The sequence below is a fragment of the Aptenodytes patagonicus genome, chromosome 14 (genome assembly GCF_965638725.1).
Source record: "Aptenodytes patagonicus chromosome 14, bAptPat1.pri.cur, whole genome shotgun sequence".
Lineage (NCBI taxonomy): Eukaryota > Metazoa > Chordata > Aves > Sphenisciformes > Spheniscidae > Aptenodytes > Aptenodytes patagonicus.
Genome location: NC_134962.1, coordinates 15,468,584 through 15,592,772, shown reverse-complemented (window position 1 = coordinate 15,592,772; position 124,189 = coordinate 15,468,584). Strand labels below are relative to the sequence as shown.

The 124,189-nt window shown below is 53.0% G+C and overlaps 4 protein-coding genes across 7 annotated transcripts; 2 read left to right on the top strand and 2 right to left on the bottom strand.

Annotated features, from left to right (window-relative positions):
- The first annotated feature begins 7,139 nt into the window (after positions 1–7,139).
- E2F1 (E2F transcription factor 1) lies at positions 7,140–10,918 on the top strand. Its single transcript, XM_076351595.1, has 7 exons — positions 7,140–7,334; positions 7,923–8,013; positions 8,624–8,843; positions 9,320–9,472; positions 9,629–9,743; positions 9,858–10,062; positions 10,309–10,918. Exons 1-7 carry the CDS (start codon positions 7,140–7,142, stop codon positions 10,557–10,559), a joined length of 1,230 nt encoding a protein of 409 aa, XP_076207710.1. The 3' UTR covers positions 10,560–10,918.
- Positions 10,919–16,979: 6,061 nt separating this feature from the next.
- NECAB3 (N-terminal EF-hand calcium binding protein 3) lies at positions 16,980–45,512 on the top strand. The gene is made up of 13 exons (XM_076352448.1): positions 16,980–17,099; positions 22,051–22,075; positions 23,149–23,257; positions 30,206–30,231; positions 30,570–30,667; positions 40,084–40,220; positions 40,412–40,533; positions 40,856–40,935; positions 41,364–41,417; positions 42,078–42,190; positions 43,888–43,965; positions 44,317–44,408; positions 45,327–45,512. The coding sequence occupies exons 1-13, from the start codon at positions 17,007–17,009 to the stop codon at positions 45,353–45,355; spliced, it is 1,056 nt and encodes a 351-aa protein (XP_076208563.1). The 5' UTR covers positions 16,980–17,006; the 3' UTR covers positions 45,356–45,512.
- On the bottom strand, positions 37,394–38,512 carry ACTL10 (actin like 10). The gene has a single exon (XM_076352185.1). It carries the CDS (start codon positions 38,510–38,512, stop codon positions 37,394–37,396), a length of 1,119 nt encoding a protein of 372 aa, XP_076208300.1.
- Positions 45,513–48,299: 2,787 nt separating the features above from the next.
- Positions 48,300–114,672, bottom strand: CBFA2T2 (CBFA2/RUNX1 partner transcriptional co-repressor 2). Of its 4 annotated transcripts, XR_012996525.1 has the most exons (12): positions 114,613–114,672; positions 66,296–66,439; positions 62,165–62,406; positions 59,904–59,993; positions 59,150–59,331; positions 58,253–58,506; positions 57,457–57,542; positions 56,150–56,345; positions 54,153–54,221; positions 53,596–53,786; positions 49,197–50,955; positions 48,300–49,111 (listed from the first exon to the last, which is right to left on the bottom strand). XR_012996525.1 is itself a non-coding variant. In XM_076352445.1 (11 exons), the coding sequence occupies exons 1-11, from the start codon at positions 114,638–114,640 to the stop codon at positions 50,668–50,670; spliced, it is 1,770 nt and encodes a 589-aa protein (XP_076208560.1). In that variant the 5' UTR covers positions 114,641–114,672; the 3' UTR covers positions 48,300–50,667. The 4 variants fall into 4 exon arrangements, 3 of the variants coding, with proteins under 3 accessions (XP_076208560.1, XP_076208561.1, XP_076208562.1); XM_076352445.1 differs by having other exon boundaries at positions 48,300–50,955; XM_076352446.1 differs by having other exon boundaries at positions 48,300–50,955; positions 53,596–53,783.
- Between the last annotated feature and the right edge of the window lie 9,517 nt (positions 114,673–124,189).

Below are 124,189 nucleotides of genomic sequence, written 5' to 3'. Positions count from 1 at the left end.
GAAGTCCCATTTTCTCCGCCCAGCCCTGATCGGTTTTGAATTTTAAGATGAACATGGTTTTGTTTGTCTACATCAGCTTTATTTTACCGTGTCATTTCTTCCTCGGCACCTGACTGTGAGATGCTGAGTGCCTCTAAAGAGAAGCAGAATGTCTCAATGCTTAACTCAGTTTGTCAAATATTAGGATTTCTGAATAAAATTGAAGCGTTCATTTTAAAATGATGCTTCTCCTTCAGACTTTAAGCCTCTTTTAGAGGCAGTTTTAAAGGTTAACGAATCAAACTGATCAAAAGTTTTCAGCAAGCCTTGAATAGCAGACTGACTGTACTGAGCTATTAATCATTTATTTTATGAAGGAACAAAGCAAGCTCAGGGTTATTTACTGCCGCTGCATGCTGCCCTAGCGTACCCACCGTGCTTCGCTCCTCTTCGGAGGACAGCTTGTATGCTAGTGCTGGCCGTCGGGATTGCTGAAGAACCGTTTCCGGGACAATTACATTATTTAACAAAGGTGAAAATTAAATGGGTGCATGACATTTGGTTTAGGTGAGGTTTTCTGTACTGTGTTTGATCCTTTCAGTTAAGGGGAGGGTATTTCTGAAAGAAAAACTTGTGCTTTTCCAGTTGGTGCCACAGAGAAGTGCTTACGGAGGCTGTGGCTGCTGTAAGGTGTGAACCTGTGTTCGCAGCGTGACGGCGTGCTTTGTCCCGGTCACTGTCCGTGTGTCTGGGTGATAACCACCCCTGCTCCGGACAGCTGGGTCAGGAGGGAGAGGCTGCAGACGAGCTTTGATATTGGTACTGCGAGACTTTCTTGCTCTAGTAGAGTAGTTCAAGCTCTGCTTTAAACCGAGCTGGGTGGGGGGTAGAACTGCAGGAACGATCTCTGGCTGCTGAAGTAGACCAAAACCGGGTGTCCATGGGGACCCCCTGTGACGGCAGAGGGTCTCCTGTGCACGCTAAGCTCTGCAGCCAGTTGGGAGCAGTCATGGATGGCTGGTGCTGGTGGAGTAACCAGAACCCTGTGCAGATACCCTCACACAGGAGAGACTGCTGTGACTCGAACTCATTTCCGCTGCATCAGCACAAACACGACCTTTGGATAATACCCCGAGCCGCATGCTGTTTCCTCTTTGTCAGGTTGTGTCTGTCTCCCTGGATCATGCCAACCTGAGCAGAACGCGTTCCGTTTTCTGACGCTGGTTCTGAAACCCAGCAGATAAGGGAGGAGAGAAAATAAGGCATAACACTATCCAGCGTAAAGTCTGTCTGCCACTGTTAATATTTTAGGGGTGCTAATCTTGAATTTTCAACCTGTGTGTTCATACCAGATTGTTGGAGGAGGTAACTTTTTTCTCTTTACTTAGAAGAATTTTCATCTGTCTCATTTCCTTATGAGACTGGTGATGAGGAGGGGGAAAAACAAATTAAATGCTCTATAATACAAGTATTATTACCTCTGCTTTTGGTATATATTCTGTGTTCATAATTGCTGTGTAATCCAGGCCCTGATTTTCTGACAGTGTAGAATAAAGTTAAGAACATAAACTCAGGTAACTTGTAATCACGCTGATCAGAATGCTTGTAGGAATATCTCAGGTTTTGGTTTTAAAACATGCAAGAGAGGGGGTGGTGGGTTGTTGAAGTAGCTTTGTCCACTATGAATTGACTTCTTGTGCAGTCGGTGTAGTACATCAGTCCAAGACTTTCTGCCAAAAGTATTTGCAGATTATTTCTGTATAATCTCTCTTTGAATATTATAATACTGTGCTTTCTATAATAATAATAAAAACCTAAATTTTTGCCTTTTTTACTGTCATCATTATTAAGCTAAAATATATGAAGTAATGCTTAATTATTGCATGTTACTAGTCCTGTATGTAGAGAAGTCATGCACGGAGGGCATTTTTGGCATCGGTTGTGCCCTCGTGTTACCAGCTTGGAGGCAATAGCCAGTGCTACTTTGACCACACACACCATCAGATTTAACTACTGCAACACTGGCTAGCTCGGGTAAGGATCCTAGCTGCAAAGACAAATTGGGGTGGCTTTCATCCTTGCTTGGTTTTTGGGGTTTTTTTGAAGCATGACCTTTCCTATGCCGTCGCTGTTTGGATCGCTTAGCGTGGCCGTATCTTCAGACCAAGTGAGTCAAACTGGGGCTAGGCTGGGAGGTTCGTAGCACGTACAAACTGGACACACTCAAACACAGTGTAAATGGGAAAGAGCGTGATCGGTTCTTGCGTTGCAGCTGGCGAAGAGTCCATCTGTCCCGTTGGGTATTCCTGGGGTGACGTGGTTACAGGGCAGACTGCTCCTTGGTGCCTTGCAGTCTGCCAGGAACGCGTGCGAGTGGTTGCAGAGAGCATGCAACTGTTCAGAGAGAAGTCAGCTGGAGGAAGCTCTGTCGGTGACTGCCCCGCTTGCGTGTGGAGTCCTGGCTTCAGTCTGTGTGCCTGGTCCTTGCCCAAATACTCCTTTTTAGGGCAGACAGCTTGCGGCAAGACCATCTGCCGGAGCAGGGCGCAGGTACAAGGCGCTGGACACGAGTCTGAAGCTGCTTTGCCCATTAGCTAAGCAAAATAAGGACATATACAAATAGTTAGACAAAATAAGGATGTATATAGATGATTTTGCTGCCTCTTCCAAGCTAAGAGCTACGGGGAGAATATGCTGTAGAGGTAAAAGCTGTGGTAATGGAGATAAAGCAGTCCCCGTGTGAGGAGCTTCCTACGGCACGGGCAGGTAGGGGAGGTCCTGATCCCAAGCAGAAGAAGGTCCCTCTGCGAGGGGAGCGCTGAGTAGCTGTAAGACAAAACCTCCTGCTTTGTAGCTGCTGTAATACTGGAGTGTCCAGCCTGAGCCCAAATGAGAAGCCAAATTAACACCTCCAAACTGATGTCAGGCCTATCTTAAAGTGGATTTTTTCCCCTCTCAAAGCATCATACTGTACCTGAGCCCTTCTTCTGTTCCAAGTGAAGCTCTGAGTGAGCTACAGGTTTTGCTCTGACACTTTACCTGCCTTTTGGGTTCACAGTGCCAATGACCGTGCTCTGAACCTGCTGGGAAGTGAACTTGGACTGGCTAGAGTTACTAAGTTTAGGTAAAAGCTAAAGCACAGAAGGCAACATCAAGGGGCTTATTCCCAAATGTACTCCTTGAGGACTCCCAGGCGATTTGCACAACATACTGCTCTGCAAGGAGGGAAACACTTCAGCCTCTCCATTTCTCCGCAGGCCTTGAGTGAAGGAAGTCGAAGAGCCTCCTCAAACGGAGGGGCTTCTAGCAACTGGCGTGGCAAGCAGGCGTTTGTACTGCTCTGTCTTACGGAGGCTGGAACAAGATTGCCCTGTTTGGGTGTGAAGAGCAGAGCAGGGGGCGAGCGGGCTCCATGCCCCTGTCGCTTCTACTGAAAGACTCTACGGATTGATGTGAGCTTTAACGACAGATGCCGTCATACCAGAGAAGGAAATAACACCGCTGAATCTGTTGTGCCCAGCATCCAAGAGAGTAGTTGGTCTGATGTCTAGGGAGAAGAACTGCTGGTATGCAGTCTTCCCTAACAAGATGCAAGGGAACAGACGGTTCCTAGCTTTTGGGACCAGGATCTGAGAGAAGACACCTAAACCAGTGATGCTCTCCTTCTGCCACAAGCAAGCTTTAGTTAATCTATTTGTGCTATCAGAAAATCGCTTCGGTTCCCGTAGAAAAAAGGCGATGGCTAAGGTGATGGAGGTGGAGGGCAGTAAGGTCAGGATAGCAGGACTATGGGGGCTCTGGGCTTTCCCTAGCTGCCTGTCCCCTCTGCAGGTCCTCTTGCAGCTAGAGCGTGCCATGCTGTCGGCACGCCGTCATCTGAACTGAAGCGCTGGGAACAGGAGCATTGGCAGGGGACCCTGGGGGAAGTCGCACTTGCCTTCACACGACACAGTCACTCCAGTGCGACAGCTCAGCGCAGTCCGTATGGGAACTGCTGAAAGCAGGACCACGCTACGGTTGACAAGGACAGTAAATGTGCTTCTGGGACACCTACATGCTAAGGTCAACTGAGCACAGGGATGCAGGTTTGCATCCTGCCAGCCCTCCTCCTGCCTGCTCCCACTGCCAGGAGATGATTTTGCAGTGTAGATACCAGCTCTGGCTCCATCTGCAGCCCCGGTCTGCGCTTTTCCTTCAGCGCGGGGGCCAGCAGACACCCCTCGGCCTGAGTCTGTCCCGATGCGCAAGGCAGCCAAAACCCACCCGAACCCAGTGACTGCTGCAGGGTAAATCCGGCTGGAGTACAAAGCATATGAATAGCCTTCCTGATCCTCTCCGTGACCAAGTGGGGCTGTGGGGACAGGACTTTATCTTTGTGCAGCACCCGCCAGACAGCTAATCTTGGGAGCACGTCTCCACTCCTTAGCAGGGCTGGCGAGGCCGAGAGGAGGCTGCAGCTGTGCAGGAGACGGGATTCATCTGCTTTCCCTCATATGCATGCAAGAAAAGCCCCTGCCCTTCCTTCTCCCACCAGCATTTGCCTTTCATTTGTCTTCACAACTGCCCTTTTTCAGCACCGCCAGCACTAAAAGCCTTGGGGAAGTTGCAGCGCAGCCAGGCAGCGTGGCGGGAGGGGGGGGTAGGGCACAGCCTGCTCCCCCCAAATAAGCTCCTGCATGAATTGGGGGGGTGTGTGTGTGTGTGTGAAACCCCAGCCTTTGTGAGTGAGTGGGAGCAGCTGGTGCAGCAGCTGTGTCCCAAACCCTGCGTCACCCCAGGAAGCGCCTGGCCGAGGCTCCCCGGGGACGGGGAAAGCACCACCAGCCATTTGCTCCCACCCAGCTGTTGGGGTTGCCTTTTTCCCCTCCCTCCCCAGCTGGAAGAAACATTAACTGTGTGCAAACATCTGGCCTAAGTGTTGCTAATGCTTCACAGTAATGATGGTATTGCAGTGCAAGGGCTCCAGAGAGTGGGCCCTTGAATATTAGAAGGGCCAAGTGTTAATTAACTGTATTAATTTCCTTTAAGCAAGACAGCATTTCTATGTGCTCTTCGCTGATGAAGAAATGAGGCACGGAGAGGTGATATGATTGGTCACGGACATGCAATATGTTACTGGCATATTTAAGGAGGTAGGGATCCGGGGAAATTGCGGCACTGCTCTGTGCTGGCTGTCCTGCAGGGAGATTGCAGCCACTGCCAAAGTATCCAGCATAAAATCCTTTAAAGCCTGAAACCTGTTAGGCCAGCACAGGGGCACTGCATGTCAGGATCTGCTCCACAGCAGAGGAGTTAACTCATCGCCGCAAATGCCTCCTGCATCCCACGCACTGGTGGAAAAAACACCCTGTCTCCTGCATCCCGGCAGACCGGGGTTGGCAGCGGGGCCGGGGCGGGAGCCAGCGCTGGCCCACAGCCCTGCCCGGCAGCGGCAAGGGGCTGGGGGCCACCGTGCTGGACCACGGGGCCCCCCGGCGACACGTGGGGGGCATGGACAGGTTGAACGCTGGGCTTGGCTCAGAGGGGTTTTGGGTGCCTGGCCGAGACCCATGCTCCACACTCTGCCCATGAGCCTCAACATCTCCGGGCTCTGGGAAAGGCCTAGTCTTTAAACGCAGAGTTTTTTTATTAGAAGGATGTATACATTCTTTTTCCTTTTTAATTTTGCCTTCTCATGCAGCAGGAGGGTTATCAGCGTCCCACACGTTGGAGATGCCAATGGTGGGAGCCGCCTGTGCCGTGTCTTGTGGGTGGATTATCATCTCTCTCGGCGTGGCGGGGCCACTCCCGGCTCCGGCTGCCATCCCCTCTGCCTCGCCCCTGGCCGCACAGTCCCATCGCCGGAGATAGCTGCCGGCATGGTCAAGTGCGAATTTTGCTTCCAGCAGAGCTTTTTCTCCGTGATGCCCTGCAAGTGGTTATCAACCAGTGCTGAAGAAGCTGCCGAGATCCACAGCTGTTCGGCGTCTGGAAACACAAAATGCCGTCAATCATCCGGCAAACGGACGGAGCAGATTGCAGCATCCCGCTCTTTCTGCGCGAGCTGGACCCCTCGAGCAGTATCAGAGCCCAAAGCCTCAAGACTTGCCCGACAGCCTCGTCCACGGTCTCGGGGCAGTTTTGCCACGAGGGAGACGGGACAACCCTGCACTCATCCCTTCGTCCCTCCATCAGTTTTACAGACACGGTACAGGAGTCCCAACCTCCCCCAGGGAACGCTGCCCCACAGTACAGCGGACCTCCTGCTCGAGGGCTGCGCCCCAGCGTGGCTGAGCACCCCTCGATGCCCACCAGCTCCTGACAAGCAGGGCACTGCTGCCGGGCCGCCCCTGCGGCGAGGGGATGCTGCGAGCCCGGGCAAGGCTGGGGTTACCGTCCCCCCCCGGGGAAGGGGCGCCCCGTAGAGCCCAACCCCCCCCCTCTTCTCCACCAGTGTCTCATCCCACGGGTGGGCAGAGTCCGCGGGGGGGGGGGGGGGGGGGGGGAGGGAGGGGGCGATATGAACTTTGCTCGTGGGTGTGTGCCAGCGCCCTCCTCCTCCGCCTCCGCCATCCGGAGAGCAGCCGCGCCCGCAGCCGGAAGCCCGTCACCCCGACGCGGCAGGACCTGGAGCCCGGGCCCGGGGGCACGGAGAAGCCCTCCGTGCACGGAGCGGGAGTCCCGGGAGCGGCGGCGGGGGGGGGGCGGGGGGGACGGCGGCGGCCGCCGCCGTCCCCCCCGCCCCCCCCTCCGCCGCCGCTCCCGCGGCCCGGCCCCGCCCCGCTCCCCACCCACGCGGCGCCCCCCCCGATTGGCCCCTGCCTCGGCGCGTCGCCGCCGATTGGCCGCTTGTCAGCGCGTCCGGCGCCGCCGTCCGCCACCAATAGGCGGGCGGCACCGCCCGTCGCTTCGGCGGCGGTGGCCAATGGGACGGCGCCCCCGCGCCCCCGCCGCGGCGCCCGGCGGCGGGCGCAGCCAATGGGCGGGCGGCGGGGAGGCTCGCGCCGCTTTCGCGGCAAAAAGGATTTGGCGCGCAAAGGCGCGCGGGGCCGGCGCGCCGAACAATACGGCGGCGGGCGCGGAGCCGAGCGGAGCGGAGCGGCCCCGCGCCCGGCATGGGCCGCGCCCCTGCCCGCGCCCTGCCCGCCGCGCCGCCCGCCGCCCCGGCGGCCATGTGAGCCATGGCGGCGGCGGCGGGCGGCGCGGCGGGGCTGGCGGCGCTGCTGGGCAGCGCCTCCCCGCACCTCCTCATCGTCTCCGCCGCCGAGGAGCCCGCGGGCGGCGGCCACCCCGACGCCGACCTCCTGCTCTTCGCCACGCCGCAGCCCGCCCGCCCCGGCGCCGCGCCGAGACGGCCCGCGCTGGGCCGCCCGCCGGTAACCCCCGGGAGCGGGACGGGGAGGGGGGCGGCGCGGGGGCGGGGGCTGCGGAGCCCGGGACCCTGCGGGCTCCGGCGGGGCCGGGCTATATAGCGGGCTGGGCCGGGCCGGGCTGGGCTATACTGTTCCCTGCTCTGCACCGTGCTGGGCTGTGCCATGCCGTGCTCTGTACCATGCCGTGCCCGGCTGTGCCACGCTGGACCGTGCCCTGCCACGCAGCGCACCTGCTGAGCGCGGCCCTTCCCCAGCTGCCGCTCCGCCAGCCGCACGCCCGGGCGCTGGGCCGTGCTTTGCCTCCCCTTCCTGCGGCCCACGCCTGCTTTGGGGCGCTCCCCGCGGCGTGGCGGGGCCCCCCCGCGGCTGGGCCGGCCCCCCGCCTCCCCGCTGGCGCGTTTGGCAGCCGGGGAGCCGCTACTGTCAACCCGTTCCTGCCGGGAGTGGGGGCTTCCGTACCCCGCAGCGCAGTGCCCTGGGGGGAGGGGGGTCCCCCGGGGGGTCCCTCGCAGCCGCCCTCTGTCACCAGCGCTGTGGGGGCAGTGGGGCCCCGGGGGTGGCCGTCCCTCTGAGGAGCTCCGTGCCTTGCAGGTGAAGAGGAAGCTGAACTTGGAGACAGATCACCAGTACATAGCAGAGAGCCTGCCGGTGGGCCGGGGCAAGGCCAGGAACCCCGCTAAAGGTACCAGCCCTGCTCCCCCCCGACCTAGCTCTGCCCAGAGCAGGGGGTTCAGCAGCCCCGCTCTGCTGCCCGCGGCCTGGGCTGCGCCTCCGGGCTCATCCCTGGCAGCTTCTCCCCATTCCAGGTTTGGAGAGGCTGTTCCTGGGGCTGGGCTGTTTCTGGCCACTCTCTCTCCAGCCCATGCTGCTGTCCCCTGGGCGGGTGGCAGAGCTGCCCTGCCCGTCTGCTGGGCACCACACCGGCTCCGTCCCTGCCTGTGTGATGGAGCTGTAGCTGCCAGCATGGTGTCAGTGCAGTGTCACAGGTGGACTCACCTGGACCCTCCATCATCTCCCCCCTGAGCCCTGCCTGGCACCTTGGTGTCACAACCGAGCTTGCGGTTACAACTGAGCACAGGTGTCGGATCCCACGCCAGGTCCTGCAGCATCCTTCCCGTGGAGGATGTGGGGAGTTCACCCCATTGCCCTGAGAAAGCAGATGGGTTTCGGGGTGCCAGTCTTGGTCTGTGGTCCACGAGCCACCTGTGAGCGTGGGGGGGGTTTGGGACCTGTCAGCTCCTGCACTGGGTTTCCCCTGTGGCTAAATCATGGTTGTCCTTGGTGGCTGGCAGGAGCAAAGTCTCCCGGGGAGAAGTCTCGTTATGAAACCTCGCTGAACCTCACCACCAAGCGCTTCCTGGAGCTGCTGAGCCAGTCGCCCGATGGCGTGGTGGACCTCAACTGGGCGGCTGAGGTGCTGAAGGTGCAGAAGAGGCGTATCTATGATATCACCAATGTCCTGGAGGGCATCCAGCTCATCACCAAGAAGTCCAAGAACAACATCCAGTGGCTGTACGTCCCTGGGCTGGGCTTGTGGGGCTGTGGCTGGCTGTCCCCTGGGATGGCAGAGCCACCTGGGTTCACCTGGGTTCAGGGTGGAGCAGCGTCTTGCTGGGATGGAGAAGCTCAGAGCGGTGTCACCAGAGCATCTGCTCAGGGGTCGCGTGGTGGCTCCCCCTTCACATGGGCCATGGCCTCGGGCAAGGTCTGTGCTTGAGCACGGGTGGCTCCCAAGCATCGGTATCCCTGTGTTGGCTGCAAGTCCCCCTTGGGCTCCCTGAGCCAGCTGGGGGAGCGGGGGGGCTGCATCCAGGCTCCAGGAGAGGACCTCAGGGCTGTGCCCGACTGGGAAATCCCCGTAAGGCTGATTCCCTGGGTATGGGGTGGGATTTAGCCTGGCCCAGGTGGGGACAATGCATGGGGACAGTTATGGTGTGGGGCAGAGGGAGCCGTGGGGTTTGGCTCCTGACGGCTGCGGTGCTCCCCAGGGGCAGCCAGGCCACCGTGGGGGCCCCCGGCCGGCACCGGCTGCTGGAGAAGGAGCTGCGGGAGCTGCAGGCAGCTGAGCGGCAGCTGGACGACCTCATCCAGACGTGCACAGTGCAGCTGCGCCTGCTCACCGAGGACCCCGCCAACCAGCAATATCCTTCGGTGCGGGGCAGGGATGGGGCTGGCTGGGGGGGGGGGAAGTGGTCGAGCCCCGTGGTGAGCCCAGCCACGTTGCAGGCAGGGTGTTTCGCTGCCTGCCCCGCTGCCTCATGAAAGCATCCCTGTGTCTGCTCCTTGACACATCGCACCGCAGCCTACGTGACCTGCCAGGATCTCCGCAGCATTGTGGACCCCTCGGAGCAAATGGTGATGGTTATCAAAGCCCCCCCAGAGACCCAGTTGCAGGTCTCGGACCCAGCGGAGGTGAGCTGGGGCCACCCTCTGCTCCCCATGTCTCCACAGCCCTCAGCAAAGCCCAGCCCGGGCTCCCTGGGCATCCTTGTGCCTCCTTGTCTCACTCCTCTTCCCTTTCCCCAGGCTTTCCAGGTCTCTGTGCGAAGCACTCAGGGCCCCATCGATGTCTTCCTCTGCCCCGAGGACAGCTCGGGGGTCTGTAGCCCTGTCAAGAGCCCCTTCAAAGCCCCCGCAGAGGAATCGTCCCCTGGCCATTCGCAGCCCAGAGCCTCCCCGCTCCTGCATCCCACCCAGGATGTGAACATGCCGCTGCTGCCCGGAGAGCAAGGTGGGCAGCCGGGGCTGGGGACAGGGGGGCTGGCGTGATGGCACAGTGGCTCTGGCGGGGGGCTCTTGCTGCATTTGCAGCTGTGAGCCCCTCTGCTGTCGGCACAAGCAAGGAGCTGGGGTGATGCTTGGGCACCTCAGCAAGGCAGGGAGGGGGGAAGGCAGGTTCTCCTGCATAGCCAAAACCTGCTTTTTGGGGGTTTTTGGCAAGTATTGTGGGATTTACAGCTGCTTCCCATCCCCGCAGAGACACTGCTGCCGGAGACGAGTGCGCTGCCCAGCAAGTGCCCGGCAGAGGAGGTGAGCCTCTCGCCGCTGGCCTCCATGGACGCGCTCCTGGAGCAGAGCAGGGAGGATTTTTCGGGTTTCTTGGCGGACGAGTTCATCAACCTGTCGCCACCGCAGGCGCAGGACTACCACTTTGGCCTGGAGGAGGGTGAGGGCATCAGCGAGCTCTTTGACTGTGACTTTGGGGACTTCACACCCTTGGACTTCTGAGGCTCTGCCCAGATGCTCGTGGGGGAGCTGCCAGGCGGGGGCGGGGGGCACCCTGGGCTCTTGCCCTCGCAGGCAGGGCAGGCAGCCCCTCCAGCTGCAGCGTCCACAGCTCCTCTCCCCGTCCATTTTTGCAATATTTTCTTCTTACCCCTCCAGCCCCCCCCAGCCTGGTGGGGGCCGGCGGTGTCCCTGGCTCCAGCCCTGCGAGGGGGATGCCAGGGTGGGGGTCCCATCTTGAGGGACACCCCCCCCCAGGGCCCTGATCACGGAGGGGAGGCTGCCCAGGGCAGAGCCGCTGCCCCCGCCAGGTGCCCGTTACAGAGCTTTAAGCAGTCCTGTGTATAGATTTGATTAATTTATTATTGTCCCCTGGGGACAGCGTTTAATTTCCGGGGGGGGGGGGGGGGGTGGGGGTGGCCATGCAGCAGAGTGGGGGTGCCGAGAGGTTTCGTCACGCTGGGAAGGGGGTGGCAGAGACGTGGGGGGTGCTGGGTCGGTGCTGTCCCCCCCTGCGTGGGGGGCTGTCCACAGCCCAGCTGAGTGTGGGGTATTTATTTATTATTTATGGTGTGTGGGAGCTCTCCTGGGACATGGGGGAGCGGGGGGACGGTGCTGGCGGAGGGGGACACGGAGGGTCCTGCCGGAGACTTGCCGGCACGTCCCGGCTTTGCTCGCAGCCAAAACGGGGCTGCTGGTGAGGCCACCGCGGTGGCAGGTGGCTGCAGGAGGGGGGATGGGGCTGGCAGCCCCGGGACCTTGTACATGTCCCCTTGGGGGGGGGGACACACAGGGGTGTTCCGGGGGGGCGGGGAGGGGGGGGACGCATCTCTGCGGGTGAGGACCCAACGCTGTCTCCAGGCTTTTCTTCCCCTCCCCACGCAGCCATTCAGCCTTTTGGCTCCGTCTCCCCCTCTCTGGCCCACTGGGGCTGGGACAGGCGGAGGGGAGGGGACTCCTGGGACCCCCCGGGGCTGAGCTGGAGACGCACTTTCACTTTTACTGCCTTTTAACAAGCTTGTGTTCCTCTGAGCTTCGTGTTTAATAAAGGTTTCTACTGACTGGCCTTCGGTGCAGGGCTGCGCTCAGGCGGCTGGGGGCATTAGGGGTGGTGGGGACCCAACCTGAGAAACCAAGGGGGTTTGGGTTATTTTGTGGGGTTTTTTTTCCATTTTGAACTTGAAATGCACGAGCAGGTATGTCACTGCCTGGGGTTGCAGAAAGTGCTTTGGTCCTTGGGGTTTTTTTTTCCCCCCTGCAACTCCATGCACTCTCATGTGTGGGATGGGAGCTGGGGCTGATCCTGCCACCCTCTGCTCCTCCAAAGAGGCTGTGCCCCAGGGTGGTGGGGCAATGGGTCTGGATGGGGATCGCTTCTTTTGGCAGCCCTGTCCTCCGGCAGCCTCTGTCCCCACTCGGCTCCTCTCCTGCCTGGCCTCCTCCTCTGCCTTCCCCCTGGTTTTGGGGCAGCGTTTGCAAGGGGATGCCTGTGGCTGCAGCTCCTGTGTGGGGAAGAGGAAGGCAGCGTGGGGCCGATGTGAAACCAGTCCATACATCCACCGCACCAGCAGGCTCTCAGTGACTCCCTAGCTTCCCCCTTCGCCCCAGCACCTCTTGGTCCTGCCTGAAGGCACCCGCCGGCACCAGTTCACGGCCCAAAGTTTGAGGTTCCCTGTGTCCCTGCTCACTGAGGATGAGCTGGCTGCAAGCAGCAGCCCTGACCCTGAGTGCCCCAACCCCCTCTGCGGCACACCGTCCCTTCCAGGGGAACGAGGGACATCGGGGACCCTCTGGGGAGGGATGCTTGGAGACTCCAGGGACGCCCTGGCAGCCCGGAGTGGGCCCAGGGGGGCCGTGGCCCCCGCCCCAGTGGCAGGCAGGGACGTGCCACTTCCTTCCTGTGTTTGTGCGCTCGCTCCCCTCCTCTTTCTGCCTGGCCTCCTGCCTGTTTCTCCTTTAAACAGCCTGACAAATATTTCCCCCCCGCACCGTGTTGCGTAAGCTCACCCCACTCCTGTGCTGGCTTTTGCAGGGAATGGGAGCCCGGGTTCGGGCCGGGCTGCCGGCGGGTGCTGGTGTGGCACGGCGAGCCCATCACCGCTGCCTAGCCTCCGACCTCCGTCCTCGTGCCTCCATCCCCGCACCCGAGCGTGGTCCCCAGCTCGTTGTGCTGCCACAGGATTGTTCTTACTGCAGGACGCGCGTGGATAGCGGTGTGCCGGTGTAGGCTGGCAAACCCCACGGCTCAGCCCCGTCTGTGGTGCCAGCTCCGCACACTGTCCCCGCTCCCAGCCCTCCTCCCCGCAGCCCCCTGGGACTGGCCAGGGCTTGGGGCAATGGCACCCAACCCAGCGGCCAGGAGGGCAATGGCACACACAGCCTGTCTGTCCCCTGTGCTTGAGCGGGATGAGCCGGTGGCTTGCTGTCACACTGTCGCCCCTTCAAATGGGGCTTTTTCAGGCAATTAAACTGAAAGAGCTCTCCTGCTGCTCTCGTCTACAGGGCTCCTGCCCCACAGAGCCAGGGGCAGGAGGACGGGGAGACCGGGGTGGGTGGGCATGGCCCCCAGTCCCCTGCCTGCTGCATCCTTCTTCACAAGGTTGATGTTTGTCACCTGAGGTGACAGAGGTGCTGAAGCTTATACGATTTACTGCGGGGCGCCCAGCCCAGCCACATTGCAATGCATCCTCATCCCTGCGCTTAGCAAGATCCGGCCCCCCTTCTCCTTTCCCCCTTTTAGTTTCATTTTTGTGGAGGGTGATGGTGATCTGTGGTGCTGCCCAAAGGGGTGAGACCCCGGCGAGGGGAAAGTAGCCGTCGGCTTTCACGGGAGCCAGCGGGCACAGGGAGAGGGGAGAGGACTCACGCCAACGTCCTGAGCTCCGCAGGTTGTTCCCGCGAGCGAGCTAACCCCGGTAGCAGCACAGCTTTTCCTTTTTCCACTGAGCAAAGGCAAACCTCTCTGATGGCATTCACCGTCACATTCCCCTGACAGGGAACCTCATGGGATGATGAGCCCTTGGGACTCCCGGTCCCCATGAAAGCAGGCCCCCCGGCAGGGACAGGACCGCATCTCCCGCTGCAGCAGTGCAGCCCATCTTGGGGGGAATGCGTTGGCAGCTCCACGCAAGCCAGAGCACCGTAAAAATAACCGCTCTGCCTCCCAGGGATGATTCATGATGCAGCTGAAGGGCTTCCCTCCTGCTATTTCGAATCGCTGGAGAAAGAGCTGATGATAGCTCATGTAGGGGCTCTTGTTTCCATAGAGCACATGGCGGCTTTGGGAAGCGGCCCTGGGCGCTGCCTGGTTTTATGAGCTATCTGCACTGTGATGCTTTTCTTCGTCGGGCGAAGCAGACACGGTGCAGGAGATGGGCACCCTGCACACATCCTGGGTGCCCCATGGGTCCTCGGCTCCTGTTCATTCCCATCTCCCATTCCCTGGCAGTAACCCTGCAGGGACCGTGCCTGTCCAGCTCTAGGGGTGCCCGGTGCCATCGGGCTGCGGTGGCGGCTCCATTGGCATTGGCAAACGCTGCAGCGGGCGGGCGGGCATCTGCAGGCCGAGCTGTGCCGGATGCGGATGTGGTGCTGAGCCCAGGCGGTCGTGGGGTCTCCTGTCCCCGTGCTGTGAGGTTTGGACTCGGAGGAGACAGGAGAGCCCAACAGTGGGACAAGCTCTGGCTGGCAGTGGCTGGGGGGGCAGCATTAGATGCTGACACAGCATAAAGTTTGCCAGAATTTATGCCTTTAATCTAATCCCCCTTGGAGGGTCCGGACAGGTTTTGGGGTCTCTCTAGGCCCCTGTGGTACATCTGGCCCAGAGTGCTGTGCCCCTGCCAGCGCTGCCTGCCGCCTGCCTTGCTTCTGCATCCCGCCCCACGCTTCAGTATTTCCGCTTCCGAAAACCACTCGCGTTTCTTCCGCAAGGAAGTAACTCAGGGAGGTGAAGCGCAGCATCGTTTATTCACAAGATGCTGTTAAAAGGGTGCTTCATTTAATTCCTGCCCGGTTGTGGTCCTGTCCCCCCCCCCACCTGGGGAGCAGAGACCTGGCGTCTACCCCCCAGCTGGGGCTGAGGCCATGTTCCCCTTCCCTGCCGGTGACTTTTGGGGTGCGCTTTGGAAGCACCCGTGGAAGGAGCTGGGGGCACCCGCTGCCTCCTGCCACCGGCAGAAGTTTTGCCCTGGACTTCGCCCTCACTTTCCAGCTGCTGCTTCCCATGCTGAAACTCATGCTGACCCTGAGGCATCCTGATAGGGACCCAGCACGGATTTTAGCAACACGGGAGTGTGGAAAGGCCCCCACAGGGCTTTGCTTTGATCCACGGCAGAGCCCCGCCATCACCCAAGCCCCTTCCCATGCTCCCTGGCAAGGTGATCCTCTGTCCCCGCTGCCGTAGGGGCCTCTCCTGCCTGTTTCTCTAGTACCTGCCTCCATTTTAGTTTGATTTGATGATGGCCGTGCTCGACAGCTCCAGCTCTTGGACCTCTTTCTGCCTCCCCAGGGGCAGGGGACAGCCCTGTGCCATGTGGGCTGGGTGCACGTGCTCTCCGGAGCCCTTGGATACCCCCACCAGGTCCCAGGTGCACTTTTTCTTCCTCTTTTCCCTTGCACACACCCGGAGCAGCCGGGAGATGGTAAAAATAACTGTGATGCATCCTTGCAACTGCTCCGGGCTCAGCTTGCAGATGGTTGTCCCCGGGGGAGGAGGAGAGCGAGCGAACTACACGTGCCACGACTCGGTCACGTTGGGCTAGGGAAGTGTCTCAGTTTTGAGAGCTGGGTTAAGAGAAGCCGAGCTCAGCAAACCAGGTTGGCCTCGAGAGGTCCATGTGAAGGGAGAGGCGGTGCAGATGGAGGCAAGCCTGGCTGGGATTTTGCATCCAGGCGAAGCGATTGCACGCCCCTTTTTCTAAGTAAAATCCCAGGATACTCCGAGAGGGATGGGAAGAAGCCCACCACCCCAAGAAGTCACCGCACCACGTGTACCCCAGGGAGCAGTGTGAAGCTCTGCCCAGGCATGGCTTTATCTAGTTTATTTATCTAATTATCTGTTTCTTGTTTGTGAAAACCTTTTGAGGACAGGCTGGGGTACGGACATGGATGTCCATCCTATTCCTCTCTGCCTGCACAGGCCTCCAGGTGCCTGTGCCAGTCAGGAATGGAGGCAGCTCCTGCCTCCTCCTCCTCCTCCTCCTCCCCAGCCAGCCTGTCCCCCACTCCTGCAGCCCCCACTTGGGGCAGGAAGGGGGTTTTACACCTGCTCGAGGTACTGGGGACCCAGCGCCATCGGTACGACCCCCTCACGCTTGGCATGCCGCACCGGAGGGAAGCAGCACTGAGCGACAACTGCCCAGCACCATGGGCACAGAGCGGCTGGCACGACCGGAGAGTCACTTGAAACCACTCTGGGTGGCAGGGGGACCAGCCCGGGGCCGGCCACAACCACGGTGGGACAACCCATGGCCAAACTGGGGCCAACAACGACCACACTGGGACCACCCGTGGCCAAACTGGGGTCAACTGGGGCAACCAGGGCTACCCCGGGGCCAACCGCGACCACAGTGGGACCACCCGTGGCCAAACTGGGGTCAACTGGGGCAACCAGGGCTACCCCGGGGCCAACCGCGACCACAGTGGGACCACCCGTGGCCACACTGGCGTCAACTGGGGCAACCAGGGCTACCCCGGGGCCAACAGCGACCACAGTGGGACCACCCGTGGCCACACTGGCGTCAACTGGGGCAACCAGGGCTACCCCGGGGCCAACAGCGACCACAGTGGGACCACCCGTGGCCAAACTGGGGTCAACTGGGGCAACCAGGGCTACCCCGGGGCCAACAGCGACCACAGTGGGACCACCCGTGGCCAAACTGGGGTCAACTGGGGCAACCAGGGCTACCCCGGGGCCAACAGCGACCACAGTGGGACCACCCGTGGCCACACTGGCGTCAACTGGGGCAACCAGGGCCGCACCGGGACCACCGTGGGCTGCACTGGAGCCAACTGGGAGCACAGCGGGGTGCACTGCTTCCAGTGCACAGCCCACCGGGTCCCGGGAGCAAGCGGCGGCCCCCACCCAGCCCCGCGGCACCCGGGGGGCCGCGGCCCCCGCCGCGCCCCCGCCACCCCCGCCGCGCCCCTCACAGCGCCGCCCCGCCCCTCTCCCCTCCGCCAACGACAGGCACGGCCCTCAGGTGCCAATCACCGGCCGCGGCCAACCGGATCGCCGCGGGGGCGGGCCCTCAGCGGAGGCAAAGTTGCCTGGCGGCTGCGGGGCCGCGCGGGTGAGTCGAGCTCCGCGCCGCGCTCCCTACGGCACCGCACCCTACGGCAGCGCAGCGCTCCCTACGGCACCGCACCCTACGGCAGCGCACCGCGGGGCACCGCGCCCTACGGCACCGCGGCGCCCCCTACGGCACCGCGGCGCCCGCGCCCGGCGGGGCCATGATGGCGTGCGCCGAGCTGCTGGCCGTGTGCCTGCTGTCAGCCGACCGCGGCCCCGCGCCCCGCCGCCAGCCGCTCCCCATCTTCCACGACGTGAGTACCGCGGGGCGGGCCCCCAGCGAGCCCCTGTCCCAGCCCCGGGGCTAGCGCAGGCCGGGCGGGCCGCGGTGCCTCCTCACAGGGAGCCGTGGCGGGGCTGCACATGCAGGCGTCAGGGTGAGACCCCTTCCCGCCAGCCCCGGCTGAGGAACCAAACCCCAGGGACGAGCAGGTGGGCCCTGCTGCTGCTCCGGGCCTGAAGCTGTGAATCGGGGTGTGGGCCGCGATGTCTTAAATAATGCTCAGTGTTGTGTCCTTTTTCTGAATTATGGGCCTCTGAGTGGCTAGAAATAGCCCACTCCTTATCAAGAGCTGGCTGTCACGACTCCTGGAGCGGGAGCTGTGTCTGTCTGGCAGGAAAGCTGCAGAAGGTGCCGTGTAGCTGTTAAAAGCCGTGGGATCCCACGGGCAGAGCGTGTCCGTTGCCCGCTGCAGCCCCCGTCCCTGCCCGCTCCTAAGGCGCCAGGAGTTGTGGAGGAAGATGGTCTTTGCGCAGGTTGGAGGTTGGCTGGGCATCCCGGCGGCTGTGGGTGGCTTGGGGGAGTTGAAGATGCAGATAGTGGCCGTCTTTGTTTTCACAAGACAGGTCCTGGCACAGTGCCTCCTGTCACACCGCGTCCCCTCAAGCCCTGTGGCAAGGGTGCTCCTGTCAAGAGGGAGCTGTGCGCCCTGGGGCCGGGGCTCTGGGGGAGGCAGCGCCTCCCCCCCTGTGGCACCCAGCAGGGCGGGCAGGCAGCTGCATGCCTGGCCATCTCCCAGGGCAAGTGGCACAGCCTGGGTCAGAGCCCACCTCTGCAGTTGGAGTACATCAGAGGTGCTCAACCCCCCTGCTCCTGGCGCCCGAATCTCCCCGGTGGGCCACCAGCCCTTGCATTCCCCAGTGTCCGGCACCACTGGGGTCTAAGTCACCCTGTGGCGCCAAGGAGACATGTGAGCGGAGGTGCTGTCCCTGCCTTGCCGCAGGGGCTGGGGAGGAGAAAGCAAGTGAGGGTTAAGGGCAAGGGTTGGTGTGGTGCCCCAGCACCTGGACAGCCCAGGACGGTGCCAGCTGTCATCTCCATCCTGTCCTGGTCCGGTTGGTGCCACCCCCTGTGTCTCAGTTCACCCCAGAGGAGGGGAGCAGGAGATCTTGGGCAGCACTTTGGGAAGGTGAATGCCGTGCCTGGTCCTGTCCTCCGTCTGGGAGACCTCCTGGCATCACCAGGGAGCAGCTGGAAAGCGTGGCTCCCTCGGCCGTGGTGGTGCTTGCAGCTTCCAGCGGAGGGTAAGGGTCTCTCTCCTGCCGTGGGGGGATTTCAGACTGCAGGGCTCTCCAGCCAGCATCATTAACCACACTAATTACTTGGCTGATGAAAGATGGGCTGGAGGGGGGTTGGTGGTGACAGCTGTGTTCCAGCTCAGCTCCTCCAGGCACTCGCTGAGTCCCATATCTATCCCTCAGGGCGTCATTAAGGCAATTAAAATGGGAAGTGTTAACAGCGCTAGCGGCTGCTTTCCGGGTTCTGGTGGCTTCCCTTCCTCTTCCCTGTGGCTCCTTTTGCTCCTACCTCAGCTCCGGAGCTTGGCAGGGTGAGTTTAATATCTCCGCTTTCGGGTCTGGCAGTTGGCTGATCTCCAGCTGCCCCCCGCTGCAGCGGGACAGGATGCCAACCTGCCCCTCAGGCAGCGGGAAGGCAGGGCTGCCCACGACAGATCCCAGGTGGCAGCTGGTGCTTCTCCTGGGACCAGAGCCGCCATCTCCCTGCCTACAGATCACCTGCCTTCAGGAGAGGTGAGGAAGAGGAGGGCTTTGCCTGCGATGCTTTGCTGCAGGCACGGTACGAACTGCAGTGCTGCCATTGCAGTTGTTTGTGCAGACATCTCAAATCTCTGGGAGATTTGTCCCCCAGGCTGGTGCTCGGGGCTTGCTTACTCCCCTCTCGGTGTACAGGAGGTTCAGAAAAGCTGCTTGGACAGCCCACCATTTATCGCCGGCGTGTGGCTGCAGCACACATTAGCCTGCGGTAGGTCGATGAGCACAGTGTGCCCAGGGCAGCTGTCCCCTCCCCAACAGCTGGCGTGTCCCTGGCTGCGTGTCCAGCAGCCATGGTTGCTTCCAGCCCTGCAGGCAGGGAGAAGCCCTATAATGTCCCTCCTTCCCAGGGTGTGTGAGGGTCATCCCCACATAAATGCCGGTTCAGTGCTTCCTCCATCGGTCTCAGCATGTCTGCCGCTGCAGACACCGAGCGAGGCTGCGGCAACTTGGACGCAAGCCCAAGAGGTAGGGGCTAAGGGAAATGCCTCTCTCAGGCTTGAGGCAGTGTCCCTGTGTTTCTGAGACTGCCAGCCCCACCGAGTGCAAGCAAGGGATTGCCTCTAGGGCCTCTCCAGCAGCCGACAGACCTGATCCCATTCCCAGCCTGGCTTTGCATCACTTTTCCTTGGCTTTGTCCCAGGGCTGCCATCCACGCCGGGCTCTTGCACCGGGAGCAGCGCTTACCTGCCATCGCTGTGCATGTGCCTGTGCCATGGGGGGGGCGTGGAAGCAGCTCTGTGCTATTTTTGCTTGGCTGGAGTTGGATCCTGCCTCGTGAACAGGAGCCATTGGTGTTTTCCAGTGCGTGCAGCGCTCACTGAGGCACCCTTCTGCAGCCGGGGTTGGCCAAGGACGGGCTCACTGGAGGTGGCGAGGAGCCCCACCATCCCTGGGGGACATGGAGCAGACATGGCCTCACCTCGCAGGGCTCTTGCAGCTCCGCTGCTTGTGCCACATTTATTTATTTTGAGCTTCAGGCAACTGTCGTGTTGTGCAGTGGCAGGGCTTTTCTAACACACCACTGGAGCAGAGGATCCCGTGTGCGAGGGAGAAGTGTCAGCTCTGTTTTCTGAGATTTATGCTGAATCCAGGGTGGGCTCACCCCGGATTAGAGACCTTCTCAGCCCCGTGGGGTCCCCCCCAAAATTGTGCTCTCCCTCTTAGCCTGCAGACAGACCCTGCTGAGCAAAGCCAGCCTCGGAGTGGGAAATGTTTGACCTCACTTGAATCTGCATTTCTTAAGAGCCTGGGTGACACTTGACTGCCTTTGGGATGAGCTAGCTGGCCTCAGTGACATTTGGAGTCATAGAGATGTTGTTGCATGAGCCACATGTCCCTCTGATGACAGAAAGCTCGCAGGATTGAGCTTTTGCCTTGATGGAAAGTGGCACGCCTGAGGCAGGGAGGTGGCAGGGTGGCACAGGCATGGGGGACCTGCTGGTGCTGCCCCTGCCTGCAGGCAGAGCTGCCCCTGCAGCTGGGGAGCCCTGGCATGTGTAACCCTGCAGTTGTGAGACCCCTGGTGCACAAGCGAACTCTTTAGCCTGGAGAAAGTTTTGCTTTAAAACCCAGAGAAACCCCCAGCGTGTGGGAGCTGCGGGTTCCTGTCTCAGCTGGTAGCGGTAAAGCTCCAGAGCTCATCCGGTGAGTCCTACAGGGCGTTCAGAGAGCGCCTGCCATGCTTTCCTGCAAGGGAAGCCGCCTGGCCGGCTGGAAGCCCACGTCCCAGAGGGACGGTTACCTAACGCTGGTCAGCTCAGGGCAGCCTCTGTGTACCCTGCAGCGGCTCGGGTCGGGAGGAGCTTGCCTTGCTCAGAAGAGCATCCGAGGAGGAGGTGTCCCTGCTCCTGGTTTCGGTCGCAGGGAAGGACAAGGGAGCTCCCTGCTGGGGCCAGCATCAGAAAAGCCTCTGCCCAGTTGCAAGCTAGTAGCTTCCTCAGGAGTGAGCAGCAGAGGTTTCTCTGGGCAGCTGTTTCTTTACCTCAAAGCGATTTTTCAGGGACATTTCGGTGGCTAGATGTGGGCTTGTGCCCTCAAAACGCGCAGCAAAGCTGTCAGTGAGCGGTGCAGAAGGGAGCTGGGGGCGGAGGGGGCAGCTGGCAGCGACACGTCTTCCTGCAGGGAGCAGAGCTGGTCCGGGGGTGGTTTTATCAGTGGTCTCTGCTTTGCAGGTGTGTGGAAAAGAACATAACAAAGTCTTCTTTCCCCTTTTCCTGCCCGTTTTCATTCCTGATCTTTCTTCAGACCTTCAGATTTCTTCATCAACCAGGATGATTAAAAAGGATGATTAAAAAGAAGAAAGTTGCCACACACAAAACTTTCTGTCGTCGGCTCCGTTAGGATGTGCCGGCCAAAACCTCATACTGTTTGGTCTGGCAAGATGTTCCCAGGCTTCGGAAATGATGCTGTTACTCACTGGAGTCAGCCTCAGACCTTCCGATAATTATTGGTGAAAGAGGAGCCAGGCAGGGATAAGAAGCCCCAGCTTTCTCCTGGGCCACAGGCGGAAGTCTCGTGGTTGGGAACCTGGGTTGAGAGCCTGAATTGGAGCAGCTGTCCAACTGTGCTCTGTGGCAGAATTAGTTACAGATTAATTAATTCATTAATTATTAATTACAGTGTGTGTGCGTGTCGAGGTGTCGCAGGAAGGATTGTTGTGAAGGGTGATTGCAAAGTGCAGGACAAGAGCTGCTCCTCGGTGCAGACGGTTGAAGTGTCAGCGGTGATGCACAAAGTGCTCCCATTACGCAGTGATTTTATGCTTAATGTTCTTTCGTTTAAAGGGTCTGAAAAATTAAACGCTTTCCATCACAAGGGTGTAGCAAAGCCCTTTCTACTTCGTCTCCCTCTGTGTTCTTTAAAAGGTGGTCGGTGTGAGTGCTGGGCTCGCTCGGGCGGCGGTGGCTGTGCCAAGAGCTTTGCACGTTGGAGGCAAGAAATGGTTTTAATCGTTTGAAAAGGCGGATTTCCCCGGAGCAGCCTGTGCAGCGCTGGCCTGCACAGCCCTGGCAGCAGGAGCTTCTCCACGGCTCCACAGGCTCCGGGAGGCAGTTTTCCATAGTGGCCGTGCCAGGTGTTGCCTGGCTCGCTGTTCAGCCACGCTGCTCTCCCTGCTGCCTCGCTAAACCCTGTCGTATTTTTCTCTTGCAGATTTTCCGACGAGCCGACAAGAACGGTGAGTGCTTTGTTCCTGCCGCTGCCTCCCCCTCCCTACCCGGGTCTGAGCGAAGCAGCACAGTCTGCCCCTGCTGGGAGGTTTGGCTGAAAGAGTGAAGGAGGATAAGGACAAGCAGCTCTCTGGCTGCAAGAAAAATGCTTTTCTGCTTCGCCTGGAGGAGAAGGCACTGGAGTAAAGGGCCTGGCCAGGGGCTGGGGAAGTGGGCTCCCCCAATTCACCATCCATGCGCCATGCAGGACAGAGCCCCTTCCAAGCCCTTCTCCTGCCTGCATGCACACGATCTCTCCTTTGCGCTGCTGGCAGCAAGAAGGGAAGGCAAAGCAAGCTGTGCAGCAGACAGCCTAGGGGCCGTCAGGCTTCTGCTCCGTCCCTTGCAGGATTGATTCAGTCTCTGCGCTCAGTCCAGGGTTTTACAGCTGCCCCCGGTTGGGTGGCCCTGTTCCTGGATGCCCACTGGATCCCCTGGCATTCGAGAGTTAGGCTCTGCTACCCGGTTTTTAATCTGGCACCCATAAACGAAGAAGTCCAAAATCACAAGTCGTTTCTCTGAGCCTTCCCACCTTCTCTTGGGCTCTTCTCCTTCACGGTAGCTTGCAGGCTCCAGGAGCTGCTTTTGTTGCAGATCAAAATGCAGCCCAGGAGCTGAAGTCCTTTACAGAGAGGAAGGAAAAAGCTCTTGAGTCAATGGAGAGATTTTCTTTCCATAAAAACCTGATGCTGTCCTCACTGTGCTGTTTGTAATGGACTCTGTACTTGGACAGTCAGCTTGGACAGTAATCTAAGTACAGAGTGTCGGCATGCATTTCTGAAAATGTTGCAGTGGGGCATTTTGGTAGGGGATGAAATTCCCACGTGAAATTCCAGAAGCAGTGGCCCTGCTTGCCAGCGCTCCTGGGTTTTTGATGGGGACTGGTGGGACATGCTTTCAATGAGATATCTGCTCTAGTTGTTATGCACAACACGCCCAACCATCCCACGCTCCCGGTAGAGAAGCTGCTGGGAGGATCGCTGGGGCCTGTGTGCTTCTTTCTGCAGATATATAATTATTCTTCCCTTTTATTTAAATGCAGATGATGGGAAGCTGTCATTTGAGGAGTTCAAGAACTATTTCGCTGATGGGATCCTGAGCTCGGAGGAGCTGTGGGAGTTGTTCAGTGGCATTGACAGGTGTCATTCAGAGTGAGTACCATGGTGGCACAGAGGAGACGAGACGAAGGAGAATATAAAACTGCTTGACTTGTAGATGGAGGACATCTGGAGGCGGGTGCAATAAATAGTGAGGGTGAGATAAACCTACCTCTTGTAACACGCAGATGTTAAAACCCATTGAACACCAGCTACGAGCATTGGTGGTGAGAGAAGCCAGACATTTTGAGAACAGTTGTTATCAGATTTACTGTAGTTCTGTAAAAGCAAGCATCCATTTAAAATTACATTATGTTAGTTTGAAAAATGTATTCCAGAAATACACAGCTCTATAATGGAGCAGGGTGTGTGTCTGCAGGAGGAGCATGTGTGGACGATGATCCCTGCTGACACAGGGAACTGCTTTTCACTTATGTAAGAGCTGCTTTCCACCAGAAGTGGGCCTTATGAGTGTAACTGTGAACTTTTAAAAAAAGAAACCCCCAAAGAACAGGAGAAGTAATTGCACTTAGCCCTGGTCTCCTCTTGACTGGTGCTATCTAGAGGAGTCTGTTGGGCTCGGCTGGGTTTCTCATCCCAGTCTTTCGGATATCAGTGTGGCCTTGCTGGGGTCCCTCTGCCCTGCCAGCCGCTGTGAACGAGCGTGTTTTGGCACTGGGAGAAACTGGCCATTGTTAAATTGCATGTCTGGGGGCTGCCTGTTCAAACGGAGGGGTGCTGCTGGGGGAGAAGGTGGCTGCAGCTTCCTCCTGGTCTCGGGCAGCAGGCTCGGCTCTGGCTCGTGCCACTTCCCTGGCACCCCAGGAAGCATCTCCTGCAGCGCTCTGACGCCCTGGCCAGGGCAGTGTCTGAGCAGGTCCCCGCCTTAGCTGCACACGCTGGTCCCAGGGCTTTGCAGGGAGCCAGGGCAGCGGCACGGAGGGCCTGTGCCATGCCAAGGTGCCAACAGCCACCGAATGCCACCGAGCCACTGACAGGAGATACCCAGCGGTCCCTGGCTGCAAGTTACCACATCATCCACCCAGGACGGGGTGAGTGGGGATCATTAACTTCTACCGAGTGTCAGGGTGGTGGGTCTAGCTGATGCTCCCGCTTTAGCGATGGGGCAGAGAAGTGGGCTGGTGGGTGCAGCCCCTTGTGCCACTTTCTTTTAAGCCTGGCTGCCTGTCCTGCCAGTTGGGCTTGTTGGATGTGGGCAGCAGGAGGTGTCCCCTGAAAATGCCTCTGCCTCTTCGGGCTGTGATCCCAGGGAGTTAGCAGTGAGCCTCTTTCCCCTGCAAATGCTACTTTCCTCTCGCTCCATTTTGACTTGTAGATATACATATATTATTGCTGGAAAACAATATTGCTGGAATACAATATTGCTGGAAAACATGGGTTGCAGCAAAGCAGAGAGTTTTAACTGTGCCCTTAACTGAACAGTGAAGATTTCCTGGTTTACCATCGCTTTCAGGTTGGGCTGCTTCTGTCTGTCCAGAGCAGAGAAACAGGACTGACTGAAGGGCCCCGTGTGAGCGGGCTGTCTCTGAGAGCCATGCACAGCCCTAGCTGCAGCGGTGCTCTCTAACTCGTTACCCATAATGACGGTGCGGTAGCTATGACAACGTGGTAGTTGCAGCATTGAGCTGGTGACATCTATTAGCAGGACATGACCATTGGGTCTTTGATCTCTTTCTGCCATGAAGAGCAGAAGAGACCCTGCGGACAGAGCTGGTTTCCAAATTCCTGCGTTCAGTGACTTCAGGCAAACGTAGGAGACGCCCTCCCTCCAGCCCTGCGAGGATGCTCTCATTTCTGGAAGAGCAGAAGGGAAAGTCCACCCCTGAGGCCATTGCAGGTGTAACTCTTGTTTCTGTCCCTGGCTGGGACATGGTCCATGCGCACGTGTGCAGGGTCAGTGCATGAGACAGCTTCAGTGTGAGCAGGCGGGAGCGGGATGGGACGTGGGAGGTGGCAGCAGGGAACTGTACATGATTTCTTCAGCTTCATCCCCAGCTCATGGAGGAGGAGGAGGAGGAGGTGGGACCTCCCGGAGAAGGAGCCTGGCACTCAGCTTATTTTCTGGTGAGAGGCATGCTGCCCCCTTGCAAACAACGTGGGGCAGCGCTGCGTCTGCCAGAGCGCTCTGATCCTGACCCAGAGCCGTGTGCCTGCTGGGAGGAGGGACTTGGAGAGACAGGCCTGTCCCCAGGGAGGCATGACCCTGTCTGGCCCCGGGGGCTGCCCAGGGACTGCTTGCCCACTGCACAGCGGCAGGTAATGGAAATTAAGCAGTGTTCAGCACGCTGGGCCTCGTAGAGTTCTCTGTGGGTAGAGCTGGACTTTCTGGCAATTGTTTTTGGGGTGCGCAGGGGGACTTGCTCCTTTGTACAACCTCTGGTGTCTTGCAAGGGCTGTGCTGGTGCCCTGCTGTCCCCTCGATGGGGTGGGCCCTCTCCTCCGGGCTTCCTGCTTGCCTTGCACTTGCAGGAACTTAATATTTTTGAGACCTGGCTGAAATTTGCTGCCAGATTCAAGAGTTATTACCCAAGATAATACTCAAAGTATTACAAAGGTGGAAAGCAACTACAAGCTTTGCAAACATATCTGGCGTGCTTCTTTCATGTCCCGTAGCTTTTCTGATGATGGGAAAGTTTCACCCTTAATCCAGTGGGTGGATTTGGCCACAAGGGTGCTGTGTTCATCAGGTCTAGGCTGAAACTTGTGTTTCTTTGTCAGTGCCAGCCTGACCCAAGGAGAGACAGTAACAGAGACCTTTATACCCAAGCACTCTCCATGTCTGGGTAATGGAGCGCTGCCCAGACACGTCCTGACCCTCACCCATCACTGTGAACCTGCAGCTGCTCCCCTGGGTCCCAAAGCTGACATCTGGGAAGGTGAATATTTCAGAGGTCTCATACATTACTTGTTCTCCTTCCAGAGAGCCCACGGCACCACACTCTCCTTTTCTCCCCATCCTTCCCATCCGATCTTCGTTCCACTTCCCATCCACCCAGCACTCAGGTGAGGTGCTGTGGCCTGAGCGTCAGGCACCTCTGTTGGGTTCGGTTCAGATTATACGTTTCCCCACGAGGCTTTTTTTGTTCTGCATTTCTGAAAATTGTTCCATTTTGGCTTTAAAATATCTCCTTGCCCTAGTTCTTTGACATTTAAAAAGTTATGTTGAAACCAAATTCAACTCTTTGGTACAACAGCTAGGTCCACTGTTTCATTTAGCTTGTCAGAAAGCTCCACGCCAGCTCTCGCACTGGCACAGAACAGAAAGATTCATCTTCCTGCAAAAATGCATTTTCATCCACTGAAATGTCTGGGTGAGAAGAGACAAATGTTTTTGAAGGGATGAAAAAGTTCCATTGCTGCAGAAGTGCCTGGGAGAGACACAGTGCGGTTTGCTCTCTGAGCAGCCGTGTGACCCTCTGCAGCACAGCCAGGCGGGATGGCAGCAGATCCCAGGGTCTCGCGGGGACAACTTAACGGAGAGTCGGCTACAGAGGGCTTTGGACTGAACGTTGTAGTGTTGCATAGGTTGCATGCCTACTGCTCTTTGCAAGGGACTATGAAACCTGCCCAGGGGAGTGTTGCGTGGACCTCATGTGTCTTTCTGTCCTGCATCTGTCAGGAAAATTTAGGAAAACAAGGTCTGGCAAATCCTCCTTTGTATGAGAGCGGTCAGATGGTGGTGGCAGGAATTAGGTACAGACTGCCCGGAGCCTCTGTCTCTGACCTTGAGCCACAAGTGAAAGAGGTGGGAGTGCTGACCTGGTGGTTTTTAAAAACTCTCAGTGGAAATAACCTCAAGCCTCTGGTTCTGTGGAAGAAGGGACTTGTGTGAACTTTCCTCCCCTCTCTTTAGTCAGAGACTCAGAGCTGCGGCATCTGCCAGTCTTTGAATGATGGAGAGTGACCGAAACACTCGGTCACACTGGAAAGGTTTGGAAACCAGATCTGTGATGGCAGCAGAGGTTCCCAACATGATAAATGATAAAAATAAAGAAATTCTCATCTGCTTTGCTGAAGCTGATTGCTGTTTTCTTGCATAAATTCCAGACGCATTCTGACAGAATCCCAACAGCATAATGATGACAAGATCCTTCATCATCAGTTCAAGCTTAATTACAGTTAATCAGTGGTTTGAGCACAGTCAAAATACAGCTATTTGGAAATGTGGAGACTCTCAGGATGAGTGCTTTGGAGGCGGAGGATGGCTCTTCTCTTGGAGTGGGAGAGGGGATGGCAGAGAGAGCAGTGGAGCAAAGCCTGCTGCCCCGTTGCAGCCGTGCAAAATGGGTCGGGATTTGATGTACAGGTTCTGTACATCATGATGTGCGTGAGCTCGTCCTGGTTTCTGGTATGAAGTAGCTTCTGGTAGCATGCGAATGGCACCATCGGTCCTGCAATTTGCTTGCTGCGCTCTGTCCTGCCCCTAACTGTGCCCTGGGGGCTGCCGCAGGATGCGGAACATGGGAAGAGGTGGCCGTGCAGGGTTGCTGACGGACCAGGCTGCGTTGGGAAGGGAGCAGATCCTCCACTGGACAACTCCCAGAGGGCTGATTTTTGCCACAAGATCTTGGCAATTGGTTCAGTGTTTAACTGTTCAGTGTTTTAGTGATTCATTAGTTAATGTTTGTTTTTAAGCAGGAAACAGACAAGATAGAGTTATTAATAATCTCTGGCCTCTCCTTAGAAGCCAGAGGGTTGGTGTTGATAGTAGCCCTTTGTCACACGGATGCCTGCTCACTAGACCTGAGGTGGGGAACTGGGCAGTGGGTTGAGCTGGTGGCCCCTTCTTCTTCCCAGTGAAACCAGTCCCAGCCCCAGGTTCTTACTGGGGACAGATGCAAACACCTGGGTAACGTATGCATTAGGTGTTTCACTGTGTATTTTGTTGTCTCATGTCTACATCCCCTCTTTTGTGAATTTTACCCATCTCTTGGATGGGAACGAGTGGCTGCAGTTATTGCTCTGGGGCACGGGTCTAACAAGCAGTGCCGCAGATGCTGTGGTGCCAAGTCTTTTGTGGCAGTGCAGCAGCAGCGGCTCTGCAGGCTCCAGGCAGCTTTCAGAAATACATGGAAAAATTAAGAAGGAGCAAGACATTTTTCCAGTTTAAATTTGTGCTTCAAACCCCAGTCACTCTATCTGGCAGAGCTGTGGTCGGACGCATGGAGCTGCTCAGAGATGGGATCAGCAAAGTTTGATGGAGTGGAGTCGGCAGAAGAAGGGGATGTGGTTTTGCTGATTATCTGTACTGCGTCTCAAGGGAAACACTTTTTATCCACTTTAAAAACTGTCTGCAGTGCCAGGACAGCGCGCCAGAGCCCTGCGGTAGGTGTTTAAAATAGATGAGCCAAATCACATCCTAAAACTGCCCGTCTCCATTGCCTAAGAAGGTGCCCGATGCAATTAGCTGAACAGAGGGGTCTGCAGTCCCACTGCTGCGGGTCTGCAATGACGTCTCACACCAAAATATTTTGATGATTTGAAGCACTGCCTATTATTAAAGTACACTAAGTGGAAGCCCAGCAGAAAGAGAGACACAGAAACCAGCCTTTAATGTTTGGGGGAAAAGCTGTAGGAAGATTTTGCTTAAATTATTACACCTGTACTTGGCATGGCATTTTGGACACTTCCCACACTCTCCTCTAATTTTACCTCGGTGCATTTTTGCCCCTTTGCCTTGTGAGCAGTGTCAGCGGGGGGGGCAGGACGATGCGGCCGTGGTTTGACTTCCCCTGGGTAGCGGCACTGCAGCCGTCCTTGTGCTTGGAGCCCAGCAAACTCCAGGCATCACTGGTTCCTCCACATATGACAGCACTTAAACACTTAAAAACCTCTCTTTCGTGCTCTCTTCCACTTTTCCAATCAGGATTAAAAATGGTGGTAATCATTAGGGGATTTTGAGACAGCAGAATTTCTTGAGCAGAGGCTGATTTGAATAAATGATATCCTGGGGCATTTCCCTGCAGGGTCTGCAGGTGATGCTGGGCATTGCAAGCAGCTCTGCCTCTGTGGATTTGGCCACCTGAGCAGATCCGACAGCTTCATGCGAACCCACAGTTCTGCTTGACATCCCGTCCCGAGAACACGTGGCTGTTCCTGGATGTTTCCTCCTCTCTCTTCACCCCAGCAGCGCCGTTATTAGCAACAGGAGGGACCTGTCCAAGCCCTGCAGGGATGCCAGCATTGATTCTCCAGTGTAGTGCTCTCCGTTACCGAAGAGGGGCGGGCGGCTGGCCCCTGCCTCCAGGTTTTTGGACCCAGATCCCTGCTTTAATGGCCTTCACGGCAGGAACAACCCCTCTTGTGGGCCCTGAAGCCATCCAGCCCCCTGCCCTGGGAGCCTGAGGGCAGCCCCACATCACCCAGGCTCTGAAGGCAGGGAAGAGGAGGAGCAGCCAGGGGCACCCGTGGGGCAGATGGGAGAGGAGGTTGCCTGGTGCCATGGGGCAGCCACGAGGGAAGACCTGGGCTGAGGTCAAGGGAGACACGAGGAAGGAGCCCTGGCTGAATGCTTCGCGCCTTTGGGGGAAGAGGCTGGGTTGAAGAAGCAGCTTCTGGGGCTCGTCAGCTCCGGGGCTCAGAAATGGGGCTGCCAACCCAGCTGGCCAGCCTAGGGCCATGGGGCGCTGCCTGCCTCCCCTCACCTCCCTCCCAGCCCCATTCTGCTCTCACAGACACTTTCCCAGCACACTCCAGCTCCGGGAGATTTTGGTGGAGCAGGTTTGCTTGCTCCTTCAGCCCCTGAAGCAGAGGTGATGCTCTGCAGCCCTGCCTGGGTGCTGCAGGTGCTGGGCATGGCTTCTGAGCTGCTGGCTCTAAACTTGTGCAGCTTTTTATTTTTCTAATACAGCTTTTGAAAATAATGGGATGAGCAGAAAATCCACTGGGGGCTCAAGACAAGCCCTCAACGCCTTGCTCACAACTGTTTCTCCTGAACCAGCCCCACCATCTAACAAGAGCTTGTTTGTCTGTTTCTTGTAGCAATGTGGACACGGAGAAATTGTGTGGTAAGTATTCCTGCCTCAGAGGGCTTTCTCTCTCGAGGGTCTGTGGTGGGGCTTTGTACATGTCTGACCTGGGCAGGGCTGGGCGGTCAAGTGGCACTGACAGTCCCTGTGCCTGAATCCCAGCAGAGAGGGCATCTGTGGTTTTCCTAAGGGGATGGGACATTTTGTCCCTGGGGATATGAAAGGACTTTTCATTTCAGTCCGGGTGGGAGCGTGACTCTGGAGAGGGACACGAATGCCCCCCTGCAGCACTGGGCTGTGTGTGGGAAGCAGCAGGCGCAGGGAGGCAGGGGTGGAAGCACGTGGGAAGCTCACCGTGGTCTTCTCTTCTGCTTCAGATTATTTCTCGGCATATCTTGGAGAATATAGGAATGTGCTTTCCGCCCTGGAAGCCCTCAACTCTGCGGTCCTGGCAGCCATGGACAAAACCAAGCTGGTAAGGATGGGACCACGGGTGGGTGGCGGGGCAGGCGGGTGCATAACAGAAGCCGTCGTGATCTTAGCTGCTTGCTTAGCATTAAATTTAGGTGTCAGAGGTAGCAAATGTGGTACCTCCCAGATCAGCGGGGTTGCCTGCGTGTGCTTCGGTTGTCTCCATGTGCAGTGAGTGCCACAGCAGCACAGCCTGCAGCATGCCTGGAGGAGGGGGAGCCGAGCAGGAGGGGGAGAAGGGTAGGGCTAGTGCCCTTGTGCTCTGGAGATGTCTTCGGGCTCTCCTTCCTCATAGGGCTCTGGCAGCAGTTGTTTCAACAGCTCCTTGCAGGGTCCTGCCTGGGGACACTGTTTCTGGGAGCATTGCTGATAACCTATGTGTTGCGTCTCTGAGCCAAAGCAAGGTCTTTTCCACAAAGCAGTGTGGTGCGAAATGGGGACTCTGGGGTCAAGCCTGCTCTGGACTGACCCCAGCAGCTTGTGCTCAGCACAGCCTGTGCTCACAGCGACAAAAATTGGCAGGAGTTGCTGTGGTGGGAAGGCTGCTTTGGGAAACGGCGAGGCACTTGGGAGAAGGTAGGAAAGGGTGAAGTTCATTGACTCCTAGCCTTGTGCCGAGTTCATCCCTGCGGTGAATTCTCTCCCTCTCCCTGCAGCTTGTACCGATGGGAGGCAGATCGGAGGCTGCTAATTAGGGCAAGCAGCCTCCTGCTTTGTGAGCTCCCCTGCCTCTGCGTTGGAGGGCAGCGGTCTGCAGTGTGCAGCATCACGGCCTAAATACAGCCATGAAAAAGCAGTGGCCAGTACTGGAAGGCACCCTCTTTGGGGACTAGCAGCCCCCTTTTGCATCCGAAATGTATTAAATGGTTTAGCCGTGTGCTTGGGGCTGATGCTGTTTTACAGCCACGGGAAGGGCCGGCCCTTTCTTTCCCTTTGATGTGGCGGTTCGAAGCTCGGTAAGAAGCAGATGAAGGGCACATCCACGTACACACTGTCCACTGACCTACCGGCCAGGCAGAGAAGCAAAGGGGGACCGGTCCTGCTGTCAGCTTTGCAGTCATCAAAGTGGTGTTTGTGCCTCTGTAGTGTCAGTCATGATCTTGCTCTCTCTTTGAGTTTCCCTCTGGCCAGATCCAGCCTCAGCAGTGTCTCCCTGTACATTGGGAAATTTCATGCCAGGAGAGGGAATCACTTGAAAACGCACCGGGAGAGGGAATCACTTGAAAATGCATTTTCTCTTTGGTTCAGCTGCTTGGCCCCCTTCACAGTTATTAAATGCAAGTCCAGAGGGAGGTAATGAATCCTCCTCAGAGAGCAATGCTTTATTTCAGTTCTTTTCTGTTTTGGTTTTTTTTGGTAATGAATTTGTATATTCATGTATTTCTCCAAAGGACAGCGCAATTACTGTCTGCTTCACGGTGTTGGTACGATGTGTTCATTCACTTAATAGTTTCTGGTGCCACAGGTGTTCCCTGGAAAAGAGAAGCAGGTTTTCCCTGTTGAAACAGATTTTTATGGACTCACTTTTCCACTTGTGTTTGGATCTGCCCGGAGCCAGGGGGCCAGGGCAGCCTGATGTTCACAGCACTGCCATCACCCGGGCAAGGTCTGCGCTGATCCAGGTGCTCTGATCCCAGCACTGAGCTCCTGGGTGCCCCGATGCAGATACTGACCCTCCCGGGAAGCATCTCCCTGTGCTTCCCTGGTCTGCTGGGCGCTGCGCTGGGGAGAAGGCAGGAGAGGGCAATGCTCCAACCCTGTGGTCAGGGCTCTTGCAGAGTTGTGGGAAATCTGCTGCTGCTAGAGGCTTGCAGGGATGGTAAATACTGGGTTCTCACCTGCTGTGACCTGAATATATTCCCGTGTTTGTATTGCCAGAATGGGAATCGATTTTGGGTTATTACAGGATTAGTAGGTTTATTAGGTTGGATTTTAGGCAAAGCTCACACCTCTCTGAGCCAGGGGAGGGGGCAGAGAACAGAGATTTTCCATATTACACATCTGCCCCTCATTTCTGTTGATTCAAACACCTCTAATGCCACCTTGGCTGAGGACGGAGAGCCCCAGTTTGGCAGAGACCACCCTCCTGGAAGAGCCAAATGAAACTTCATCCTGGGGAGCTGCTTTTGCTGGAGATGCAGCTGTGCTGTCTGCTGAGCAAACTGGAAGAGACCTGCCCGCTCCAACGGCCCTCACCGTAAAGCTGTGCTTCCAGAACAGGGCTGTGGGGTCAACAGATGTTGGGGGATCTTAAGTCCCTGCCCATTTTTCCCCAGGCTATATTTAAGAGAGCTTCACGTGACTGCCGAGGAGGCAGTGATACCCGGACCAGCTAGAAAAAGAAGAAGGGGATCTCTGACTTGAGCTGGGTCTCATCAGTTGTCTTAGTTAGGGCATGGTCCATCTCCAGTAGTTCCTTACTTCTGCTGCCACAGGATTGCTCACCCCTGCATCCTCCAGGTACTTACCCCACAGCTGTAAAAAGGCTCATGAAAATACGAGCCCACTTTACAAGTAGGAAAACAGACAGAGAGCACGGGCTGCTTTGTTAGCACAACAAAAGCAGAGCCAGGGAGATGTGCTAGGCTTGCTCAGACCATGCCAGGGCGATGAGCTGCAGGGAGGAGAGAGAGGGAAATGAGGAAACCAAAGCTCGGAGGGAATATGCCGCGGCTCTGTGTTTGGGAGCTGTGATTTGAAGCACTGCCGCCGAAAGCCTTTTTGGTATCGAGGATTCCCACCTCCGCGCGTGCTGTCACGGTCGTTGCGGACCAGGGTGCCCGGACTGGATCAATGGCGTGTCTCAGTGGCTGTCTCCTTGCTGGCAGGCTCCTCGATCTGCTGCCTGCCGCACGCGTTGTCGACTGCAGGATAAACACTGCGATAAAGCATGGGAAACACAAGCCGGGTTTGTCCTTCTCGCTGTGTAAGTGACTGTAATTACTGTAGGAAATAGCGTATGTGTGGGCAGCAAACCTGCTCGTGGTCTTTGTTATGGATCCACAGGTTGGCAGGAGGAAACCAAATCATTAGGGGTTCCTACGTTCCCATCCTTCCTCACTGGGTTGGTAGAAACATGGTAAAGAAAAGATGCCTTTTCAAGAAAAGAGGGTTTTTCTCCAAATTCCGTCATTCCCACTTATATTTGTAAAATATAACTGGTGATAGCTATGCTGCAGTATACTAAATACAGCTTATCCCGTGGCTAAACTTTGCATTTGCAATATAATAGCGTCAGAGTAAGAAGTGAACTGTGGAAACACCTTGGGAAACGGTCTGATATTTCTCACAGGGGACCTGTATGCTGAAATCTTTCCATTCTCCATTTTGCAAACACTGCAAACTAATCTATAAATACCTCTCCAAGTCAGGCGCTCTTATTTCTCCTTTGGCAGGAATTATGCAATCACCTGTTCCACTCTGTCCCGAGCTTAACTATCATCATAAGAAACTAATAAAACCTCTCAAAAGCAGAATTACAGCAGTTCTTGGCAACTTTGGGATTTTCATCTGGGTCAAGGGAGCTGAAATACTAGTCCACGACCCAAAAGCCTTGTCTCATGCTTGCTGAGTTACTTCCTCCGTGACTCCTTTCCATGAGTCTTTGCTATGAGCAGAAAATGATGTGCTCAGTGAAGACAGAGCACATTTTTATTGAGCCTCTATTTACAGAGGGGTTGAACTGCGTGGTGCAACACCTGACAAGAGGGTTTCGCTTGTTTGCCCCCAAGTGAGGAGTGTGAGGCGGGCCGGGCAGCTGAACCAAAGAGAAGGTGTATTTTCAATTGATTCCCTCCCCTGGCATTTTTCCAAGTCAATGCAGAAGGGTGAAACAGCATTCGGGGCTCTCTTGAGAGATGGTTATTTCCATCCTTCTCTCCGGCGCATTCCCCTGGGTGTGCTGTGTTTGACGAGGCGAGAGACGGGAGGCAGCTGGCTCGTCATGTGCAATGCTCACACGAAATACTGACGTGTCCGCATGGGATCCTGCTTTGCCCTTGCAAGGTGGGCTGGGGCGTGCTGGGACCAGGAGGGTGGGGACCCCTCTGCACAGTGAGCTTCAGAGCCGAGTCCCCTCCGAGCACGGCGTGCCCCGGGCTGGTAGTTGGGTTTTGAGGCGTGGCACCCCAGGTTGGTGCCTGTGCCTGCGTATTTGGGGTGCAAGGACTGCACTGGGGCGAGCTGTGGGGCTCAGGGCAGGCTGAACGTGCCCCCCCCCAGCCCTCACGTGGTGTCGGTGGGAGCAGCTGCCTGCTCCTGCGATAAAACTCCAACCACCGACATCATCCACAGAGGACATCAGGATTAGGCCATCCTCAGGATGAAAGTTGAGAGGATGGGGAGTGCTGGGAGGCTGGCTTGACGCCGGGGCTTCTCCCAGCACCTGGCCCTTTGAAGGGGAGTGATGCGGCTGGGGAGAAGCATCCGGCCCCCGTGCAAGGGGAAGCGTCCATATGCCAAGGCTGTGGGGGCCACAGCCAGCCCTGGCGGGGGGCTGGGGAGGATGCATCGGAGATGGGAGTGCACCTCATTAAGCGGGTCCACGCGGCTGCGGAGGCTGCTTGCTGTGGGAAGTGCCCTCTGTGCAGAAAGAGGGGTGACAGCGTTTGGATTTGGACCAACTCCCAAAATGAAACAGACTGTGCCCGGCCATGCGGTGGGTGAATAATGTATCCCTTCCGCTGCGCCCCGGTGGGGACTCGGTCAATTAGTATTCTTCACCTTTCTTTCTCAGGCTTGTCATGGGGAGGTTTGGATGTCGGTCGTTCCCCTGTAAGCAGGGGATGCGTGTCTGGGCTGGTGGGAGCTGAGCAAGCACAGAGGAGCGGCGCTGGTGGGGATTTCGGTGCCTGCACCCCTTGGGAGTGAGGGGGTGAAGGAGTGGGCAGGGGGGGCGGCAGGGTCCCTGCCTGGGGTCCCCAGCCCCATGCTCTCCATCCTCTGGGGCCGTGGGGAGGGAAGGCTTGTGGGAGCAGGTGGGATGCTTGGCTGGGGAAAGCCCGGAGATGCAGAGCTGGAGCTCAGCTTCCCGTGGCCACATCGGATTGGCTTTGCTGCCATCCTCTTCCTCTGGCAGAGAAATGAGGTTCATTTTCAAGCATGGATGAAAACCCACTGGCAGCACAGCCGCTGGGCAGAGGGCTCTGCTCGCCCAAGCTGGTGGGGGGTGTGGGGAGTGGCTGTGGCCGTCCTTTGCCCACTCCAGCACAAGCCCAGGGCAGTGCTCGGTAGATGAGCATCCTCTCCACTTACCTTCCCCTCCTAGCCAGCTGCAGCTGTGCCAGCAGCCCCAGGCGGACGCAGCTCTGGGACGGGGCTGGTGGCTCGGCTGTGGCGCAGATGAACCAGAAAACCATGTGGGGCTCAGGACCCTCCCCGCTGCCCCCCCTCCTCAACAGATTTTTTGACACCAGCATCAGAAGGGTTATGTTCCCATGCTTTTGTGCAGAGCTTCTGGAATTCAGGATCCTCAGTTCTCCTGTGTGTTGGAGAGAAACAGTAGGAATTGGAGATATTTGACCTGAGTAATGTGGTAGCATTGCTGGACTCTATTTTGGACATGAAAGAGGGAGTTCACGGTGCTCGGGGGGGTGAAGGCAGCCTGGCTCCTGGTCTGTGCTGCAGCCTTGGGGTGCATGAGGACACCACGGGGAAGGCAGAGGTGACTCTGGTCCAGTCTGTCTCCTCATCTTGTCAAGGAAAGGGCTTGACCTCTCCTGGTGGATGCTCCTGTGGAGCAACCAGCCCACCTGCATTATGTGGAGACTCCTTCCTTGACCTCCCACTGCCAGTCCAGTCTCTCTTAATGCTCACGGTGATGTCCCGTGGTTTCTGTGTCCCTTGAGGAGCTGGGCACAGGGGCTGGCCATGGGGAAAGGAGTCTGCTATGACAGCTGGGCAGTGCTTCCCAGTTGCTTCTCCCATGCAACCTCTGATCCTTTTCTAATCGTCTGCTAAGCCGAGTCAGTTCACTAAAGCAGCAGCAAAGCCAGGTGAGTGCTTTTCTGCCTGTTCAGTGAGCTGAATCGGCTCCCTGAAGCACCAAATGACCTTTATACCAAAATTACAAAGAGCGAATTCAGTTCCCTGGTTTTCACCAGCTCATCCTCCGTACCCAGTGCTGAGCCGCTTCAGTGCCAAGATCAGAAATCACCTCCCATAGTAAAGTTGCTGCAGTGCAGGCGCTGTGTGGACCTTCTCCTCCTCAGTTTGTTCCTCCCACCCCTGTGGCTCCCCATGGACCTCGGGGGTCCTGCTGCACTGACTGCTGGAAGGAGCTTTCCTGCCTGCTGGAGCAGCTCCCTTCCCCATTCTGGCAGCTGCAGGCAGTGCGTTCAAAAAGGACAGCTTTGCTGCAGTGCTCTAGATGTGCACAGCCTCCAGCCTGGAGCGCTGGGGCTCGGCTGTCAACTGGCTATACCCACACAGTCGGCATGTCCTGAATTCACAGCACAAGCCACGGTTGTGTTGTCAGCCTGATCGGACACATGCTTATTAGAGTGATGGCGGATAGGCACAGAAATAACCCGGAGCGTAAATGAAAAGCAGTTTACTTCTTTCAGAGTGTTTGAATTGACTTCACACTCCTACAGCAGCGCAGGAGCTGGCCCTTGGTCACCACCACTGCCGCAGCTCTGCCCTGAGCAAGGCGGTGTTTCGGAGACCCTCCTCCTGCAGCAGGAGCTATGCCCCACCAGTGGGATGCTTTGAATGCATGGTCGTCGTCTGCCTACTGGAATATCTTGTGGACGTACCCAGCACCATGCTCCTGGTACTTGCCCTTTGACATCCACGCGTGCTGGAAGGATGTGAGCGATGCTGCCATCGAGCCCCCTGCCCAGGCTGCTGTGCCCCTCTCCGGGCTTGCCAGGACCTGAATCTGGCAGCCCGTGCTGTGGAACAGGGCGTTCAACTCTAAGCAGATCCTCTCGGGAAAGCCAGGAAACATCGAGGAGCCGCCTGACAGCACAATGTTACCTACTGTGTCCCTCCTGGCATGGTCGGGTACTTTCTGGAGGCTCTGCAAGGCCAAGTGGTGGAGCCCTGGGGAGCTTTGGTGGAGTAGCTTTGGTTGGAAGAGCGGCTCCGGGCAGCAGAACCGTTCCTTGTCCAGGGTTATCCAGTGCCCGTCGGGGGCCTGAAATCTGGCTGGATGATGGTAACCTTGGTTGTGGAGGTCTCCTTCGTAGTCCATGGAGACATAACAGCATTGCTTCTTCAGCTGAATCACTGTCGTCTTCTTCAAGGCCTTCAGCACTGAGGGCTCGTTGGGGCTCTCCATCAGCAGGCTGTGCAGGTAGCTGGAGAGGAAGCCACCAGCCACCCCGAGGCGGTAGGTGGCCTCCCTCCAGGTCTGGCCCAGGCAGACAGAGGTGACATGGGACACTCCTGCCCCAACCTCCAGGGCAAGACCGGTCACTCTGCCGTAGGCGCAGAGGGAGAGAAACCCGGTGTTAGCGATGTGCAGGGCTGGCACCCCGAAGCTCTCGAAAAGCACCTCCGCCAGCTTTTCCCTGTTGGTGGAGGGGCAAGAAGGGCAGTCGGCCACGAGCACGGGCTGTTCTTCTGGGAGGACTTTCAGGCCACAGAAGAAGAGGTGGCTCCACAGGTTTTCCATGCCGTCCCAGTCCTCAATGATGCCGTGCTTGAGTGGGTAAGTCCTGGGTGCTACAGCGAAGCCCTCCGTGCTTTCAGCAGTAGTGGGATGCCGCTGGGTCTCCCACGTTGTGCCTGTGCTGCAGGGATGCAGCGACACAGTCCTTAGCACAAACTTGGGCTTCTTCTGGCCTGCAAAGCCTGCCCGGGTGAAGCTGCTGCCATTGTCTATGATGACTGCAGGCTTTGGCATGACTGGCACCCCTGAGGGACGCTGGGCAGGGAGGAAGAGACTCACCCTGCAGTGGAACAAGAGAAGTCTCGTGTGGGCAAACCAGGCCAGGTACCTGCTCTGCAAGGGAGACTGCAGCTCAGCCCCAGCGGAGGACAACTGTGCCTGCCCTAGAAGTGTTTGTCTCTGGGTTTGTGCCTCAGCCTTTCCTCCTGTATCCTTGCTCCCTGCCTCGCTGAGCATCCTTCCTTGGGTACCTCGTCTCCATCCCTGGGGGCTGGAGATTTGCCCCAGGCCCTTGGGTCATCTAACAGTGCAAGGACAAAACTCCAGGTGGTTTTAAGGAAGCAAGTGAAAACTGGATGGGAAAGTAGTGTGATTGGACCAGGCTGCAGGGAATGGTGCTGCCAGCAGAACCCATAGCACGTGGAAAGGAGCCATGCTCTGGGCTGCGGCTGTTCATTGCACCTAGATTTTTGCCCAAGAGGATCTGTGGTCACAGCTGGCAAAGGAAGGAGGGAGTTTGGGGTGCCTCTGTGTGTGTCCAGGCACTTCCCCAGCTCTCCAGGCTTCTCAGACCTGCTCCTGGGGCATGGCGTGCATCTTGACCTACTGTTTGGGTGCCCTCTGGGCCAGCTTGCCTTCTTGCCAGGATGCACGGTGACCCCTTCATTCTCCCCAGCGCTTCCTGCATGCCCCCCGGACCCGCCTCTACATGCCCCCAGCACTAACACCCGTGGTGTGCACATTGCATGTCAGACCAGGGAGGAGAGTGGTGGGGAAAGGGCACACAGCCCTGCGTTCCTGCTGGACACCCCTCCGGCACCGTAGGGCAGATTGGCCGGGACTTGCAGCCAGACGCAGCCATCCTCCCGGCAGCTGTCACTCGTGCTCTGTGGGTGACGTGGGGCTGGGATGTGGGGCGGCCCTCGCGCAAGAGCAAGTCAGCAGGAAGAGCCGTGAGCAGGCGTGCGTTAGAAATTCAGCAGGGATCTCTTCCCGTTGGAGCTGAGAGGCTCGGCGCTGTCCTCCCGGGGAGAGAGGGCGCGAAACCAGCCCACTGCCCCATCCTGCCAGTGGTGGGGTGCTCCCTGGAAGGGGCTGCCTGTGCCCGGGGGGTTGCTGCAGGCTCTCCTTCGCTTGCCCCAAAGTCTCTGCCCCGCCAGCCTTGTCCCAAGAGCACTGGTGCAAGCGGAGCAGTGTGTGAACCGTTGGGTGCAGCAAGGGATGCTCTGCCTGCCCCAGAGCCCTCCCCAGAGCTGGGGGCTATTTCTGCAAGTGGCCTTTACCTTAGGGCTTGGGGGTGTCCATCTGTGGTCCCCCACGGCTCCCAGGGACTGTGCCAGCCGGGGGCTGTGGGTGCTGGGGCCGGGGTGGGGGGGTCACGCCATGTATTCCCTGCTGTGACCTCACAGGTGTGCAGCCAGAGGATGCTTTTGTCCTACAGTGTTGTCGTTTCCTACGATGCCTAAAAATATGGTTGGAATCTACCCCGTTGGGTTTATTTAAGGGCCAACCCCTTCCAGATGCAGCTCTGCTCCCCCCCGTGCAGAGCCGGGGGCATCCGACAGATCCTCTCCCTTTTCCCATAGAGGTACGAGACCTCCTCGAAGATGGAGCAGTTCCTGACCCGCTTCCTGCTGCGGGAAACCATGCACCAGCTGCAGTCCCTGCAGGCCTCACTGGAGTGTGCCGTGGACACCGTGGAGGAGCAGGCAGGACAGGAGAGGTAATGGGGTGGGAAATGCCCGTCCTCCCCCTCTCCCCACCACCGCTCGTGGGGGTTGCGGCATGGGGCAGGACTCCTGGGTTCCCCTGGGGGGCACATCTGGGAACAGGATCTGCCCTTTCCAAGCCTCCTGTGGAGCTGACCCATATAGTGAACGACTCCAGCCCCACCTTTGCATTTTATTCTTTCAGAAAGGACATAAAGAAATCTGAGACCTTGGTTGGCCTGAGGTCAGGGAGACGATGCGGGCGCAGAGGACAGAAGAACGTCTGTCTGTCTCCGACGGATCCCTATTCCGGGATGCTAACGACAGGTATCCACAGCCCGGCCGTCCCTCGGGTTGCTGTCTCTGCCCCTGCCCCACTGGAGCCTGGAGTGGGTGTGGGAGCAGCAGCATGGGACAGCGGGGGCTTGTCCAGGACAGAGCCTGGACCATTGCACCCAGACGCCAGCTGGACCTTCTGTGGGATGTTGTATCTCTTGAGTAGCGGGAAAAGTTTCAGGAGAAAACCAAATCAGTTTGTGGTTTAAATCAGAGGTCTTGAAGCTTTTGTGGTTTTCTGAGTCTTAAGCAAGCTTTTGCTGTGATAAAAGCAAGCTTTTTCGGTGATGGCTCTCTGCCCTTCCCCACGCAGGCGTTTGTGTCGAAGACAACAGCCAGTGGATGGCACAGATCAACAGGCTCCAGCAGCTCATCGAGAAGCTGGAGTGCAAGGTGCGTGGCAGAGGGAAGGCAGGCTGGGGGTTGCACCGCACCTTGGGGCTGGCGCTGGGACCTCTCCCTGTGCCAACAGCCCTGGTATTTGGTCCTGGCATCGTCCCAGAGCTGCACCCATTCACCAGATCCGGACTCACAAGGCTGCTCATCCCTTGCTGTCTCCAAAGTCCCCCTTCTCCCCTCAGCTCAGCTGACCCTCCCCTGGCTTCTCCGTGGTCCGTGCTGATCTGACAAGTCAGTCTGGACCTACTGAGCCCCACAGATGTGCAGGTCACGTCCCTTTTCTCCCCTGGGTACCTGAAGGAACGTCCCCAGAGCGGTACCCGTCTGTCACGCTGAGCTGGGCTGGGCTGCGGGTTACTGCCACGTTTTATCTTGTTGCAAAGTTCTCCCAGTAACGATTTTTCCTGTGGTGTTAAATGCAGAGCCCGCGCCTGGAGCCGCTGAAGGAGGAAGCGATGTGCAAAGGAAGAGATGCAGTAAGTCCCTGCTTGTTGTTTGCAGGTAACCCCGTAGTGTGCACAGATCCCCTCTCTCGCACACGTGTGTGCTCGCGCAGCCCCTGGGCCCTGAGACTGGAGTCACCTGGGTGAGCTGCTGGCTTTGGTCTGGCGGGAGGTCTGCTGCACGGCCATGTAGCGGATGGGAGTCAGAGCTGTGAGCCCGGCGTGGGACCATCCACAGGGCAAATACAACTCCATCAGGTCCATGAAAGCCCAGGGCAGTGCCCACGGCCAGCCCAGAGGAAGGCAACACTCTGCTTGTGGGTGCCCAAATCCCCCAGGTTTGCTCCGAGCGCCTGCAGACCATGCAGAGCCCCAGTGGAGGGGTCCCGAGGCCCCTTTCTGCTGGGGGAAGGACACAGGGAACTGCAGCAGCCCCAAAGCAGGACCCCGCTACCGGGGGATGGAGGCATCTCCTGTTGGTGCGGTCCTCGTTGTAAAGGCAACCTGCCCAGGTAGGAAGAAGCCACTTTATGTTGGCTTTGTCCCCAGCATTGTGGTGCCAGCCACTTCTTGCGGCTTCCCCTGTGGTGCTGTGCTTGCTCGGTACTGCCTTGTCCCGCAGCTGGGTGGGAGCAGGGAGGGCAGGAGGGGCAGATTAGTCCCTGATGCTGCTCGTCCGCTGTCCCTTCGCAGCACATCCTGGTGGCAAAGAGGCAGATCTCGGTGGCGACGAGCAGCATTGAGGAGTTTCGCCAGGCGTTCAGGTCCTACACGGAGGTCACCGCCGGGCAGAGCAGCTGCCTGCAGTAAGTGTGGCGGGTGGTGGGGCTGTTCGTGGCATGGCTCGCCCAGAAACAAGGGCTTTTAACACATCACCCTTGGGGGATAAAAGGGTTTTTTTGCAGAGTATTTTGTGTGCCGGTCGGCGCATGGGTGGGCTTGGCATGCGGAGGTTTGACCTCGCAGAGAGGATGCGACAGTGTCACAGCTGCAGCGGTGTCTCTGCCTGTGGTACCGTCCCATCTCCTGCGGCAGGTTCCCCCAGCAAGAACCACTTGTCAGCGTCTGGCAAGGACGAGGCTGTTTTTTATGCTAGCACAAATGGCTGTGGCATGCACATGTAAGAGAAAGCGTGCATTCCTCCAGCACTGAAGGACTTGAAAGTAATGGAGAAAAAGTCAAGGGGAGAGCTCATGTCACAGCATTGCCTTATGTAAAGTGCGTGCAGCGCTGGTGGGAGGCGGCCGTGAACACCTGAAGCTAACCCCCACATGAGACCAAGGCTCTGCCCCCCAGCACTGCTCCGGAGCTCCAAACAGAGCTGAGGACGGAGCCCAGGTCTGGCTTCAGTGACACGCCGCTGCCAGCGTGTCCCTGGAGATTGCACAGCTGCTCTTTGAGAGGCGCTTTCCTTCTCCCATGGGAGATTGCAAGCTGCTTTCAGCGGGAAATGTTCGTGCTGTTCCCATTTAAAGTGTCATTTTTCAGCTCTTCAGTTCCAACAGCACAAAATTGCATTTTCAGTCCAAACAAAAGGAAGATACTTGTTTTGACACAAGTGGCAGAGAGAGTGGTATTTTTTTTCTTTGGAATTGATGGACTTTTCTGTCATGAGAACTATTAGTGTAGACAACTGGGTAGCGTTGCATGGGCAGGCTCTCCACGTGAGTGGAAAGCTGGAGCGAAGCCCGGGGAGACTCTGCTGTCCTGGTTCACGCCAGGGAATTGCAGAGCGTAGGGGGACGCAGCCTCCAAGCTGCCGGGGGACTTGCTTTGCTCTCCCCCCCAGGGCTTGGTCCCTTCCTGCAGCCCTTAGCAGCAGCTGGAAGAAACGTTCACCGTCAGCTGGAATTAATGATGCTGCAGCCAAGTGCAGATGGTTCCCCAGGCCCTGCACCCTGAGCTTTGCTCTCTTGCCTCCCTGTTGCTTCCCCCTCCATCTTCCCACGGACTGGAGAAAGCCCCAGCCTGTTCCTCCGGCAGGAGGAAGCGTGGGAAGCATCACCTGGCGAAACAGCATCACTTCGGGGGGCAGCACGCTGTGGTTTTATGCTGTGATCTCAGCTCCTTGCACTTGTGCGTCAGTTTCTCTCCATGTGAGGGGCAAGGGATGACACACGCCTACTCCAAAGGACTGGGAGGATGAGCTCCTTCGTCAGGCTGTGTGCTGCAGTGCTAGGGACGCGCTAAGAAATACTTAATAAAACACTTAACACGCTGGTTTCTGGGTAGCAGCAAGGACCAGCTTAATAGCTGTAAAGCTCCTCTGCTGCCTGGCTGCAGGAACTGCGAAGCATGAAGGGTTTGGGTTCGGGATCCCCTGGAGCCATGTGCCAGCCCCAGCAGCCACAAATTGTGGATGCATCCAAACTGCTCTTTGGAAGCCTCATGGTGAGGCTTGTGTGCAGACCTGTGCTGCTCGTTCCCGGTCCTGGCGGGACCGACGTGGCCGCACCGTGCCAGCTTGCCAGGCCCCGTCTCAGGGTCGCTCCTGTCCCCGCAGCGTGTCTGCCTGCAAGCTGACGGACGAGGCCTGCTTCATCCTTTACGAGTTCTGGCAGGACGTGACTTCGTGGAGAAGGTTGTAGACTTTCTGTGTGCGTGGCTGGGTCTGGATGCTCTGGGTGGGGGGGCTGAAGGGGATTCCTCTCGTGGCTCCACCAGGAGGCTGCTGCTCCCCCTCCTTGCGCAGCCTGTCCTGCCGCTGACTGCTCAGCCCAGTGCACCCCTGGGGCCGTCTGCAGCGGAAGGGGATGAACACCCTGATAAAGGATTTGGGGAGCAGGGCAGGAGTGGATGTCCTGCTCCGGGCGGTGCAAAAGCAGCCCTGTCCCCTGTGCGTGGGCAGGGATCCCGGTGCACAGCCACTCTCCTGCAACCACGAGGCACGCACAAGCCCTGCACCCTCCTGACCCTGCACACCATTTTACAGCCACTTGCAGTCCAGCTGCAGCAAGACTTTCCAGCGGGCCATCATCAGCTTGCTGGAGTCCCCAGAGCTGCTGACCACCATGCTCTTCCCAGGTGAGGGGGCCGTGCGGCTGGCTTGGGGGGGCTGCGGGATCCCCACAGTCCCACGTTCCTGCTCCGGGCGTTCTGCAGAGGGTAGGAGCAGTGCGGGGAACAGGTGCCTTGGCTCCCTCCAGAGCAGAAGATTGGCCTGGGGGTGACCTAAACTGTGTTTATCAAACCAGGGTGAGACCTGTTTCCTTGGCAGGTTTGGTTGTGTGTGCTGGGCAGCGCTGCGGGGCCTCTCCCCTGCCTGGGGGATGCTCTCCAGCCGAGACAGCCAAGCAGCTGGGGGCACTTCCCGGGTAGCAGATAAGCTGAGCCCCATCTTGAACATGCCTGATGCCTCATTTTCTTTTTTAATTTTTTTTTTCACCTGAGCCCTGAACCTGCTCTGCGAAGCACTGGCCCTCCTGGGTCAGTCCCAGTGGCTGCCTCCAGGTTTACAGCTCAGTGGTGCTGAGGCAGGGGAGAGACCAGCTCAGGGAAAACGCACGTTCCCCACGGTACCGGTAGAAATCTGACCAAGACGTGAGGATCTGGGAGAGCTTGGTGACAGATAAGACCAAATTAAGCCCCAGTTTGCTATCACTTTCGGGTCTTGTACAGAATAACATGAAACACAGATTAATTTGGACTAAATTCCACACTGGTGGTGCTCCTCCTGACCTGCCAGTCCCGCTGACCACATTCCCAGTGCTCCCCTGCAGAAGTCACCGCAGCTCAAGCGGATCACCCATCTCCAGGCCGTGCCGTGGCCACGCTCCCCACCCCGGGGTGGTGGCTGCTTTAGAGCCAGGTACCAGGGACCTGCAGAAAAGCCTCAGCTGCCCCCGAGCAGGGCCCGACCCCCGTCTCTGCCACCCCTAATCCCCCTCCTCAGTTTAACACTGACTGTACATCCCTGACCCCTTCCCCTCTCTCTCCCCCCAGCCTCCTGGTGGATCATGAACAACAACTGACCCTGGGCAGCCGCTTTCAGGACGCCGTCGGCATACAGAAGGATGCGGAGCCCTCAGCACAGCCGTCGCCTTCCCTCGTGTTTGTCACCTCCCTGTCCCTCATCCCTTCCTGCAGTCTGGCAGAGGCTACCAGCCCATGGTCCCTGGCAGTGTTTTACCCTTTTCCTCTTTTCATGTTAATTTATTTATTCCCCCCCCCCCCAAGACAGTCTCCGTGATGCCCGGGGCGGGGGAGCGGGGCATTCCCAGCAGCGCCTGTGGGAGCCGTGTTTGAGGGTGGCAGCCTGGCCCCTGGGGGAGCACTGGTCTGGTTGCTGCGTCCCGGCAGCCCTCAGCTCCTTTTGCACCCCTCTTCTTCCCCATGCTCCTCTTCCTCCTGGCTCTGAGGACAGGCCGAGGATCTACAGGGTGCTGGGACAGGCTGGGGGACATGGCTCCGGCGAGCTGTGGCATCCCCGTGCCTGGCCCGCCAGAGCCACCCTGGGCCAGCAGTGGCTCTGCCCAGGGAGCCGGGCCGCCTCGTGTGGATTGTGAATAGCGTTTTATAGGAAAAAAAAAAAATTAATTATTTCTGGCAAGGCGTGCCAGATCCGGCCCCGGCCACACCGGCAGCCTGTGCAGCCATTGCAATGGCCGTGAGACTGGACTCGTGCTCCCCCCAGCTGTGCCCATGGCTGTGCCCGTCCCCCCAGTAAACCACTGCACACCTCCCGGGGAAGGCGAGCATGGCCGATAGCTCCGTTGCTTCATCCTGCGGCTCAGTTAACATAAACCAGAGCGAGCACCAGCGTCGGTGCTGCCAGGAGATTGTAGCTGAACGAATGGTGACGGGGGTCAGTGGCGGGGGACGCGAGATGAGCGGGGAAGCCCCCTTGGCCGGAGCGGAGCAAAGCCCAGCTGGTCCGTGGGCTGCACGCTCGGGGTTTCTTTGTTGGTGCTGAGACGCAGATCCTCCGCTGAGCCGGTGTAAAATGCGCTGTCGTGAACAGCATGGAGCGAGTGGTACCGAGGGCGAGCGAATGCCCGCAGGCACATGCCTCCTGGCATGGGAAATACCGCCATCCTTGCACCACTGCCTGTCCCCGACACCCGCCGTGGGTCACCTGGCTCACCGCGGGTGCCCGCACCCCCAACCCTCGCTTGCATTGGTACCTGCCCCCCCACACCTTTTCCCACTCTCCGTGGCTGCTGCTCCCCAACGGCACCCCCCCGAAACATTAATTTGACTGTTTCTTCCCCAATCCCTGGGTGCAGGAATTAAAATGCAGTTAATCTGCGGCCGAAGGGGCAGTGGGTACAGCTCCATCCCGGGGACACCGCATACAAGGTGTGCTGGGCATGTCTGGCACGGTGTCACCCCCTGTCCTGGTACCGTGGGGCCACGGGGCGGGGGGAGGAGGGGTGGGTTTGGGGCTCTTGCCTTGCCCCAGCAGGAGCTTCCCAGGGGCTCCCTGTGTTTGGGGCGGAGGGCGGGTGACCTGGCTGATGCTGGGAGCGATCTGCAGAGGTGGCAATCAGGAAAACTCCTCGTTAGAGGAGGAGGGGGGGAAATCGCAGCTGCTGCTGCCAGCTCAGATGGGCGCCGTCGAACCCCATCCCACGGCAGGTTCGGCAACCAAACGGCAACTGCCCCCCCCCCCCTCCTGGGGACGGGGTGAGCACACAGCCTGACCCAGTTCCCATGCGGGACCCATCCTCCCTGTGCCCAATTACGTATCTAATTATTGATAACTGCTAATTTCCCTGGCCAAAGCCATAATTTGCCGTGATCACGGGGTGGTGGAGGCGGCTCCAGCCCACTGCTCAGGCAGCTGTGAGGCCCCGGCTCTGCCGGGCCGCGGGCTGCGTTCCCCCCTGCGGGAACCACATAGGAGGGGACCGGGGAAGCGCTGGGGCCAGCGCTGCGCCGTGGGCCATCGGTAAGGGACGAGCTGGGGGGGGGGGGGGGTTAGAGAGGGGCACCCAGGACAGCCACAGATGGCAGAGCTGCAGCGGGCACTGGCTTTGGGATTCCCGAGCTGCCGGCTCGGCTAGCTGCAGGGGACGCCAGCAGCCTCCCTGGACTGGTGTGGGGTTTGGCCCCCAGTTTTGGATTTCCTAACCACTGGATTAGTGTTTGCAGCCGCCTGGAGCCTGAAACCCTCAGATTAGGCAAAGGTGTGCGCAGTGGGCATCCTCAGGTGGCTGGGGGGGACACAGGGCTGGCGCTGCCCGCCAGCCGCAACAGCACCTTACAGGCTGTTCTGTGCTCAAATTAAAAAAACCCCAACAAAACCAAAGCTCAGAAAAAGAACATATTTAAACACGAACCCAAAGAAATCCAAAATTTCCGAGTACGGGGGTGAATGCCAGCTCTGCCTGCGCTTGCTCCCCCCTGGACCTGCAGCAGCATCACCACGGGGGAGGCAGTTTTCGTCCCCCGCTGCTCCCCTGGCGAAGGCCACGGCGTGGCAGCGCTCCCACCGGAACCCCGCCAGCAGCCGGAGCACTGCAGCAAACCTCTGCTCCTTCTGAGAGAGGAAGGGGGAGCTGTACGATGAATATAGTCTTTTTATTGACTACTTTTGCGTAGAACAAACTAAACACATCTGTAACAGTTTGGGTTCCTTTATACAGTACATTAAATAAGTTATGCACAGGAATGAAGTAACAAATTTCTATTACAGAATTAAATGTCAAAAAAAATAGAAACCTCAACCCACTGTCTTCCCATGTCCGAATTTCACATTTATCATTCCATGTTAAAAATAAAAAATAAAAAAAAAAGGAGCAATCGTTCTAATCACGACTGTTAGTATTTCATTCATTTACTTTTGTAAAGTGTACAAGAAAAAAAAATTCATTTAATTTTAGTACATGGCCATCAAAGTTGCATGAGAATTATGGAAGACAATCTATTTACAAGCAATTTCTTCCAGCCCTGCCCTGCTCTCCTCTCCGCAGCAGTCGGCCACCCGCCGCTGACCCACGGTGTAGGGTCAGGACTGCAGTGGGGATTGGGACGTCGCGACCGGGCTTCATTTACCTGAGGCAGCTCCCACTTTGCACGTGCCCTGCTACGGCAGGAAAGCCCTTCAGCCCCCCCCCGGCTCCCGGGAGAGGAGCGGGGGTGCAAGGGCAACCCCCCGCCCAGGTGCTCTCGCCAGCCCAAAGCGTTTGCTGCTCCTCCCCGCTCCACACGGCATCCTCCTCCGTGCTGCAGACCTGGGCACAGCGAAAGTTTTTAAGCTCTGCCGGGGCGGCACGGACAGAGCTGCTTCCCAGGGCCTTTGCGACGGGCGCAGCACGCAGGGCAGCACGGGGCTGCTGCAGTTTGGGGCTGACCCCGCTGCCTCCGTCTCTCCTGGGGTAAAAACCTCCGGGCTAGGTGACGCCTTCCCCGGGCCGCTGTGGCCTCGCCACCGCTGCAGGTCAGGGTGGCTCGAGCGCCGCCCCGATTCAGGGCTGCACCAGCCCAGCGGCACAGCACCGTCGTGCTCGGCTCCCAGGAGCCGTGTCCGTGCAAATGGCTCTGCCGCAGCCCGGAGCCCCGGTGCCGTCTCCTGGGGGACACGGGAGACAGTCCCAACTGCCACTCGAGAGCCGTGTTGAACACCAGGCGACTTGGTGGCTTTTTTTGCATAATAAAACCTTGCAGACACAGGAATCGCCCGCTCCATCCCACGACAGCAGCTTCCGAAACAGCTTTCCCTAAGGGACAAAGCTGGTTCAGTGGGTCGCTCGTTTATCCCCGGGCAGCCAGCAGCCACTACAGCACTGCAAAATCAATGACGATTCATTACATCTCTATTATTCGCCTCCAATTGAAAAAGTGATCAAAAATAATTTGGAAATTACTCGCCTCATTGGGCTCCAGCCCAGCAATCGCACAGAAACAGTCACGGAAACACGGCTTTGCTGAATAGATGGTTTTCTAGAGCCCATTTGTGTGCAGTGTGGGAAATCGGTGCGGCTCCCCAGAGGGCACGTGCCCATCCCTCCCCCGGGCTGCGCCTCTGATGACCTCCACCAAGCATCCAAGATGAGCCCCGCTGCACCCCGAAACAGCCCTTCTGTGGGTCGGTGTCGATTATAGGGTTTGCACTGCCCTGAATCCCTCCTTCCACGCCACAGCAGGGACTCTCCGAGCGATGGGGCTCCCCAGGCTGACCCTGGCGTCCCCGCGGGACCTCGCTCTCTGAGCCTGCGTTTGTGGGACAGTCTCCGAAGGCCCGACGAGGCGGTGGTGGCTGCGCACCCCTGGGCATCTCTGGGGAGAGGAGCGCAGCCGGCGTCGGAGCAGCACCGCAGGAGCCCCCCGGGGCTGGGGCGTAAGAACCAACGTAGGACACCAAATCCTGCATTCACTTTAACAGTTTGGCCAATGCACGCGGAGAGAACAGACTATAAATAACCCATCGCAATCGCGTGAGGATCTCTGTGGTTAAAAACAACGGCAGTAACTCTCAAACCAACAACTTCCATGCAGTGAAAAAAAAAAACCGCTTTCTGCATAGCAAAATAACGGTACCCAGGTGGAAAGGGCAATAACCGCCCGCAACCAATCCAGATTCGCTCTGCACCTTCCCCCAGGAAAGGTCCCACCTGGGGTAACACACAACTAGCTGTCCCGTCACGGAACGGGATTAAAACCAGGCCACCCAGAAGCGGCCGTCCGTACTTCCCTGGTACTGACATTTGGTTTAGAGCAGACGAATCCTCTCCTCCCTCTCTGCAGTCACCAGCTGCCAACCTGCAGGCAGGAGAAGAGAAGAGGGCTCGGCTTTTGCCATTGCACTAGAGGACGAGATGCTCCTGCTGGGAAATCGGCTCCGGTCTGTTCACAGCAACAACTGGCCAGCACGGCCATCTGAGACACCACTGTCTGGGAGCAAGGAAAAAAAATAGATGCATATTATGGAAGAAAGGTAGCTGAAGGAGGCGGTGGCTCAGACACCTCAGGAAAGGAGCTTGAGCACGTTTGACCCGTGAGGACGGGGCTCAGCATCTCTCGTGTGCGCCGGCAGTGCTCTCCACCGAGTCCAGGTCCCCCCGAGCGAGTGCCCGGCCTCCTCCAGGTCCCGAATGATGCTCTGGTACCCCCCTGCAGAGAGAGGGGCACGGAGGCACCACGGGCAAGGCCGGCCACAGTTCTTCACGAGCCACAAAAGAAAAAAGGCAGAATGAGATGGCAAAGCCCGAGCGTCAGCGCTCCGAGGAGGTGACGCGATGTGTCAAATGTGTCAAGTGATACAAGTTGCTGTGGGGTTTTCTCGGCTTAAAAAAAAAAACCCAGAGAAGCTAATCAAATGGGCCGAACCAAAACTTCCCCTTTAGAGCCCGTTCGTGTCTATTGCTGTCACGGATGCTGGGGTGGAGGATCGGGAGGTGGTCGCCGAAGTCTTCTCGAGGGCCGGGCTGGGCACGCCATCAAGGCTCTTGGCGGCGGCTGCTGATCGGCCCGTGGGCAGAGCCAGCGGCTTGCTCTGGCCGTGCAGGCCTTGGCCGCAGATTCGGTGGTGCCTCTCCCAGTCCTTGTGCTGGCAGAAGGAGCCGCAGTACCGGGCGATGTTGCAGCCGCTGCACGTCTCGCTGGCTTTGCGACCGCAGTTCCAGCAACTCTGCAAGACCAAAGACGCCACACTTTAAAACGGGTTTAGCTTCCAAGAGCTGCAGGATGGTGCTGACTCAACAGCTCTGGAGGGGACTGTTCATCCCCCTCTGGCCTAGATTTAGTAATATTAATAATTCCTGCTATTTCACAGCCCTTTGCCAAGGGTACTAACCCCTACTCCTCTGCTCTGCCCAAAACCGCCTGCCAGACTGCACCGGTCACATCCTCTCCCCTAGATCCACCCAAATGCATAGAGGAAACAGCAGGCAAGGACTAAAAAACACGCTGCAGATGCTGCTATTTGGTCTTTTTACTTCCTGTTTTAAGCAGCTCTATTTTGGTATCACTCCCAGCCAAGTGCTCTCTGCAGGGATTACAGCGTGCTGCACAGGCACCATTTGCTTTGTACCCTGCCTAGCTGCACAAGAGGTCGGAGCAGGCTAATTTGGAAAAGAAAAAGCTCATTTGAAAGCCTCCCAGCCAGGTGGAAGCACTGCCAGAGCCCGAGCTTCAATCTGGAAGTGGAGCAAAGCCCCTCTGGCCGCTGGGAGAGGCGTCAGCTGGTGGGCTTACGGCGTGCCACCGCTTCCTTATGAGTGTGGGGGCAAGGGGCCAGCGCCGGGAGCTGCGGCTGCAGCTGCTCCGAGGAGGGGAGCAGGCGGATTAGCTTCCCTGCAGCTGGACTCGCGCGTTAGCAATCGCATACTGGGGAGGGCAAGTTCAGCTGCGGAAAAGCAGCCTCTGCCGGAGCCCGCCTGCCTCTAATCCTGCCTAACAGGGCACCTTTCGCTGGCCACTGCTTCTGCAACTGCGAGCAAAAAGCTGTCAAAGCAGGAAAGCAGGGTGGTGGGAGATGCTGACCTGAATTGGACAGCCCTGTTGCTGAGAAGGGCGGTGAGATTCCCTGCTCCCAGGGTCTGCACCGGAGCCACCGGCTCCCAGCGATGATTTACGGGCTAGCAGCGAAGTGCCAAAGCAAGCTGGTCGGGAGCGAGCTGCTCCAGAGCCAGTGTGTCCCTGAGGCTCCTCGGTCTCCCAAGAGAAGCAGGACTCGCCATCAAACAAAAAAAAACCCCACCGAAGCCTGCGGTAACTCTTGGAAAACTGGGTCACTGCTTTACAGCTGTTTACACTTCAAGTGGTGTTTTTAAACCGTATTTCAAAGGTTACACGGTGTGCCAGAATACATGACAGCTTTTCAACATGGCCTTTAAGGAAGAGCTCTGGGTGCTGGGGAGATGGGGCTCGTGCTGGCGGGGGGATGCTCGGCTGCTCCCGAGGTCCCGCGCTGCTCCCCGGGACGGCCGGAGGAGGACGACACTCCTCTGGTATTCCCCCATGGAGAAATCATTACTTGTCTCATCTCTTCCATGGCTTCCTGAGCAGTTCCACCCACTCCCATCATGTGTTTACTGACTGGTGCGTTCATCCTTCAGCGATTTAATCAGGAAATAGTATAGACATACTTCTCCGTAAAACCACCTAATATTTACATGGTTCCTGCCGTGCACGGGGACCCCGGCACCAGACCTTCCCGAGCCGCGGTCAGCAGGGTGGACAGAAACCCCTCAGGAGGAGGGAAATGGACTTGCTGCCCGCACAGTCCCAGTGGACATTAACTCCATGTTCCCATCAGATTTTTTCTCGGCAGAAACAAAGCCTCTGCTCTTGCATTCGTGCAGAGAAATTACAACACGAAGCAAACCACACGTGGATGGGACGTGGCGGCGCAGGAATTAGCCATGCAATTCTCCTTGCCCAGTCCAGCTGAAATCTCCAAAGCTTAACGAAGTGAGCTTCCAGTTAAGCAACAGTGAAGGTAATTATTGATTGAGGAGTAGAACGAAATTCTCTAAGAGACACCCATTCAGCAGGTGTTGCTGGCTACGACAAACTAAGAGTCATCCCTTCTTTTCCAACGTGCAAATGTCTCATGAGGGTGTTATGAGGCTTTCCGTAACGCAGGGACAGCCGCCCCGCACAGACGCTTCCCACCTATCCCCATACGTATGGGAGCGGTGTGGCAAGAGACGCGGGGAGCCTGTTTCTGGAGATGAGGTGACCACACGCTGCCCAGGCCCGTGTTTCGGGAGCCAGTGAAACAACAACATCCAAGACAATATATATGTACCAGGCTGGTCTGCACCGACACAGGGTGTGCTATAGACCATCAGGTACATGTAGCTTCACCTGCAGCCTAGTTACTACTCTCCGCTATTTTAAAGCCCACAAACAGCAATTCCTTTTCTGCACAGATCAGGTACCCCACAACAGCGGATTTCTGAGCTAAACGGAGAGCTGCATCCACCGGCATCCCTTTCCCTTTGCTCCCACACCTCCCTCAATCCCAAGAAATCCCTGGTCCTTACACTGGGTCCAGCTCACGGTGCCCAGTGGTGCCTTCACGTGGCTGTTGCGCACACGCGGGTGCCGCAGACACCGTTTAGGCTGATTCCCCTGCCAGCAAAATTGAAAGCAAAAAGTCTTTTTTATGGTATCAGTGCATCCCTTTAGTTACTGATCGGAGAGAGACTTCTAAACGGAAAAGGGATGGGGGACTTGCAGGTTCTGAGTCACTGCCGGGCCGGATCTGGAGACTTTGTGAGTCTTTGAAAGCCCCTTCCTCGGATGTCCCCTGGCACCTTACCTCCGTAGACTCCTCCTGTTCATTTATCACTAAGAAAGCATCCTCAGTGGCCTGGCGCTTGGCGTCCGCGATGGTCTGTTCCATCCGAGCCCTCTCGGAGGCAATCATCTCAAACGCCTTCTGCTCGGCCTCCGCCACCGCTTTCTGCACCTCCGACATGGCCTGGCGCTTCACCTCATTCACGGCTTCTTCTGGAAGAAAAAAGCAGCTTCACCCACCCGCCCGAGGAGCGGGGTAAGCCTCCGAGGGACGTCGAGATGCAGCGGCGTGTTCCCTGCGGCTGGGACACCTGCGGGTCACGGTCAGCACCAGCATCACGACCACTCCTGGGGGCGGCGAGGCCAGGCTCAGCCCCACGGGATCCCCACTGGCATCGTACAGAAGGAGCAGAGTCCTTTGGAAAACCCAGGCTGGGGGCACTGGCAGCCAGATGTGCACATCCTGGGGCGTTCCTGCAGCTGGGCTTTTCCTGCTTCTGCAGAGCAAACCTGCAGCATCTGTGTTTACCTCAACCGATCCGGCAGAATCCCTCGCCGAGGTTACTAGCAAACACTTACCAGCTTTTTTCCATATCTCTTCAGTGACGTAGCCCGTTCCTGACCTGCTGCTGAACTCCCGCAATGAATCTGTTGGAATAAGGGACACAGGGAAAGGTTGGCAAAGCTTGGTCTCACCCAACTGCTGCTTAAGTGCCCAGCCGTACCTCGCTACATCGTGGGGCAGGGTAGCATTAACCAGCTAAAACTCAAAGCGGAGGATTCCTACAGTTAAAGCCATTCATCAAACACTCAGATGATAAATTATAACATTTAATTAGTGCCTTGCATAATTTATGACACTCTATAACCCATTTCCCTCTCCTGGTACTGTATAACAACAGGCAATGTTTATAAATATACGCCATCAAACATCTGCACTGTCCAGCGGCTTTGAGCATCAATCCATACGACCAGCAGTTTACATTAAAGGCAGCGCTTCCCACTCCCAGGGGCAATTCAAAGGCTTGAACTGACGGACAAACTGTCCTGCAAGACATCTTACGGCGAGAGGTGTATATACACATTCCCCAGCACCCATAAGCCTGCGAAGAGCCTACGTAACAGATGGGGACGGTCACGCGAGGACCTGAACACAGGCTGCAGTCACCCAGGGAAGCTTTTCAGAAGCCTCGCCCTGAGTTCCACCTGCATCCCTCTTTTTAAGGCTTCAGAGTGACTGTCTGAAGGGTCAAAACAAAAACTGGTTCATGTGAAAGGCTGGTGGGAGAACCAAAGCGCTCCAGGAAGGCGGCACACCTGGGGATGCTTCTTGATGTTTAACCGCACCTTCTCACAACAGCAATGGAGCTTGAAAGTTAGCCCTAGGTCCCACGAGGGGAGAAAGCATCAACAACGTTCCCAATTTATAAAAAAAAATAAATTATATCACCTTTAACAGGGGGCTGTAAGTACATTAGTCACAATATACTTAAATATAGAAGGGCTGAAAGCTGGCTGTGCTCATTAGGTCGTCACGCACGCCCAGCCACCCCGCAGGCTCGCCGCACGCTGCTCTGCAGTTACGGCTGGAGCCACGGGCGCTTGGTTTCCGAGAAACTCGGGTTAGTATCTTCTATTTTAGTTCCTTCTGCTTGTGTACTTGTTATTGTTATCCCAGGAAATACTTGTTCTTGCTGTCTGGGAACTATCAAAACTTGTTCAATTGCAGCTAAATCTGGGCTGGGCTCTGATTTGGATGGTTCTTTTTAACATGCAGGAGGATTCACTCTTTATTTTATATACAAACAAGTTGAATATATATCAAATTGAGATTTTTAGTTTGACATTTATTCTTATTGTTAGAAAATATCAATTTTTTATTATCAAATGATCAGTTTGTTTTTTTTTTTTCCCAGCATTTGATTTGCAGCATATTTGTTTGGATGGAAATTAGAATTACATCCAAATGCATAAAATCAGCATTTTAGACTTGTTTTTTGTATAGGGTCAAACCCCCAGCATACTGGAGGGGAAAAACAGTCAGCTTTATTAAAGTTAAGTTGACTCATGATACAAAAATAGAACTAATAACTCAGGTAGTTGCTCTTACACAGACAGCAGTCTTTGGTATTTTTAGAATTAGTGGACCTTGACATTTAAAATCCTTTAGGCAAGGCAGACTGGAAGGGGAAGAGGGGTGGAACCAACCACCTCTCCTGCCTTTTCACCCTCTGGTTTCTCAGCTTTCAATGAACTTGGCTCGGTTTGGTCAGCAAGTATGGCTCAGTGACAAGGAAGAGGCTCTTCTCCTGGCACCAGCAGAAGGTGCTGCTGCTGCTGCCCAAAGGTGCCTTCAGACGTCAGCAAACGCTACTTCCAGGAGCTCACCCAGGAGCTTCCACATGTCCAATGACTCTTCTCTCTTCAAAGCTTTGAGGACAGTTATGCACTGCTTAAGTATTTAGTTTATATTATAATTTGAATATATTATCATCGCTTTATGCCTAATATAGCTTTGTCTTAATTAGACACCTACTTAAAAAGGTCCTGGCACAGCACGCCCACCCCTCGCTTACCACTGCCGATGGAGTCGGAGCTGCTGGGGCTGTGCTGCCTGGAGATGAGCTCGCTGCCCACCTTCCGCGGCTCGGCCGTCTCACTGCACCGCCTCTTCCAGTAGTTGAGCTCTTCCCGATCGGCCTCCTGACAGCGCCGCAGCACGGCCATTGAGCGCCGGGTTTTCTCCACCATCTCCATGATGCAGTTCAGTGCCTGCAGGGAGGAACGCGTTTTCAGTCTTGCTGCCCGCTCATGAGGCCATCTCCCAAATTTCTCCTTGGAGGTACCACAGGGACCATCCCAGGAAGATGAAACACGAGGTCATTTCACAGGAACAGGCTCTGAGCACAGTATTTCGGATGACGCGGTATTCAAACAGGCAGGTAAGATTGGGTCCCGTACCCACACGTGCAGCAGCGATGCTGAGCAGCACCAGCTGGGAGGGAGGTGATCACACCTGCACCATGGGGCTTTGGTCACCGTAGGAGGTTTAGGGCCATGCTTCTAAAGGTGGAGGTGAAAAAAACCCCATTTTCCTATGGGAATAGGGTGTCCATGGAAGGGCTGGCTGTGATCCTGGTGCCACCTCTCCATAACCACATCCCAACTTGCAAATATTCAGCTACGGGGCCTCTACTCCACCCTCCCCACCACCAAAACATCAGCTTTAGAGCATAAGCAAGCATAGAGTCTCTCTCCATTTGTGATCAAAATTGAATTTCAATCCCATCTCTTTGGGGGAAACGCTCCAGCGAAGTGCCTGGATGAGCAGCCTTGCTCAGAGGGAAAAAACCAGACTGCAAAAAGTCTGCCAGAAGTACCCAGCCTTGCTGTTGGTACCTAGTTGAGGCCCACAAAAGGCTGGCAGCCCAGGAAAAAAAGCCTTTAAAAAAAAATGATGGGTTTACTTATTCTGTAAACTCCACATCCTCGCTGCACGTAGCACCTCTGCACGCTTGTCGGCACAGTGCTGGCCTGGGCTGTGGCAGAAAAGACCCGTGCGGGGACGAGGCTGGGTTTGGTCACTCAGCCAGCCAGGGCAGCACAGAGCCGTGCTCTGCAGGAGAAGCTCCCCAGCTCCAGACACTTTGTCCAGAGTGATTTTGGCTTCTACTGACCACGGGCAGAGAAAGCCTGCCAGGAAAGTGCTACTGCTCCTATCTGCCCTCCCCACCATCCACCTTCTTGTGGTGGCTTGTTCCTCTACAAGCCACCAGGAAAGCCTGGATATAGTGTCAACCACAAGAAAATAACAAATTGGAGCAGGCGGAGCACTGGGTTGCTGCGTCCCACAGAGCTTCCCACACCTCTTGCCATGCCTTACATGATCGAGATGCTTCCACTCGTCAGCCCACTCTCTCTCCGTTAAGCGGTGGTCCACCAGCTCGTCCTGGTATCCTCCATTCAAACCTGCAACAAACCACAGCCAGAAGAGTGATTAGATGGACCGAGCGCTTTCAGTGCTGGAGAGGGAAGGTGGCCCCGAAGCAATAATAAAGAGCTGTACTTCCAGCTACATTTAGCTGGGATTTTAAAACACATCTCAAGGAGGTGGCTCTACAGGGGCAATTCCACGCCGCTGCTTTTATACTTGTCTGTGTCACTGTCTCAGAGGTGCTACAATCCACTCACGGGTCTGGATCTGACCTGCCTGGGGAGCTGGCTCCCTTATTATAAACCTACAGGAGCTCAGAGCTTGTGATTTAGGCTGCCCTGTTGGAAACACAGCGTGCACCTCCCACACACCCCTGGGGAGAAAGGGGGCGGGGGTCAGGCTCTTCTCTCCTGCTTTAGTGATCTTGGAAAAGTTAATTTCTGTTTCCCTGCCCTCCATTCTTGCCTGCTGTGTCGGCTATACTCAACTCACACACCGGTTCCTTCCTCCTCATCCTCAGTGGCTCCAGCCTTTACATGTATATAGGGAAATACAAACTCTCAGTCTTCCCCTTTTTATCCTCCCATGGTCAGTTGTTTTCTCTGAATTCCCCGCAAAAGCTCTGTTGAGGACGTGCCCAGCATTACACAGCTTTGGGTGCCAGTGGCCAAGCAGGGATCAATGCCAAAGATCAACTGCTGGACCTCACAGCTCCTACGACTAAAAGCCCTCCAGGCTTTCTCACCAAGACCGCCGTGCCTGTCCCGAATCTCTCTGTGCTCCACCATCTTGCTGGGGTCCCTGTAGAGGTGGGAGGTCGCGATATCTTCCAAGGTGTAGTGCTGGAGGGGCGGTGGGGTGGGGTGGAACTGCCCCCCGGGGTTCATCAGGGGGATTGTCAGGGCAGGGCTGTGCCGGGGCGCGGGGCTGATGGTGCACACCCTCTTGGCCGGGGGCTCCGTCGGCAGCGGCTCCCTCTCAAAGCTGCTGTCTTCCCTTCTGCAACCACACCGGCAGAGAGAGGTACTTGTTAGCACCGCATAAACTACTCAGAAAGGGAAAGATGCAGATTTCGAATCAGCAGAGTTTGGGCAGCGATGATTTTACCAGGGGGTAAAGGCAGGGAGCTAAAACAAACATGCTCAACTTGTGAACAAATCCACAAAATGACCCTGTCAAAGAATAAGTTCAAGATGCCCAAGTCTTGTGATTCATCTTTCTGAGCATGACCAAATTAAAATTTCACAGTTTTTATAAATTTGAGGCATGCTCCACATAATTACATAACAACTTTTAACTTGGAATAAAAAGTGGTGAAAATGAACCGCATCCTTCCCAGCCCTGACAGTGCCTCCGCTCGCCGTCTGGGGAGGTGGAGAACCGCTCAGCTCTCCAGGTCAGGCTTTTCAGTGCTACCCAACAAGTCCCCCTGGGACAGAACCTGCCTGAAAGATGGTCCCAACCTGAATTCGCAGTGCAGGAGGAGCAATCATCGGTGTCTTATTAACAGCCAGAATAGTTGTTGGGAGTGATAAGATCCTACGGTTTGGCCCTAGATGCTGCTTGAAGCTTTGACAGCAGCAAAGTTGAAACAAAAGTCACGACTTCAAGAACTTGGCAGAGCGATGAAAGCTGTTTTTACCTGTCCGGACTGTGCCTCTTCCCATTCCCGTTCACCTCGATCAGCAGCTCGGAGGAGTCAGCGGGGGACGTGGTGTTTGTGTTCAGCAGGATGTGCTCGTGCTGCGCCAGGTACTGGGAGGGCGTCTGCTTGGCAGCCCGGGCGCAGTGCAGCAGCTCTCTCTGCAGCAGCGGGAGGTTGGCCTGGAAAACAAGCGCGGGTCTGGCTTACGCAGGCTGCGGGCAGGCGTTTCCAGCCGTTCGCAGAAGGTTTGCTCTGCACACGTAATACCTCAGAGCAGTAACACCTAGAGCCTGTGGCCCCCACTCAGGATCCTCCAGCTCCTGGTGTCTGCACTGTCAGATTTACCTGTCTTTTCTCAAGAGCTGAGGATGGCCTGACGTCGGTGCACCCAAAAAACAAGTGTCATGGGAAGCGCTCTGTGCTTCCAGCATCTAACCACCCCAGACACGCTCCGTATGCCAACACTTCAAACATTCTAGATCTGAACATTCACAAATAAGATTATAGGATAGAAGCTGCTGAATGGAGCTTGGTTTGTCTCCTTTATCCCTAACATACAAGCAGACATGTGGCACTCGTTATAACGTTAGCTTTCCGCAAGCCAGTCCCACATGGCCACCGCTATGGTCTGCGCAGTCTGTCTTGGACTTTGACAAAATTACTGTGGTGCTTGGAACGAGAGCTTTCCCAGCAATGACACGCTGCCAAGAGGCACACGGAGCGTCGGCAAGCCCCACCAGCTCCCTGTCACCTTCAGAAAGGGGATCACAAACGGCCGGAGAGGAAAGTTCGTCGCCTCTTGCAGCTTGCAGTGAAATTCCTCGATTGTCACCGTTGAGTTCTGAGAAAAAAGAAATTAAGAAACGAAATGACAATTTGTTCTTATTTTTAGACACGTGGGAAACAGCTCCAAACAAACAGAACTGGAAGGGAGACTGCATCTGCCACTACAGGACTGACAATGTTTGCATTGGATCCTGCCTAACGCAGCCAAAAAGACTCAGGCCAATGGAGTAGAAGTGCTGCACTAGGCGAGTGGTGAACGCTGCGCACAGCCGGGCGCTGCCTGGCCCGGCATCCTCCCAGCTCCAGGGCCGGGAGGCAGAGACTGGCTTTGGGAGGCAGCAGGACCCAGCTGGCATCTCCTGCACCCTGGCCAGGTGGCCTAGGGCAGGCTGCGGGGAGCCAGACAGCAATTCCAGCTGCTCAGAATTGCACACCTTCCTCTCCTCCTTCCTCCCTTTCAGCTCACCTTGTCTAACCTATCCACCATCCACAAAGTCTCCATCAGCCTGCCGCTCACCCCACTAGCGCAGTCCTCCCCTGGCCCAACCTTGCATCCCCTGTGGCTGTTCAGGCTAGGTGCTCCCTGGCACAAGCAGCATTTGATAACCTGCACGTACAAAGTTCATCCCTGAAGAAATTACCGCAATCAGTGGTGAGAATGACAGTCAGAGGAACCTGGACAGCTTATAATTTCCTTTCCAAAAGGGTAAGCTAAGGTACTACCCTACACCCATGGAAATATATATGCCTGCCTTCTTCAGCAGCAGCAGCATTTTGCATCCGTGCTCAAGCGCTGTGAAAGCCCCTGAGACCATGGACAGACTCATGTTTGCTCTGCCCACGCCAGCCTTGGAAGCAGAAATACTCCAGGCTGCTGCAGTCTAGCTACCTTCGCTGCGTGCTGAGCCTCAAAAGAAACGTGCCAAAAAGCAGAGATCAGCTCGGGAGCAGCGCTGGGTGCCACATGGGACTGCAGCTGGGCAGGCGGCGTGGTGCTGTGCTCAGTCCAAGGTCTGTCCTTGCACAGCATTTCTACCAGTAAGTTTGTATACCTGCAAATATTAGATACAATTCCGCAGCAAAACCTGTTCATTTGGTTTTTGAAGGGTGTTTTCAGCTGTCCATAGCTGCTAAAGGGCACGAGGGCATACACGCACTGTTTGCACATGCACGCACTGCCACCGACCCCAGCTCTTGCAAATCTGAGCGTGGGAATGCAGAAGGGCAGAAGATGCATAAAAGTCATTTACCAAGCCCTTTCCTGTAGCTGCACCTTCAGACTGTCACAGGCGTGAATATGACTGGAAGAATCAATGCCTTTGGTAATGCAAATATGCAATCACACAAAGCAGCAGCAGCACACCAGAAGCCCAGACCTCCTATTTTGCAACAGCAGCCTTCCACTCCTCCGCAGACCTTGGCAATAGTTAACTTTGCTGTGCCAGTGGGCTTGTTTTAAGATATGCAGGAGCAGCTCATAAAGAGGAAAAAAGCCCATTAAATACATCACTGCATATCAATAAATGAAATCTTTGAAGTGTCATGATATTCTCTACAAACTCAAGAGCAGAGAAGGACTACCAGCTTTCCAGAGTGCGTCCCTGCTAGCAACAGGACCCTGCTTTTTCCATTACACCTGGCTGCCTTGCCGAGCAAAGCAGCGTTGAGTTTGAGCACACTGAAGTCAGGACAGCACTAACGAAGTGGTGGCTGGAACTGACATTTCTTTGTATGGAAACAGATCAGAGGTAAACTGATCTGCGGCCGGGATCAGGCAATCATAAATCTGCACAAGCAAGAAAACACTTCCCTAGTACAAAACTACAGGCTTCTCTGAATTGTGTGAAAAGTTTCATTTACGAGAGGAAACGGAGAAGCCCAGCATAGCCCATGGCTTCCAGCGAGCCCATGGCACCAGACCTGTGACCTTTATAGAAAAACTTTGTCCAAATCCTTCCAGGTTTCCTTAAGTTTAGCTGCACACAAGCTCATGTCAAAGCCACTGGACAAACAGCTTTTTGAAACCCACCAAAGACAAGAAAAAAAGAAGTCAGCAAGTTTACCAGAAAGCATAAACATTACAGAGTCTTGCTCAGTCAACACCTCTGCTTGTAAAGACACAAACAGATAACACTGTGTAACGTTGGCACGCGCCGGCTGCCAGGATCCCATCACCAAAGTGGTCTGGCAAAAGCAAGGCGGCCTGGGCCGGTGTGCGGGGCTTACCACTAACGCCAGGACGAGGGTCCGGACCTTCTCCCCGATCTCTGGCGAAATGTCGTTGCCGAACTGCTGCAGGGTAGTGAGGAAGCGCTTCAGCTTGCTGAGCTGCCGGGCACCGCATGTGGCCGGGAGCTGCTGGTTTGTCAGCGAGGAGGAGGAGGAGGAGGAAGGACCGTTGCTAAACCTCTGGGGTGGGGATGGTGCCCCATTCAGCGTCGGGGGGGAATGATTTATTCCATTGGGCACTGCAAGTGGGAGACAGAAGCGATACTGAGCATCAGATGGGCACGTCCCTGCAGTCTGGTGTTTAAGAGGATCCGTCTTCCACCTAAGAGCCTGCTGCTGCTGGTTAATTGCTGCTAGCAAACAGGGCAAGAACCAGAAAAGGGGCTATGGCCAGAGCAGAGCCCACATGCCATGCCGGAGGGCACCCAGCGATGGAGCCGGCCACCAGCAACATGTGCGCCTTCTCCTCAACCTTCCCCTGAGCTTGCGGGGATGCTCTGCAGCCCCCAGCACGTGAGAACCAGGCACCCAACCAAGGCATCTGCAGGAGTTTTCCTTATGGGATTGCTCAGGTGTGATTTACACCACAGCCAGTGACTTCCCTGGCATTTCTCTCCTCTGCCCAGCGAGCTTCATATCCAGGGCTATCAAACACCAACAGAACTAGGGCTCAGCAGAGCGGGCACACTTCTCTTCGCATTTGAGGCAGCCCGGGGAGACACAGGGTCAGGCTGCATAAAGCCGCTGCTGCAGCAAACCGAGCTGTGCTGTACGCTCAGCCCGAGGAATTGAATGTGCTTTAGCTCCAAGTTTACAGCCCTCGGCAAGAATTACTGATCAGCATTTTCTGGCCTGTGTCAGGCATAAAATTACACCAGACAATCCAGTGATCCTTCCCAGCCCCATCGTTTACAATAAGTCATCAGTGCTCATTACAGCCAGGGTCCCACTAGCAGATACTGCAGCTCAGGTGCCTCCACCTCACCCCAAGGAGGGCTGACAGCATCCTGCCCCGCGGCGCCCGCCCACCCGCCATACCTCCCCAGGGATTTACAGGGAGTTTCGCAAACACAGTTGTTTTTTCCAACCTGGTCCCATCTGCAACTTTGCCTCCTGTAAGCGGCGAGCATGTCGAAACAGACTGAAGGGCTGGAAGTTTGGGAACTCAGCAAGGGATTAGAATAAACTGCCGACATCCCCGTGCCGCTGTTGTGCAATCTAGAGGCCTGTCTGAAGAGCAGCTGTGCGCTGGGGCCCCAACTCAGTGTAAACCCAGAATTTTAGAGGTGAAAAGTACATTGTCGTAAATATAGTTTTAGCTGATCCACTGGGTTATCCTTAAAAGCCCCAGCCCCGAATCCCTTATGGATGTAAGTGCTGAAGAGAAGGCCAGAAACCATTTCAAATGACGGCGTTCAGTGAAGAAACACCGAAGCCACCTGGCAGAGCTGCCCCTTGCATGCGGGGCAGGGGAAGGTGCATGCTGTGATGGAGCAGCAACTTGCAAAAAAAGATGCCAAAATTTCCACTGCAGCTTCGCGAGGATCATACCAAATCCTCATGACCCCAGTGAGGGTTTTTCGGAGAAGAAGGCAGGAGGTACTTGAACAGTTAAACCGCTCTGGGGCATGCCAGGATCAGAGGCTGGAAAGGCTCCATGCACCTGGACCTGCCATGGTGAGCACAGGAGGGAACCCAAGAAGATTAACCAGAGTCAGTTAAGATGCAAGGGAAAGATAAGGCTAAAGAGACCATCAAAGGTAGTTCCTGCTAACCAAGGGGTGACAGGCTCTTTGGGGGCATAACAAAGACATGTCCTTTTGTAGACAGAGAGATGATGAAATGAGGGTGAAGGCCAGGATTGAGAGGATGGAGGTGCAAAGGCAAAGCGAGCTTATGCCTTTTGTTATGGAGCAACGCAACCTGAAAAACTCCTGTCCACACCAGCTTCCCCAAAGCAGCGAAGGAACAGAGATGTCCTGCAGAGATGGCACGTACCCACAGGGTTAGCTACCACGGAAGTACCAGCAAACGCAGAGCTATGTGAAAGGCAAGGCTTCTGGCAATTACTCATAAAGAGCATTTATTTCACAATAAAAGTGATACAAATAGGGGGGAAAGCCACCCAGAGAAGCTCCTCTCAAACAGCAAATGGCTGCAGCTCCGCGCTCTCCGGCAGCCGCGACCGAGGCGCTGTACCCCCTTCTCTATTTTGCTTCCTCTTACTCTTTCAAATGAAAGACTAGGGAGAGCAATGGGCTCTATTTATACCCCGGGAGAAGCAGGGGCTGTGCAACCCACCCAGGGGCCAGGGGGCTGCGGGGGACCCTCGGGAGAGGCTGCCAAGGATGGGAGCGGCAGACGTTGATGGACTCGGGTGATGCCACGGAAGCAGAGCGAGCTGGGTCGGGTCGGGGCTGCCGTTAGACGCAGCCCCCGTAACCGCTCTCTGTGTTTTCAGGCTTACCCTGCCTGACCCTTCTGCAAACGGCATTACCGCAGGGCGGCTGGCAGTTATCTGATCCTGCGCATCGCCAGGATCTGCTCCGCCACAGACCACAGAGCCGGGCTGGGACCTCTATTTCCAGGTGAGGAGACAGTGCTGAAGCAAGTGAGGTGGTGCACCGAGACCAGTGGGATTACTGGTTTGGGGAGAGGAGGATGCTAAATTCCTGGGAACACAAAAGTCATCGTCTAGGGCTACTCTGTTAAATTCTGCCTTAGGTCCTCAATAGTCGAAGGCTTTTGCTGCTTTTCCAACCCTTTTGTTAGCGATCCATAGGCAGGCCTGGCCCTCCTCCAGCATGCTCCTCCTCGCCTGCCCAAGCCGTGGGCTTTTACAGGGCAGGACACACACCCGCTGACTCTGACCAAGAACCTTTGGTGCAACTGAGAAGTAAAAAAGCAAGAATGAACTTCACTGCAGGTTGCATCTCTCATCTATCTTGGAAAGAGGCAATTAAGTAATCTGCAATCAGCAGATTCGGGCTCCTTGGCCCTTAACAGTGTGCCAAGCAACCTCATTGGAAAAATTAATTTCTGTCACTTTGCTAATGGTCTTTTTCTGCCTGAGCAAAAGGAGAACCATTAAAAACCCCTCAGCGCATAAAGATGGGGACAACGTGTCTGGCGGGATAACCCGACTATTAGTGCTATTGCCAGCATCACACAATACATTAGTGTGTGTCCTGAAAGAGGCTGGATTGTAAATCTCCGAAATCCACTGCCAGCGTGAAACTGTGAGATATCCCAGACACCATCGTGGACAGCAAAGCAACGCAGAACCAGCTAGGGAGACGCTCAGCACGGGGCAAAGGAGGTGAGGAGAGCCTCGAAAATATGTACGTGGCATGTGCGGGGGTCAGATAACTCCATACCCAACAAAGTAAAGCAGCTTTGCTCTGGAATGATGCTTTTTAGAAGGCATTAAATGGCTTAAACGTTGGCTAAGGGAGAAGAAAAAGACTCTTTCCAGGCTATAAGAGAAGGCTGTATCTCCATCCTGTCCATGGAGTCACCTCTGAGCAACACGCTGCTACAAGAAGTGGGTGCGAGGCTGCACTACGGCTGGGCAGGACCAGGATTGACTATGGCTTAATAGGAAAGATTATAAAGAGAAGATGGAGAAAAGAGAATCTGGATGGACAGCAAGGAATTTCTGAGGCTAGGAAATTAAAAAAAGGAAAACTTTCTAATCTCAGCTGCAGAAATGCTGTCTGCAAAGTGAGATACAGCAGAGCGGGAATTAACTCCTCCAAAAGATACAGTGAAAAGCCCAGCTCTTGGCTTGTTTGAAGCTGACCTGATAAAAGACTTCAATTTCTTAAGGAGTTTATGGCAGAAATCAAGGCTGCACCTGCAAAAAGGAGGACTCAAGGCAGCACCGGGAGCAAGGTAGGAGCAGGCAGGGGGGTAGGGGGGATTACAGACCCTGTTATATGTCCTGCATACGTAGCAGAACAGCAGGAAAGCCCCAGTCCGCCCTTCCTTACAGCTGTGCAGCATAGCTAATGCTTGCCATGCTGGCAAGCAGCCCCGGCCGATGGCTGAGACATCCCCGGTGACTTCTACAAGCAGAGCCTGTCCTGCCGGCTGGAGCTGGGAAAAGCAGTGTTACTGGGGTCTTACGTGCAGTCGGGGTGAAGGACACCGGCCGGGGGCCACCGGGGTTCACAGGGGGCAGTGGCGGCATGTTGGGAGGAGAGGACCTGGACTGTATCTTCACTTCCACGGGCGATCCGGGCATCACTGGCACTCTCTTCTCACCAGCAACTGCATAAAGAGAAGATGGTAATGCTTAGTGACAGTCACGGACAAGCATTTCTCCGCCCAGCACATGAAGTACAGTTGCAAGGGTGAAGATGAGAGGCGGGGGAAAAGTCAGGCAAGGCTCCCACGCTGCTCTGCACAGCCCCGAGCCGCCGCAGGGAAGAGGCAGGGTACGGCCCCGAGCTGGGGGACAGGCACCCGGGGTGCAGCACGTGTCCCGAGATGCTGCCGGGCAGGCTCAGGATGCCCGTGTTCACCATCCCAGTCTCTTGACTGCATCTTCTCACCCCTTGCACCTGAAGATGCTTCCTCAAAGTATTTCTGCCTATTTATTTGCTTTACTTTCCCCCCATTTAAGATCCCCTCGATACTCCCCAGGCGTGCCTACAGGCACCCTGCCAGCATAGGGTGACAAGGTTTCACCTCCAGCCCTGCTCCCCAACCAGCAAAAACAGGCTCTGAAGCGTGTTTTTGAGACAAGCAGCTCTCTGACCAGTTTTGCATGTTTACTTTTTTTTTTAAAAAAAAAACAAACTCAAAATTAAACGATCCTGCACCTCCTCTCCCTCACGTGGGGGTGGTCCTCGCTGCCCAGCGCAGCCTTCCCGTGCCAGCATGCACGCAGCCTTGCATGTACCCTGTGTCCACACTGTCTGGCCCCGAGATGGCCTCTCCGGACGAACTGCAGCCTCTCTTGGAGCCATGCAATAGTCAACCCAATTTTTGGGTGGGTGCTGGCCCAGTGTGCAGGGAGCATTGATACAGCTGTGCCAGCAAGCGACCGAAATGGTCACAGGGTTGTAAAGGTGAGTTGACATCAGCTATTCACACCCTCTCTCCTACATGCAGTCTCTAGTCTCTAAAACATTGCCAGCTGACACCGCAGCTTCTTTTTCAGCCTCTGAGGGTCCCTCCTGTGGACCCAGGCTCTGGTGGGACGTCCCAGCTCAGCTGAACAGTGTGGCCACACTCCTAGCTCCAGTGGCTAAAATCAGCCTCAGAAGGCATCCTTGGGGAGAAACGAGAGAGAAGGAGGAAATACGTGCTTATGCAAGCCTTGGGGGTTTGGGGGATTTTTTTCGGGGGGTTGTTTTTGGTTTTTTGTTTTTTTAAATCCAGACAGCGCAGCAGACAGAGCCTAAGCATCTCCAAAGCGCAGCGCCCATGGGAGCCAACACCACCCCAGGGGTGCTCTGTGTCACGCTGCCAGGGGCTCCGGCGCCCACCTGGCTGTGGAGCTTGTGACCCCAGACGATGTGACGCGAGGCAAATCACCCCTCTGAGAACGTGGTCACCGCTCCCTGCTCCTCAAGCTGCCGCTCGCCTCGTTCGATTAGCTTGCTAACGAGTTGTGACCATGCTCCAGCATGTCCCTGCGCAGGAACGCCGCTGGGTTCCCAGCGCGCCCATCTGCACCCCGGCTCGGGGGGGCGAGGGAGGTGCAGACACTCATCTTTCACTGCTCTCCAGTGCATGCAAGCTGGGCTTCAGACCAGTGAATCTTCTCAGGCAGTTTTTGGCTGTCGGCAAGCAAAAAAGTCTGCCGGAGCTTCAGGGTGGCAGCCAAGCACACCGCTTCGGATGCAGCAGCAGCTCACACACAAGCGAGCATCGCTGCTTGGCGAGGCGGCCGAAGGGGGCTCCCAGTGCACCCCCTTGAAGGGGGCACGGCTGAAAAACGACACGTGCACAGGGGCTCTGTGCCGCCTGGGATCAGTCCTGATGTCTCTTTAAGCCACAGAGGAAAGGTATTAAAGTGCATGCTGTAACCTAATGAAATTAGATTACAATCTAATTTGTTATCCACAGTTTTTACAAATATCTATCAGCTGTAAGAAATTCAGCTTTCGAGTTCTGGCAAAGCAATTAAATGCTATATTCCTGTAAAGCAGCGAAGCAGTGAATAGATGGCAAAGTTTTGCACTGAAATACAACCACAAAACCTGCTCTTTTGCAACTCCTGACAACAAAAATGCTGCTTTCGAGAGCAGAGAAGACGCAAACTGGCACCCAAGCCCTTTGTGCCGCTGGCCTGGAATCTGCTCTGTGAGCCACGAGCACCTGCTCTGCCACCACACACCAGGCACAAGCTGGCTCATTTATTTTCCTTATGGCAAGTCATCGTTAACACCAGCGAGGTAACAAATGAAGTTTGTTATTCCTAGCATTTTTTTTTTTGCTGTTTGCAGGACGATCTGTGGAAGGGGGAGCGAAGATGAATACACGCTGAAAATCCATGTTTTCCTGCCCTTTCGGTGCAGCTGGAATAACTGGAGTGGAGGGGCTGGAATCGCTATAAAACCTGCGTCCGCAATACTTCCATGGCAGAAAGTTTGTGTCTTCATTTATTTAAGCCTGCTTTCGAAAAAAAAAAAAAAATTTCTAGGTTTTGCCTTCATGAACAAAGTGGGGAGATATCAAAGCCATGGGAAACTACTACTAATTTGAACATGTAATAACCATATTAATATAATATTGCAAACTACTATTCACACACATTTGGTCTAACTTTCACACGATTTAACACTGATGTGCAGACTCTCCCTGTCATATCCATGCATGAATATGACATTCAGATGAATAACAGTGTACTGACGTAGGAATATGACGTCATTCATGCACGTAGGTACCTATTCCAGCAGGTGAGTTTATTGGCAAGGGCAGGAGGAGACAAACCCCTGCCTTTCCTCCCTCTCTAAATAAATACAGCAGAACAGTCAGAGAGCAGGTTTTGTGCGTGAAGTTAGGGGTGTTTCTACCACAAAAAGTCTGAGTTCACTCACCCAGGCAGGGAAGGGAAACGTTGCTAAATGACCCAAATTTTTCAATCAAAACAGCACTAATTGTGCCTATCCACCACTCGGTGCCAGCTGCCTGATGACCATCAGGGGACGGAAACATGTTTGCTCAGAATACGGGAATAATTGCAAAACCATGAGCTAATATGCGAGAACCACGACCTGTTGGCACAGTCCCGGGCTGGAGACGTGAGACGTGGTTCACGCTCTTCTCTGCAAGCTCTCTGCCCACCTCTACGCCTGCCCAGCTGCAGGCATGCCAAGGAGAGCGTCCCATCGCTCCCTGCCTGCTGCTAGCCCTTTCCCACCGCACACCCCAAACACCAACGCACTGCCACCCGCCCGCCTCGTTTGATCTTCTTCACCCCCTTCCTATGAAACCCTCTTCCCCAGGCATATACGGCCAACCTGATATTGCCACGCTCTGGAGAGAAACAGAGCATGAGACCAATCCTTAAGGTTTCTCCTCTTTCCTCCTAAAACGCTCCTAGGGCGCATTAAGAAAGCAGAACTAATTTGGTTAATTTACCGGGGGGGGGAGAGGGGGGGAAGTCACATGGAATTTATAACCCCAAAATAAAACCAGCTACTGCTGGGCTACTGCATGAGACACCAAAACCAAAGCCCACGAGAAGCCAACACCTTCTTTTCCAAGCTCACTCCGACAGACAAGCAGCAAACAGGACTGTTAAATTTAAAAGCTTCCTGCTAATGACCTGGGGCATCTATAAAAGCAGATAAAAAACATCTTTCTAAATCTTCTCATTTTTAGCCTAAACACATCCATTTAATGAGAATCATGTGAGCAAACCAGACTGCGAACGAGGACTTGAGTCAGCCTTGAGTTGACCTGGGGCTAAAAACGAGCCAGTGAGATGGTCCCTGGAGAAACGCCGCCTTCCCAGTCTCTTTCTTCTGCATTTCACTGTTCAGAAATATTTACTGGCTCACCAACAGCAACATTTTGGCGCTGCCTCCAGATGCACAGAGAGGATGCTGAGATGCTCCTCAAAATGCCTGCAAGTCACTCCACTGTATCAGTCATCTGAAATCATGTTAAAGAGTCAAATGCCATAATAGATTTTTGGATGATGATCTAAGAAGAATAACTTTTGTCAATGACTGAATACTCCAAGTGTCAGAGCTGGACACCTGCCTAAACTGGAAACATTGGGTTGTTCTCCTTCAAAAACTCGTCCTTCCAAACCCCACCTGGGCTTAGAAACATTTACAAATGTTGTGTCGTTATTTTTCAAGCAGTGCCTGCAGGACACAGATTGAACATGTTTATGGCACAACACTTTTGCTGTCAAGCTGCCAAACGTCAAAACTTTGCAGTGACACATGCTCAACTTTGTACCCAGGACCTGCAAAGGTTAACCAGGGAAAGAGGCATCAGCAACATGGCCACCCAGCGACGTGGGAGAGCTGCCTTCCCAGCATTGAATGCGCTGGAGTTTCACATGGGAAGACGATTCACCCGGACTAAAACAAAACCCGATCACGGAGATGCTGTTTTAGTCTTGGCTTGATGCAAGAATTTAATCTTCTCCAAAAGCCAATGAAGCCTGAAGACCAGATTTCACAGCGATTGGAGTTACAGATTTCAGATGCTGCAAAGCTGCTGTCTGGGTAAGGACAGCTGTAGGCACATATCAGTTTGTGCTGTGTGCCCTATATATCTGCATGTCCCATTTAAGGAGCCCAGGTGTGCAAGAGACTAGAAAGCCCCAGAGCTTTGAATACACCTGAAACCCTTCATCCCCCTGCTCTCCAGCGACACACTGAAAGGCCCCGGTTTTATTTGACTCTCCGCGTTGACTGTCGGTATGCACCGTATTTCCTTTGCTGCTCCAGTTCTCATCCTAGCGTAACAAATTAAAAAGGAGCATATGTCAAGATTAAGTGCAGCTGATGATCTTCCTTTCTGGAGAGGAGAAAGAGCTAAATGAGACAACGGGACAGCACACCAGGAGAAAACCCAGGGTCTCGACTGGTCCTCAGAGAAGTCCCACTCCCGTGCTCCCGGGGGACCAAGGCTCCAGCTCTCCAACACAGCAACACATTTTAGCAGGGGCAGTTTCAGAACCCACTCGAGACGGATTCCATTGTATTTATTTTCTTTAAAAAAGTCTTCCACCTATGGTGTTTAGTACAAAGAGAGTGTTGCTGTGATAGGTAACCTCTGAAGAATGGCTAGCATTTACTCGCATTGTAAACCGTATAAAGAAGCCACTTTATTAATCTCTTCATGACTGTGGGTTTGAGAAAAGGGAAAAGGCACAAGAAAAAAATAGTGACAAGTTAGGGAGCATCTCAAGTGCACTGGAATTTAAATTAATCCCTAAATGCCTCTGGCAGTTGGAGAATAAACTAAGCGATGAAAAAGAAATAAAAACTCTGCATGAGGAAAACTGGATGTTACCTTCCCCCAAAAAGCAAGATAAGGAACCGGAGAAGAGAGCCAGGAATAACCCCGGGGGGCAGACAGACACAAACGGTCTCCTCCCCATCCGCTTCCCAAAGTTCAAAACACAGTTCCCACAGACGGCAGAATAATATCAGGATGGGACATCTATATTCATTAACAAAAAGCCGATCATGAACCTGTCTCGCATCCTTGCTGGGGCTACAACTCCCGGGTTGCGTCTCTCATACACACAGTTGCATTTTGAAGAGATGATGGGCAGTTATGAAGTGCCCGAGGCTGGTGGTGCTCCGCTCTGCAGGATGATGCTCAAGAGAAAGCCTTGATCCAGCTGTGATGGTGGAGCCGCGAGCAAGGGAAGCGAGAAAGAGCCACCGCTACGGTGCAGAAAACATGGATGCTTTATACGAATTTACACCGAAGCGTCTGCATGGGCACAATTTAACACCATCCAGCAACCTCTATGAGTGAGCACATGGACTATGGGCAGGCTCTTAAACCCTGCTATCAGCTCAAGACAGTAAAGCCTTTCCTCCTCCCTCATGGGAAATGGATTTAAAGGCTGTGGCTGGGTGTTTGGAGGGCACGTACAGCATGAACATCGATATCTTCAAGCCATTCTTGACGCAGGTGTAGGATTCCCCTTGATTCACTGTCACGAGCGTTAAGAAGGAAGGAGGAACCTGCCTGGCCTGGGAGCGATTTTGTAGATCCCATTTATGAATAAGCTGCACGGAGTCGGAACTGCTTCTCACAAATCCGTTTGCCAGACTCGAGCACTCCAGCTTTCTGTAGAAGTCAAAACATGAAACATATTGGAAGAAATAAGAGAAAAACACATTAAAGAAGAGAGAGCACTGCATAACCGGCAGGTATGCACTGGTAAGGGCTTGCTTTTCCCTGTTGCAGTTTGCAGGACAGAGAGAGCAGACTCAAAATCAGACCTTGTCAACAAGCCTTTGACCACTAAGTGGTTAGATTGAAAGTCTGTAAATTAACAAGAGTTTTGGTTTTAGTTGATGTCTTTTGAACAAAAGACTGTGTACAAGGGTTTGCCCAGCAGTTCAGAGTCTCAGGAGTGAAAGCACATAACGGTTTCATACAGAAAGAAGAGGTTTAATCAGACCAGATGTTTTCGACTTTCATCTAGAACAGGCAGAATATGCTCATAACCTAAAAAGCTACTCCTCACCTCAGAAGGTTAACAGCCCAAAACTCGTACCTGCCTCTTGAGAGCAAGGGACTGGAGAATCGTCCCAGTAGCAGCAGCCGAGGTTAAGTCTGGCAGGAGAAATTCTTTGGTCACCCAGGAGCTGGGTCGGAGCTTGTTCTGGAGCCAATGGACAGACAGACACCCCCAAAGGCGATTTAGCCCATCCCAAAGCATTTATCAAAGCAAGGGAGATAAGCCACACTCCAGACACACCTCTCTTCCCACTGGCCCTACCACCTCAGATGACCACTCGGACTAGAGACATAAATTATAGATCACCTACAATTCAGCAAAATGAACCCTTCTTAGAAACAGTCCTTTGAACCAGAGGCTTGTTTCTCCACCGTTTACATGGGTAAGAGTCTCTGGTTTAAGATAAAGCAATGCAAAGTTTGTCTAAATGGATAAAGAGACCATTTGAAAGAGGGAAACAAAGGAAGGACACACCTCAGTGCCCTCTCCGGTGTCTGGCAGGACCCTGCCTACAGCCTAGGAGAGTTGTTTTAAGATAACTAGCTCAACATATCGTCCTGGAGAAAAAGCCAGGGAAATGGCCCAAACCCATCCATTCCAGCCCAAACACGTCTCTGATGAAAAGGCCACGCTGCAGTTGGCTTGCATGGCAGGGTTCCCTGTTGATAGTCTGAATGCAAACGAGAGGCAGCATCAGTGTAACCTGACCTGATAATGTAAATAGGGTGAAATAAAACACGGTTCGCCACCTCCCCAGCTTTGGCGAATGTTTATTTTGAATAACATGCTTATCTGCTCCAACTGCTCACCATCTGTTTTCAGTCTCCACCAAGCTAATATTTTTCACATTTAGGAACTGAGAAATGGGAAGAATTACATTTAAATTTTATTAACATCTTTCCTCTGCTCTAAGGTTGCCTTTCCCTCCCCTTGATGGCTCTAAGCCATCTGTAGAGCACCTCTGCAGTTCTCCAAGGCACGCAGATGAGAGGTTATCTACATGCAAAGCAAGAGTATCATTACTCAGACTTCCAGAAGACACCGTTTACTGCTACTCCGCTGCAATCCCTCCATCACCTGCTTCCAGACAGCTTCCCCCAAGCTCAAACTGAAATTACATCGTCGAGGAAAGAGCCAATATTTTATCTTCTTGCAGCATCACTGCATCAAAAAACGAAGAGAGGAAAGACTGAAGATAAGCATCGGAAACAAGGCAGCCAATACAGCAGCCTTAGGAAAAAAAAAAAGGATGATTGGGTTAGTCCCAATTTGGTGAAGAGGGAGATGTTAAGATGTTCGCAGTCAAGATTACATTTCTATACAAATATTGACATTTATTTGGATGTAGGGTGGTTTCCAGAGGTCTCCCTCTGCTCAAGTCAATAAATGGTAATTTACAACCAGAACTGGGAGACACAAGCATGTCACATAAACAGGTCAGCAGCAAATGTTGGTCAACTGAGGTCCTTCTCCATCCTCCTTCCTCCACGCCAAAGCACAGAGTTGGCTAAGATGATACTATAGCATCTGTTGCAGCGGGTAACTTATGTTACTGTACGGATACTTCCTCCACTAAATGCGATCAGCCTATTTTTACCCTGTTTAGCTTGGTTTTATAGCACATCTAGGCTCCTGAGCTGTAAGATGCTGTGGGAGTGGAGAGGACTCGGCACCTCGCAGGAGAGCCTCGCATCACACAGGAGGGAGCTGCTGAGCCTGGGATAGGCATTTTATAAATCAAAAATAAATGCGTATATCTCCATTGCCATCTATTCGTCTCCCACACACAGCTGTTTCACTTTAAATCTCAATTCAATGTGAAACTCAGATAGAAGAACTTGAAAGAGCAAAGTATGTTATCATTCGCAACCAGTCCAGAAAGCAGTTAAGAAGGGAAATAAGATTAATAATTTATTCCTGAAGGCAGACTGCAGATCTTTATCTGCCTTGCCCTTCAGTCATTTTTATAAAAACCTATTAATGTGCCTGGCTCTGCAAACTCATCGGTAGCACAGGTTGGACTTCACAGCAGTTCTCTTCTGCTGTGTTCCCACCCAGACAAGACAGTTGCAGCTCCGGCTCTGCCCTTGCCTTAGCCATGTCAGACCCATCAGCGCAAACCCACCTGCATGGCATCCCTGCCTCCTTAGCTCTGGTTTCCTCTTGGTCCACAGACTCATACCGGGGACAGCGGTGCAAACCCATGGATGCAGGATCCATCCTACAAACTATCACATCCAACAGCCCCCAGCGTGGGGTATACATCAAGCCCCCCAAATTCTGCTCGTCTTGCTTCTACAAGAACACAAACCACTTTGGTGTGGTGCCCCCCACTCTCCTGCTCCCTTTTCCATGAAGGAGTGAAGGAATAGTTACTCAGACCATGAAAGCTGCCCTAAAAACCATTTACACGCAGTGAAGCAGCCACCTGGGAGCTGCTGGTGCTCTTACCAACACGCCATAGCAATTCCCTTCCCACACTGCTAGTGCCCACGCAAATAAGTTTTGGGGACCCAAGTTCATCTCTTGATGTCCCTGCCAACAGCTTTTGCTCACCAGCTGTCTCAAAAGGATGCAGTGAGCACCACCGGGGAGCCCGTGACCCTCCAGGGCAGGGAACCCTCCCCACCCTTAACAGCTGCTTGCTCTGCCCCCATCAGAGACAGCCACCCCGAAGGGAGGGATATACTCCTGGAATATATCCCAGCAGAATATATTCCTGGAAACCAAAGCCTACAGAGGGGCCAGCGTTTCAGTTTTAGGATGGGAAGTGCTTTGGGGATCGGGGGGAGCGCTTTTCCCTCCCCAAAACCACCCCTCTGGTTGCTCAGACCTCCTTGGCCGGGGTTATAACCTGGCACACGGGCAAGGGCTGGGCAGGGCAGCTGTGTTCAAGCAAAGCCAGAGATGCTCGCTAATTCATTTGATTAGTTACTGCTGAAGTATTTTGGTAATTTTTAGTTAGTTCATTGTTCCATTTAAAGTTACAGAATCAAGACTTTTTTTTGTTTTTAAAAATCATCCACTCCTATTACAATATTAAGAAATATTTACTCCTCCGCACTATTTACTTACTAGGCTAAAGCACTCTGAAAGAAAAATGAAAGCAGTTACAGATATCAAACAGGCAATTATCACAATCATGGAAAAATTAGTTCTTAAAAGTCTCAGCCTGCTGCACTGCTCTCCAAATCCTCTGACTCCAAGCGAAACGACGGTGGCGGGAACAAACTTTCCAGATGGGAACATCTGTCTCTCATTTGCCACAGGGAAGAAAACACCAGGAAGATTAATGGCTCCCAAGTCCGGTGGAGCCCAGACACAACACGTACAAAAGGGATACCATTTAGAAAGAGACTTGGAGCAACAGCTCGGTATCAAAGTTTTTGTGGTTTTTTTTTTTTTTTTTTAATGATTTTGTGGGGCTTCTACATACAGAGAAGTGTTATGGCAGGAAAAAAAAAGAGCTTGAGTTTCACTTATAGTAAATGTTATGTATAGCGAAAGCAAGAATTGAGTTAGCCATGCTTATATGAATGATATACAGCACTTTTACCATCTCAGATACTTTTTAGATACGAAAAGTCATTAAAAAAGTTGGCTTTAAGGGGTTACCCCCAAAAGGTCTGAAATCGCTCCCTGCCCAGATCAGCAAGGCCATGGACGGGGTGATTCGCCCCTCTGGGGTGCAGAGAGTAAACACCAAGTTTAGTCCAGAGACTAAAAAGTGACCCAACACGTGGGAAACTCACAGCTGAAGGACACGCTAACCCAGCCTCGCCCGGCAATGCTAGCACCGAAAGCCCATTCCTCTTATTAGTATTCTTTAAACTCTGCCGCAGTTTAGGGACCACATTTACGAAGGTAGCCAGGCGTTTCACCCAGGCTCCAGCCTCTCCAGCCACCCGTGCACACACCACGCAGCCCAAATCAAAGCGTCGGACACTGATGCTCACTTCTGCCACGGTTCAGCAGCACAGCAAATGTGCAAGACACACAAGATGTGCAAGCCATCCTCTGCACTTCAACACCAAAGCCACCAGCTCTGCCGCTGCTCCACACCCAGCATCGGTGTATCACAGCTTTCCTCCCCGTCTTCAAACGTTCCTCAGCAGCACTTTTGCATTGTAGAGGTATCCATTATAGCAACTCATAAACTCTTCTTATTTCTAATTAGCGGCCTAGTTCTTGATGTTTATTCAATACCCACCAGTTTTAGCTGGCGTAAGCCCTCTCTGGAAAAGCACCAGCCTGTTGTACAGGGTAACAACGTTAAATGCAGTTAATTCTGAAACAGGACCCAACTGTTGAAAAAAGAAAACTTCAGAACACATGCAACTGCCTTTAAAACTTTAGACTTTTGCAAGCACTGGTTTTAAACCAAAGTTGTGCTAAACTCTACTGAGGTATAAAGAAAATAATTTGTTACCAAAAATCCCATAGGTTAAATAGAAGAACAACTGAGCACTGTAATTTTGGGAGTGGACATCTTTTTTTCTTCCTGCTTAGGCTAAATGCCGTAGAGTAAATAAAGCTGCAACTTTTGTACCTGTAAAATATTGGGCGACCCAAAAGGGGGAAAACACAGTGAAACAAGCTCTAACTTTTGAAAGTGTTTTCCACCTTAACAGAGGCTTTGAGACAGCCTTTAGGATATGATTTTATCTAGCACTCATAAATCCTTTTAAAACTTGGATTGCTGGCCATTTAACAAGCAGCTCCACCCTTCTCCTGCTCTCCAGATGAAACACATATGCACTAAGCTCCATTTTGTTACCTTCCTCTCCAACCCAGCAGTATCAGAAAAGTGGTGGTAGAGCCCAGGGAGTGGTGTTTAATTGGCATCCTCTTATTACTAATTAGCTCCACAGGGCCCTCCACAGCTTGTACTGGTCAATAGAAACGCAACCACTGATTTAAATGGGCTTTGGAGCAGCGGAGATGCTGGAGCAGACTCCTAGGAACAACCCCACTGCAGCTGGGGGAATCCAGGCCACCACCGTGGCTCCCCGTGGAGGAGCCAGCATGGGGCCGCTGCTGCTGCAGCCCTTACTGGGCTTCTCCGATCGCAGGTACGGGTCTGGAGGAACCTTGGGGAGGCTGTAGGGTTGTCTCACCTGGGGAAGTGTTCAAGGAGGGTTCTGGCTGCTATGCAGCTTCTCTGCAGCACAACCTGCACAAGAGCCTCTCGTGTGGACACTGCAATTAGAGGTGTCCAAGCAGACACAACATCAGCAGTGGTCGTTGCTTAAAATCCATCAGCAAGACCTCAACAGAAGAGATTTAAGCCACAAATTCATCTCACCACCACTCAACAAACTCCATTTCAAAGTCTGGGACCCCATGCCTCCTCGGCTGCCCTACTTTATTCTTTAACAAAACTGTTTAGAAAAGGGGAATCTGCAAAAAGCATTTCAGCAGCAGCGCTGCAATTTTGCAGCACCGTTCTGCTCACAGTCAGCTGAGCCAAAGAGCTGCCAGTGCTGCACAGCAAGGCCACAGCTATGACACTGCAGCAGCGCTCACTGGCAATGCAGCCCCCTTCTCCCTGCCAGGCTGCCGCAAAAAACTCAGGCGAGCGCTGTGACTCTGGCATTCCCATGGCTTCCCCAAGGGAACTGCGTTTCCCACCCAAGCCCGTTCCCGGGGGATTTTTGCTGGGTCCTGCAGCTTCTATCCTGTGAGTCTGGTTCACTCCTGGAAGCTGGAGGAAAAAAAAAAGTGATGGTCTATTCTGAGATACCAGGCTAGTGACCCTTGTTTTGCACTGCCTGGTGTTTTATATCCCAGCTCTTAGTTTCAGTAGGAAAAATAAAGTTGTGGAAAGGGAGGTAATTTTCTAGCCAATTCTGTAAGAAATTTAGTAGATGTCGAAAAAGTTGCTTTTTCTGGGTCAGCGCAGCGAGCCCCTTTGCTTAAAGGCTTCCCACCAGCAGTCCCTCTCTGCCCCCTGTTCGGGAGCAGTCATTTAGGGAGTTTCCTATGAGAAAAGCATCACATCAAGCAGGGGCCGTTTCACTTCCTGGTGCATTTTCAACCCCTGACTCCAAGCAGCTAAGTGATGGTGTGAAGCCTTGTGCCGCAGTGCGAGGGGAACTCGGGTCCCAACGCCACGGCTCCTGGGGCTTCGAGTCCTGCCCACCACTGCACCTCTGCTCCCTGTTAGCTGCTGGGAACCAGTTTGGTCACACGCAGCACCAGTTCCTACCAGGATGTGTACAGGTTGTTTTGTTTGTACAGAAGTTCCCACAGGTAGTTAAGAGGATCTTTTGGACCAATAGGTCTCAGGTAAAAAAATCCCCGTGCCCCAGACCTGAGGCTCTTGGCTGCAGGACTGTCAGTTCAACACCCATCTGCTCTCCAGCATGCCATGGGGGAAACTCCCAAGTAGCTCATAACCGCGATGCTTTGGGGATCAAAACTGCAGGTTTTCTGCTGCCCTTCAGAGCCCACATGAACCAGAAGGGGCATCAAGAAACACCATGAGCAACTCCTGCAGTGGACAGAGCTGGTGCAGGCTCTGCTGCCCAGCAGCACCCTGCGGGGCAACAGGAAGAGCACCCACAGGTGATGAGCGATGGCATGGCCTGGGCTGGCAGAAAGCTGCTGACAGCAAGCTGCTGACAGCAAGGTTTACTCGAGCTTTGTGTTGTCAGAGAACCCAGAAATGCTTCAACCACAGCAGCAAGAAGAAAATACAAGCCTCCTTCGGGAGAGACAGCCCTTGTCTATATAAGCTTGTCTTTTTACCTGAGCATCCCTGAGATTAGATTGCACCTTCACAGCAATCCCGCCTCACTGCGTACAACAAACAAGGGTATTGTCCATGACTCGGACAAGTTCTCAGTCCTGCACTACTCAGCCTGACTGGAGAGGCAAGTACAGACACACCTCACAGAAACATATAGCCTACGTAGGGCAGAGCCATCCCGGAGCACCTCGGAAGTTCATACAATACAAGGTAAAAGAGGAACAGCCTAAAATCATTAGAGAAGGAAATAGTCTCATTTAAAATAAGAGGATGGATTCAATCCCACCACAAACTTCCCTTCAAATTATCCAGTAATTGAAGATTTAAGAATTTTAAACCTGGTTACTAAAGACATACAGGAGGAGGTTTAAGTCAGAAGCTTTAAAACAACAATTTAAGAATACATGCCTCTCTCAGTCCTCCATCTTCCAAGCCCTGCTGCTTGATGATTTGGTTCCCACCACTATAAGTCAACCTAAAAAAACCACCACTGACCTCAAAAAATAGCCAGTACTGAGCAAATCTGGATTTCTTATAGCATCACAAACGCTGTTGAGCATGTGGGGATCTGAAGCTAATGAGAACAGGTACAGCAGGGCTGGCGTCCAAGGGGTGAGGGTATCCAGTGAGTAGAAAATACTCAAACTGAGTAATATAGGAACTGAGATATAAAAAGTCTGTGCATACAAGACGGACCCAAAGCACCAGCAGCCCAAGCACCACTACCAGTAACTGGTAAATAACGCCACTTAAAAAAAAGCAAGGCCATTTCTTAAAGAAGTGAGAAGATCTCAAGGCAGAACACCACATTTAATCCATAACAATTGATTAGACCACAGAGAAGCACAAATAATACCAAGGACACCCAAAGCTATGACCAAAAGCCTAAATTAAACTAGAAAAAAACAAAACTGTTTGTTAAGCACAGAACAGGTACAAGTCCTGACCACCTGGAGAAGGAAGCAGTCCAGCAGCTCATAGTCAGAAGGGCAAGTTTAGGTGAAAACAATGGTCATTTCTCCAAAAACAAAACAAAAAAAATCCAACCCAAAACAAACCACCATCCAAGTTCTACCACAAACACAAAATGAAGCAATCAAGGAAGGACACAGAAAAACAATCCCCCTTGGGTTCCTGAAGTCGTATCGATTGCTCTCTTTTCCAAATATAAAGAAGAGTCCAACAGGGAGTCTCCCTTCTCTGGATGGAGGCTGAAGAGCAGGAGCTCACCCACTGCCAGCCAGCTCCAGGGCTGAAGTTCCAAAACTGGGCAAGTCGTCCAAGAAATCAAGGAGGAATTTGGAAAAGACTTGGGAAGTCTTTTTCATCCCCATTATTTACAACTTCCTACAAGTGCCAAAGTCTAAACCAAGGACCACAAGCATTCCTCACCCCACAGCCCACTGTGGCTTTACTATTGCAGCCCTTGCACCAACGCCAGCAGTGCTGCACGCACTAACACCCATCTTGCTGTCCCGTCAATGTACCTAAGGTAGCCAAGACTCACTAATCACGCCATAACTCACGCTGTCTCCCTTTAGAGAGCATGCCTCATTCACTTGGGCGCTAAGTACATTAACTGCTGCCCAGCTAATATTCACTCCCGATCAATGACACACATAGGAGCCCTGCCAAAATGACAACTCCGCTTCTTAAAAACACTCCTCACATCACTACACAAATCGCTTTTCCCCTTCACCCCAAACCCCATCAGCATGTGGAAAGGCTTCCACCGTCCCACGGAGCTGGAAGCACAGGAGCAACACATTTAGGGATGGGTCTTAGAGGTGTTTAGGAGCCTGATGATGTAGATGGACACCTACACACCTTTAGGAGCAGGGCCACTAGTGCGGTGCTGCAGCATCACGAGCTGGTATCTCCTGCAGAGCCCAGGCATGGAGAGATGGGGGTGGACAGGAGAGCCATTAAAGCTCATTACTTCTTGGTCTCTTCAGGGAACGACCCCAGCAGAGATGGATGCACAGCAGTAATTGTCTCTGCTGTGCCTCCTTCCCCTCTCTCTCATGGGCAGCAGAGGTGGAGATTTTCCATGGCTAACCTCTGGAGATTCAGTGATGCACAGGGACCATAGAGTGGTGTTGGCTCAGCTGCTGATGCACTTGCTTTCAAAGCATCGTGCTGCAACACAGCACAGAAAAGACTTTCCAACTGGTCATTCTTAGGGTTGTCCTAAATTAGTTACTAGTAACCTGCGTTAGCCTGCTCACCATCAACTGGAGCACAAGGGAAAGACAAAGATGATGTTAACCAAGAAGCGCAACCACCAAAATTGCAGACCCAGGAAATAGAGAGTCCACCCCACAAACAAAAAAAAAAAACCAGCAAAACCCCAAGTTTGTTTTAAACTGCTATTTTCCTCCCCTGATCACAGCAAAGCCTGTGAGACAGTGCCTATAAATTTCCCCTAATGATGCAGCAGCAAGGCAGAGACCCATCTGTGCTTGGGCACAGGTGAGACTTTCACTATCGTGTAAGTGCAGGCTGCCTTTCAATTACACTCACCAGCCCATTAGGCAAATTAGATTTGCATACGAGAGGATAACTAGAAAGTCAAGAAATAGGCCCTGAAGTAAAATACGTTTTATAACCTACATATCCCTGGGAAGACGTGGACAGTAAGTTTGCTATTCAACCCAGGGCTGTGTTTGATGTTCATGTTCTCCAGGTTTCTGCTCGTAGCGCTGGCATATTTTTGAGGATGGTCTCTCCACTACGCAGAACTGAAACCAGACAAAGACATCTGCGTACCCTGCATCCCTAAAAATATGCCCATTTCTGTGGGGCTTTGCATCATTTGCAGGTTCTGCCTTGCAGTATGCTTGATAGTAGATTAAAATATTACTGGCACGAGGGAATTTAAATTGATTCCACCTGGGTTTCAATAAATATACCACTAAACTACAGAATTATTTCCAGCACCCTAAGAAGGTGCACTGGTGCATGCTGCCCAGCGTTACGGGATTACACTGGTGTCCCATGTCACCGAGGACATTCATGTGGACTAAACAGTCCTGCTCAGGTGATCCTGAAGAACTAATCTGCCCGCACGTACTTTTTTTTTTTCCTGGTGAGTGTATGCAAAACAGAGACAACCTAGCTCATACCCCAGAATCCAGATGGCACTTGCAAACCTTGTCTGTGTATCAAATGTTGTTTTTTAGATCAAGTGTCCCTGGTTGACAACACAGAACTTCACGATGCTATCTTTAGAGAGGCTTCTCTGCAAAGAAACACCCTTTGAGCATACGTTACAGGGAATATGCTAATGTGGCAGGGTGTTTTCAGCAGACGCAAATGTATCTGTTTCTGGGAGCTCAGATACCCCAGAATAAGCTGAGCCTGGCTGAAGATGAAGGGTCATCCAGCTCCCCTTTTAACACCAAGCCCCTACAGAAAAGATGCATTGACAAGTTAAGATTGCAGAGGAAGGTTAACATACACCACTGGAGAGATGCAGGATGAGCTCACAGCAGAGTCCACTCACACACAAGAATTATGTTTACCAGAAAAACCTACTAAATGAGTTAGAGTAGCTGAAAACAGACAGCAACATATGAGACTTTTCATTCCTTCATTTCTCTTACAGGTTTAGAGATTCTTACCCTACTTTCCTCTTCATCTAAATGCAAGGGTCTGATAATAAACCAATGGTTTTCTTCCTCAAAGTCTTCATTTCCTCCTCCAGATTTCATGTAAAGATAAAAGCAGCACATGCAAAGTAACTTCTTTTTTTTAAAACAGCCCATTAATAAAGAACAAAACTTTGTTTCACACATTCCCGAGATGGCAATGTTACCCTCAACAAAAAAATAGTAGTAGTTGTTAAAAATAACACCACCACCCCAAGTTGTTTTCTATGCTCCTCGGCTCCAAGAACAAGAATCATTACCTGCATGTGAAAAAGCATGAAAAACTCCTGACCTGTACACACTCCCACTAAGCAGCAAAATGGCATTATAAAAGCCAGGAGAAGACAAAGGCGGCTGCAGAAACAGGAAAGGTTATGATACAGCTCATCCCCAGGATCAGAAGGTGACACCAACAGCAGCGAGGTGGCTGAAATAACCCCTCGCACCCGCTGCTGAAAAGAACATTTCAGAACAGCGACATCAGGTAAAGCAGCTTCTTTTGAAAAAAGAAAGTGATCCAGGAGGTAGCTCCTTCCATATTGCAGGCGCTCACAGTAAACACCATATGGCCTGTTAATTTAATTAGGGAGAAGAAACCCCCTAAGTTTGAGATTTGACTTTGAAGAGTTTAAAACAAGCATGAGGAAAATCGCTCAAGATACTCCATTAGGTTGTCTTGCTAGCTTCATCCATTCTTCTGACCTGATTTAGCTGGTGGCCCTCCCCACGCCACACAGCATCTCTAAGGGGCTGATTTTTTATTTTTTTTATTTTTTTTAATTAGAAGTCCACAGCCTACACCGTTGCACCTGCACGGCTGCTTCCCAGGAAGATCTGGGTGGTCCACGCTGGGCAGCCAAGCCAGGATGGGTCTGTATCAGGAAGGAGGTACATGCAGTAAATAACCTGAGTACTTCAGTTAAAGCCATCTCCTCAGATGCCAACCAGACTTTTTATTTTACATCCTTCTCACAAACTGCATTGGCGGGTCCCACCCATCAAGGCAGAATGGACCTCAAGGTGGAGGTCAACCTGACAGAGAACCAACACTGAGACACAAAAGTCTCAGGACAAGTCCATTCCCCACCTATAAGTAAGTTTGCATTTACAGATCTTGAGGTCAACCAGCCAAGCCCCAGCCACTCCCAAAGATTTCTGTATCTGAGTAAAGACTCACTGCACCATCTAATTCTAGAGTAGCAACAGGGACTTTTTGCCCAAAGAGGCTGCGTTATCAGAATAAAAAAGTCATTGCCTGTTTTGAACATAACTTCCATGTGAAAGACATGGGGGGGAAATGGAAATTCCCTTCTCTGACCGGGGGAGAAAGCGAGTCTAGAGATTTGACCATCCCAAGCATCCTAACACGGTTCCTCCGCTGGTAGGAGCTATTTTCTAAAGACTCATCATAACCTGGAAAAAAGTGGAGAAGTAAAGTAAAAAAAAAGTCTGTACTGATTTCCCTCTTCTTTGCTTCAATCTGGACAATTCACAGTTGTTAACCGGTTGCTCTGAGGAGAGAGGAGAACATCTAGGATCTTTTCTAGACAGAGGTTTGCACCTGTATATCTGTACTGCAACAGGAGACTGTGGCACCACTGTTACGCCAGAGCACCCTGCCAGGTCTCAGCACGAGCTGCCCAGGGCTGCCCAGTGCATCACCGGCAGGGAACAAGGCAGATCCCATGGAAGTGGCTGCTGAGGCACCACCCAGAATGCAAAGACACAAAACCTACTGATTATCTATGAAATAGCCTCACAAGCCGTAACGGCTGAGGCTTACGGGGCTTTGATGGGCTTTTGTCTTCCAGCAGCCTGCTCAGGCCCAGGCAGTAGCATTGCAACACCTTGGTCACGGTGCTTTGAGGACCATCATCCCCCAGCAAGCTTCTCTGTCAGGAGCCACCAGCACAAACCTTGTCAGCTGCAACGCTGCAGCATAACTAAGCTCCTTTTGGGAGGCCCAGTGTGTCATAAGGGAAACCCAAAGTTTCTCCACAGAGAAACTTACGTACTCTGACTGACCAACCTCCGGACTCGGACAGGGCTTTGTCACCCAAAGCCTGTTCGGAAGGAAGCGCAGAGGAAAGCTATGCCTGATGCCTCCAGTGCGGAGACGAGCTGCCACTCTCCTCCATTCCTGCCTGGCACTGTGGGGAATTAGCGGCACGGACTCTGGCCGGAGGCAACCAAAGACCTTTATTGCTCTTTGTTAGCATCTTTTATAGCAAACAGAAGCGTTCACACGCTACCTGCGGCTTGCAGATAGGTTATAGCCTTGTGTTCACGTGCATCTATGCTCTAGCGGATTGGCCCGTTCCTCCTGGCCACGCGACATGCCTTCATGGCCTTTATCTTGTTTTCTCCTTTTCAGCTGCACATTCCTTCCTCCGTTATCTTCTGCTTATGTGCCTTCTCGTGCCAGGTGGTACAGTGCTTGCTCATTAAAATCAAACTCAGTAATGTCCATCGTTAAAATTCCCATCCCCACATGGCACAAAGTAGGTCAGGGCTGCGTGGGCTGGTCTGCTCGTCACGAGACACGACCCACCTGTACTTCTCGCTGGGGATGCTCTGTGCCTCAGGTTCATTTTCAAGTCCTAGGCAGGGCAGCAAGAAATGCCCCCCCTCCCTCTCTCCTGTTGCTAGCTGCAGCACATCTCACCTCTAGGCAAACCCAGGCTGCTCCGTGCCACTCTGCCAGCGGGAAACCCAGAAGAGATTTCGGGGGGTTTGGGGTTTCATGCAACCTGCTGCCCTGCAGATGAATTGTACCAGGAGAAAATCATATTGTTCCTAGAATTTTGTAACCTCAATTGGCATGTAGTTTCTCTTTGGCTCCTCTCAGCAGTTGACTACACTCACAAATTAACAACCCACTTGTTCAATTATTTTTTCCTTTTCTATCCAGACCCAGGTTGGGATCTGTGTGTCCCTTTAATAGGTGTGCCACAGCAATATGCCCGAGACCAGAGTTTCCCATTTTCTAGTAAAAAAAAACAAAACAAAACAAAACAAAAAACCAACAAACCAAAACAACAAACAAACCCAAATAACCAAACATCTAAAGCCCAGCAGACTTCTTCCTGCTAGCAAGAAAACCTCCTCTCAGGACACTGCAAAGATTTAATTTACTACCAATTGCCCTCTGGTTATTTTACATTTATGGGGTGGGGGCTGAAGAAAGGAAGAAAGCAGGGAGAGGGTGTAATTAGCTTTGCTTGTAAAATGTTCATCCTAGTTGTAATAGCAACTGGAGCCTATCAGGGGCTTAATAGATTTCAGGGTTTTGTTCCTTGCAAGTGCTGAAGTGTCAGTGTGGGGTGGGGGGAATAAAAAAGGGGAAAAAAAAAAAATTAAAAAATCAATAAGTGGATCCTACTTCTTGCCATAACCCCATATGGAAGTAATCAAGCACAAGGGTGGCAGCTGGGGCCAATAACAGTCACCTGCAGTTGAGGGACGTGGGGGTTTCGGATGGGTTTTTAATGCTAATTTCCTGGAGAAACAATGAGGGAGCGGGCGCGGAGCGGCAGCCGAGGGCGGATGAATAGGGACCAGCCGGAACAATGGCTGCACCTGGTGCCGGGAGCAGCGGCACAGAGCCGGCACGCGGCAACAGCGCACGGCACATCTGTTCCCCGCACAATAACCCGCTCCCCCCGATGCTCTGCCAGCATCCTAAGTAATACCGGGTCTTTAAACATTCACAGCTTGCCGCGGAGCAACAGGTTTGAGCTGTTTCGGGGCTGCAGCGTGCTCCTCCTCCTCCTCCCCTCATTTGGGGCGAGCTCAGTGATGGTTATCAAGACTTTTGGAGCTTTCTTGGGTTTTTTTTGGTGAAGGAGATGCCTTTGAAAGGGATGGCTATGCAGCATCCCACCGTCAGGTTGTGGTGTCCTGTTGCTGGAAGAAAAACTGACTCTTGGCTTTGTAGCTTCCATAGGACCGGAGAGTAACCAAGCAGCAGATCTGCAACAGTCCTGGTTCTTCTAAGTGATCTTCTGGCTACCTGCGACTGTCCTCCTTCAACAGCACAAGTCCTGCCACGGACACAACAGACAGGAGTCCTGCAGCCAGGAGCGCACCAAGGAAATTTAATCCACATTATTCTAAAACCTTAAGCTTGGCTTATAAAAACGCCCAGCCCAATAAAAGGCGTGATAGTTACACTTTTAAAATGCTTTGAAACCTCTGAAATCGCTATTGTGCTTTTGGACGTAAGCCGCCAACACACAAAGCGGCGCTAAGGTCACGGTCTTGCCTCAGAAAATTGCTTGCAGACCCAGGAACTGAACCCAAGCCTCTCCATGCTGCACTTTAACTGCAGGATCATCGCTCACCAGTTCTTCCTGGCTTCTGCTCTTGCTCTAAACAAAGGTTTTTCCAGCCGTTCCCTGAACGCTGCATGAATTAAGACAGGCTCCATCATAAAAATAAAAGTTGAACAGGCTCCCAGAGACCTGCAGTGATGCTGCCCCCAGGGACCGCTCTGGAGTGTCTGTCAAAACACATTTCATACCTAGCTTCTAACAAGCAATCGGATATGGAAATAGTCACTAGATGCTAAGATAAAGGCAAGCTTACAATCTAGCTCAGAACAAGTACAGATAAGACAGCTCTTATTATGGGAAAAAACCCAATAGGCGACAGATTACGACCATCTCCTGTTCAGATTTAAGAACTAGCCAGCATTTCCTTAAATCTGCTACATACGCCCAAGTCCTCAAATGACTTTATTCAGCTATCCAGCTATACTATAAACATCGCACATGCACGTCAAACAAATCTTGTTTTTTGTCCAAACCCTAAAAAAACAGAGCTGGAAAAAACAAGAGGCCACCTGGCTCGCCCATCCCAGCGCATAACCGGGGGAGAGCGCTGCCTCCTGCAAAATGCTGCTGATGGTTACTGCGTTTATGGGTCAATTTAGGGACCGAAGAGCTGGTTGTCTTGAAAACTCAGCTCCTGAAGTCAAATCACGCTCTTTCCCTCTTGCCTACTGTCCCCCAGTGATAACCTCTACAAGCCAAAATCCACTGTGAGCGACGCGTGACAAAGCCCTGTAAAGCAGCAGTAAAATAATTTGGGACTCACACTCAATCCGACAGACAAGGCAGCATTAAGAAGTGAAACCCCACTCTCTCAGGGACACTGGTCCTGTAAGACTAAGAGGAATAAAACAGGATTAAAAAAAACACAAGAGCCTGACCCACAGTTCACGTAAGAAAAGCTCCCTTCGCTTTTGGCTTCAGTGGGTTTAAACAAGCCTCTGTAAAAACCAGCAGATGCAACTTGCAAAAATAGCAGCATCTTGGAACTAAGCAGGGGCCGTGGCTCCAGTCCCCGGGCAGAGCAGAACCCGACTTGGCAGCACTGTTTTGGCCTTTTCACTATTAAATTGAGTTTCTGCTCTTGTCCTCAGGGCATTCCCTGTGTAATAGACTTCTCAGATTAACGATTTATTCTCCTTGCCTTTAGCAATTCTGCTCCTTCCTCAGACCCTTCAAATCCTTCACTTGGCTTACTGCACTTTCCTGTTGGCAATATTTGCTCAGACTACCTTTGCTTTACCCCTTTTACCTTGTTTCTTACGCTGGAGCCTCTTAGTTTTGCATTATTTGCAGGTTTCTCTAACCGGTAGATGTGCTGCGGTAGGGGTACCTGGCTGGGGAGGTTAGGTGAAGCCTATGTAGTCCCAAAAACCAGACTAAACATCTTCTCCATATTAATAGTGAAAATCACGTCATCCAGCAGACAATTCTGAAAAAAAAGAGTCTTCACTTGGATGTGCTACCCCATTTCTATAAAATTATTATGACTGGCCACCGAGTTTCAAGCCACGCTCTTCCCCAGAATACAACCACCGCTCCCACCTAAGCACTCAGCTCATCAGGCACCCCAAATCCTTTCCAAAAATAGAGGAACCTGAGAAGAAAAAAAGTTTCCCGCAGGGCTTGAGCAAGACACCAGCAAATTAGTTGTTTAATGGCCAAATCATGCCGCCCTGATGACGGCAAAACTTCCGTTTGCTTAATCAGAGCTCAACCTGCAAAGAGACCACAGGAGCAGATGCTCCAACACGCTGCGCTGCGTTCACAAATTCGGGAAGCCTTTGGGAGAGCCACAGCAGAGGAGCATGGCTCTTTGCTTTTAGGTATCATCACACTCTGTACGGCTTTGCTGGAGGTTTTTTGGTTTTCATTCTTCCTTTGTGCTGGTGCGCTTTGAGACGTTGAAGTTGCAGAGCATTAGGCAGCACGCGCTCCTCCTGCCTCCTCTCCAGGGACAGCGAGGGACGCATAGGAAGTGTTTGGCATGTCTGTAGAAGCAGACATACAATATGTATTTTTTAAAAGCCTATACCCAAATGCTTCCATGCTGCAAGAGAAGGAAAACCTTAAGTTGCCACATGCAGTGGCCGAACCAGACGAGTATGGAGCTGCAGCCCATGCAGCAGCACAGCACCCTGCCAGGGAGCCCGGCCAGGCTGCACCGCGCTCTCCCCGGGGAAACCTTGTCATTTGGCATGCTTAAAACTAACCCGGACAAAGCAACAGCAAAGTGCCCCAAAGGGAATCATCCTGCACCAGACAGCCTAGCAAATATTCCTCTCTCTTTTTCCAGCTTGATAGCAAGCGATCCTCAGCCACATTTTAGCTCCCCAAACTTTGAGTGCTGATTTTGGTGCATCTCCCACGGCTGGGCAGGATTTCTCTGGCACATAAAATGGACTGCGAGTACTGTCGCGCAGGAGCTGAGTGCTGCGGGGGGGGAGGAAAAGCCGGTAACATTTTGCAGAGTGCACACCCGGGGCAGAGGCTCAGCAAACGTGTAACAGAGGGATCTTTACAACAAGCTACTCCGGAGGGTTGGAGGAACAATTTCAACTGCTGAACCTTCCCAGAAAACAGGGAGAGGGAGGAAAGGGCAGGTTTAAAATACATACACAGGGTTGGGAGATTATAATGGAATAAAAGAAAATACAGCAGTCTGCAGCCCGACAGCAAAAATATATAGGGCAGGGAGGTCTGTTCCGGTATCACAGAATTGATCTGAGAGATTTACATGCTGGTAGCATCAGTTGCTGCTTGAGGAGCGCAAAGACAAAAAGGGAGCAGCCTCTGCCACAATGCAGAGAAGCATTGAAAACAGAGAAAATTAAGGAAATTTGGGAGCCGATGGAAGAAATCTGCCTCTGCAGATTTACCCCCGGGCTTCAATATCAGCATGCACAAATGAGAGTAAGGCTAGGCACAGCAGAACGACACATTCTGCTAAAATAGACAAAAACCTTCCTGCTTTTCCATTTCCCCAGAAAAAGCTGAATCCCAGCCTTCTGCTCATGGGGGGGGGGGGGAGGTAAAAATAAGGGGGGGGGGGGGGGAATAAACCATTCCATAGCAACATAGAGAGAGCTCTAACGCAGCTCTCCTTAGAGAGTTTAGTATTTTTTCAGCTGCAGAATCCACGCATGCAGCCGGCTCCTCTATTGAAGTTTTCCCCCAGCAGAGCCACTGCAGTCGACCGGAGGCAGGCTGGGTGGCGAAGCGCTGCGGACGGCGCCGCTCCCACCCTCTCCCTCTACCTGCGCTCAAGGTTGAGGCTCTCCCCAGACCGCCGGTGAAACCCACATCGCTCTTCAAACCTACTTGGCGGCACGGCAGCTGAGCATCCCCCCGAGTATCCCCCACTGCCCCCAGATATGCCGTGCCCTACCCAGTCCCATTTAAAAATAGACCCATCGATTGCTTACCCTAAACAGCAAGGTTGCAACGATCCAGCTGCTGTTGAATACACCTAGTTTCTTTGAAATATAAATAAAAGCGCTCTTCCTCCTCCTCCGCTCGTGATCTTCGAGCGCAGCCGGAGCCCAGCCTGCCTTCTCCTTTCATTAGCTGGACATGTGTCAGGTCCCACACATCTGCGATTTCTCACTGCCTGGAGCCGCCTGTCCGATTCCAGGGAAACACAGATGGATCCCAGATGGGAAGGTCCTGCCAAACAGACCAGCTCTCCACCTTGCCAGAATACCCAGCTTAGAGGCACACACCCTCGGCTCCCTGCCTGCTCCCTGCCTGCGCCGCGCTGCTGCCAGGCTGCTCGCCAGCTGATGTCACCAAGCACACACCTACCAGCGCCTCGCAGCCGGGCTGACATTAACTTGTTAAATACACGTAATTTGTTTATGGCCGGCAATAACAGCAAGACGGCGGCGGGGCGGTGAGAGGAAAGGAGGGCTTTGCCGGCACAGGCACTGCGGGTTGTTTCCACTGGATCGACCCTCCTGAAATCGGCTCTTGCCTTACGCAGCGCCGGGTGTAAACCAGCCTTCGTCTTAGCCCTCAATTTTGAAATCTGGATAAGCTGTTGGGTAAACTAGTGAATTAATTTTCTGAAGGTTTCCCCATGCACGTAAATCTTCCCTGTAAACTCCCCTCCAAGCCCCAGTGCCGGAGTTTGCAGGCATGTGTTAGCAATTAGAAGCAACAACAAGATAACAAGATACTGATGTTGCAAGGGTACCAAACGAGGAACTGGAAAATTCAAAGGAAGAGCAATTAAATGTGTAACATATTACTTGGATCGAAGAGGAAGTGTTAAAGGAAAATGTAAATCTGAAACGTTTTATACGGGGAGTAAACTCCACCAGGGATCTCACAGCAGCAAGGGAGGCTCACAGCAGAAACCCACTGGACACGACTATATTCGACCATTCCCCCCCCCACCTCCCTTAATACACAGACCTGGCTGCTCTGCCACCTGCAAACCTCCTGGTAATTTTGAATAGCCGCTCCCCAACGTGCAGCGTGAACAACAGATATTAACTGGAGGCCCCGACTAATCCCATCAGCCCAGCACCATTCACTGCAAGCCGGGCGCTGGGGAAACACGGATTTACACAACAGCATTCCTCACCACGCAGACGGGCGTCCCTGGCTGCCGGCGGTACTGCCCCGGAGAAGAGGCAACCACCCCTCCAGTTACTGCCCAAACCATCCTCCTCCATGCCATCCTCCTCCTAGCTCCCATAAAACCACCCAAGGAGGAGAAGCGACATTTGCATTTTGCTTGCAGACCTTGCACAGGCACATTTTAAGATCTCGGGAGGGATTCACTGCTCCAGTCCATATTCCTCTGAGCTGAGAGGCTTCAGGTCTCGACATAATCCTTTTCAAATCTTTGCAGGCAACACTAACTCTCCCTCCAGCTACTTTTTTGAGAGCCAGAGACCCACGTACCTTGCCAGGACAGCAAACTAAAAGCCTGCCATTGCCCAAGCTGAGGGATGCTGGTTTTTTAAAAGTCCAGAAATCATATGAGCTGAATTGTCTGCAGTTGGTATAAGCGTGGCGGGATATTTACTTGCTCACAGACAGCAAAATGCTTCTTTTTATGAAATTTCCAATGGTTTGGTAGGCTACTGCTAACTGCCAAGCCATGTCCATAAACCTTCTAGAAGTACTGTCCCCCGGCATCCCAGCTAACCCTTCACCCCCGGCTTCTCTGCCTCTTACTCCTCATTAGTTTAAGGTACCTCTACTTACTTCCCTTTGGGAGGGGAAAAGGCTGTAAAGGGAGGAAAAAAAAAAGTGCTTTAAGGGAAGTATTAAAAAGCATTCTGTGAGCAGGCATGGGCATACATTCATGAAGACATGGACCATGGTTTCCTCCCGTGGAGGACGGGTGCCCCAGCATAGGCAGGACACTGGATGATAACTGGGGGGAAGCATTTGGGCGGGAGACTTTCAGCTGTTGTAGGAGCACGTGAAGCTGCTGCAGCCTTGGCTGGGCGAGCACATGGCTCCGAGAAGGACAGCCTGGCTGCAGGCAGGGGGGACACAGATTTACACCTACCCTCCCACCTCCAAACTTCAACTAAGAGCAGGGATTTCACATGCTTCATTTAAAAAAAAAAAAAAAAAAAGTGAATCACAATCAAGTATCAGCGCACGGATACCTGGAGCACCCTGCGAAGCGATGCTCAGGCAGCAAAGCGGGTTAGGAACAGGCAGACACTGCAGGCAGATCCACCAGCGCCTCCTGGCACCCACTTCTTTCTGCGCCCCAGTCCCTGCTGGTTGGGCTGCTGGCAAGGCACGTCAATAAAACATTTAATTTCAGAAAGTTTAGCTCGCTGGGGCTTCTGATACTTGATGAAGGTTGCGCAAAATATTGAAGCTCTCAATATTTCATAAGACGAAATGGAAAAATCATCTCTAAATTATACAATGAAGGGAGACAAAAACCAAGCAGCTCCACAAGCACCAGAATTAATAGTTATTTTCCTATGGACTTGCATCTCCTGATTTGCTCCCCAGCACCTCACGCTGTGAGGTCCCCAACAGGAACCCTCCCCGGCTGGGGTCGTCCCAACAGCAGTGGCTCTCACGTGGATTCTCTGATATCTTATAAGGAGCGAGCTCGTGTTGCAGCTTTGCCCCCAGTGGAGATGGTACCAGCCAGACAGATGCGGCCCTATGCTTAAGGCATTAAGCATTTAGCAGCAGATACCACTATTCCCTGCCCAGCCCTGTCCCGACATCACCAAACCAGCCTGAAACTGGCCAGTGAATTCAAAAGCTGACCTCGGTCCGAGCACGAGAGAGGAGGGGGATGCTGCATGACAAACAGAAGATGCTCAAGAGATGCAGCCTGGGAGCTGCAAGGTCTCTGGGTCAAAGTCCAGAACCAAGAGAAAGTGCTCTTAGAAGGTACATGGGATGGCCTGAGGTTTGGAGGGTTTATTTGAAATAGGTAACTAGCATTAGATGTTCCCCCACCTTCTTTTTTTAATCATATTTTAACTTAAGGACCTCAACAGCTTGTAAATGTTTCACTTCACATAAACAAAAGCTGTCCCCAACTATGACAACTGGGTTGTAACTACCATTTGTGGCCCCATGGCCAAATAAGTCTTTTCCCTATTTTTACAACCTAAAGTAGTTTGAAACGTCAAAAACTGAGGCCACTCCAAGTATTTTAAGTATAGTTACAATGATTTGACTTCATAAACCTTTATGAAAACGTACGCACTCTTTGCCATGGTGTCCACAGGCCAACTTCTACCAAAACCCCAACATCCTCAGGACAGACGTCCCCACTTCTGGCCAGGGTTGGGGCAGGAATATGCCAGGCCTCACAGCTCAGCCTCAGAATAAGGAAGATACACGTGTGGGTTTGGGCTCTCAAGGCATAAAAACTAAAGGGGGGGACACCTGCACGCCCTGAGTAGAAGCTGTTGCAAAGCCTCCTTTGAACAGCTCATGGATTCTATCTTAAACATGACCCATGTGCCTAAGCTCGCCCAAACCGTGACCCATCCCTAAGCTCACCCAAACTGTGACCCATCCCTGAGCTCACTGCCGACAGAGGCAGGTCCATGGAGCCGCAGGCAAGGATGCCGCCATCAGCCGGTCTCTCCAGCAGCACCGACACGGCAGCTCCCGTTATTGCAAAGCAAGCCAGGAGAAAGCATCCTGCACGCCATGCCCTGCTCGGCCACCGCCTTTGCAAACGGAGCAGGGCGAAGCAGAGGTGACACACTAATAGAAGACACCGAGACATGTTATCTACCGACCTCGAGCAGCACCTGTACATAACCAAGAGGCTAGCCTGCTCCCCAAATATGCGTTAAAATAGAATTTGTAACCCAGACATCACCACTACAGTGGAAGGAAGGAGGACTGCAGGCAGCATGGGAGAAACTGCTTTCCCCAGCTTACCACATGAATCTGCTTCTGCGTTCTTCTCATGGGAATGTTCCATGGAAAGAACGATGCAAACAAAGTTTGAACACTGGGAGCTATTGATACCTGCTGCTCAGTGTGGTTTCTGAGGAAAGCGAGGAAATCTGAAGAATTTTTCCAGTTTCCAGTGGAATTTTTATGCCTATCACAGCCCACTGCCACAGCAAGCACGAGACCCAAACTACTTCTTACTTCTCTTCAGTTCCACCCATATTTCATGACGCGCCGCAGCTTTTTTTTTTTGCCTGCTGTCTTCTTACCTCAGAAAGAAGTTTCACTTGTATTCACGGCAACCCTGGAAAGCCTTTGCCTTTTTAAGCTGACCACTTTCCATCGCACAGAAAAATAAATCCAAATGCACCAAGGCAGCCAAAGCCATTTATCAGGCTAAGTGGAAACCGTAAATTCATGCTAACTGGAATCCGATGGAAACCAATTGGGATCCTCCTCCTCCTCCAGGCTCAGGTCTGGCAGGAAAGTCAAACATTTTATTGCCTTCTTTATGCCTTACTTACAAGTCAGCGGAGCCAAGAAGGGACTGCTCCCTTTGAAGCGATGCTGGTGGGGTTGCATGGGAGGCTCACTGACTTGAGTTCGAGCTCAGCAGACAGAGGCACACACCCTCCCCAAACAGAGATTAGACCTCTCCATTCCTAGCAAATTTATCACATTTAACAAACATCCTCTTTTCAATACAGCCATTATTTAAATTAGCACATGGCAGATTATGTTAACAAGCTTAATTTGTCAAGTAAATCTAATCATATTGCCTCCTTCAGGAGTGAACGCGAGTTGTGTTTGGCTTTTGTGCCATTTCAATACTGCCTAGAGAAAGGAAAAAACATTAAAAGTTGGCCTTAACTGAGCTGGCAGAATTTACACCCAGAACAATTACGATCAGACATCGCGAAAAAACAGTGGGAACAAAGGTGCAACAAGGAATTAAGCACAACCTAAAGAAGTTTCTGAAACTTTACTTCTGGCCACTGATTTAGGGCTGGGGGGGGGGGAGGGGGGGGCACCCAAGCAAAAGCTACCTTATTCCCGCTATATGCCCATATAAGTAAAGAAAAAACACCCAGGAACTGATGTCCTCGCCAAAAAATCTCCCTCAAAACGACACACCAATTCCCAAATCTAACACCCTTGCTCTGATTAGAAATCCAAGCCTCTGTAGCTGTCACGGGTATTTAAACCAAACACAGAAATATGGAAAAAATTAGTAATCCTATTTGGAGAGAGTAAAACCCAGCCTGCAGAGGATTAAGTCTAGTCCAACAGCTCTGCAGCTTGACGGTATTTTCCAGATCAATAGCAGCTCCCTTCGATTACAGAGATTTGTTAAAATACATACGCCCACTCCCCTCCAATTGTAATTTTGGTGTCCCTCATCATCATCAACATGCCAGGTGGGGGATCAGGAGCATTTCTGGCTTTGGAAGCTGTGCTGGTGGAGCGCTCTGCTGCAGCTGACTCGGACACCATCCTGCTACTCCAGAAAACCCAGTTAACTGCCTAGATCCGACATTTTCACCCGAGTCCTTAGGGGGCCAGGCCCTTTAGCGTGTGTTTATGGTGCAGACAAGCTTTGGAAGCAGAACTCCTCCCTTTTGCAGGTGAGATGATGGGCTTTGAGAGCTGTGTCCCTGGATCAGACACCCCACTCTGAAGTCTGGGCTGTCAGTGCTCCCCACCACCTCCCCTGTAGAAGATCTTTAACAATTAAGAAAGGACACGTTAAAGCTTATCAAAGCAGGACTTGTTAGCAGAACTTGTGGGTTTGGCCTCATCCCAGAAAGGGCAGCATTTACAATCAAAAATATGAGCAATAAAATGCATGTGATGGATCCCAAGCCCCTTCCCTGCAGCAGGGTCATTACGCCCCAGCTCGCTTCCTGCACCTCCCTCCACCGGTGACTTCCCTCCTGCAGGCTGCAGCTTTTCCCCTGATAACGGCTTTTCTTTCTTTATCTTGGGCTGCTTTAACAGAATCCTTTCCCCCTTCATGCTGAGCTTCCCTCCCCTCCAGTCCCTGGGAGGGTGCTGTTGGGGCTCTGGTCCTTGCCTGGCCCTTCAGAGGAGGTGGTAACTCCCCATCTCATTGCCTAGCCATGTCCTGGCATCGGACAGGCACCAAAGGAGGTTTATTTTCTTGGTAATTAGTTGTCACTAACCTGGTAACCTTGATTTAAAAAAAAATAAAATAAAAACCCCTAAGTTTCTCACCCAAACCACAGCCTGTCTTTAAGACGCTTAAAAAAAATAATCCCCGTTGCTTTGTTCATTTTATCAATTAAAACCAGCAGTTCAGGATTTTAAGCAGGACTTTCCAGTAGCATCCCAGTTTGTTGGCTTTGCAGGTTTAGCACTGAGTGGGGCTCCCTCTCTTTTCACCTCGCCAAACAACAACAAAAAATTATGGTTTGAACGGGGTTTTATTTTTATTTTTTAAACTTTTTTTTTTTTTTTTTTTTTTTTGCAAAGTCCATCCTTGCCAGCTCCCTCTCCTGCTGTCAGTTGGCCCTTTGGACCTAACAAATGGTGGATTTGGGGAAAGAAAAAGAAAAAAAAAAAAAGAAACAACCCAGCGCAGCCCCTTGCGCCTGGCCCGGCATTCCAACTCTCCGCTCCCGGCTCCACCAAGTCTGATTTAGTAGCACTGCTGGGAGCTATTAGTTTACGAAAGAACCAGCACGCCCACCCAAGCGCAGACGACTGCGAGAGGCTCCTCTTACACCGCTGCCATGTGCCTTTCATTCTGCCTGGAGAAGTCGGAAAGGTTGTGGTTTCGCTTAGGGCGGGAAGCCAAGGAGAAACCAGCACAGCGGCGAGCGAGGAGAGCGTGGAGGTCAGGCTGAGAAGGGCTGGATTTCATCCACACCCCGGTGCTGCCGCATGAGAAAGTATTAATTAATGGGATGCTTATTAAGAGAGTTCAGCCTCCATCCAGATCTTCCTTTTATCCTGTCTGTTGTTCCTCGTTTCCATGTCCTGTAACCACTCCTCCTTCCTTTCTAGATCCTTTTTCCCTTTCCACTACCATGCTTTTAATATCTTTTTTTGCCTTATCTCTGCTTCCATTCTCTGCTTCCACCATCTCCCAGCCCCTCGCCTGCTTCCATCCCTTCCCTGATAGCACAAAGAAGCCTCAGCATCCCCAACAGTCGATCCTGAAGATCAGCATGGTCATGCTCAACCACTACAAGCCCACGGCATCCACCGAGCTCAGCCACCTGCCTGGGCGTCTGCTACCTGCCTCTGCTACCTACCCAGAAATAAAGCATGCATCAGCCTCCAAAAATCACCTGGCACAGGGAACCAGGTGGCTATTCTCTGTGCGCTACTGCATCTTCCCCCAGCAAGCTGCGGGCACGCTTGTCTTGGTGCCAGCAGAAGGAAGGTAAAGCATACGGCTCGCTAGCCCCAGCTTCACGTTGCATCAGCGTTACAAGGCAGAGAGAGCAGCCGGCTGCTGCTGGGAGCCCCCAGCCCCTGGGTCAGGCCCCCAGCCCCACATGGGATGAGGCTCGTGAGCTGCTACTGCACGAAATGCAGAAGGGCGAAGCATTAAGCGTAGAAGGGGAAAACCAACAACTAGCGTGGGTTACGCGTCCCACCAGATCTCCCCTTGGAGGTAGAAATAACAGCAAGATTAAGTGACACAGGTAACATGCAAAGTCTTCTAATAGCTCCCAGAATTCCGCCAGCTCATTATCCAAAAATGCCTGGTTTGGATGTAGGATAGAGTTAACTCCCCAAAACTGAAGATCAGCTCTGTGGTAGGAGAGGCAGGGAGAAACGAAAGGAGAAAACAAGCAAAGAAGCATCATTTTAGGGTCATTAGGGTTTTGAGATTCTCCAACTGGCCTCTATTAGGATTGTATCTGTATTTGGGTGCCTACAGAAAAGGGAGTAAAAAAATAAGGAAAGACTCATTTCCAGAGGTGCAGGGCAACCAGCAGGTTCCCTCCCATGCCTCCGCGCTTCCACTGCCTCTGGGGTGCTGGGACGCAGCTCGAGGAGGACCAGGCACAGTGAATGAGGACCTGAAATTTTATTACCTTCATCTTCTGTCGGAAGCAGAGCCTATTTGCAGATTTACAGCTCGTGTCAACAGGAAGTTCATGTTTACAAGTTTCCAGGAAAAAAAGCCAGCATTCCTGTCCTATGCAATAGCTCGGTGGGGACGCTGTCTCATGTGGGAGTTCTCAGATTGGTATGCTAGATAGGAACGAGTTTTAGCCATGTAAAACATCCAGACAAAAAGATAAAACTATGAAAAAAATTGAAGGCCAGAAGGAAAACAATAATTCAGCAATTAGGTGGAAAATACACAGCAAGACAGCATAGCCATGTCTGGAAAAATACTTTTTTAGCATCTGCGATTCACACTTCAAAGAAACAGAAGAATTTTAAGAGGATGAAAAACTATATTCAGGCGCTAACATGAATTTTTCTCCTCTGGTCCAAATCCCTTGTCATTCCCATTACACTGTTCCTCCAAGGGTCAGCAGCCAACCTCGGCCCACGGTCACACCGGGGCCCTTCCCTCCCAACAAGCACACACACGGGACCATAGTGGTGTCTGGTGGTGCTGCTGGATCCACTGGGACCTGCTAGGATCCACCAGGATCCATCCTCCCCCCTCGAGCTCAACCCCAGATCAAGCCCCCTCTTCTCTGCAGCCACCAGCAACTGGAGAGGTTTGAGTGATGGTGAAACCACAGCCCATAACCAGAAAGCGTAGGTAGCGGCAGCTCGCTTTAACCCCGAAGCAGGGCTGTGCCAGCTGCAGAGCAGATCTCTGGCAGCAGTGCCACCTCGAAGCCTCCCTGAAAGGGAAGAGCAGAAAGCTGATTTGCACAAAGCCGTTCCAGCACCCTGCGCATCTCTGCAGATGGTGTTAGTGCAGCAGCTGGTACGCTGCAAATTCACACCCGAATTTTGCAGCAACTTCCCCATGCAGAAAAGCCACACTGTCAAGTAAAACTTCAAATGCTAAGCCTTGAGTTGAGGATACCACTCACTGCCTTCAGCAAGCACGAGGCCTGGGCAGAAACAGCCCCATCCTGTGAAACCTGGACTTAAAATCTTCCCCTTCCATATGGTTATTAAAAAAAACCCCAAGCCAAACAAAAAAATCCAACCCTCTTTCAAAAATTACACAAAACAAGGACACATCAGGACAGCCAAAGGTCAAGCAGCCAGCGCTCTACCAGGATGCCAAAGAACCATATTCAAATCAGTAAATATTTATTTAGGCCATGTTGTAGAGTTCAGTAGATACAAGTACAGTGCGCCATGGGTGGTTTCTGATCTCCTGAGCACGTATTGGTCCCAGGGAAAGCTTCTGTCTTGACAAATGGACATTTTTCCAACAGAAGAATGATTCAATCAGAAGATTGTTCCGAAACAAACTCATTCAACAAAACACAACAGGTACAGAAAATCAAGTCTCAAAAAAATACAGCTAGCTTCTCCCAAGAGAAACCGCTGAAGAAAACCAGGCTGACAAAGCACACAACCCACTCACCTTTAAAAACTTTCAGGATTTAACATGCAGAAGCTCGAGACCGACCCAGCTAAAGAGGAAGCCTGTAATTGCTGCAGGCATCAGCTCCCTCCAGCACCACCATGTCTGCACTCAACACGTTCAGCCGTAGCTGTGCCCAGCACAGATTTAGGGTGACCCACCTCACCCAGAGGTGAGCATCTCCACTCACTTCCTGGGCATTCGAGCTCTTTCTGTATCAACCCAGCGGCACTAACAACAAAATTCCCAACGGAGTCAGAGACGGGGAGGAGAGACTCATGCAAAGTTCCCCAAACTTATTTTTCCATCTTAAGTGCTTAGGAGGAAACACACCATTACCAAGGAGCTGCCTGCCCTGGATCCGAGCATTTTACATCCAGGTGACACGGTCCCTACGCAAAGGGACAGGAGCCATTAGATCCCTTATCATTTCTACGCAGGAGAAAGGGGGACCCGCTCGTGCTTTGTGCTCCTCCTGGCAAGCTCCCTGCAGCAGTGGAGGGAGCAGAGCGAGCACTCAGCACCCTGCACTGCTTCGTGCATGCCCAGCACGCCCTGCCTCTGCCTGCTCCCACAAACCTGATAAGTCATATGCTGAAAAACACTTGAGATGGTACAAAGAGAAGATTTTTCAATAGACTGAAAGGAGTGTTTGGCGAGAGCATCACATCAAAGAAGTCAGAGGTCTTCCACCCCACGCACCGGACGCACGTGTTCAGACAACTGTCAAGAGCTAGAAGAGGTCAAATGTCTGTATGTTGAAGTTAATTAACATGCACATAGGGGAAAGAGGAAGAAGCCAAAAATTACCTTCAATCCAAAACTCAGATTTACTAAACTTGAAACTTCAACAGCTGTCAAAATCTTGATTTTCTACACCATGAGTTATATATTTAAAAAAACAGATCTCAGCTGAAAAAATAAGAAAGAAACAATTTAAAAAACAATAATAAAAACCTGGAGTAGGAGATGAAAAAGAGATGTTCATCAGCAAAGCTTCTCCGAAGTGGGGTTGGGTTTGATGGCACAGGCAGTTAAAAGGCAGCATTCTGGAAATAGCTGATTTAATTTGGCTGTGTTGCTACTGAGAAAAAAAAAAACAAACAGCTCAAGCATACATTTACTTCCTCTTCATTTCATTAATCCTACCCAGAGCCATCGCTGAGGTGAAGCCGTGTTTATCAACGGCAATTCTGCTTCGGGGTGCACTCTGCCCAGGTGAACTAGCACGTTGCGGGGCTGCTCTTAACTTTTCCCAGCTGTGTTTTGCCGAGGGTCCTGAACGTCTCCACCTGCTTCTGCAGATGGAGCAGCTGCAGTTAAAGGCAAACACCTGGCCTGCTGCAGCCCTGCCCTGCACTGCAGGGGGAGATTAGGGTTAGAGCAGCTCCTGCCCTACTTAAGGCCGTATCAGTATTTGGATTAAAAATGTTGTGTTCGTGGTTAATAACTTGGCTGCTTTGAGCCCAAGTAACCTGAAATGCTGCACGCCGAGTTTTGAGTTCAGCATGACTCTTTTACATACAGTTAATGCCCACGGTCAGCTTTCCACTAACCAGCCACCAAAAAGAGATGAGATGAGTGACAGATACACCACTGGTCCTACTCAGGGCTGTAGACCACCATCAAATGCCCGAACGATCGTACACTTACAACCAGCTGTACACCTCGCACAACAGCTTTGGGTTGCACCAACCCAACCAGGGCTGCTGGTGGGACTCAGCCCAGCCCGGGGCGGGCGCGAGGACGGCATGCTGCAGCTTCTCCAGCATCATTGCAACTGAGCCCAGCCACCATGATGCGTGCCTGGCAGCAAGGCTCGCAGGATGCTCTGCTCGGTGCAGGGGAAGGCAGACCACGCGTGCTGTTGGCTGCTCATGTTTGACCTGATGCTCCAAGCTATGGCGCGAGTACTTTGAATTTTACTTCTCTGCAGATCTAGAAAAATAGATGACAAATACATATACTCTAGGGAACGTCATTATGAGCAGAGCAAGATAAGTTCTAAAACCATTTTCTGAGGGATTTTTACAGCAGCCATTTCAAATAACACCTCTCTTCAAGTTAATACTGCAGTCGGAGCAGGTTTCTAGTCCAAGAGTTCATTCTTCTTCTTGGAAACTTCTTACAACTAAACAGCAGTGTAATACATCTACCCGATTAGCAGTGCTGCTTCAGCATTTCTTTTCACCATTTTTCCTGCAAGTCCTTGTTCAGTGATGACAATGTTTATATTAGGAACACAAGAATATGCAACTCTGCGACTACAAACTGTAGAGACAGACAGTGCACTTAAAAAAACCCAAACAAAACCACTTCCCAATAGGCTCCAAACGTCTGGACACTCCAGCATCAGTAAAAGAAGCTATCTGTTACTTAGCAGTGATTTTTAGATGACTTGAACCTAATTCAGAATCGTAGTCATACGGGAAAAAATATCCATGAGATGTAATACGCTTTTGGAAGAAAGGAGGTAATTTGAGGGCAAAAATTAGATCTTGCAAAGACAAACTGACAGGAATTAGTTCAAGAAAGCCTGCGGGGTCAACTTGTATTGACTATAGAAGATCCTTGTGCAAATTAAAAGGTTTTCCTGCCTCCTTGTTTCAGCATATGGAAAAGCTCCAAATTCACGCCCTAAGGTTCGCACCAACGACAGAGGCTGTTTAACGTCAGGAGTCTCAGCGACAGGATGTTTGAATGATAAGAAGAAGTGCTGGAGGTGCAGCCCACTAAAATTCTTCCATGTGTTCAAGAGTAGGGTCCGATCAATCCGACATTTGTAAAAGCTCCTCTTGGGTCCCGTTTCCAAACACCTGCATCCCTGAGCCTCCTGGGTACTCAGCCTCCCACTTGCTTTGGCTGTTTCACAGTACATCTCTGCAGGCAGGCAGAAGTTTACTATGAAAATGGAGTGTGGCTGTCTTCTTGACCCATGCAGAACAGCTAATCCCAGAGGGATAATCCTGCTTTAATGAGGAAACAATAGGACCTTTGATAAAGCATAAAATTTTATAAAAGCCCTACTAAAACATTCCTTAGTCTCAGGGACTGGACGATGGACCTCTAAAATGAATTTTGTATGCACCTGTCTCAAGCCATGTAACTTAACACGAGGCACGGAGAGCAGACTTCTCTTTCTTGTTTGCAAGACGCTGTAAAATCTGTAACAGCACTGGAGGCAAATTTCCCATGCCTATTGACATCTGCGTGCCAACCCTTCAACAAAACGCCTCATTCTCTGCCTGCCGGAGGAGCCAGAGGACACCACAATCTCTGGCTCATCCAACTCCATCTCTCCAACTCACGGTGCACTTCCTGAGTGCCAAAAATGGGATCAACTGTGGTACAGCCGACCTGTCCCCAAGAAAGTGGACCAAAACCACCAGCTGATTTCATACAGACCGACAAACAGCTGTGAAATGGCAGGAGCTTTGTCAAAGCCAACCTGGGCTGCAGCTGAGCTGGTGACCTCCAAGCTGAACCTTCAAGTCTCTGCAAAACTGAGAATCAGTGCCAGGTTTTGCATTAAAAAAAAGTTAGCTTTGAAAACAGTTCCTCATTACAACTTAGACGTAAAAATCCACTTTATGTTCATTGTACAGAAATCCTCAGACACTTGTTTTCTGACCTCGCGAGACCTTGCTCCGGCACCAGAGAAGAACCCAATAAATTGACATTTCAACACTTTCTTTTACCTTCAAGTATAAACACACAACTGCTGAGAAAAAACAGTGATGCTCTGACCTGACAACAGTCGTGTCGAGGGATAATTCCTGCGCTGTATCAGTGACTGTATCTGGAATTACCAGAGCTTTGCCAACAGCTTAATGAGATAGAAACTCATGCTCCCACTGCCAGATTTGTTTGTCAGGGTATAAACTATTTGGATGCCCCGAGTATTTTGCTTCTGTGTTATAAAACAGGTGCAAAGAGGTGCATTTCCATTCACGGAGCCGCTGCTCGGAGAAGCACAGCCATTTGGACAGTACCGTCCATGACGGACTTAAATTCTTGGCGTGCTGCGTGGACGCAGGCAGATCTGTCCCCATCCCTGTTGTTCCTGCTGATCTACAGACTCACCCCATGTTGGAGGAGCAGAGTCAGCAGAGAGAAGGCTGCTGCAGGTGGTCACCTGAACAAGCCCATGCATGCCACCGCTTCTCGTCCCATCTGGGTTTTTTTTTTGCTTTTCTTTGGGGCTGTCTGCCATCGCCCTGGCCTTCAGACTGAGGGGAACCAGCAACGGCTATAGAAATCCTGCACAAAGGAGCACAAAAAGTAACTTGCTGCAAAATTCTGCCGAGGGAGGCGTGCATTTGGGGAGGCACCGAGGTACCGCTGCAGCCCAGCGGCACGGTGCGGGGAGGTGCCCCTCTGGTGGCTGTTCCTAACAGGGCTCACTCACAGGTCACTGAACATCGGAAATATTCCTGAAATAACAACGGGCTTTCACCAAATGGGGCTCTCGGAGCCTGGATGGTGACTGGGTCACATCTGCCCAGAGTCCACCTGAAGCAGGACCAGCTCCCTGCGGTGCTGCCAGGTTCTCCAGGGCTTCCTGGGCCACCTTACACCACCAAGAGCACCGGCAGGACAGTAAAAGTGCAGTGCTGGTGGGAACTGAGGCAAACCTTATTGACACATGCAAAAGGGAAAGCGGAGATCTTATGCCAACCAACCTATCTTGCATGGTATCTATGAGACCGAAGGCAAGAATTTCTGCATGGATGAGATCCTGGTCTCTGATGATTTGCTCAACTGTCCATACACCATCAGAAAAGTCATCAGCACCGATGAAGGATCAAGGAGATGTGGTAAACAATGTTCAGGAGTAGTGACTGAGTCTACAAATGTTATTTTTGTGAGCATATTTTACCATAAAAATATAACAAATTTCATTCTGTTAACTTCATATCAAACTTAGCTTTCTTAATTAGAGGTACAGGGCTCAAGGGAAACTGCTGTAATTATTAAATGGGAAATAAAACCTGATGAACACAGTAGCTGCTGTGACTGAAGACTTAAGATTTAAATAAAACTGGTAGCAGGCAAATAAAGAGACATCTAAAAATTACTTGCCCAACAGTTTGTGTGCTCTGATAGTTGTTTACCCATTCACATGCACAAAGAGGTTTTATTTCTCCACTTTCTAAAATCAGTATTACACAGGGGAAAAAAAAGGTTTGTTCAATGACACAAGTATATTCAAGTAGAAAAAGGATGGACAAGTGCCTGTGAACATTTTAGGAGTACCACAGTGCAAAACCAGTGCAAGGCCAAGCGGGTGCTGTTAGATATGGGCGGCAGGGATGGCAATGCTAAAATCAAAGCAGGCGCAGGTCACCTCTGCCGCTCCCTTTGCAAGGTCCTCATCCATAGGCTTTCCAAAAGAGGGGTATCCGCTGCTGTCTAAGAAGAGTCCATCAAATTAACTTCTAGGTGCTCAGCATACCTAGATACAGAGGGCAGACCACACTTTCATAGAAAAAATCATCCCCTGGGGGAAAAAAAGGCACCAATCAGTGTATTCTGAAATGTGAAGACTCAGGTGGACTAAGGGCAGTAATCTGGAGTCAGGTTTTTGCAGCAGAGGAGTAAACGAACAGTGGTAAATGGATGCAGACAATCCACCAAGAATTCAGTTTTGTGTGATGCTGATTTGCAGTCCCTCATACCCCATAGTCAGATTTACAAGCTCCGTGAACAAGCCACTGCCTGCATCTCTAAATTGTCACCCCTCCTTTCTGTGTACACCTTTACAGGTGAGGAGTGGCTTGGCTGGAGAAATGGATGCACAGATGACAGCAGAGACCAGGTACAGGATCTGTTCCTGCCTCTATGCTTCTCCATCCCACAGCCCTGAATGGTTTCATCTCCGCGAAGGTCCCGGGGATGCTCTCCCAGATCTGCTAAACTAGTTTGCTTCGTGGTTGCCACAAATTTGCTGTGATTTTTTTTTTCTGGAAACCATCCTCCAGATTGCTGCCTTTTCTCTCCAGCTCTAAGCAGGTCTCCTGGCAAAAAAAATTGGTCCTGGGAAGTGGACGGCTCTGCACTGAGGACATCAAGTTTAATACAACTTCCATCTATGAAGAGGAGGAAGAAGAGAGTAGAGAATGCACAGAAAGCTAGAAACCTGTATGCATCAGCTTGTACATGCACCCAACCGTGGCACAAACACTCAAGTACGTGCCCAGGCTCAAACAGGAGGTAGGTGTTTAGGCTGACACGAGTGATCTCAAGCTGGGCTCGAAGGCTTTTCAGTGCTGCCTGATCTGCGATGGTTTAGGAGTGGGAATGCATCTCTGAAAGAACCTTCCTGAAGACGACAGAGTTTCTCAGCACAACGTAAAGTACAGCGTGTATCGTTACTCACCACGGGAAGGTGATCCATTAGCATCTGTAGTGCGAAGAGGGAAGCAAACAGCAGAAGGAAAGCAAAGCGCTAGAAAGAATTTCTGGCTAGAATTTGCTGCTGTAAATCTTCGCGTGAACACGGGCTGCATGCTGCAGAATGCCATGCTCGCATCGCGAAAGCAAAATGGGCACAAGGCTTCCATCCAACTCGGATTTAATGGCAGAGAAGATAGATCCGCTTGTTGAGAAAAATCCCAATTGTTGATTTCTATTTTGTCTGGCGATGGAGCACAGTATTCCTCCTTCCTTCCTGCCAAAAGTGGTGGAAGTATCATGTACTTTAAAGTAATTAGGGGAGCTCATCCCAGAAATGGCTGCATTTCAAACTAAGCAGGAGATGCACAAGTGGGGAGTGGCTCCCTGATGAATGTATAACCTGCCTTCAGACCTCAGGATGAAAAGATGCTCGCCAAAACAAACCATCGTTGTTTGCTTCCAATACCTGTCCAATTTGTCTCCCTTTTGCCTGCCTAACCCTGCTAGCACCACCATGCTATGGCTGGCAAATCCAGGGCAGCACAGCCCCAGCGCAGCAGCTGCAGGCAGGAGTTGCCTTCCTACAAAGATGCTCGGCTTGATGCAGGCTTTTTTTTGTTGAACTGATGTCTTTCTGACTCCTCAGAAAAACTGGCTAACATTTGGCCGTGCCAACCCTGCACCCCCCTAAATACACAGCCTGGGTTTTGCAGTACGCCTGGAAGTGTTCAGTATTCTGATTATCGGTAGAACAGCCACAATTATCCAAATAAAACTATTACTATATTGGGCCTTAGATCATAAATAGAACTTAATGGATTTTATTACATCCCAGGAAGCAAGAGCTACAGAAGGAAAAGTATTGCTAAGAGTGCATTGCTACTACCTATCAATTTCTCCTAAACACTCAGCACTTAAGAAATACCCAAAGAAACACACTGCTCCCACAGCATAACTATTTCAAATTCCCCTCTGAGCTCTTCCCTTTTAGCCAACTCACATGGTACGTTTTAGCAGCTGAAAATTAAAGGATCACAATATTGAGCCTTCAGGTATCAAGTTCACAATGGAAATAGCAGCTGACACAGAAAGGGCGCTGCTGAGCGCGGCGGTAATAATTCTGTTGCCTCAGAACTGGAAGCAGCTCCCTTACACAAAGTTTGTTATTTAACTCAGCGAGAAATGAAAGAAAATGCTACAGACATGGATTTATTCCTTACACAGCCTCTTTCAAATCACACTCCAAAACTGGAGCCACACTAGCAGTGAGAGTCTTTAACTCAGGCTGCAGCATCCTCTTTAATCCAAATAACTCCCTTTCACAAGTGCCAGTGAACGCAGTGTCGGCGATAGCCTAAGTAAGGGCTGCTTGTCCTTCAAGCCCATCCAAGCTCTTCTGCTGGAGCCCAACCTCCAGAAACCTTCACAGGAGCCAAACGCAACTAGATGCCTGGGATCCAACAGCAAGCAACGACAAACCTGGGATGTCCGACAGCCACCGACCTCACGGAGAAGGGCAGGAACAAGGAGGGCTTCTGCAGGGCCATGGGAAGCCAGCCAGATACGCCTGCTTCCCGTTTGCCCCTCCTCACATCATCCAGGAAAAGCCATCTTGCCACCCCCGGGGACTCCCCACCTGGCCCTGCTCCGCGGTGACAGCCCAGGCCTGCTGTTATCTCCCAAACAGATGCATTTATTCTCTTGAGAGCCTCCCACGTCTTATCTAGCTGGCGGTTTCCAAACGTCGATCGCCAAGTCCAGCTAAAACCACTTTAAGCTCTTTTAGGCAACTATTCCTGAAAGCGTTTCGGCTGGGGAGTGAGGAAGGCAGAAAGGCAGCCCCGCAGCAGGGTCTCCCCCCTCGCCATCCTGCCGGGATGGGTATGGAAAGCACCTCCCGCATCCCGCTCCAGTGCCGCTGTAAACAGGACCTGGCACGGGAATGGATGTACAGTTTACAAAGATCCCTTGCTTCAAGCAAATTTGCCTCTCAACACATGGCCAAACTCTCACGCAATAAATTAACTATTTGGCAGCCACCGAACTAGCGCTGGAGCCAAACCAATTAGGGTTTAATGTGATCCCAATTTCCTATTTCTGAGACGGGGGTCGTGGAGGGGGGGAGAGAAGGGGGAAGAGGAAGGAGGGAGAGCGAAGTAAATCCCCTCCTGGTTTATAAATCCTTGCCAATCATCCCAGATAAACCTGTCACCCACAGCTCTAAATCTGTATTTGCACTCGCGTGCTCCAAGGGACGCTATGGGAAAAGGCGCATTGGACGCAGCCAGCCTGACTCCCAACATGTGTTTTCCATACTTGGGAAATTCAATCATTTAAAAAATATTTACCAAGCTTTGTCTTTAATTAGAAAAACATGACGACGGATAAGGCCAGTTATTGTTTCTAAGCTAGAAATGTCAGAGATCCTAATGATGTCAGAAGATAAACCCCATTACCAACCCACGTACACGCTGCCAGGGCGGCAAATGTTCTGAAGGTTTTTTCCATCTTCCCCCAAAGTTCAGCGCTTTACAGTCACAATTCATCAGTGGCTTCTTGGCCCCCACCAAACCTAATCAGGGAGGAGGAGGAGGGAAGACTCCTGCCTGCAGATCTGCTAGACGGGGTGTTTTAATGCAAAAGAGCTTGCACAGCGGGGGAGGAACATGGGAGCCATTTGACTTCTTTGTGTTTTAACATCCTGACTACAGTATCTCCCCAGCACACGCAATTACCTGCCATCACCTAAGATAAGTGAATTAATCTCATCCGCACCTGGAAATGCCCCAGGCTGAGATATCCCCATCCTTTAAAAAGGTGTTAAATTAAGTTTCAGCTTAACCAAGACCCACCGAAATGTTTGCTCCCAAGAATATAGCCACAAAATATTGTATCCCACAATACTCAGGTAAGAAAAGAAAGCTGACCGTGCTCCAAGCCAACAACTGCAAGTGTCCCGGAGCTCTGCCCACCCAGGACAACAACTGCGACCGTACCGATGTACCCCACACTACAGCCCCTCTTCCACCTCCGTTTGTTCAAGCGCCTCCAGCCAGATGCAAAGAGGCTCTGCAGGCAGGATGCACAACAATTTAGAAGTATAAAGCAAATATTTGTTGGCTAACAGACACAAAGGATAGCCGGGATGTAATGAGTTATTAGGCTAAACATTTGTGTGCTCACCACTCCTGATAAGGCATCTGAAGAGTCTCTGCCGGCCAGGCGGGCGTCAGGAGGGTCCCTGGATGAGCTCCCCAGCGCTGCTGAGCTGCTGTCTGCCACCAGCCCAGTCCCATCAGTGCTGGCGACTGCTCGACCCAACCATCCCTCGCCAGTCCCTGGCCAGAGCAGCCTACTCCCATGTCCACCAACCACGTACAGCCTCCCTGTTTTTCCCTCCTTTAGGATTTTATACCTCCTTCTCCTCCCCTTGTTGCCTCCTGTCAGAAATGGCGTGATAAAACACATACAAAAGCCAGGCAGAAGTGTCCCAGGTGATATATTTGGAGGAACTTGCTGCCACAGCAACTAGGTACGCTATTAGGAAGTGACAGACCAACTCCCAAGAGATCACAAGGATTAAAAAATGCAGATGTATTTAGTTCAGGGAGAAGCTGGTATTGATGCTAACAAACTGGTGCATCTATCGAGTCCACTCGGAGAAAAGCAGCAGTATTTCTGCAAGCATTCACTAAGTATTTGTCCGATTATTTTATGACATCCACAGAAAAAAAATGGCTAATGCTACGCTATCCATTCAGAACCATACCTGTAATGAGAGAATTCTGTAATATTTCAAAAAGCTTCAAAGTGTCACCAATGGACCCAAAGTCAAGACTACAGCATGCCATTTATCTTCTGAAAATATCCTTGTAAACTAAGGTTGAGGGCTATTATCAACTACTGTCTTAAATACCAACATAAATTTATACTGGAGAAAATCCCTGCCTGAATAGACTGATCCTTTAAATTATACCAAGACTGCAAAGCACGTCTTTGAGGAAAATGTGCAGATTTTGACCTCAAAGTCCAATCGCCGGATAAGTTACTACCTGTAGAAGTTGGTGCTTCTCTCTCTAGAAGAACATGAAATGGAGTAAAGAACATTTTAGCTAAGCTCTAAGGTCAGGGCTGATTAACCTGGAGTGCATAAATACAGCCAAAACGAATGTCCAGTGACACTTTCGTAGCTGAATCGGACATGGGTGTGCACATATGTGGGGTGCAGCAGGGAGGGATGGGAAGGTGACAGGGACACAGGAGACATTTTCTGCCCCAGACACTGGCTGGACAAGTGCCTTCAGGAAGGTGTTTTTCAGTCTGGAAGAGTTCCAGGTCAATCACCTGTCTGGGTGGAAGCACTGCCTCCGGGACTTTCTGTATCAGAGGGGGAGAGACAGATTCACTCTCACTTGCATGAGTTTTACAGCCACCTCCTTCTTCTGAAGTCAAGGAGGTCACCTCCGGTTCTTGACAGCAAAAGGGAAACCCGAGCAGTCCTTCTCCCCTCTCCCACTTGAGTGGCTTACGGCAACATCTCAAGGTAGCTGCGAAGCCTTGGCAGCTCAGGCTGATGGAAACCGTACTCAGCTTACTATTCCACTCCAGTCCTGCTTTTAAGAGAGTCAACTACATGAGCTCTACCTGAGGTATATGCTCTTTTCTATCCTCAGAGAAGCTGCAAATAAAAAAAAAAACCTTTTTCTTTTTTCTGACTGCTTTAAAAAGTCAGTATATTTCACTCTCCCGAACACTGATGCAAGGGAAGAGTAACAACTTAAGCCTTTTATTTTACAGCATATGAATATCAAGACTAAGTCCCTGAAAGATCCATTTTAATTTCTGCCCATTGGAAATATCCATGTAAGAAAGGCATGTTCACGAGAGTCAGTATGTGCCTTAAACTAATATGGAACATCCCAAAGTTTCAAAGCAGTCCCACATTTCTCCTTTCTTTCTGGATCATTAGTTTCACACTGACCACTGAACCACTTCTCTGTAATACATACCCAAAGAAACCAAGCAACCTCCTGACATTGCCAGTAACTGTATTTATAATACAGCAGAAATCACTGGGCTGATAACGAAGGCAACACATATAATTCGTGCTTATAAAAATTATGAGTCTACAGCTGATTATTCACTTTCTTGAGCCCAAAGATAAAATCCAACAGTGTTCTTGGGCAGACACTAGGCCCAAGAACTAAGTGATGTCTTGGGCCAGTGTTTAGCCTGTTCAATAACTGGCGCTAACAGGACATCGTTACCTGCTCTATTTATAAAGCTGCCGAAGGCTGTAACGCATATTTATGTGCTTATCCTTATAAAACAGCTGTATGGCTCACCAGGGTTATCACTAGCACTTCACCCATGGATGCTGAGCCACAGGCATATTAAAGCTGCATAAGAAATGATGCTGTAGCTGCCGCTGAGTCATCCGAAGCACCCCAGGTGCTTGTCACCCTCTCTGGCCAGGGGCTACGGCCTTGCTGTACCTGCTGGCATAAGGCCAGCGCAATCGCTTCCTGACCTGCTTCTGTCAACGGGACCCAGATGAAAAGCCCTACTCTCAGACATGGTTTCATATTGCAAAACCGAGCAGCTACATAGACATTTATACATTCCTGCCACAATCCAGAAAGACATTCAAACAACTTGCCCAAGGCTGCAGAAAGTGCCACAGCTGAGAGAGGAACTGGTTTCACATACCCACTCTGAAGCTACGGCTTTAGGCGCAAGATCGCTCTCTCCCTTAGCTTCAATTATTTTTAGGTAGGATTTCAAAGGCCCGTCTCCTCCCAGTGCTCAGTCTAAGAGAAACAGGGAATCTGACCAGTCTCTGCATACACCATCAAGCTGTACCACGAGCAGACACACCGCGTGGGATTTGTTTCATCTAACTTCTCGTTGCCAAAGCCTGAGCCAGTTATCCTGGACTCCCCTTGCAGTCAATGAAAAAGCCCAGGCACCTCCAGTGAGTAATTCATCTCATCCAGAGAGAGGTGTCCAAGACTGGTGAGATGAATCACCCTCAGAAGTGCCTGTTCCTCCGCTGTGACTGCAAAGGGAGCTTGGAGAAAGGAGATCAGGCACAAAGGGCTGACTTTTGGACAGCGAGGTTAAAGCAGATGATCTCACCCGAGCTCCTTCTGTGGGGCCTTTTCTTCAAGGCAGACAAAACGAAGAGCCCTCCCTGGCAGCAAGGTTAGGAGCCCGTCAATCAGGTACCAGGGTTCTGCAAACCCACGTGGATGTTAACACGGCTTGCTCACTGCTGTGCCCTCCTCCCGTGGCAGCCGCCTGGGCCACTGTCTGTTTCAAGTCTGCACGCTTTGACAGACTAATTTGTAACTGCCTTAAGGGATAACAACCTCACTCCGAACATCACACATTTTGCACTAAGCAGCACAATAAAGTATTCACCCACCCTCTGCAATTTCCATCACTTGGTAATTCCTTCTCCGTATCAGGAATGCAGCTTTCAGGGTGGTTTCCACATTAGCGTCAGCATCTATCTTTATGTTGCTTCCTTATGAGCAACCACACTTCATTTTAAAATTCCCTCATTTCCTCTGAGATTTGGGATACACTTTTAACTGCTTTTCTCCCTTCACTGAACTATGACTTATCAACAGAGTTGCCTCGAGGCCGTGATCCAGCCCGTGTGCAAAATGGCCCATCCAGGCTGTCAGCCTGGATATCCGTTACCCACGGACATCACGGCTCCATCCAGCACCTCGTTCCTCAGCCCGGGACAGCTCACACTCCATTCCCGATTGTGGATAAACAAATGCTGTGCGCACAAGCACAGATGACAAAAATGATCAGGAGGTTAATATGGTGAGAGGCACAGGCTAACCATCTACCCTGCTCCTTGGCAGCAGCAACGCGCTTCCCTGCTCCCCTGCCGACCGCATCGCTTTCAGAGAGAGTGCAACTCTTCTGGAAACAAACCTCCTGTTTTGAGAAATTAATGAAAACGGAGCTCCAGCTATTCACCTTCCCAACCCCAAGTAGCAGAGGATGCTGCAACAGACAGGCTTCACATAGGCACACCCGCACCCAGCCGCTGCCCATCTGAGTGCACACTATGGGTTTGGCCACCGCCGAACCCACCCGCCTGCTCCTGGCCAAGCGACGGGGTGACCCCGGGGGCTGCAGGCAGCAGCCCGGCCGCTGCCCGCCCTGCCCTGCGCCGGCGCTGGGTCACGAAAACCCACCCAGCCTGGAAATTAAAAATAAACCCAGCGGGCCACCCCACAGGGCTGCTGCCGGGCTGGTTTTGCAGGTGGCAGTCCCCAAGGCCGCTCTCGGCCCGGCTGCCTCACACTTTGCGGGCGATGAACCGCATGCTGATAAATATACGCTAACCAAACACGTATATTATACGTTTTTATATATAAACGTGTGCAGCTGGAAGAGCCGAACAGGGCGCAGCACCCCTCCCTGCACCCCCCCGGCCGGGCAGGGGAGACCCGGGGGGGCCGAGCCCGGCGGCGGGGCCGGCACCACCGTTGCACCCCACTTCCCCACTCCGGCCGCGCCGCCCCCCGCCGCCCGAGGCCCGGCCAGGCCGAGGCGTCCCCGCCGCCCGGCCCCGGCCCCGGCCCCGCTAGGCCCTTCGCCCCCGTCCGAGCGGCGCCGAGCGGGTCGGCGCCTCCCCCCCCCGCGCCGCGGCTCTTACACTGGCAGCCGCCCGGGATCCCCACCATCGCCCGGCTCCTCGGCGCCTCCTCCCGCTCCCCGCCGCGGCCCCACCGGCCCGGCCCGGCCCGGCCCTTCGCCGTGACGCTACCGGGGGCGCGGCCTACCCGGCCCGCCCCGGCAAGGCCGCGGGAGGCCCGGACTGCTGCCGGTTAGCGGAGCAGGAGGCCCCCTGTTTGGTCAGAGGCGACGCTTTATAGATGAATTTAATGATTAATTTTAGCCTAATTGTGGTTTATGGCCTCCCCAAAAGCATCTCACCTTCTCCCCCCCTCTGCGCCGAGGTCTCCCGGCTAACACGGAGGTGTTACAATACCTGAGGCCCCGGTGCTGGGCTGCGGACAAAGTCCGCAGCCCAGCACCGGGGCCTCAGGTATTGTAACCAAAGTGTCTGAGATGCCTCCTGGCACTTCCCACACCCCAGCTGTAGCCCCATGCCCCGGGGGGTGTGTGGGGGGGTGGTTTCGGTGAGGTGGCCGGCTCGGCCTGGAGGGACACCAGGTCCTGGAGATGATGTTTGAAGAGTTGCAGGACAAGCGGGGTGAAGACTCGTGGAGTGGTTTGGGTTGGAAAGGACCTTTGGAGATCATCCAGTCCAACCCCAGGGATATCTTGCACTAGAATAGGTTGCTCAAAGCCCCATCCAACCTTCATGCCCCAATGACGGGGCATCAACAACTCTGGGCAACCGGTGTCTCACCACCCTCATCGTAAAAGCTTTCTTCCTTATAGCCAAACTAAACTGACCCTCTTTCAGTTTAAAACCACTGCCCCTTGTTCTGTCACTACAAGCCTTGGTAAAAAGTCTCCACCTTTCGTACAAGGCTTTATCTATTGAAAGGCTGCAATAAGGCGGGATGGGGCTCTTCCCAAGGACCAGCTAACTCCATGGTCCTTCTGCGGAAAGGGCGGGGGGGAAGGGACCTGAAAGTCTTGCTACAAGCTCTCATGGTTAGCTGTGGTGGTGTGGTTTAACCTCAGCCAGCAACGGAGCCCCACCCAGCCGCTTGCTCACTGCCCCCCCGGTGGGATGGAGGAGAGAATCGGAAGAGTAAAAGTGAGAAAACTCGTGGGTTGAGATAAAACCAGTTTAATAATTTAAATATTGTAATAATAGTAATAATAATACTAAAACTATACAAAGCAAGTGATGCACAGTGCAATTGCTCACCACCCGCTGACCGATGCCCAGCCAGTTCCCGAGCAGCGGCCCCCCCGGCCAGCTTTCCCCAGTTTCTGTACTGAGCATGACGTCCCATGGTATGGAATGTCCCTCTGGCCAGTTGGGGTCAGCTGTCCTGGCTGTGCCCCCTCCCAGCTTCTTGTGCACCTCCAGCCTGCTCAGTCGGTAGAGCATGGGAAGCTGGAAAGTCCTTGACTAGTGTAAGCACTACTTGGCAACAACTAAAACATCGGTGCGTTATCAACATTGTTCTCACCCTAAATCCAAAACACAGCACTGTACCAGCTGCTAGGAAGGAAATTAACTCTATCCCAGCCGAAACCAGGACATGTGGCTTTGTTGGCCAGGGAGCTCTGTGTGTCAGGAGATCTTCAACGGGCCTGCCTCGTCTCCCAGCACTTCTGCCTTTCCACAAATGCCCCAGGGAGCCTGGCCACAGGAAAACACATTTAGATTTACATGGAAAAAAAACCCAGAAGTTAAGTCAAATGTCCACGTCAGAGCCAAGACATGAGTGTTTTGACTCTGGCAAAGTCAGAAGCTTGAGTGCCATTTACCTCTGGTGGTTACCTCAAAGCCCAGAAATGCCAGAGTCTGTGATCGTGAGAGCTTCACTGAGAGCCTGAGAGTCCTGCCCGGGGTTCGTTGAGGCTGCAGCCTTGTGCTGATGTCCAATCGGCATCTGAAAACTAAGCAGAACCCTGCTCCCATCCTGGAGAGATTTGCCGTGATAGGTGTTCTCTAGGGAAACTGCAAGTAGGCCAGCTGGGTCAGGGATTTCCCAAAAGACTTGAAAGTAGCTGTAGGAGGAAGATCATGTGTCTGCAAATTGGATTATAGCCGGGGTTTCTGTTCCCAGCAATAAAATATATATGCGGTCCTGGAAGCAGGGCCAGGACCCAGTCTCCTGTCCTAGGTAGATGTCCTCACCACCAGTTAGCAAGTCGTGCTGGTACCAGTGTGGCTCTTGATGCCCTGCCGTCTCTTGGCTCAGCCTTGGCAGAGCTCATCACCAGTGAAGGAGAGCTCTTGGGATGGAGCAGGAGATCCAAACTGGCTGCCCTAAGGCACTATCCATCCCCTCAAGTTGCTGCCTGTATAATCAAGGCAGTAAGAGCTGTGAGCCCTACTCGGCTCTTGGGAAAAAAAGGGCACACAGGTCAGGGCTGCTGTTTCCCAGCAGGACCATGCTCCCAACAAAATGGGTTTGAACTCCCCCAGTTCTGGGCTGGTGGTTGCTGGCCAGCAGCCTGTTGAAAGCCCAGCTATGGGTGAGCTGCGGCGCACCGCAGCTTGGCAGTGGTTAGCTCTAGAATTTGCTCAGGGAGCCACAGGCTCATTTTGACTTTGCTGGCCAGGAATCGGCATCTCTTGGGCCCAGATGTCCCATGATGGAGCAGATGCAAATTTGCACTAAAATGACAGAAGCATCCATCTAGTCCCATCGTCCTCATTTTAACTTTGTGGCTTTGCCTCCTCCCTTTGCGAGATACCAGCGATTCCCTGGACCAGCCTGTCCGCCAGAGCCGGCATCCCCCGCGCAGCTCTTATCTCCTGCCACGCTGGCTGCAGCTTGGCTCTGGCCTGTGTTTACCACCACTTCATTTCAGTGTCATCTGACAGCCTTGCTGTGGCCAAATTTACACTGGTGAAGCAGAAAGGGCTGTTGTGTGGGGTGCTGATAAGGGCTTTGTTTTAATTTAGCTGGTCTCCAAAGCCTGTGAAGCCCCTAGGAGAGCGGCAGGCTGGGCTCCATCAGAGGCTTTCACCAATGTGATGGGATCACGTCCCCAAGCCACCTGGCCGTGCTCCCCAGCCGCAGCCTGGCATCTCCCCGAGGCTCACCCACGCTGTAGCCCTCCATGTGCCTGAGCGCAGACAAGGAGATGTGAACTGCTGTGCTGACAGCGTGGGGCCGTTGCTGCCCTGCTCCGTGTCCTGTCCCTCCCGGGCACCACGACCTTGGGGGGACATGCCCTGGTGTGAAGTGTCACTGCTTGGAACGGGGAGGAGGCGAGGAGGGCTGGGACCGCAAAGCAGAGCGCTGAGATGTGCTGGGGAAAGCTTCAAAAGAGGAGCTAATGTATTTCCATCTTCCTTTCTGTTCAACAGCTTTGGTGCTGCCCAAGGTAAAGCCATGGTGAGCACAGAGCAGCTCCATTGCATGCATTGCTGCTTTGTTTCTAAAGATGAAACAGCTGCAGAGGGAAACCCCAAAGAGGAGAGGATTGTGCTAAATAACACTCATAATACCTGCGGAGTACCAGGACAGGGTACATACAGGGCTTAATCTTGCAGACCTCAATGCCAATGAAAGACATAGGAGCTCAGGACAGCAGCTTTGGGGATGTTTCCGTAGTTATATGCGACTTCCCCACAGAAACAAGCTCATGTTTTAAATGCGGCCATCCTGCCACTCCTCTAGCAAGTGTCTTCTACAGAGATGGAGAGGTGTGAGGGGGGAACGGGCTCTCCGTGCTCTTTCTCAGGAGATCTGAGATGAGTGGTGCCAGGGTTGTGGGCGAGACCTGGGGCATGGTCCTGTAGGGAGGATGAGCTCTGGATCCTGACGGTGTGCGAGTGGGGCGACCATGTCACCCTGAGACACACGCTGCTGTAGCCTGCCCTGTGGGGAACACCCCTTCCCCACCTCCAGCCTCCCAGATTTTAAGCCATACAGTGAGCTGAGCTTGTCTCGTGCTCTCTGGAGCTGGGGTGCGGGTTGGGAAACATCAATAGCCATCAAAGGAGGGGGGCAGTTGGAATTTTTGCTCTGTTGGTACATTGGTACACAGAGCAGGGTTTATTTGCTCTGAGAGAAAAAAACCCACCCAGCCTTTATGAGTATGGATTTATATTCTGTGTCCAACTGAGCAACACCTGTTCACTTAGCTGATGTTTCTGTATGTCCTTGAAATAGGCTTGTGTATTAGAGAAGAAGCTCTAAAGGCACATGGACTTTGTTTGGAACCCTTTTTTTTAATCATTTAAACGTGATGTATTCGGGACAAGAGACAGAAGACTTCTCAGCCCAGTGCAGTATGTGGGCACACGCATCCTAGAGAGGTAGATATGTACGTCTGAATATGTATACCTATATCACACCCGACTGAGCATCCACAGTTTTGCAAACAGCATTTTTAGGACTATAAATACACAGCCACTATACACGTTGTATATCTAGGGCCGATAAAACACAAAACCTCTTAAAATATTCACACATGCACTCCACAACTCAGGAAATGCCCCCATCATCTTTAAACATATGATCACATTTCATTGCGTATCAGACAAACAGTCAAGTCATGATGTGTTTCTCCATGGTGTACTCCTCTATTTGGTGCATGGGGGAACAGCGCTTGCCGTATGAGCAGGCACTTGGCATCTGCTCTGCTTATTTGCTGGCATCCCACACCACAGCTCGTGCCACGCTGAGCGAGCTGTGCTCTGAAGACGCATTTTTTCATTTCTGTTTGCTGTCCTGCCACATCCTCACCCGTACCCGAGCACCGATGTAAAGCACCCTTCTGGGTTTGATCCTCTTTCACTCACTGTGCTCCTTCCAGCTTCTGCCCCAGCTCCTGCAAAGGTCCTACCAAAGGAAACCTCCTTCATTGCATGGCCTTGAGTCCCCCTCTGAATAAAGCTTGTCCACCAACATGGCAAGGGTGGCTGCAGGTGGGAAGCTCGGTCTCTGGGAGCAGGACTTCACAGCCTCGCTCCTGTTCTTCCAAAGTGCGGATCTGTGTGACCCCCCACCCCAAGGGAGGCCCTGTACAGCAGGGTACGGACCGAGGTGGATCACCAGAAGGTCTGAAACACTTAGATATCCCTCCTAGACTCTGTCCCTGCAGCTGGTGAGGTAGCTGAGAGCAGTCGAAGGTTGTTATCCTCTCTGCAGACCCGTGTTAAAAGGAGGGAGCAGGATGGCTCCCAGGTGGGGGCAGTTCTCAGCTGGTGACCATGGCCCTGGGCTGGAATGAGCTCTCTCAGGCAAAGATGTATGCCCGTTCTTGCTCCCCACAGCTCAGCTCCTTCAGTCTCGTCCTGCCTCTTCCTCACCCCTTTGCTGTCCCTTCCCAGGTCCCACACCAGCTCAGTCCTCCCATTCCCTCTACAGGGCAGGCAAATCTAGTGGCAAGGATTAACGGGTCTGATCAAAGAACAGCGAACGCAAGAGCAAGAGGAAATGTTATTTGGAAATCTCTCATCTCGCAGGTGTGTGTAGCTCTAAAAATGCTGAAGAAAGAGTAATTACTGTCATAAAAATGAGTGGGAAATGAGATAAAGGGTTTATCTCATGGGGCAGGTCATGGCAGAGTACCCTGCCTGCTTCCTTCGCTGGGAACTGGTTTTCAAAACAAGGCAAAATGGAAAGTTTAGTACAAGCATCATTAATACGGGCGAGAACTGAGTGAAAGGAGAGCGGGGCAGATGGTGCCAGAAGGGGAGGTCTGGAGCTTGGTGGAGTTTCCCAAGGTCAGTCCTGGTGTCCGTTCAGTGTTTCTGCCGGCACGACGCAGTGCACAAAGGCAGGTCAGCATTGCCCGGAGAGTCAGGCGTGCCCGGTGGGAGAAGAATGGGATTTCATCGAGCAAGAACTGCTGGAGGAGAGGAGGGGTGGGATGAGACCACCTCACCAGGTGGGAGGCAGAGCGCACAGCAGCTATCGAGCCCAAACAGGTAATAATTCTGTGATAAAATCTGGGGATATTATTTATCACACAGGTCCCTTTCCTCAAACATCAACGTTTGAACCTGAGAGCATCCAGTCCAGCTTAGAAACCATAATTCTGTCCCTGAAACCATCTCAGATCTTCCTTGTTTGTATATTCAAGCTGATGGGTGCCTGCTGCAGCCATAAAGAAGGTTATGCTGTCTTGAATATCATATTTGTTTTCCAAAGGCCATCTGGCTGCATTTCTTTATTGTTTGAGAAAGCAGTGACACCAGCAGTGCTGCATTACCCCCAAAATGCCCTGTGCTGGCAGAGTAAATGACTGGAGGGGCAGAAAAGAGACGTGAGCATTCGGTTGTCGGGGCTGTGTATCAGGGATGCACATCACTTTGTGAGATCTCTCAGCTCTTCACTGAGATGAAGAAACTCGATGTTCAGGACCTCAGGAGGCAGCGAGCGGGTCCTCTCCCATGTCGTCTGCTCCTCCAGGTCACCGGCTAGCCAGACACCCGCACATTTCTGCAGCTCAGAGTTGCAGCTCTGGGTTTCCCACCCGGTGCATGCAAACCGCGATGGCCTCTGCAGGGACAGCTTTCTGCCAGGGTCCACACACCTGCTCCCCATATGCAGTGAGAGAGCTCAGTGCCAGGCAGGATCAGGCCAAAGTGATGCAAAGCCAGTGAGTCAAAGGCAAGTTGTTAGACCCTGCCCTGGCTCCAATGCACAGCAAGAGCTGAGGAAAGCCCAGCCCCTGCACTGGTTTGGACTTGTCAGAGGATGATGCTTCCCAGGTTGTCTTGCTTTTGGCTTCTGCCGTGCTCTGGGGGCAGGAACACCACCCAGCCTTGGGGACACCGGAGCCGCAGTGTGCATCGATGCCATTCAGGGACCTGCAGCTGCAAACCTCCTCAAACTTTTACCATTTCAGCCTCAAACCACCCCCTTTTCTTGCTTCAGAGCAGCACTCGGCTAAGCCTGTGCCTAGCCGGGCAGGCTGCCTGCCATCTGGCACAAGCAGGACCAAGTAGAGTTAAATAAATGTTAAATACACACTAACTCCATGTGACAACTAGCAAAAGGCAATGACTTCAAGCTCCAAGAGTCTGGTTATGTAAACAGCATCCTGAAATTAATATTTACCTTTTAAAACAAACAGATATTTGGGATGTTTCATAGTCTTTCTGCCTAGCAGATGCCAAGAACAACAGCTTGGTACTGCAGGGAATTGGCTTGACAGCTCAGGGGATAGTAAACTCCCCACCAGTCTCCAGACTGCGAGGTCAGAGCCGGTCCCTCTCTTTTCAAGCAGATAAATTCGCACAAGCGCCAGATTAATCTTTGCTCAGGGGCTGTGACCTCTAATGAGGAGCAGGAGCCGCCCCGACGTCGCAGCCGGGGAACGGGGATTCGAGCAGCAGATGGGCTGGAGGATGAAGGCTTTGGGGATGCTCTGAGCAGACCCTTGTCCAGCGGGGCTCTGGGGAGGCAGAAGGGCTGTCCCATGGTGGGAACACTGCTTGGGCGGCAGCTTCACCTCCAGCCTGGCCGCTGTGCTCCATTTCCAGCCAGACCCGCACCCGTGGGGTAAATCCCATAATTTCTCTTTCTCTAAGGGGTGATCGTTTTGCAAAGTCAGAGCGCAGCCAGGCTTGGGGATGGGGGCTCGCTGCACACTCCTGGTTTCTGCTGCTGCTCCGTGAAGAGCTCCGGTGGCTGTCCCCATTCTCACATGTGCACCCAGCCCTCTTCTGGGGTTTGCTATGGTTTTTTTGTCATTTTTTATAATTTTCCAGCAATGGCACATGCGTGCCCAACACATACACAGAGCAAAAGTCAGCTGCCACCCTGGAGGTGTTTGGGATCTCAGTAAATAGGGGATGAGTGGAGGCAGGGGTAGGAGCCCGATTTCAGTTTTAATAGGATCTTTTTTGCGGATGTCTGAAGCAGAAGGAGCTTTAGGTGCGTCTTGCAGCTCGCCACTTCTGCCATCACCCACTGTTTGACTTTATTTCACCCCTCTGCTCCTAACGCACCTTCTCAGCTTAATCCTTGGCACTGTGCTTTCGGCCTCTTCCTCCCAGCTGGGGATGGCTTCTCCTGGTCGGCTGTGGTGCTCGTCCCCTCCTCCATCCCACGTCTGGCTGTGGGTGCACTCGTCCCACCCGGCAGCTCGCTGAGGGTTTCGGGCTGGCGTGGCTGTGCAGGGGTCACGCTCACAGCCACCACGTGCCTGTCCTGGCGCTCAGCTGGCTCCTACCTTGGATTTTCAACTCCCCCCAGCAGATTCTCGGTGCATTTTTCGACCTCCCTTGGAAGGGGAGAGAAAGGGCACAGGGAGCTGGCGGGGCTCAGGGTGCATCAGGGCTCGGAGCGGAGCTGAGGATCCCGAATCCAGCCCTCCAGGACACACCGATCCCACGAGCATCTTGCCCTGTGCGAGGGGACATGGGGCTGCCACCTGCTCCTCGCCCGCCGCACAGCTGCTGGCTTGGGATGACAAACTGACACCCTCTTTCGGAGGCCGTTACCTGCCAGGCACGGCAAAGTAAACCCATTAATGCCGGTGGCGGGTGGGTGGGAGCTGGGGCGGGCCGGGGCCGGGAGGATGTGGGTAGGCTCTATTACGCCTGTAAAATAAAAACCAACAACGACGCCAGCACGGCTGTGAGTGGGGCCCCTCCATGGGCGATGGGGGGGTGATGGGGACTGATTAAACAGATGACACCCCAAAAGTGATGTCAAGCCAAGCTGAGCGCACCAAACCACACGAGCTATAGGATGCTTGGGTGCCAGTGAAGGGCTGCACCCAGCCTGGGGTGCTCAGCATTTCCAGAGTGCCTGTGCTGGAAAAAACAGTGTATCTGAGTAACGATTCATGTTGAATACCTCTTTCTTTTGAAATCTAAACCTCTTTGCATTTAAACTGCTGACAATGTATGTCAGGGCTTGCAGTTATGGTGATTTAAAACGTGATAGCAAGTGGTAAGTAATGCATCTGCGATGCCAGAGTCGAACGGGGAACCTGCATCTCATTGCAGAGGACCGGGGCTGGGTGATGTGATGAACAAGCTTTGACAGTGATCGCCTCGTCAGGAAGGGCCGTTGGGCTATTTTCCGACTTCGCTTCCTTCAATTAGTTCAGTTTGCTGATGAGGTCAGCCAAAGTTGAGCTGGAGAAAGCGGGGGAGTTTTCCTATCGAGTGACAACTTCAGGCTAAAACTGGGAGGATGCAATTGGGTCGCCCGGAGGTCTGTGGGGACGCGGGGACGGGGACGCGACGGCCGGGTCTGGGGGATGCCGTCAGCCCTCCTGCTTCCTGGGCCAGGTCCAGCTCCGGAAAGGGTGTCCAAAACGCGCTCGTGTCTTGTGTCTGCACTGCGTCTCAGCGTCCCCTTACTAATTAAAACCAATTGATTATGAAGTTTGGTGCACGGTAATTGAATGTCAATTTTCCCTAAATAGTGGTTGATATAAATAAAACAAACCCTGAATCTCTGCTATTAAAATGAATGGGTTACTTGCATTTTATATGAAAGCCTAGAAACCGAGGCTCCGAATAAGCAGACTCAAATAATCCTCTCCGAACTGGAAAAAAAGTAATGCTGGAGTTTTGAGGAACAGCCATGCCCCAGTATAAAAGGGCATGTTTTCAGAGCTGGGAGCAGGAGTCAGTCTTTCTTCAGGGAAATAACCAC

Excerpts from the sequence above, each read along its gene's own strand:
- CBFA2T2 (XM_076352445.1), bottom strand. The coding sequence starts at position 114,640 with ATGGTGGGGATCCCGGGCGGCTGCCAGT. Across the intron at positions 57,543-58,252 it reads GGACAGGCACGGCGGTCTTG|GTTTGAATGGAGGATACCAG; the intron begins GTGAGAAAGCCT and ends GGTTTGTTGCAG. Across the intron at positions 53,787-54,152 it reads AGAGATATGGAAAAAAGCTG|AAGAAGCCGTGAATGAGGTG; the intron begins GTAAGTGTTTGC and ends TTTTTCTTCCAG.
- E2F1 (XM_076351595.1), top strand. The coding sequence starts at position 7,140 with ATGGCGGCGGCGGCGGGCGGCGCGGCGGGGCTGGCGGCGCTGCTGGGC. Across the intron at positions 9,473-9,628 it reads GAGGACCCCGCCAACCAGCA|CGCAGCCTACGTGACCTGCC; the intron begins ATATCCTTCGGT and ends GACACATCGCAC. Across the intron at positions 10,063-10,308 it reads GCTGCTGCCCGGAGAGCAAG|AGACACTGCTGCCGGAGACG; the intron begins GTGGGCAGCCGG and ends CCATCCCCGCAG.
- ACTL10 (XM_076352185.1), bottom strand. The coding sequence starts at position 38,512 with ATGCCAAAGCCTGCAGTCATCATAGACAATGGCAGCAGCTTCACCCGG.
- NECAB3 (XM_076352448.1), top strand. The coding sequence starts at position 17,007 with ATGATGGCGTGCGCCGAGCTGCTGGCCGTGTGCCTGCTGTCAGCCGAC. Across the intron at positions 40,221-40,411 it reads GAGCAGGCAGGACAGGAGAG|AAAGGACATAAAGAAATCTG; the intron begins GTAATGGGGTGG and ends TTATTCTTTCAG. Across the intron at positions 40,534-40,855 it reads TTCCGGGATGCTAACGACAG|GCGTTTGTGTCGAAGACAAC; the intron begins GTATCCACAGCC and ends TTCCCCACGCAG.